Source organism: Hevea brasiliensis, chromosome 11 (assembly GCF_030052815.1).
Source record: "Hevea brasiliensis isolate MT/VB/25A 57/8 chromosome 11, ASM3005281v1, whole genome shotgun sequence".
Classification (NCBI taxonomy): Eukaryota; Viridiplantae; Streptophyta; class Magnoliopsida; order Malpighiales; family Euphorbiaceae; genus Hevea; species Hevea brasiliensis.
In genome coordinates this window covers 71,427,493-71,571,671 of record NC_079503.1, presented here as the reverse complement: position 1 = coordinate 71,571,671, position 144,179 = coordinate 71,427,493, and the positions used below count along the sequence as shown (strand labels likewise).

Genomic DNA, 144,179 nt, shown 5'->3' with positions numbered 1-144,179 from the left:
TTTAACATAAATCCAAAAATAAATTTAACTTCACTTATACCTAGCTCTAACGTGCTAATTTCGACGTTCTTGAAATTTTTGTGTTTCGGGTTACTATTCACTACACTATTCAAGTCAAATTATTGACTTTTTAAGGCTTAATAGGTATGAAAACTCCAACTTCACCCACATACCACATTTTGGCCATTAAACTTATTGGTTTTGGTCATTTTCTCAAAGCTTAAGTCATTTTGGCAAAATTGCCAATTTTCGATGAGCTTTCATGGAGGAAATGACTATGGGAGAAGAGGGAGACGACTGGGTTGGTTTGGAGCAGCTGATGACCTTTTTTTTTGTTTCCTTTATCTCATTTTATTTATTTTAAATGGGCTTGATTAATTGTAATTGGTGGTAAGTGTTTAATGACATCATGGTGATGTCATAATTAGCTTTTTATCTCATTTTCTCTTATTTTCTCCTCCACTCATTTTCAATTTAATTTTTAGCAATATTTATTCACATTTTGTATCATGATAATTATTTATTTAACTAGAAAAGTCGGCCAAAAATTACCTCTGAAGGCGAATTTAGCTTAACAGACCAAAATTATCTGTACCGATTGAAAATTTTTTCTAAGCATTTTCTTGGCATTTTAATACCATAGAATTCTCAATGACTCTTCTCTGGAGTCCCAAAAATTATTTTATGAATTTTCTCCCTGGTCTAGGGCTCCTAGTTGCGAGAACTGCAACTTCCCACTGGGTTACCCATCGCTAGAACACCGGCTCATTTAACTTGGTTGTATTTTATTTTTAAAATTTTTTCTAAATTTTTCTTATTAATATTTGAGTTAATTATGATTCAACACTTTTGTTTAAATATTTTCCCAGACGTTCTAGCTGTCCGGACTGACAGAATGTATGGAGTTGGTACAGTGAGAGTGTTACATTGTCACACCCTACCCCTCTGTAAGGCATAACATGATCCCTTAGTACACCTAATGAATTACCAACTCCGTCTACTGATAACCCATTAAATACACTACAAGGGATTTTAAAAACTTTTCTTACTTCTTTTACAGTGGTGAGCACTATTTACAAGTGTTAAAAACCTTTTTGAACTGAAGCGATAAAACTAACACATTTGAATTATTTGGAATTTCTGTAAAAATTTTGGCAGAGTGCCATCTGTATTTTGAACAAAACAGTTCTTCAGAAAAACCTGTAAAAAGCACTTCAATATATTTCCAAATCTCAACTCCAACATATTTCTCAACACAACATATTTCTCAACTCAAATCCACATTGATTTTTCAAAGACTGAGATAAAGAAATACAGTACAAATTTTACAAGTCAAAATATCTCATAATTTACTTTACAACTTCAATGTACAATTTTAATTTACAACTGCTCAAAACCAAAAACACTATGTACATATAGTGGTCATACATTACAGTACAAAATGCAAAATGTGGTATACTCATTATACCCAATAATCTCTCGCTGGATGTACTAGCAGCCTAGTCTGCTGCCCTGTCAATCTGTCTACCTGCGACAGCAATGAAAAGCTATCGCTGAGATAATGTCTCAGTGGTGCACAACATTAACAAATACAACTTTAAATCACAGTTCATAAATCATATAAATGATGGATACGTAAAACCATAGTTAAATTTAAGACAATGAACGTCATAAGGAATTTAACACAATATCACAATAAATCTCAGTAATCAAAACGTAGTTAAATTCAAAAGACAGTGAATGTCAATAAGAATTTAAACTCCATTTCATAAATTATCGAAGCTCATAATAACACAATTTAGTCAAATAATTTACGAACATAGTGTTGCCAATTCATACACAACTTAAGCCATGACACAAAATTTCCAATCAATGCCGCGTTGTACACCACGACAAAGCAATCACAACCCCACTAATCGAAATCAATGAGGAAGGGAGCTAGCTATATAATGAGTACTCATCCGATCACCTCAACTGGTAAACCAGAGAGGGAGAAAAATAAACGATCACGACTCCATAAATGGAGAAGGAAAATAAACGATCACAACCCCATAAATGGAGAAGGAATGATATGATACTATCATGCTAAGTGTGAACAAAAAATCAATTCCAAACATTTTATTCAAATGATTCGTGAGAATCTAATAAATTTCTAAAGTCATAAATTCATTCACAAAATGGCAACACAATTCATAATTAACTTCAAATTTTCACAAATCACACTAAATAAAATTTTCCACCGTTTCAAACCATTTACAATGCTTTTCAAGCAATAAGTATCCATTCAAACATATTTCCATAATTGAAAACAATACTATACAAATAGTCATAATTTATTTCAATCGAAAAATTCAAAAGAAATAACTGTTGTGCACAAACCTCTGATAACTGTCTCCTGGCCTTGACTCAGTGTTTTTTTCCCTTTCCCTGAGTCTTTGCGAACTGAGAAACACAATTTGAAGTGTTTCGGTACTTAATTAAACTGTCTCTAACAATAATGCTTGATAATTAATTCACTGAATTATAATATTTGCTTAGTCAACCTAATATGTCGACCCTCGATGCATTCTAGGTAAATTAGGTTTAAATGTTATTAATATGTCACATTCGATAGTATTTTAGGGTTGCTACATGTTACCAAGTTCATTTCCGTGTATACTGCACTTTCTTGCAATTTGCTGGATTCCGGGATACTAGTTTGACCAAGCCGGACGACCTAGTTCCCTCGATTTTCGGGTTTCAGTCTAAACTAAAAACTTGTAGATCTATGTCTTATGGAATGCGGGGCAAAATTTTAGGTCATTCTGAGTTATGTAGACCAAGTTATGGTCATTTTACTATTGCTGGTCAAATTGCATCAAAATTGGTCACTTTAGGTCATTTTAGGTTCGGCCAGTTTTTTGACCCGAATTTGTGCAAGCTGTTTGACTTGCTTATGGTCATTTCTAGGCTTTAGTGTCTTCATAAGACTTGTAGATATGGGTCGTAACTATTCATGGTTAAAATTTCACGTCAATTGGACCTATTTTGAGTGAGTTATGGCCTAAACACTAACTGCTGCCCAAACGGTCAATTTTCAGGCCTTATTTGCACTTAATCCGGATTTGGTCATTTTTCAAGCTACCTTGCAAGCATAATTTTGGCAAGCTTTCACCTCCAATTTGTCTCATACCAATTGGAGCCACACACTCAAAGTTCTAGGCCTAAATGCATACTTCCCTATTGCACTTTCTTTATTACTCATCAAAGCTCACTTTTAGCATTTACCAATTCACACATTCTGACCCAATCTGGTTTGTACCATAACCTAAACATATTTTACCACATATTGTTGATCATTTTGGCAGCTTACAATCACATTCAACATACACTATAAAGTGCAGAATTTACCAAGTCCAAGTTACACACAATTTAACTACATAACAAGCTCATTTACATGCCTAAACTCAAACCCTTGTATACATATACAATCTGCCATAGCAAGCACCATAATTCAACTATGTAATTTCATAAACCAACCCATGAAATAACATCCTTATGGTTCACCAAACCAGGTTGCCATTTCATGCATTACATTTCCATAATTTCCAAGCATTCAAATTTCAATACACATTCATATATCCTAAGTATACATCACCCAAATAATTTCCTACACATATATTCATTTAATCAATCCTTTAATCCACCATTTACAAGCAAAAATAAACTGTCTTCAAAGTGTTTCCATGGCTGTCAAAAGTACACATCTCCCTTAGAACATTAAACTCCAAAATTCCTTCCACAATTCAACTACCCATAACACCCACACAAACTTTAATGAAGCAAGGATGAAGGAAATGGACATATACCTCAAGTGGAGCTTGTCAAACCTCTTCAAATCTCTCCCTTTTTGCTCCCAAAATACTGCCCACGGTGTGTACTCAAACTTTAATGAAGGAGACTTGAAGAAATTGTGGCTTGATCTTGAGTGGATGAAGCTCCACACATGGATGGCAATGGAGGTTTTGGGAGGGATTCCAATTCGGCTAGAAGAGAGGAATGAAGAAGATGAAGTTGCTGAATGATGTGGCTGTCCACTTAGGTGTAGATAATTCCCACTAACTCTCCACTAAACTTTATTTAATTAATATTATATGTTAAATGTGTTAATTACTCAATTTGAATCCCATTTTTGCTATTTACATTAGGTACCCCTAATTTAATTCTTCATTATATTTTCCAAGTGTAATATTATTTATTTTTAATGGACATTTAGGTCAAAAGACTACTCGGGGTGTCAAATGACCACAATGCCCCTGTTCGGGTTGCATTCCCGATTTTTCGGTAACACCGGGTTTTGTCCGTTTTTCGATTTCTCACTTTTCTTTGTACTAATTAATTAATTTTTCTTTGATATTTCTAATGATATTTATAATTCAATTGATGTCTCTTTAAGTCCTAAAAATATTTTTCAGGGTTCCCCGTGGTCCAGGGCTAGTCAACGGTCCACGCCGTGACTTCCTGGTGCGATCACCCATCACTAGGGTTCTCGGCTCGCTTAACTTGGTTACATTTCTTTGCTATTATTTTTCCTTTGTTTTTCTTATATTTTCTCTTCTTGTATTTCATTATTTTATGTCTCCTCACTCATATCGAAGTGTAGTTCTAGGCATCCTAGCTGTCCGGACAACACTGGTCATCGGAATAGTAGAACGCACTACCAAACTTAGGGGTGTTACATAAATAGTTTTTAAAGTGGCTGGTAAAGCTAGCTTAGTCCACTTACTATTATTTTTCTTCACAAGAGTGTTCGCCATTGTAGAAAAATGGAAGTTGGGAGAAAATAGACTTGAAGAAAATGAGTGCTATTGTTTTGATAGCTAAAGGTGCTCTTGTTTAGTTTGCTTAACAACTATATATAGAGATAGAATGTATGCATGCCATTATGAATGGAATAATAACTTTGTTTGGCTTAATTAAATTGAGTGGCTCAATATAAATTAGTGTAGAGTTCCAAGATATATTATGATGATTCTATTGGGGCATGCAATGGCACAATAAATTAAAGATGTATTGTGTGTTCCAATATTATATGGCCTTTATATATTCTGATAGTTAAGACTTGCAAAATACATAAAATGACTCATATGTTATATGTTTTCTAGTGTTAATATGTAATAGCACAATACTTAATGGTTAAAGTGTTAAAATAATTAATAGAGGTATGTCTCAGTTGTATAAGTTACAAAGGTTACAATCTGTATAAGATGTTGTTGTGTTTATTAACTTGTAACCTTATATAATTCTTACTTTATTATTGCACTTAAAAAATTATATTCTCCAATATGTTATATTGATCAACTTCATTTCACAGAAGTTGGTTTATAGAAATATAGAAAGATTAATACACAAACAAAACTAATAATGCATACTTAACTAAACAATGGTAATTTAAGTTGATTAATGTAACACAATAATATAATAAGAAACCACAACAACTAAGCTAGATGGATGATATTCTTAAATATTATAAAGAAAACATTTATATATTATCAAATAGTCCAAAGTTAAAAACTCCAAAACATGTATGCATAAGCTTTTAAAGCTAAATACTCCTAATATTAACATTTATATGTTGTTCTGATAGTAAAAAAAAAGTCAATAGATTGTTAATTTGGCCTTTTGATTATGGCCAAAAAGGGGACATATGCAGCTTCATTTGCAATCATGATGAACTCCACTGATTCAGTTTTCTTCAAGTTGTGGATTGTGACAAACTGGATCCATCCACTTTCAATCCTTGCTTTCTTCATCGCTCCTCAAGCATTATTTCTTGTGAAAGAAAAATGCACCAAAACAAGTTTTAAGGTGCAAAGTTAGCAATTTTAAAATTTATAACCCTAGGTTTTATGCAACATGTATAAACACTTTATACTATTGTAAAAACACATAATTTTGGTCATAATTTATTTCTAACATGTAACACCCTCACTGTAGCAATTCCGTACATTCTACTGTTCCAGTGATCGGTGTTGGTTCAGACAGCTAGAACATCTAGAAAAATATTTAGACTAAAGTGAGGAGCCATAAATAACTCAAATAATAATAAGAAAAATTTAGGAAAAATTTTAGAAATAAAATACAAACAAGTTAAATGAGCCGGTGCCCTAGCAATGGGTAACCCAGTGGGAAGTTGCGGTTTTCATAGCTAGAAGCCCTAAACCCGAGAGAAAATTCATAAAATAATTTTTGGGACTCCAGAGAAGAGTCATTGAGGTTTCTATGGCATTATAATGCCAAGAAAACGCTTAGAAAAAATTTTCAATCGGTACAGATGATTTTGGCTCAATAAGCCAAACGGAGGGCATTTTGGTCATTTCGTCTTCAGAGATGATTTTTGACCGACTTGTCCAATTAAGTAAATAATTATTATAACATAAAATATAAATAAATATTGATGAAAAATTACTTAAAAATGAGTAAAGAAATAAGAAAGAAAAAGAAAACAAAAATGAGATTAAATGCTAATTATGACATAAGCTTAAAGTAAAATGATGTAATTAAAATATTTTGGCCAATAAAAATTAAACAAATACATATAAGAAGATAAGAGAGAGTTGAAGAAGACAAATTAAAAATTAAAAGCCATCTTCTTCAATTTTTTTTCAAGATAGCCGAATCTCTTTCCTGGTGAGCTTTCACCATTTTTGTCAAGCTTGAGCTTGATTTCTCCTTCATTCTTCCACCAAAATCCATAACTCCTTCCATCAAAAATTAATTCCACACTTAGACTAAGCTATTCACAACCAAGAAAAGATGAAAAGAGAGTTTTTCACAAGTCCAAGAAGTGCCACTTCAAGGTTAGTGTTAAATCTCTTACTTCTCTCATTACATTTTTTATTTGAACTTTGAGTTAAGTTAGAAAATGGAGAAAATTTGAAGAAAATATATATGTTAGGGACATTCAAATTTTCAGAATCCATGGGGAAAGGTTGAGAATTTTTTATTTGATTGAATTAAATTGCTTGGGAATGATGTTTGATAATTATATTAGAATTAGATGTTGATTTGTGTATGTTAGATGAAGTAATGGATTGTTAGGGTTAGGGTTTTGGGATTTAATTGAGGATTTAATGCTTAGATGTTTAATTTAAGTTCTAATGGTTGATTAGTGACCATTTGATGAATTTTGACCTTAAATTGGAGACCATTATGGCATTGGAATTGAAATGGGTGTACTGCCTTGTGTGCCCTGCAGGACTGGGTGTGAGTCTAGCAGGTTTGGGCAGCCATAAATGGAGTTGTATAGGTTCAATTGGTACAAGGATAATTGGAAATGAAACTAGACACATAATGGCACAAATTTGATGAAGAAACCCTGCCCAGAAAACCAAACCAAGTTGACCTAAAAATTACCCTAATCTGGGTGACCAACATGCTGTCCCTGGAAAATGACTAAATGAATAGTGTTTGTTCAAATGGTCATAACTTCAGTGTAGAAAAGTTCAATTGATCTGAAATTTTACCAAAAGAAAGCTGAGACACAGCCCTAAAACTTTCATGAGGAACACAAATCCAAATTCTGACCATAACCTAGTCAAATTGCCAACCAAACTTAGGTCACCAAATCTGGCAGAACCAAATTGTCCAGAAATTCTGGGTACAGGTCAATCCGGCCAATTATGGTAAAATGATCATAACTTGAGGTACAAAACTCCAAATGGATTGATTCAAAAAACAAAATGTAACTAGACACAATAAGGAACAACTTTCATGAAGACAATTTTATCAAATTCCTACTGTACAAATAACCAATGGAGCAGTAAACTTAGGGTATGAAATCTGAAAATTTTGAATAACATAAGATAAGCTTTGGAATGGTATTGGAAATCAATACCAACAAAAATAAAATGCAAAATGTGGTATTTTGGAGAACTTAGGTTCAATAAATTTATTATGTATTAAAAAGTCAACAATTTGAGTGAATAGTAATATGAATAGTAATACAAAGACACAAAGTGTAAGAACTAAATTGATAGAGGAAATTAAGGTATGAAATTTAGAATCCATGAAATATTCATGGATTACTTGGAATAGAAATAGTAATTTACCTAAATGACTTAATGAACATTTAAGTTATGTGAATATATGGTTAAGATTTGTATTCCCATTACTAGTAGATCTAATAAAACATAAGTGATACCACTTGACTATGAAATGAAATTAACCTAGATGGATTGTTGAGACTTATACTCCCAACACCAATGGAGTTCATAATATACTAGCAATACAACTTGAAGTATGAAATGTACTTTACATGAATAGATTGTTGAATGAATAAATGTGATAAAAATGTCATTTGGGATTTAGGTTCCCATCAAGAGAGAAAGGAAAGATATTTTGAATGTGAATGGTACATGAGATTAAATGAATGTGAATTGTAATTAGTATGAATATTACGATGAAGGAAATGTGAATTTGGAAATTATTTTTCCATTATAAACAAAATTAGAATGCTATAAAAATATAAATGAAAAATATAATGAAATGATGAAATATATAAACTCTTAATGGTACTATGTGCCCATGTATTGCCTAGACACGTATGTCAGATTGGATAGATTGGCATGCTAATAGGGTATTGTTTTAGCAGTACTGTGAAAGGCTTTATACCTGTATTCATGGCTTTATGCTCGTATTCATGGATTTTATGCCCGATTATGTGTTATCATGGCTTTTTAGCCATACTGACTGCATACGTGGTTGACATTTCGCGTCCCATGGTATGAGTGCCCGAGGCACTGCGATGTCCAGTGCCAACGACCCGTTATCCAGTTTAGTCAGCCTGTCATAGGTTACTTGGACAGTCTAATTTATTAAAATAAGTTATGAATATTAGCAATTAAAAATGCTAGAAAGCAAATAAATGAGTAAAAAGTTCTGAAATAAACTAGATTAGCTCCAAAAATTTATTTCTTAGAATGGTCTGAAGTAAATTAAATTAGTTCCAAAAAAAAAAATTTAAATATTACGAAATGATTGTAAACAACTTAGAAAGTATCAAGGAAGTGATAAAAAGACTAGTAGAAGAATTATAACTTAAATAATATTACAAATGTGACTTACATAAGAATATAAGTATAAGTTTAAATTTTAGATTATTCGTATCTGGTACATTATTAATGCAAATTTCTGAACTGAGCACCTCCAAAGAAGAACATGGCAGGATAGAGGACAGTTAATATTAGAAACTAAATTAATTATAAATCTAAATTATTCGAACTATGGTTTATTTATACCTTTATTTTTATATTATTATTTTCTTGCTATATTATTACACCACTAAGCAGCAATGCTTAGCACGATGGATTCTTTTCCTTGTGCAGGTACTGAAGTTAAAGCCCAGCGAATACCAAACAGAGACTTTAGAGTTCTAATCTGCAGAGTGTTCAAGGTTGTCACCTCCTCAATAATGCATGTAGATAGGGCCCATAAAGATCATATTATGTATTTTGTATATTATAATTAGTTATTATTTGTAATGTAAATTATGAATTGTATGTTGAAATACCGATTATGGAACTGTAATTAACTTGAAGATCATGTAAATTATGAATTTATGTAATCAGTTTGTAAATCATGTAAATTAATGAAACTTGAGAATTTATATATATAAATTATGCATGAATGGAAATGCATGGAAATGAATATGAAATTGAGATATATGATTGAGATTTGAAATATGAGATGGTTATGAGAATAATTGATGAGATAATTATGATTAGCATGAATGAGATTTTTATTGTAAAATATTATTGAAAATTTCAAACAGGTGAATGATAAAATGCGCCAAATAGAAATAAAATAGGGGAAACTCCGCTGGTTTCTTCGTAAAAAAAAAATTGATATTAAAAGATAATAACTTGAAAATGATTAAAGGAATAAAGTAAGATAAGGTAGGGTGCTCCGGCAATGAATGTGGCACGCTTCGCTCGGCTAAACTATAGTCGGGTGAGGGGTATTACACAACATGCCTAATTAGCCATTAGAAAACAAAGTCTCCAAATTCTACAAGTTAAGATTTTGGAGAATTTCTTATCCCTTAGGTGCACAATCATAATTCCACCACCTATTCCGGGGAGTGAAAAATATCAAGTGCTAGACTGCTAGCTTGTCCACACAAGCCCTTGATCAAAGCAAGCTTCAATCAATCAAGAACCTTCCCTTTTTCCTCCTTTAGGTTAAGCCAAGATAGCACAACAAGGTAGTGTGTTTCTTTTAGGTTTGATTGAAAGGAAGTAGTAAGAAACACTTTCTCAAGGCTTTGTTCAAGATCAACAACACTTGTTTCTCTTGAATTTCAAGTAAGGAAGATGGAAGAATTCTTTGGTTATGGTGGAAGGATGGATGGCACCAAGAAGAAAAGAAAATAATTATCTTTCTTTTCTTTCTCCTTTATATTTAAGTTAATTTTCTTTAATTAAAATTAAGATGACAAGTGTTAACCTTTGATTTAAAGACCAAATGAGTTTTCTAACTCCAATTGATCCATTTGTCATGCCTTTAATTTTAATTAAGAAAATTAAACTAATTAATTAGCATTCTAAGTACTAATTAATCAATTAATTAACCATTAATTAATTAGCATTTTACCTCCCACTTTTTACCAAGTCAAATGGTCAAGTTGTCAGATTTGACTTAGTCAAACTAGTCAAAATTTAATTTCTTCCTTATTTCATTTTTCTTAAGTTTATATTTAAACACTTTAAATATTAACTTTAATACTTCCATTGATAAATTTAGTTTCAAGTCACACTAGAAACTTTGTAATCTAATTATAAACTAAATTTATTAATTTAATTAATTAATTAAACCATTTAATTAATCAATCAAATTAATTTTGCTTTGATCATGGTGCTCTTATGTGTGTGACTTACTAGGTTCATTAATAATTAGCAATGAGAATAATATTAACTCTTTAATATTATTGGAACCATTCCAAACTTAAAATGAAATTTCCCTTTCATTTAAGTTCTCATAAATAATGGTTGACATCTAGCATAATGTGACATGACTATCTAATCAATGATGAATTAATTCCCCTTAATTCATGAGACTTGATCATACATACCATACGCTAGAATCTCTCATTACAAAATCCCAATTCTAGCTAGAGTCATGGTTCATGTCAAACTCTTTTGCTTGAAATCATATGTCCTCTTTTAATTCTAATTTTTTATTAATAAGACTATCCTGTTAGAAACTCTTTTCTGACTAAGTCTATCTATCCTTGCCAAGAACTTGAATTCATAAAAAATAATTAAATGGACATAAGATTTTATCCCTATTTACTTAGGGTAACGGATCCCATCTTAACTAACACCTATCTCCATATATAACTAGTCAGAGCCAACACATGCCCATATACCCATGCATAGTACAACTATGAAAGCAGTATCAAACTCAAACGACCTATATACAAGATAACTATATTATCTCAAGTCAAAGGATTATATGCATTATTATGATCTAGATAACTTTGTATTGGCAAGAGTAAACTCTATGTACAAGTCATCTGTCACTGGTTCGGCTTACTTATCTTATAAGTGCTCACCATGTTTGTCTTATGGCATGAGAATCACTATTCCATCCCATTAGTATCTCATACTAATCTATGGACACAAATATAAAGTGATGATCTATCTGAATAAATCATGCCCAATAAGGTATCCTAAATTGTGAACTAAATTTATAATATCTTCCACTATAATATTCTGTCACTTATATTTTTAACAATTTAAGAATAAAACATCTAATAAGATATTAAAAGAAAAAAATATTTGCCATTAAATAGGAATATATGTTTATATGATACAATACAATGATATGTTCTAGAGTATACTACTAATCATCTCTCACTTGCACTAGAACAATTTATTACAAAATCTCAGACCCATCTTCTTAGGATGTTAGTCCAAGTGGTTTTGTGTCATGGCCTTAGTGAAGGGATCAGCCAGATTATGAACTATTGCTATTTTCTGAATGGCTACATCGCCTCTCCTAACTATTTCTCTAATAAGATGGTAGGGCATTCCTATGTGTTTGGATTTTTGGTGAGACCGGGGTTCCTTTGCTTGGATCACAGCACCATTATTATCGCAATATAATGGAATTAGTGACTCAATTGAAGGAACCACTTCAAGTTTTGTTATGAACTTCTTAATCCAACCAACTTCCTTTATAGCATCTAATGCAGCAATATACTAGGCCTTTGTAGTGGAGTCAGCAATTGTAGTCTATTTAGAGATCTTCTAGCTAACTGCGCCTCCATTATATATGAACACAAAACCAAAGATAGACTTTCTATCATCCATGTGTGATTGAAAATCAGAATCTGTAAAACCATCTAGCTGGAGATCTCCTCCTTCATATATCAAGAATAAATCCTTAATTCTTTTCAAGTACTTAAGGATATTCTTGATAGCAATGTAGTGTTCCAAACTTAGATTGGATTGAAACCTGCTAGTCAAACTAACAGCGTAAGAGATATCCGGCCTAGTACACAACATTGCATACATTAGACTTCCAATTGTTGAAACATATGGAATCCTGGCCATTTTTTCTCTTTTCAAAGGTGTCTTTGGAGACATCTCCTTGGAAATGTGGATACCATGCCTTACTGGTAACAATCTTCTCTTGGAATCAACCATGTTAAACCTCTTTTTAACACCTTTTCCAAGTATAGACTTTGGCACAAATCTATCATTCTTTTTTATCTATCTCTATAGATGATAATTCTAAGAATATAGGTAGCTTCCCTTAAGTCTTTCATGGAGAAAGTATTGGACAATCAGAGCTTTACAGTGGTAAGTATACCGACATCATTACCTATTAATAAGATATCATCCACATACAAGACCAGAAAAGTGATTGTGCTCCCACTAACCTTTTTGTATACACATGGTTCATCCTCGTTCTTGAAAAACCAAAAGATTTGATGACTTCATCAAAATGGATGTTCCAGCTCCTCGAAGCTTGTTTCAAACTGTAAATGGATCGTTTTAGCTTATACACTTTGGAACAGTCTTGGAATTCAAAACCCCTAGGTTGTTCCATGAATATGTTTTCCCCAATATACCTTTTAAGAATAGCAGTTTTGACATCCATTTGCTAAATCTCATAGTCATTGTATGTTGTTATAGCTAATAAAATCCTAATGGATTTAATCATGGCTACAGGCAAGAAGGACTCTTTATAGTAGATCCCCTGCCTTTGGAGAAACCCTTTTGCAACTAGCTCTGCTTTATAGGTCTCTACCTTTCCATCAAAACCAATTTTTTCTTAAAAACCCATTTGTTCTCGATTGTTACAATACCTTCAGGTGGGTCTACAAGATCCCAAACTTGGTTCTTGTACATGGAATCCATTTCAGATTTCATTGCTTTAATCCATTTTGAGGAGTCTATATTTGATATAGCTTCTTCATAAGTCATAGGATTATCACCATGATCCATTTCCACATAAACAAATAACTCTTATTCATTCTCATGAAGAAATCCATATCTCTCCAGTGGACGAGATATTCTAGTTGATCTTCAAGGTTGTGTTGTGGATATATCATCAATAGGCTAAGGTTGACTGGATGGAGCTATGTCTATTTGGTCTAGTGGTTGGCCAGAATTCTCTAATTCCAGTTCTATCTGCCTTCCTTTGCCACCTTCTTAAATAAACTCTTTTTTTTTTTGTTAGATAATATCTCTACTTATCACAACTCTTTGTGATAAAGGAAGATAGAAATAATATCCAAAACTATTTTTTGGATACCCAACAAACCGTCCCTTGTCTGATTTGGTTTCTAATTTATCAGTCTTCAGTTTTTTAATGTAAGCTGGACAACCCCAAATCTTAACATGCTTAAGACTTGGTTGTCCTCCATACCATATCTCATATGCGGTGGAAGAAATTGATTTGGAAGGGACTCTATTAAGAATGTATGAAGCTGTCTCAAGAGTAATCCCCATAAAGAGATTGGTAAATCTATATAACTCATCATACTACATACCATATCTAATAGGGTACGGTTTCTCCTTTCAAACACACCATTTAATTGTGGCATTCCTGGAGGAGTCAATTGAGAAATAATGTCTTATTCTTTCAAGAACTCATCAAATTCAGTACTTAAGTATTCTTTTCTTGATCTAATCTTAGAGTTTTAATACTTTTTCCTGTTTGTTTTTCTACTTCAAACTTGAATTCTTTGAACTTTTCAAAGTATTCATATTTGTATTTCATCAAATACAAATGCCCATACCTTGATTTTTCATCGGTAAAGGTAATGAAGTAGTGATAACTACCTCTTACCATTTCTTTAAATCGATCGCATACATCACTGTGTACTAGTTTCAAAATATCTTCAGCTTTTAACACTTGTCCAACAAAGGGAGATCTAGTCATTCTGCCTTGAAGGCAGGATTCACAAGTTGGTGTAGGTTCAGAACCCAATGTAGACAAAATCTCCATTTTCTCTAATTTTGTAACCCTATCTTCTGCAATATGACCTAATCTTAAGTGCCATAGATGTTTTAGACTTGAGTTGGTTTCAATAATAGCATTAAACTCAATTTGATTGCTTGCAGCTATTTTGTAATTATTACCAAATAATATAGACCATCCTGTAAATTACCCATGCCGACAATTTTATTTTCAAAATAAATATTGCAAACATCATTTATGAATCAAAATTCATATCCATTACTAGTCAAACTAGATACAAAAATAATGTTCTTAAAAGCATTATTAGTACATACAATACATGATCTAAATACAAAACATGTCTATTTAGATGCAAATGTTTAGACCCTGTGGCCAAGGCTACAACTATTGCTCCATTGTTAAGTCTAAGTTTAACATGTTGTGAGTCTAACCACTCATTGCTTGCTATTTCTTGCATATCAAAATACATGTGAGAACTTGCACCAATATCTAAAACCCAAGTTATAGATGAACTGTGAGTATTATCTGAATCTAAATAACAAGATATGGCCATATCTTCAGAAGGTTTATCCTTATTGTCTTTTAAAGCCACTAAAGACTCAAGGTAATTTCTCTTCCAATGCCCTTCTTTCTAACAATGAAAACACTTTCCCTTGTCTGGAACAGCTTCAGTTTTCTTCTTCTTGGACTAGTTCTTGGCAATTTTGCCAGATGGACTAGGAATAGAAGGTTTCTTTTTCTTGTTACTTTTCTTCTTCTTGGACTTTCTATTAAAAGAAGAAGTAACTAAAGCTACCTCCTTTCCCTTGTTACTGGGCATATTTTTCTATGCTATAACCAACAAATTAAGCAGACCGACTAGAGTGTATTCCTATTTAGTTATATGGAAGTTTGTAATAAAAGATCCAAATGACTCAAGTAGGGACCGTAGGATCAAATCCGTCTGAAGCTGGAAATCTATGGTGCAATCAAGAGCTTCCAACTGCTTTATCAATCTTATCATCCTATGAACATGGGCTCCCACTTCCTGTCCCTTAGTCATCCTCATCTAAAATAATTGCTTAGATATCTCATATCTTACATTTCGGTTGTGTTCACCATACAACTCTTGTAAGTGATCGAGGATCTCAGATACACATGCATCTTTTCATGTTACTTCTGTAACTCATTGGGTATAGAAGCTAGCATATAGCACCTAGCTCACATGTCATGCTCTTTCCGTCAATCTAAGGTGTCCTTTTCTTCCTCTGTGGCCCCTTTAGGTAAAGGACTAGGAACCTTTGAATCTAGAATGTATCCTATGCGCTCCAAATTCAGGACAATCCTTAGATTTCTTAACCAGTCTGAGAAGTTTAGACCAGTTAGCCTGTTATGGTCAAGAATGCCTATTAATACATTGGGTGGTTGTGGTTGAGTGCTCATTTTATTAGATTAATACTGTAGAAAATAACAAGATTCAAATTAGCATATTATATTAAGTATATTACCAAAATGATTTTGATCTTTTAATCAAATTGATCCTCCCACTAATTTGGCGAATTCTACACTTCCAAAGTAGGAAACGAAAATCCCAGTTGGGGTGGATTTCTAGTGAGTAATTGAATTTTTATAAATTGTTAATCATCCGCAAGCACATCTATTCTTGGAATCATAATAATTCATAAGTGAGTAACTCTTTACTCATCACATCTCATGTGAGGTTCAATCAATTTATTTAGCCCCTAATGCTCAAAACCTCATGTACATCTATTCTTGATTTATCTTGCATTAGTTAAGTTGAGCCTACTAAGTTAATAAGTATGCAAATTTAAACCTTAATGACCTCAGGTACATCCATTCTTGGCCACCAAAGTATTTACATACTCACAACATCTCATGCTTAACAATTATTTTAAGAAGATCTCTTAAACCAAATGCATCATTCCTATGTGACCATAGCCAACAATGTAAGTATTTAAAACTTTTTAAATAATTACCTTATTGGAAAGCCATGATGCAATTTCTAAAATTACACCATTACCAACTTAATCATTTTATTGGAAGGTTTCCTTGGCTAACCTAATTACTATTCAGTCTCACTTTGCACATTAACGATTTTCATGCATATCTCATACACATCATGAATATACATATCACATACATACATTCATACAATGGTAATGTAAAAGGCATGATCATTGACTATTCTCTGGGAATTCAACCCTAGCCACAATGATCGAATTCAAGGGCATCCTAGGTTATCATTCATCTATTTATAGCTTACTTTGACAATCTTCAACTCTTGAACCATGTACTCCCATTGTTCTCCATCAATGTGTTGAATTCCATATCTTCTTGTAAAATTCACCAAGCCAATTACAACATTTATCCTTGGCATACCAGGGTGAAAATTATAATAGAATGAGCATATAAGCTCAAATAAATAAATTACAGCCTAAGGCTATCATAATAACTTTATGATACAACCCTTCTAAAAATTAAAATTAATTATTAAAATCCCATAGAAATGAATAAGAACACAATCACATTGATCTCCTAAAGTCCATGATCATCCATCATGCCAATATCCACACATTCAACACTTAAACATGCATTTTAATTTCAAATATCTCATATTCAAAATTAAGTCTACCAAGCATGAATCACATCCACAATCATGTTATACTTATGTTGGGACTTTGATTAAACATTTTAATCACCAAGAGAGGTGATGAAAGTTGATCAAGCACCATGATCACATCATAAGCCGAATGGTCCCACCATTTTGGCCATAATGGTACTTCACTCAAAAGTTATGATTTTTCTTAGATTTCTATGATTCCAAACTGCATCTCATGCATGTCTAATACCATAAAACAAGTGAACTCAACAAAATAAAATTGTTTGCACAAATTCAAAATTTGGCCGAATAGGATTCCTCTATGGTGTCACCATGGCTAAATGCTATTCAAGCAAATTTCCTTTGATTCTGCTTGTTTTTAATTACATCTCATGCAACATACACTTTTCCCAAACATCATACAACATGATTAAATATTTCTAGTGGCAAATTAGGGTGGCTCTGATATTAATTGAAAGAAAAATGCACTAAAACAAGCTTTAAGGTGCAAAGTTAGTAATTTTAAAATTTATAACCCTAGGTTTCATGCAACATGCATAAACACTTTATACTATAGCAAAAACACATAATTTTGGTCATAATTAATTGCTAACATGCCTAATTAGCCATTAGGAAACAAAGTCTCCAATTTCTACAAATTAGGGTTTTGGAGAATTTCTTACCCCTAAGGCATAGAATCACAATTCCACCACCTATTCCGGCGAGTGAAGACTATTAAGTGCGAGCCCTCTAGCTTGCCCACACAAGCCTTTGATAAAAGCAAGCTTTAATCAATCAAGAACCTTCCCTTTCTCCTCCTTCAGGTTAGGTCAAGATGGGAGAATCAAGGGAGTGTGTTTCTTTTAGGTTTGACTGAAAGGAAGTAGTGAGAAACACTTTCTCAAGGCTTTATTCACGATAAATAACACTTGTTTCTCTTGATTTTCAAGCAAGGAAGATGGAAGAATTCTTTGGTTATGGTGGAAAGATGGACGACACCAAGAAGAAAAGAAGATAATTATCTTTCTTTTCTTTCTCCTTTATATTTAAGTTAATTTTCTTTAATTAAAATTAAGATGACAAGTGTCAAACTTTGATTTAAAGACCAAATGAGTTTTCTAACTCCAATTGGTCCATTTGTCATGCCTTTAATTTTAATTAAGAAAATTAAACTTAATTAATTAGTATTCTAAATACTAATTAACCAATTAATTAACCATTAATTAGTTAGCATTTTACCTCCCATTTTTGGCCAAGTCAAATGGTCAAGTTGTCAAATTTTGACTTAGTCAAACTAGTCAAAATTTAATTTCTTTCTTATTCATTTTTTCTCAAGTTTATATTTAAACACTTTAAATATTAACTTGAATACTTTCATTAGTAAATTTAGTTTCAAGTCATGCTAGGAACTTTGTAATTTAATTACAAACTAAATTTATTAATTCAATCCATAAGAGCACCATGATCAAAGAAAAATTAATTCAATTAATTAATTAAACCATTTAATTAATTAATCAAATTAATTTTTCTTTGATCATGGTGCTCTTATGTGTGTGACTTACTAGATTCACTATTAATTGGCAATAAGAATAATATTAACTCCTTAATATTATTGGAACTATTCCAAACTTAAAATGAAATTTCCCTTTCATTTAAGTTCTCATAAATCATGGTTGACATCTAGCATAATGTGTCATGACTACCCAATCAGTGATGAACTAATTCCCCTTAATTCATGAACCTTAATCATACATACCATGCACCGGAATCTTTCCGTTACAAAATTTCAATTCTAGCTAGAGTCATGGTTCATGTCAAACTCTTTTGCTTGGAATCATATGTCTTTTTTTTAATTCTAATTCTTGACTAATAAAACTATTCTGTTAGAAACTCTTTTCTGACTAAGTCTATCTGTCCTGGCTAGAAACTTGAATTCATCAAGAACAATTAAATGGATATAGAATTTTATCCCTATTTACCTAGGGTAACGAATCCCATCTTGGCTAACATCTATCTCCATATATAACTAGTCAGAGCCAACACATGTCCATTTACCCATACATAGTATCAGTATGAAAACAGTATCAAACTCGAACAACATATATACAAGATAACTATATTATCTAAGGTCAAGAGATTATATGCACTATTATGATCTAGATGACTTTGTATTGGCAAGAGTAAACTCCATGTATAAGTCATCTTGTGTCACTAGTTTGGCCTACTTATCTTATAAATGCCCACCATGTTTGTCTTATTGCATGAGACTCACCATTCCATCCCATTAGTATCTCATACTAATCCACGGATACAAATATAAAGTGACAATCTATCTAGATAAATCATGCCCAATGAGGTATCTTAGATTGTGAACCAAATTTATAATATATTGTACTAGAATATTCTATCTCTCATATTCTTAACAACTTAAGAATAGAACATCTAACAAGATATTAAAGGATTTTTTCAATTAAATTCAAACCATTTAAATTTAAAAGAAAAGAATAATTGCCATTAAATTGGAATAAATGTTTACATGATACAATACAATGATATGCTCTAGGGCATACTACTAACACCTTGGCACATACTCACACCTCTAATATGTCCTCTTCTCAGTGCTGTAAATATGCAACCTCTTCCTCTCAACTCTAGCATGATTTCTTGCAAAATCAATGGGGATGTTTTGTTTTATGAAATGAAGAAAACTAAATTAGCCTCAATTGGAAGGATTTGTAAAATATTTTATAAAATCAGCAATGATTAAATTCAAAGTCTATTAAAGATTAACTTACCACTTTGTACTTGAAATCATTCTTGTCCAGGCCATAAATGAATCTTGGATCATTTAGTTTGGGTAGTATCACATTCAAATTCACTAATAAACAAGAAAAAATTTTCATTGTTAAAATATGTATGCTTAATAATCTTTATATATTAAAAAACTTGAAAGTAAGATAATTTTATTATTAACACTTAACTGGCAAGATTATCATCCTCACTATCATCCTCACTATCTTCTTTACTATCTTCCTCACTATCATCCTTATTGTCTTCTTCACTGTCTTCCTCACTATTTTTCTCAATGTCTTCCTCATTATCATCTTCACTATCTTCATTAGAGATTTCAATTATACCATGTTGTGTTGATGCAGTGGCAGTAGAAAGAAGGGTGAGGTAGAGCATTACACTTAAATTCTGACCCATTTCTCATAAAAATGTAGACATGCATATTTTCATGAGAAATTACCTTGAAACTCAAAATCCATAGAGATTTTATATTACACTAGTCAACCATATACTAATGCTTTGGTCAAGAAAATACCCAGGTGCATGTTCATCAGGGATTTGCTCTATCGTGAATCGCACTCTCTATGTGTGTTCTTGTTTACCTTGGATATATAAAATGACATACTCTGCTAATGGTTTGCCTAATTTATGGATTATGTGTATAGGGATTTTCTGTAATAACAATGAATATAACAGTATATTGTAAAAGTTAATAAGAAATCAAGATATGAAAATATTAAAGATTAAACAATTAAACATAGAATATTTACAAAAAAAAAGATTATTATAGCAAATAATGATAATTCACACACCATTGAATAAAAAACCTATATCTCATATTAAGGTTAATTCAGGGAAAAAAATCAAAATTTTAACATAGATTAATCACATATTCGAAGAATAAAAAAGGCCAACATTCAATAAGCATCATAATATTTAAAATTCATACACTAAAAAACCTAAATTTTTATATTAGATATTTAGGGTATTTAGGCTTTGGCATCCAATCTTGTAGTAAAATCTTTTTTAATTGTATGAATTCAGGAAAAAAAAAAGTGTTTTGAGAGAAGAAGAACAGATGAATGGGTAAAAATTTGTGCATACTAGTTTCAGATCTCCAGGAATAACTCTGTAGTAAAAATCGAATCTCGTGTGACTCATTGTAATAGAGCTTAACTCATCATTATGACTGCGATGACTGTGAAAAAAAGAATTAATAGGGCTGGGAGAAGATGAAGTTTAGGAGGAGGCAAAATTTGGGAGAAGAACAACAAGTGATTGAAAGATTTGCTTTTTGGAGAAGAAGAAGTTTTATAGGGGAGAAAAAAAAGAGACGATTGAAAGAGTTTCACTTCTATTGAAACTAAAAGAATATCTGATTGTTTTTGGGAGAAGAGAAAAACATGCAAACATGGAGAATAAATGTTGAGTTGATTATTTGTGCTTTTAAGAAACTGAAAAGAAATCTGGTTGCAATTGGGCACACAATTTGCTAGAGTAATGCCTAACCAATGAGAGTGACATCGTACATCTAAATTAATAGAATTAGCACCTTTTTTTTACTAGCTTAGTATAATATCATTGTTAAATGACAAAGTTTTATGATTTCTTTTAGGCATTTTTTCAAATGTATTTTTAGGCAGTTATGTAAGATATTTATTTACATTAAAATTTAGAAAATTATGATATAGTATTATAAATTAAATAATGTGATAAATCTTAACCTATGATAAATTTTTATTAACAAATAAATATTACAGCATATTTAATTTTTAAATTTTATTAATTCATAAATCATATAAAATTTATTTGTTAACATATATTGAAAAAAAAATACATCCTATAAATTTGTATGGCACATACTCTTAAATTGAATTGATTCTATGTACTATACACTATATATGAGGCTTAATCTATAATTTATATCCAATATCACGTACTCTTAAATTAAATTGATTATATATACTCTACACTATATGTGAAACTTAACCTATGATTATATGGCACATACTCTTAAATTTAATTGATTATATATAGTATGTACTATATGTGAAATTTAACCTATGATTTATAGAGATCAATCAATTAATATTATATATATATATATATATATATATATATATATATATATATATATATATATATATATATATATATATCACATGCTTAAATATCTCATTAAATTAAACTTGACTCTATAAATTACATGACACATACTCATCTAATAAAAAATTGACTATATATACTATACATAATATATGAGACTTAACCTTTGATCTATGTTACATGCCACAAAATTACTTATAAATTAACTCTATGTACTATAAACTATATGAGCCTTAACTTATGATTTATGTTACATGCCACATAATCAATTATAAATTGACTCTATGTACTATACACTATATGAGATTTAACCTATGATTTATGTTAAATGCTACATAATCAATTATAAATTGACTCAATATACTATACACTATATAAGGCTTAACCTATGATCTATGTGACATGTCACATAGTCAATTATTAAATTGATCAATTTGAAATTAACTATATGAACATTAAAATATGATCTATGTGACATGCCACATTGTCAATAATTAAATTGATCAATTTAAAATTAACTATATGAGTTACATGCCACATTGTGAACTATTAGATCAACTCTATGTAAAATTAATTTATTGTAATATAACCTATGATTATATTTACCATATAATTTAAATTGATGAAAAAATAATTAATTAAATTTATAACTCATCAATTAAATTAATTGTATTTTAATATATGGTATGATTATAATAATTTGTTAATAAAAACTATGCAATATATTTTTGATAAAAATTCTCTTCATATTATTAAAACTACATCGTTTAAACATTAAGTGCACCATTTCAAGACTAACTTGAAAGCAAAATATTCAACACTAAAACACGTCGTTTCATACCATTAAATGCAGAGATATGAAAGATCACAAGATTGCAACTAAAGACTCATTTCCTTTCAACTAAATATCTTTGTTTACATCTCTCTTCTATGATTGTGTCATCTTCTTCTCAGCATTCAGATAGATAGAAACACATTAATCTAGTTGCTTCCTTATAGTCGGCTTTGGATTAAAGTTCCCCATTCTTCTCTTTCTAGCAAAGACAACATCTCACATTTTGGAAATAGTTTGAAGGAATGCTTAACATGTATCTATATTTTAATAATTTAAATCAATTACATTCATGGTCATATTCTCATGAAGCTAGATATCTATATTTTAACATCATAGATAAACATGTTATAAAACCTTAAGCTAGGATAATTGTTTTCTCTTCAAGTAACAGATCATGAAAAGTGTTCTTTTAAGGGTATTGGACTTAGAAAGCAAGATGTTTGTATTTGGCAGGCTTCGTATAATGGGGGATAACTTTAAGATCAAAGTAACTGAGGATGTCTATGAATAATTGATCATTGTGAGTTATCATTTACACTTGAAGTTATATCTACTATAATGTTGGAGGCATATATAATCATGCTTATAATTAATACATTTTTTTTTGTTCAAAGGAAATACTATTTCATATGTTCATGTGGAGTACAATAGAAAACGAAGCAACTTTTCAGTTGCGTTTATCGAATGGAGAACATTTGGGAGGTCCTCGTAATCAAAGAAGATGATATTGCATACCTGGTTGATGGGGTTTGGGAGTTTTTAATTCATTTCTAGGTTGGATTAGATTATGAGATTGACTTCAATTTTGTTGGCCCAAAAGATTTTGCAGTGAAAATTTGCAATAATGAAGGACATGAGATCACTTACCCTTTACACTCTCTAGGTACGTGTTTTCAGAATTTTTAATAATTTATGTATTTTCATACATTAATTTTAATTATTATTTTAATGCAAACTAAACAGGAATCAACTTACCTCTATGTACTTAGACTTTCACATTTGTTTGTAAGAATTATGAATGAAAATATAAAGTGGTAATTATTTACAAACTCTATATTAAATGAAATGATTGTATGATTTAAATTATTTATTGTAATTTTTTTCTCAATTTATTTATTTCTCATGGATTTTACAATACATTCCAGTTCATGAAGCACTGAATCATCCTGGTATAAGAAATTGCACAGTCACCCTTAAGCAAGTTGAAAGATCAATTCCATTTCGACTAGGGTATGTCTGTAGGCAAGTTTCAATAAGAGCAACTAGACATGATAAGTGGATGACTAGGTTTGAGAGTAGATGGATGTCATTTGTTCAATAGTATGAATAAAAGAAAGGTGATGTGTGTACCTTCAGTAGATCTGCAATAGAGCCTATTATGTTCTTTGAGCCTGTAAAGCATTATGGTCAAGAAATTTAGACATGTTCTATGCTTTTGAAATATGATGGTAGCCCTAAATTACTATTGGTTGATTAAACGTTGAAAATTTGAGGTTTTTCTTAATTTTTTTTATTTTATATTATTAATTGATTAATATATTTCTGCTATTTATATCATGATTGGAATTGAAAAACTCAGAACCCAAATTTAATTTATGCATTTGTAAAGTTTGTATAGAAGGTAGGGAAAACTACAAGAAAACTGAAATAAGAAGTAGGATTGAATAAAAATAACAAACATGCCTAACAAGATAAGACAATTCTGAAAGTAGCCATTCTTTATTATGAAACTAGCTAGCTAACAAATGAAACTAGCTAAGTGGAATTAAATATACTCAAACTCGTTAAGTGATATGAATTTGCCTCATGTAATAAGGCATTAACAGGTGACAAATGCTTAAAGTAGTCATGAATGGTATGTATAACTGTTTAACATAGTGTAAAAATAGGATGAAAATTGGTTAGCTAATTTCAAAAAACAATGCTTAAGAGATAAAACTATAAGAGATTACCAAATGTACTTCATAAACATGAAACCAAAATTTTATAAACATATAACTAAAATTATCAAAATTAATAAAACACCATATTCCCCTTTATAATCATCATAACTTTATATAAACAATTGAATAATTGTTTTGATGCTCATCTTTCATTTTTTTGAATTGTAACATTAAAATGACTTAAAGATAGATCCAATTTTCGATAGCTTAGCTAGAAGAAACAAAAAAAACTATCATTGACATTCAACGTAAGATTTCTTACACCAACATTTGATGCTTGCAAAGGTGGAATGAAGGAAAAAAATGTTATTGATATGTCTTTAAACTATTAAAACAAATCTCTGAGTGAAATAAATATAAGAGTGTATGACACATACTTGGTATTGAGATTCTTGAGTTAAAGTATTATTTGAAGCTTTTCCACGACCTCTACCACACCCTCTGCCTTGACCACGACTATGAGCACCTTGATTAGGCCTTTTTTCAAATGCAGACCTAAAATGATTGCCCCGTGGACTTCCTTGACTAGATGCAACAATTGGATTTTGAACAATCATTGTTTGAGTTTGTAAATCTCCATCACTATCATCTGGAGCATCACCATTTACATTATCATTAGCATCATTGGATTGACCATCCCAGTTTTGAAATTCTAACTTCAAATCCTTTAGACATGCCTTCATACATTCAAATCTCGAAACACTTCCATGGCCATATCTGTAGCCTCATTAAAACTCTTGTTAATTTCCTTCAAATTTTTGTATTCCTTTGTTATATGAGGGTACCCTACATCACAAAACATCTTGTTGTGCCTATGATACACATCTTTCCTCCATCACTTTAACACATATCTTTCATTAATTTGCCTTATATCTTTAAGGGTAATTACCTTCAATATATGAGTGCACAATATGGCTTTTAATTCAAACTTTCTGTAGTTACATTTGAACACAAAGCCTTTTTCATTGTAAAGAACAGTATAAACATGTTCCTTCACATACCAATCATTCATTAAACTTCTTTTTAGACTTTGATTATGTTCAAACCCTGGCTCGATAAACTCTTCATCACCTTCATTAACACCTTCAGTTGGAACAAGTTGATACACATTGTAATACCAAATTTGTTTGATCTCATTCTGAACCTGTTTATACATGCCAGTAATATAGGCCTCTTGAAATTATCGCTCCCATTGAAAATCTAAAATGCAATTCACAACTATGTTTTTGGATCTAAAATCAGTAAAGAACTCTTTTTCAACCTTATCTCTTAACACGATCTCATTACTGAAAAAATTGCTTCAAAGTGCTCATGGAGTTCACATACCACATCAAAATAAGCATGCATACCCTCACTCCTTTGAGTTGATAGCATTCCAGCCCAGAAGATATGGCTGAGATAAACTAGAACCCAAAACAGTCTTTCATTGTAAAGCTTCAACTGTAACAGCCTAATCCTTCTCCAGTTAGTATTGTCCGCTTTGGCCCATGGGCCTCACGGATTTGTCCCTTGGGAGGTTTCATTCCCAAAAGCGCGCTGACCAGGTGAGGAAGACTCCCACATATATGGCCCAAATCTTTTCTTTTCGTTTTCGATGTGGGACACGAAGTTTCCACGCCAGTGCGTAGCTGATTGAACAAGCACGTCCCAACCCCATCCCTGGGTCGTGACAAGCCCACCAGCTTCCGCCTGGTGCGTCCTCGCACCACACACCGTACTAGAGGGAGTCCAGCTCAGGTGGTAAAGCTAGCTCAGACTCTTTGGACCCACACGCTCAATGACATCGTATGGACCAATAAACCTAGGGCTCAACTTACCCTTTTTACCAAATCTTAGCACTTTTTTCCAAGGTGATACCTTTAGAAACACCTTCTCGCCAACCTCATACTCTATATCCTTTCTCCTCAGGTCGGCATATGACTTCTGTCTGTCCAAGGTGACCTTCAAATTGTCTCTGATGAGTTTCACTTTTTCCTCTGTCTGTCTCACTAAATCTGGGCCCACTATTTTCTCCTCACCCATTTCTGTCTAGCATAAGGGAGTTCTACATCTCCTCCCATACAACACTTCATATGGAGCCATTTTTATACTGGCTTGGTAGCTGTTGTTGTAAGCAAACTCTACCAAAGGAAGATACTTCTCCCAACTTCCTTCAAAATCAATGATGCAGCTTCTCAACATATCCTCCAATACCTATTATGTGATTCATGTCATTTTTAGTAGTCTTTTAACATTTATAATAATTTACTAGGTTCTAAGGGTTACAGATCACCCGTTCTGACTGTCCATCCGTCTGTGGATGAAAAGCCGTACTGAAGTGTAGTCGAGTGCCTAAAGACTCCTGTAGCCTCTTCCAAAACCTCGAAGTAAATCTCGGGTCTCGGTCAGGTATGATCGATGTTGGCATTCCATGTAGCCGGACTATCTCATCTATGTAAATTTCTGCAAATCTCTCTAATGAGTAGCTGGTTCTAACTGGTAGGAAATGAGCTGACTTGGTCAATCTATCCACAATCACCTATATAGTATAATGCTTCCTCTGTGTCAATGGTAGCCCAATCACAAAATCCATGGTAATGCGGTCCCATTTCCATTCTGGTATGGATATAGGTTGCAACAACCCTGATGGAACCTGATGCTCAGCCTTAACCTGCTGGCATGTCAAACATCTAGTCACAAAATCACCAATCTCTTTCTTCATTCCAGGCCACCAATAATGTGTTTTCAGGTCTTGGTACATCTTGGTACTTCCTGGGTGCATAGCATGGAAGCTACTGTGCGCCTCTTTTAATATATTCTTCTTCAGTTCCTCATCTCTTGGTACACATATTCTGCCTTTATAGTACAGGCACCCATCTCCTTTTAACTCATAATCAGTCTCCTTCCCCTCTTGAGTTCTGCCCATAACAGTTAGCAACTTTTCATCCCTTAACTGTGCCTCTTGTATTTGCTGTAACAAACTTGGCTTTACACACAACTCAGCCAAAAGTACCCCATCCTGAGCTAAAGACAGTCGAGCATTCAATGCTCTCAAAGCCATCATGGACTTCCTGCTTAGGGCGTCAGCCACTATATTTGCTTTCCCAGGATGGTAGTCGATCACACAGTCATAGTCTTTAAGGAATTCAATCCATCTCCTCTGTCTCAGATTGAGTTCCTTCTGAGTTGGCAAGTACTTTAGACTCTTGTGATCAGTGTAGATGTAACACTTCTCACCATATAGGTAATGCCTCCATATCTTCAATGCAAATATTATTGCCGCCAATTCCAGATCATGAGTTGGGTAGTTCTTTTCATGTGGCCTTAGCTGTCTAGAAGCATAGGCAACTACTTTCCCTTCCTGCATTAGAACACACCCAAGCCCATTGTGAGAGGCATCACTGTAGATCACATAGTCTTTCTCTGACTCTGGCTGTGTCAACACTGGAGCTTCTGTAAGCATAGCCTTCAGCTTCTCAAAGCTGGTTTGACATTTTTCATTCCAGTCAAACTTTGCATTCTTATGCAGTAACTTAGTCAGTGGGGCTGCTATAAGGGAAAATCCCTTCACAAATCTCCTGTAGTATCCAGCTAGTGATATTGTCCGCTCTGGGCCGAAGCCCGCACGGTTTTAAAATGCGTCAATAGGGGTTAGGAACCTCCATCTTATGAACCCAGCATCTCTCCCGTGTTTTGTCGATGTGGGATTTGCCTAGGGTGTTACAATCCACCCCCCTTATGGGACTCAGCGTCCTCGCTGAGGTTTGCCCCACCATCGTTCAAGGTTGCACGCGGAGCGGCTCTGATACCACAAATGTAATGGCCCGGCCCACTAGTGATATTGTCCGCTCTGGGCCGAAGCCCGCACGGTTTTAAAACGCGTCAATAGGGGTTAGGAACTTCCATCTTATGAACCCAGCATCTCTCCCGTGTTTTGTCGATGTGGGATTTGCCTAGGGTGTTACATCAACAACCATTCATTACCTTCCAAATGGTACTTCAAGACAAATTCATGCTAATTTCTGCCAAACATTGCAGGATTTAGGCTATCATATATAAGTGCAATAAACTCCTTTCTTACCTTATCATACTCTTGAACACCCCTCAGCTTCTCAGGAACCTTACAAAGAATGTGCCATATATAAAACCTATGGGTTATGTTAGGTATTACTTCCTTTATTGCACTTTTCATGCTCTCACATTTATCTATCATGATTGCATTCAGAGCACGATAATCCATTGCTGTAAGTCACATACTAAAAACCCATTTAAAAGTCTTAGCATCTTTATGAGAAATAAGTGCACTACCTAATAGAATCGATTGGCCGTGATGATTAACTCCAACAATGCTTGCAGATGGCATTTTGTAATGATTGATGAGGTATGTTGTATTAATGCTTACAACATCACAAAACTCTTCATAAGCAACAAAACCCTAAGGATGCACCCAAAAACATCAGTAAGACTCCGATCCTCATCTATATCAATCAAGCAAAAAAAATTTGCATTTTGTTATTGCATTCTTAAAAACATCGTGTTTATGTAATCGGCATCTCCATTGCCAAACTTCCACCTTCTTGATATGTCAATAAAATTGCGATAATCCCTTTGGAGATAACTTAACTTCTCAGGACCGCCAGCTTGCACTTCTAAGAGTCTAACACTTTTGCTTGGCCTTATCCAGCAATGTCATGTGCTTTAAGCCTTCTTTTTATAGCTGAAGGTATACTCCTATGTGCTCTCATGAACCTAGACATATTAGGGTCTGTAGGACAAGGGGGCATGAGGCGAAATATCATCCATTAGAATTATATAAAATGCACCAGCTAATGCCCAGGAAAGATGGTGGAGTCACAATGGTCTTACTTAAGTACCACCTCCTTAGACAGCATTTCTTAGACATACACTTCATACAATCCTAATAGAATCAAACCACTAATACGTATCGTCTTCCCATAACACTACCACGGTACTAAGGATTTATGCCACGAAGGCATGGATAGATAGGAGTCGCCACCCGCGTAATAACCAGGACATATTCAGTGTTTCTTTCGAAATTCATGGATGACAACTTACTCCTTGCAGAGTTTTCACAACCGTCATTACTATAGCCCAATGTCTAGGTTTGGGATAGTAGGTACGTAAGGGGAAGGTGTTAGGCACCCCTTACGCCTGGTCTAACCTCGTTAATTTGAGTGCCAGTCCTCTACTAATGTTTCTAAAAGTCTTGTTTATTATTCCTTTATTAAACTTCATCCTAAAAATGCAATTCTAATCCTACACACGTAAGTAATTCACAAAAGGGTTATTGTTTATGCACAATTTTCATGCACAAGTAATTCCTATCTATAGGGTTGCTAATTATTTAAATGATATTTACCAAATGACTAAAATCAATTTATTATTGAGAATTTAATTTACAAATAAATTCAATTTCAAATAGCCCTACATTTCTATTTAACCTAATTAATTAATCTTCACCAAGTTACCCTAAGGATAATTGAACTAAGTTAATTATGTACATGTGTAATTTATTCTAATATCACATAAGACCCAAACAATCACAACCTAATAAAGATTTCTAACATGCAAATTTATTTTACAATTACCAAGTGTTAAATTTTACATGCCAATGTTAGTTTAATTTACAAACAAGATTAATTTTAATTTACAAAGTATTTATTTAAATTAATTACATGTAAAAGTCAGTTAAATTAAAAACAAAGTTAATTTTAATTTACCAAATAAAATTTATATTATTACTACAATTTCATGCCAATGGTTATTTAAGGAGTTTAGGACTACTTACCTGTTGGTAAATGCAGTTGTCATTGGGGCAAGCTACCCTTAAAAAATGGTCTTCTCTTCTAGTATGGTAATGATATCCCTGGCTTACTCCCGTTTAGCTCCACATAAGCTCCACGCAAATGCTCTATTTGGTACTTACCTTAGGGCTACTTACCAATTTCGTTTGTAATAAAAAATAAAGAAACTAAAGAAAATAAAAGAAATAAAGAAAATATTAATAACAATTTACATTCGATTCCAACTCTAGTCTCCTAAAGGGTTAAGATTCTTAATTAGTTACAACTACCTAATGGTCTAAGTCTTCTAACATGATCCAAACATGTCATAACACTTCTTGAATTAAAAGAACACAGAAAAATGGATCAAATATCAATTAAAACCTAAAAAAATACAAGAACATGCATAAATATACAATTTCCAAATTTTGGCAGATTAACGGTAGCAAGAAATCTGATTTTTTAAAAATAGTTAGACCTGCCTAAAAATCATAAAAAAAAAAAAATTATAAAAGACAGCCTACATAGCATACAAGATCATAAAATTTATAAATCAAACAAAACCCTAATCGAATGGTCTACATAAATCGTAACTTTTCTAAGTAACAGAATCATACTACTTTTTTGTAAAATTCATAACTCATTAACCACAACAGATATAAATGCAAAGCCAAATGGAAAAGATTCATAAGATTCTAAAATTAATTTAGACACTAGATTTACACAAAAATATTAAGAAACAAGGGAGATATGGGCTCCACAAGTCGAGTATCCTGCAAATCAGATTTTACAGGAACCCTAACTTCAAATAGCCATAACTTACAAAATACAAAAGCTTTTTCAGTGATTCTTGAGCCTAAAACTAATAGAATTTCATGAAGAATAGGAATATAATTTTCCTAAAATTTTTACAGATTAAGAAAATAACAAAAAATAATAAAAACGTAAGAGACCGAAAACTGAATATGTGCAGAGTTGTCTATCCCCTCAAATTAAACATGATTATATGATCTATATGAACATACAAGATAAATTGAAAACAAGGAACATAGAATTAAACATTACATGGCTTAGATATTGAAAACAAAATAAAAGAACTAACCTTTAAGAAATATCGCTAGAAAGAAAGAAGAACTAAAAGAATTTTGGCTATTCCTCTCTTTAATTTTTTTTCCTTTTTTATTTTTTTGTCTTCTCCTCCACCTCCTTTTTTTTTTCTTTTTTCCTCCTCCTTTTAATTTTTTATCAGTGGGGTATTTATAGGGTTTTGGGAGAGAGGTGTGATGAGATTTGGAGTCCTAGGGTAATAAAGTTCAGATAACTTAAACAACTAGGATTGCAGAATTTGGGTGAGACTGAGATATGGATGAGGTGTTTCAACCAATAGGAAGAGAGGAGAAGGGGAAGGCACCAATAGAAAGTGAAGAAGAGGTGTGGTAGGGTTTGAAGTCCTAGTGTAATAAGGTTCAAATAACTTAAACAACTGGGATTGAGGAATTTGGGTGAGATTGGGATATGAGTGAGGTTTTCCAACCAAAAGGAAGAGAGGGATAGAGAAAAAGATATTTTCTTATTTTAATTTTCAAAAAATAAATTAAATAGGTCTTATTTAAAATTCCTAACTAGGCTTTCTTAGGCCCATGGGGCTCAATTAAACTTAATTAGGTACATTTAAAAATTACCCATATTAAATTTAAACAAAATAAAATTTTATTTAAATTTAATTAAATTCACTTCCAAAAAAACATATTATTCTTTTTTTTTTTCAAGATCATGCCACGAAATTAATAATTCAGCTCCATGCCTCCAATTACATCTTATAGTCATATAATTTTTCATCATCGGGTTTCCCACAGTCTCAATGCACATACTCATCACAAAATAAGGTTCTACAGAATCATGGTTATGTTGGGTCTGCAATTTTGTCACTTGCCAAAAACCATTACTTCTTAAAATTACACTTAGGCATGTAGGGCAATTTGTTCTCTTTGATATTAATTCTACATAATATTTTCTTCCCCTGTCATAGCTAATTACTTGATATTTACGCACATTGCCATTGCCTTTTGAAGCAGACTTCTTAGCCATACTAAAACTTGGAGGTTGATAACGGCGTAATAGAATGTCAACAAGAACACAAAAAAAAAAGGTAAGCATCAAATAGAATGTCAATACTGGCGTAATACATGCTAACACTTGGAGGTTGATCACGGCCTACTAGCTCAATTTGTTGATTCTCATCATGAATCACAGAAATCTGAATTGCCATTGCCATCACTAGCTTCACCTACTTGAGATTCCTCTTCTGCTTCATTTTCTTCGGATTTTTCTTCCATTATCTCGGTTTAATATCCATCCTAATATTGACCATAGCTTAACTTATCTTCATTTGCACCTTCATTTACACTTTGCTTTGGCTCCTTCCAAAAATATCAACAAGAACACATCTAACTGTACTGTTGTTGCTTTAGCCCATTTGATCTTCATGTCTACTATTATTGCGATGGTTGCACCACAAAAAAACAAACCATTTGCGACGGAAAAATCCATCACAGATGGGCTAATTTTCGTCGCAAATAATTTTAAAGACTGATTTACGACAGATACGTTTTCGTCACTAAAACACTCGTCAGAAAATTTTGCGACCAAAATTCTATCCGTTTGTGACCAAAATTTTGCGACGGAATTAGCGACGAAATATGTCGTCACTAATATAAATGAAACCGAATTGATTTTCAATTACTAGTGTCGTCAGAAAAATGCCGTCACTAATCTGTCACAAATCTGTGTAACACCCTATTTGCATAGCCTGGTAGATTTTACTGTTCTGGTGACCGGTGTCGGTCCGGATAATTAAGGGGATTAGAACCATACTTAAGACAATTAGATAAACCATAAACACAAATAATTAGTAATGTTCAAGTAGTTAAGTATAAATAAGAAAAACAGAACATAAGAAGTTAAACGAGCCGAGAGTCACAGCGATGGGTGACCTTCTCGGGAACGACTACGAAATCGTTTTAAACTCAAATTTCGAACCGTAAAAAGTGACGTTGCGGTCCTTAGGACCCTTATGAACACAGTGGAAAAGAGAAAATCACGAAAAAGAACTATTAAGCCAGTCAAATAATTAGGTCAGGGAGCCAGAAGAAATATAGAATTATTTGCAAACCGGGATGAACCGGCGAGGGGCAATTTGGTCAATTGACCCCGAGAGCTGACTCCTGACCTAATTGTCAAATAAAATAGGAGAAAAGAAAATTTCGGAATCGAGAATTAAATTAAAGAACTAATAGAAAAATAAAAAAATAAAAAAAAAAGAGAAGAAGAAGATGGAAAAGTCAAAGGTGATGACATCATGCATGACCTCATGCATGATGTCATAAAGAAATTAATTAATTTATTTAGTAATTAGGATTTTGGTCTTCTTTAAGTGATAAAGATAAAAGAAAAGAAAAAAATTAAAAACAAAAAGCCATCTTCCCATTCTTGCCGCCTCCCATTTCCCTCTCCCTCACTATAGTTAAATCCTCCATTAAAGCTTGTGTGTAAGCTTTTAAAACCCCAAATTTTCCCACAAACTCCCCAAAAATTATGGATTACACCTTGTTCTTGCAACTTGGAAAGGAGAACTAAGGAAAGAAAAGTGAAGAAAGTGAAAGATTTGAAGATTGAAAATTCAAGGAAAGGTTAGTAAGCTAAACTTGAAATTTCTAGTTGAATTAATTGTGTTTATAATTCAATTAATTAGAATTATGCTTAAAATGAAAAGAAATTAATTGTTGGAGGATTAAAGCAAAATTCATCCAGCTAGGGTTTTGATGTGTGTGCATGAATTTGATGGACTTAAAGGTGTGTATGAGCTTGATAGAGTTAAAGAAGCATGTATATAGGCATTGAATTGGTTAAATGAAACAACTTAGTGAGTTAGGGTTTGAATGTTAGGGTTTGTGAACCAAATTTTGGAGAAATGCTTAAATGATGACTTTGGTCTATTGTGAGATGAAAAATGGTCAATAATGACCAAAAGAGATGTGTGGAAATTGTGAGAATGGAAGTTAAATTCGTAGGGCAAATGGTCATGCTGCTGGCAGCATGACCAAGCCAACTTTGAAAGACCAAAAGGGAAATTTTATAAGTCCAATTGATATACCACCAATTGGGGATGAAAATAGACATAAAATAGCACAATTTTCATCAAGGAACCATAGCCAAAAACTGACCAAAACTTAGTGAACCAATTGACCAAAGTGAAATGAGAGCAGGCTGCCACTGCACAAACTGACCAAATGAACAGTAATTGTTCATTTGGTCATAACTCGAGCTAGGAAGCTCAAAATGACCTGAAATTTTACCAGTAATTAGATAAGATATAGATTTAAAACTTTTATGAAGAACACCAACTCAAATTATTCCATTAACCTAATCAAATGATTGAGCAAAGTAGAGTTACTGAACCTGCAAAACTACAGATTTCCATTTGAACAGTAAAGTTCCAATGGCTATAACTCTCTCTAGAAAACTCCGATTTAGGCGATTCTTGAACCGATGGAAACCTAAGACATAGTAGAACATTTCGTATGAAAGAAATTAGACTAAATTACGGACTTAACTTGATCAAATTATTGAACAAAGCTGGATCAAAAATCTGCCAGAACCAAAATTGCAGCATGAACAGTGCACGTGAACAGTAATTGTATTTTGGCTATAACTTGAGCTACAAAACTCCAATTGGGGTGATTCAAAAAGGAGAATAAACTTAAGACAATGGGGAACATTTTCTATGAAGAAAGTTTTGCCAAATTCCAACAATAAAGTGACCAATGGAACAGTGCAACTTAGGACTCCAAAACTGAAATTTACCAAATTTGCCTAAAAGACTTAGGATTTGAGTAAACAACCAAAACCAACAAGTTTAGTGACCAAAATGTGGTATGTGGGTGAAGTTGGAGTTCCCATACCTATTAAGCCTTAGAAAGTCAACTATTTGACTTGAATAGTGTAGTGAATAGTAACCCGAAACACAAAAATTTCGTGAACGTCGAATTTAACACGTTAGAACTAGGTAAATGTGAAGCTAAATTTATTTTGGATTTATGTTAAGTTCTAGTACTGAAACATTGTAAAATTGTGTTTCAGTTGAAAAGAATATCGGGAAAAAATCCAAGGAACCGAGTCAAGGCCAAGAGGCGACTCGCTTGAGGTTTGTGCACAACATCACTATGCTTTAAAATTCATTGATAAAGCGAATGGAATATGCATTTTACTTTTGCTTTGAATTGTTAAAAGTTTATTGTGACCTTATTTATGATGTTTGATTTAAATGGTGAAAGTTATTGTGTATATTTTAAATGACAAAGTTTAGCAAATTGTTAAGATAAGTTTTGAAACCACAGTGTCATGACCATATATTTGAACACCTCACTAGCACGACTAGTGGGGGTAATTAGTTTCGAATTTTGATTCCTTCTCTAGAGAAGTGTTGAGGTGTGCCAGTAGAAGAGGATGTGAATGGATATCCATATATTTGAGCTAGCTAGCCTTGTGATGTGATTTCTCTTTAGCCTCTGGCTATTGAGATTCTATTTGTTTCGAATGGCATGATTTAACTGTGGGTTTTATGAAATGTGTTTTGATACTTCGAAATGAACGTGGTTTGCATTAAAATCTCATAATTCATGTTTTGTGTTTAATGCTCATGTTTAGTCAAATTTTTGAATAAATGTGATTTTATTTTTGCATAAAGATTATTTTAGTATGTTGTGCACCACTGAGTCCTAGTACTCAGCGATAGCTTTATTCTTTATCGCGAATCTGAGAACTAGAGGAAGCAGCAGTATTGCTAAACATTGAGGATCATTCAGCCTATAGTCTTCGGGTATAATTTATACCCTAATTGTAAATATTTCTTTTGATGTATATATTGCACATAAATGTATGGACATGTAAAAATGGGTCTTGAGCAGTTGTATAAAATTTGTATAAAGTTGTAATATATATTGTAGTTTGAAATTCTCTTAATGTAAATTTTGTAATGATCTATTCAAATTTTTTTGTTTCTAATGAAATATGAATGGAACTATTTTATTTAATTTGAATGAAATGGATTGTTAGTATTTTGATGATCATTGGATACTGGATTTGAAATTGAAAGTTGATAAATGTGTTGAGAAATTGTTTAAGATTGAGTTTGAAATTGAAGCAGTTGTTGAGAAAAGTTTTAGAAGTGCTTTTTTTACAGGTAATTGAAGAACTGTTTTCTCAAAATATAGAGGGAACTCTGTAATGGCCCGGCCCACTAGTGATATTGTCCGCTCTGGGCTTAAGCCCTCACGGTTTTAAAACGCGTCAATAGGGGTTACGAACCACCAACTTATAAACCCAGCATCTCTCCCGTGTTTTGTCGATGTGGGATTTGCCTAGGGTGTTACAATCCACCCCCCTTATGGGACTCAGCGTCCTCGCTGAGGTTTGCCCCACCATCATTCAAGGTTGCACGCGGAGCGGCTCTGATACCACAAATGTAATGGCCCGGCCCACTAGTGATATTGTCGCTTTGGGCTTAAGCCCTCACGGTTTTAAAACGCGTCAATAGGGGTTACGAACCACCAACTTATAAACCCAGCATCTCTCCCGTGTTTTGTCGATGTGGGATTTGCCTAGGGTGTTACAAACTCTGTCAAAATTTTTATAAAATTTGCGAAAAAATAAAATGGGTTAAAGTTTCCAACTAGCTTTCAACTTAATTACATGTTTAAAATACTTATTAGAAATGCTCACCACTTATCAAAAATAAGAAAATTATTTTAAAATCCCTTGTAGGGTACTTAATGAGTTATCGGTAGATGAAGTTCGGTAGTTCATTAGGTCTTCTACGGGATCATGTTATGCCTTACAGAGCGGTAAGGTGTGACAATCTGTGTCTAATTTTATCACTAAATCCGTCGTTAAAGTTATATGGCTTGTCGATAATGCATAAATAATTTTTAAAATTTTAAATAATTTTAAAATTTAAATAAGCTAATTAAATTAAATAAATCTATCAAAAAAGTAATATTATTTATTATTAAATTCATTATTTTTTAATTATTTTGTTATTCCTATAGAATAAATTAATAAAAAATCCATAAATAAATACAATATATTAATTATGATTTTCCTAATTAGCATAATTAAAATGCATAGATTCATAAAGTTGTAAAATAATCCATACAAAGTAGTTAATATTAATAAAATGTAAGTTAAAATACAATCATATTCAGAAAAAATAATATTAATATTCCGCACATAATAATATCTTTAAACGGAAACATAAATAGCATAGTCAATTATCTAGATTATCCTATGGATTTGTAGAGTCTAAAGTGGTTGGATGTGAAGATGTTGCAAACTGAGTACCACCTGTGGTCTTTAACTCTTTTCGCACCTGATCAAGTATTTCAGCCATCATCTCTGCCCTCATTCGTGATGCTTTTTCATCTATAAGTTGTTGAATTTCCTCTTGTGTCATCGCAGGCTGAGAAGATGACCCAGGATAAGCAGATGTGCATGATTGAAAGGTAGATGATCCACTTGTTTGAGATTTTGCAGAAGACCCAAAACCACACACCCTTCCTTTATTAAACCCTCCGGATACTGCTATCCACTTATCCATATCAAATATTGGTGGGGATTCAGAATTAGAACCATATTTCTCCACAATTGCACTTGCATAATCTTCCTAAACAAATGAAATACAGTAATATCTTATTAAATGAATAGCCAACACACATAACCTTACATTATAATCTAATACAACTTAATGACAATGAAATTAAATTAGAAAAATATTGTGGTAAAATTAATATTTTCAAAGAAACTTATATCGACCCGTTGTGATTTGCCATCAATGAATACACCATCAGCACCCTTTTTGGTGTGAGTTGCTCGAAATACTTCAATCTTATTTGGTGGCCTACCTAACTTCTTTGTCTACAAAATAAAAATTATCGTATTGTGTAATCAACAAAATACACACTAAATAATTTTACAACCAATAAAATGCATAACAATAAATAAAAAATAACTTAAATTAAAAAATTATACCAATCGATCCTTATGAATCTCAATTTTTATTGAACCACTAGCATGTTTTGTAATTGACCCATCTTTTACTGTCATTCTATTAATCTTTGTAGATTGTGACTTCTTTCGCCACTCTAGAGAACTCCAATAAGCAACAAGCTCATTCCACACCTCTGCTTTCATCCAGTTTGGTCCTAGATTGTGCAAATAAGCAATATCACTTTTCTTGTGCTTCACCAACATTTCATTCCTAGCTCTGTTAAGAATATCACGAAATCTATCCTTCCCAAGCATATCCCAAGCAAGACGCACATTCTGCTCTTCAGTTTCATCCCATATGTAACCACCCTAAAAATTTCATAGTCAGATGTTATAAATAAATATGACAATTTATATTTCAATCATCCAATAGATAAGTCATGTCAAACTAGATGAATACCCTAAAATAACAAGTATTATCCATTAAAATCCGACAACATTTCAGCTGTTTTTCAAACATCTAACAACAAAAAGACACAACCTGTTGAAAAGCCACTTCTATAATAATCATCAACATCCATTAATTCACAACCTTCCCACCATATAAATTCAACATATTCAATTGAATTAATTTCAATATAAATAGGTAATTTGTATCTCACTTAGCTCATCCTTCATATTATTGGGTATTTCTACCCAAGATAAGTTATGCCAAACCAAATGAATACCCTAAAATAATAAGTATTTTTCATTAAAATCCAACAGCATTTCAGCTGTTTTTCAAGCTTCTAACAATAAAAAGGCACAACCTGTTGAAAAGCCACTTCTATAATAATCATCAACATCCATTAATTCACAACCTTCCCACCATATAAATTCAACATATTCAATTGAATTACTTTCAATATAAATAGGTAATTTGTATCTCACTTGAAAATTTTCAAATAGCTCATCCTTCATCTTATTGGGTATTTCTGCCCAAGATAAGTCATGCCAAACTAAATGAATACCCTAAAATTCCAAGTATTTTCCATTAAAATTCAGCAGTATTTCAGCTATTTTTCAAACATCTAATAACAAAAAGACACAACCTCTTGAAAAGCCACTTCTATAATAATCATCCACATCCATTAATTCATAATCTTCCCACCATATAAATTCAACATATTCAATTGAATTAATTTCAATATAAATAGGTAATTTGTGTCTCACTTGAAATTTTCCAAATAGCTTGTCCTTCATCTTGTTGGGTATTTCTGCTCAAGTTTTCCATGGAGCTGTAAAGTGTATCTTAATGTCATTGGTTATTGAGCGAGAGACAGATATATCCAAGAAGCTGCACCATTAATAACATTTAAAGTAAAAAAACTTCACTTAATAAGAAAAATTTTTTTTGTAGAAGCTTTGTTTAATTTATCTCAACCGTCTTAAATATTGTTACTTACACAAGGCCCCTTAATCTTATCATTTGTCGATTTGTTGGGTTTACTGGTGTTGATTGCCCTAAATTCGGACCTCTAGTTTGAACTGATGATGATGACGATGCTGCTACTTGCCCCCCTAACTGTAGTGGAGTAAGTGAAACTTGAGTATCCACTGGCAACTGTAGTGGCTCATGTCCTATGCTTTGGTCTTCATTTTGTTCATCCCTCAAAGACTACATGGGTTGAGACATTGTGTCCTGTCGACCCCGTCCTCTACCTTCAGATGATGATATTCTACGAGGCATCCTATAAAGCACAATATCCATAAGTACCAAAGAGCAAATAAATGCATATATGTAAGAATTTCATATGGATTATAAGCTATGCAAAAATAATAGCTTCACAATCACATATAATAATAAAACACAAAATTACACAACAACTTAAGCATGAAACAATGAAATTACCCTTTTTGTACTATACAATAATGAAAATCAATCATTATCTCTATCATCATCTTTATCATTTTCATTTTTGTCTTCGTCTTCATCTTTCTCTTCGTCTTCGTCTTCATCTTCCTCTTCGTCCTCCTCCTCCTCCTCCTCCTCCTCCTTTTCCTCCTCATCCTCTCTACTTGGTTGCACTAAATGTTGCAATTCATTTTCATCTAACTCTACTATATGATTTGAATCAAGTAGCAAGCATGTATCATCAAGTTCAGTAGTTGGTAAAATTTCTAAAGGTCGAGAGATATCATCTTCTTGGTAAGCGACCTCATCAGAAATAAACCCGTTATCACTTATATCAACCACCTTATGAATGTTAAATGTGCTCCTAGCTTTGGTTTTGAATACTGCACACCAATCGCCCCTTATTTTATTAATTGCAGGATATTTTGTGTAACACACTTGTTGAGCTTGATGGGCTAAAATAAATGGATCATTAGAGGCAAGCCTTGATTTGGGATGAATTTCTATAAGCCTGTGCTGAGGATGGACTCTTATCCCTTTATTAGTGTCAAAACATTCACATTTGAAAAGAATTATATTGTTTCCTACTCCAAAATACTCCAACTGTAGTACCTCATTCAACAAACCATAATAATCACTTTCATATTCATTGTAACAACTTCCTTTCACCCAAACACCACTATTCAATGTTTTTCGATCTCTACCATAATCATGTGTATGAAATTTAAAACCATTCACAAAGTACCCCTTATATGATTGAACTGTACATCCAAGGCCCTAAGCTATTTGGTAGATGCGCTCTTCAACTTCATTCTTCTCTACATATTCTTTGAACCAATTTGCAAAGTCTTGTTCCCGCAATTGTTCCAATTGTTGGTCATTAATATTTGGTATTATACCTCGTAAATGGTCATCAAACATCCTACACAATAATTTGATCACTTATATGTTGTATTTCATTAATTAAAAAGAGGACACATGTTAGTTAGGAATACTTACTCAATAAATGGTTCGATCTCTTGACAATTCAACAATACATAAATATGAGCAGCAGAATACTCCTCATTTGACATGATCCTTCTATGCGGTATTCGACCAAAAGGTCGACCTGAATGAGTGAAAATTGAAATGCGCCCCATTGGTTCAATGTTTCCCCCATCATCATTTCTTGGAACTTTGTTTAATCTTGTTGGGATTTGTGGCTCAAAGTAATGAGAACAAAAGGTTGATATTTCCTCAATAATGTATGCCTCGACAATTGAACCCTCAACATAAGCTTTATTTCAGACTTTTTTCTTTAAGTCAAAAAGGAACCTATTATTAATAAATTTGATTGTTATTTCATCAAAAAATATATATGTGAAATAAATAAAAAAAGGCATTTTTGCAATATTTACTGCTTGAATGGATACATCCAACGATATTGCACTGGTCCACCTACTTTGGCCTCATAAGCAATATGAATAGGCAAATGCTCCATTGAGTCAAAGAAACCTGGTGGGAATATCTTTTCTAACTTGCAAATTGTTTCAATAATTTTTTTTTCTAATATCTCAATATTGTCCACAAATAGTATAGTTGCAGTAATGTCCCTAAAAAAATGACTAAGCTCAGTTAATGCATCCCAAACTGCTTTAGGCAATATGTCACGAAATGCGATTGGGATCAATCTTTGCATCAATATGTGGCAGTGATGACTTTTCAATCCAAAAAACTTACAGTCCTCCACACTTACAGCCCGTGCGATGTTGGAAGCATATCCATCAGGCAATCTCAAATCCTTTAGCCACTGACAAATTATTTGTTTTTGTTCTTTATTCAAAGTATAAGTGGCTTTAGGTTTGCATACTCTACCATTATATTGCACTAAGTGTAATTCAGGACACTTGCAATAAACTTTTAAGTCCTCTCTTGCTTTGGAGTTGTCCTTAGTTTTCCCATTCACATCCATAACTGTGTAGAATACATTGTCAAACACATTCTTCTCTATATGCATCACATCTAAATTATGCCGAATTAAATTTGAATTCCAATATGGAAGCTCCCAAAATATACTCCTCTTGACCCAATTATGGTGTACACCAAATCCAGGTATTGTTTGCTTTCCACTAGTTGTCCCAAATACAATATCAGGTAGTGAATTTACCCGATTTTGTATAACATCACCAGACAAACGAGGAGGGGGTGGACTCCTTTCTATGACACCTTTTTTGAATTTATCTTTTTATCTTCTGTATGGATGGTTGAGAGGAAGAAATTGGCGATGACAATCAAAGAATGATGCTTTCCCACCGTGTTGAAGAACAAAAGCTTTACTACCTTCCATGCAATACGGACAAGCCAATTTTCCATGTGTGCTCCATCCGGATAACATACCATATGCAGGAAAATCGCTTACTGTCCATAAAAGTGCTACTTTCATATGAAAGTTCTACTTAGTATGAATATCATGAGTCAAAACTCCTTCAGTCCATAACATTTTCAACTCATCAATCAAAGGCCTCAAGAACACATCCAAACTCTTGCTAGGGCTTTTAGGACCCGGAATCACCATATTCAAGAACATATAAGGTTTTTTCATGGCCATCCAAGGAGGTAAGTTATACACTGCAATTATTACTGGCCAACAAGAGTAAGGATTAGAACGTTACCCAAAGGGATTGAATCCATCAGTGCATAATCCAAGATGAACATTCCTAGGGTCAGATGCAAACAAAGGATAAATGCGATCGAAGTGCTTCCATGCCTCATTATCAATAGGATGTGACATAGTCCCATCAGTATGTTGGTTAAAAGCATGCCATACCATATGCGCTGCGGTTTTGGATGACATAAACAACCTTCGAAGCCTAGGAATCAAAGGCAACTAACGTAACACTTTAAATGGTAGATTTTTTTGTTGAGCCGTACTTGATTTCCTTGGCTTATACCGAGGGAAACCGCAAGTTTTACATGATGTTCCATCACTATTTTCTTTGTAATATAGCATGCAATTGTTAACACAGACATCGATTTTTTGATAACCAAGCCCCAAAGTTAACATCATCTTTTTCGTGTTGTAGAAGTTGTTTGGCAAGAGATTACCTTCTGGTAGCATGCTCTTTATTATTGATAATAAATTGTCAAAACAATTATGACTAATGTGGAAATCTGACATGCAATTTAATAGTTGAGATACAGCTGATAATCGTGTATGATTATTGCAACCTTCCCATAAGGGAGCATCAGCATCATGTAACAAGCCATAGAAACTTGAAGCATTTGGATTTGGTTCCTCTTGTTCAAGGCCCACGAAACAATTTCTCACTCCAGCCATATCCTCATCAAAATTCATTGCTTCCATAACCATACTTCTATAATTATTTGTATCAGTTGGTTGAGTCATATCATCAATTGAAGTACTAGAAGTTGGTAAAGAATTAAATTCAGATGTGAAACCTTCACCATGCACATCCCACTGAGTATATGCCCCAACAAATCCAAATTTATACAAGTGATAGGTGACATCAATTCTTTGTAGGTATTTCTTGTTCTTACATTTAGAACAAGGATAACGAATCTTGTCATTGGAGGCAAGATCTACTTGTGCATAGGCAAAATTTAAAAAATACTCCACCCCAACCTCAAATTCAGGATTAAGGATGCCATTGACATCTAATCGCTTATACATCCAACTACGATCTACAGACATGATATATATTTTCTGAAATTCAAACCAAAGTGGAAACAATAATTAAAAAATAAAAAATAAATTAGCAACAAAAAAAATAGTGGGCTGATAATTAGCTTTAAATTTTGCCAACAAGATTGATATGAGTGATAAAAGACTATATATCTATTAAGTAAAGTCGAGTGTTTAATCCTTGTAAATGAAGAAAATTCCTACTAAAAGTGTTTATTCTCATAATGGGCCACCCCATCGCAAGCAGAATTAGAAATAATCCAGTCACTTAAGAGATAATACCTAATAAAAAAATAATTATTTAAATTTTTCAATAACAAATTTAGTTATTTTATTTTTTAAATCACACCAGAAATTTTTTTAAAAAATAATCTAAATTTGAATCAAATTTTTTTTATTATTATTAGATAATAAAATATTTTTTCAATTCAAATTAAGATTTAAATTCGAAACTTTATAATTTTAGAGATTATTTTCATTAGTTTAAAATGAATAAAATCATCAATGAGTCCGTTAATGATAAAAAAATATATATAATTTAGAAAAATTTTGGAAACTAATATATTGATATTATTAAAATTAAAACATCAAATAAAATAAAATTAAATATGTCATTAAATAAATTCTAAAAAAAACCAATAAATTTGATACAATTTTCATAACACTTATGTTACATTTGAATATAATGGAATTGTTTATCAAGAGCCTCAAAAATAATCTATTTAAAATATTTGAGTCTAACTAGCTTTGTAACAATAATAACTGCATAAAAATATAAATGAATATTTATTTACAAAGGGGAATCAATATCTTGAAGAACATGATCAAAGGTCTACCAAAAGAAACAAGAACATGACTCAAGATTAGATCATGCGCTTACTTTAAGTCATAAAAATTGGTTTAATCAAAAGAATTATTTAGAAAGAGAAGAATATATATGTGTAAAAACACATGAGACCACATGAAGAGTAACCCTTTAAAGCTCAAGATTTTTGGAATATTATTAATATATATATACTAATTAATTTTGAGTTGAGACTTTAATTAATTTGGTGAGAAATTAGTCAAATCAAAGGAGTTCTTGTTTTTTATTTTTGCAACTTAACATAACACGTGCAACTATTCTATGCTCATTATCAGTAATTCTCTTTTATTTACCATCTCATTAATTAATAATTAAGCTCTTTTACAATGGAGTTCTTGTATATTTGATCCATCACTCTACCATTTGACTGATATTCAATATGCATGCACCATTTTGACCATGGCCAACTATAAATTAACATTCAACTGCTTAAAAATTAAATGTATTTCTTTTTATTTTATTATACTCTCTCTGTCCTATTTCAAAAGTATTTTTAATATTTTTACATAAAAATTAAAAAAAATGATTGAATAGCATCATTTTTATAAAAAAATATTAATAATTGGCTAAAATATCTTTCTAGTATCATTATAATGTAGAAATATGTTAAGAAGAGATAAATGTATTGAAAACAATAACAGATAAAGTAAAATTGGGAAAAAAATAATTAATAATTTTTAAATTTTTTAAAATAATAAATAAAGTGAAATAATTTTTTTTTTCTAAATCATTTATTACAATGAGACAGAGGAAGTAATAAGGATTTGTGATTTGATTTTAGAATTTGAATCATAATTTGAAGTGGTAAAAGATATTGTGCTATATATTTACTTATGGGCATAATCTTCTATGAATAAATTAATCTAGATGGAAGAAAGAAACAACTCATCAAGACCCATATTAGATATCAATCACAAGGAAGGGGTTGAGAAATCATGATCAAAGATTCAAAGATTTGTTGACAAGTTTGACTAACCAAATTAGACCTGCATCAATTGGGGTATGGATGGTTTTGCCAATTATGCAAGTACGTGTGGCACTTTTGCAAAATTGACTTGAACATAAATCCCAATGGATGGTTTGGTTCTAGCCAGAACCCTCCAAACCCCTCCATTGGGCTGGTTCTAAATAAGGAAAGATTGAACATAAATCAAATAATTGAGTGGACCACCTAAGCTCTCTTTTCTGTTTTCTATAACTGCTTTTTCTCAAAACTTAGTGTATTGGTGAGATAAGCCCCTTTAGCTTAGTTCCTTGTTGATCTCCAAAATATTACAGTTAAAGTGTTTGAATTCAACTATGACATTTATCTGTAGATCTGTATATGGTGAGAAAGCTACGGAATTGCCAGAAAGGACAAATGAAATGGCAGGAGTTTATGCAAGGCAATGTGTTGAGTTAGCAAAGGACCTAGGAATTCGTTCCATTGATATATGGTCCGCGATGCAGGAAGCAGAGGATTGGTAGAAAAAATCTTTGAGGTTTGTGATATTTATGGCTTCTATTCTAGAACTACCTAATCGATCGCTTGGTTCCTCGTTAGATTAAATTTTAGGCCATTGCAAGGACTAATTAGCATGTTAATTACAGTGATGGCTTGCACCTGACACCAGAAGGTAATGTTGTAGTCTATCAAGAAGTTATAAGAGTGTTCAATGATGCATGGCTCTCTGCTGCAGAAATGCCATATGATTTCCCTCACCACTCCGAAATTGATGGAAAGAACCCTGAAAAAGCTTTCCAACAACGATGCATATAAAAATGCAGTATGTTGGTGTTTATTCTTTAATGAATCTATTGGATCCAAAGTTCAAAACCTAGAATATTTTGATTTTTCCCCTGATTATTTAAACACTGCTGCTTCAGTGTTTGTATTACAAAAAACATTTGTTCTTTCTGCTATTGCACAACAATGGACATTTTTTTGTTACTATTGAAATTGAAGCCACCATCTTGTGAAATGGATGAGTACGTTGAATTGCATAGGGGCTTTCTGTCACAGTTTTGATATTCTTTAACTGAATGAAGGGACCAAACTATCTCATTGCAATATGCAACTCCAAAGAATTTGATGTGAGTTGAAGTATCTCAACTCCAACATCTATTTGGAACTTGAGAAAATAGTCAAAAAAGTGAGAGAATAATGGGAATTGAATAAGGAACTGGCATTTAAGAATTCATCGATTGAAGATACAATCTATTCCATCCCTTATTTATCTGTAACTACTCAACAGCTTATGAACATACTCCTAAAAGATTCCTAACCAACAAACTATTGGAATGTTGTAATTACTATGGTGATGGTGGAAGTATACATTCAGAGCTTAGGTTGATTAGTTAAGTAAGCCTGTCATGACAAAACTACAAAAACCAGTAATGGGATGGCCTTGACACCTCCCATTGCTGGTTTCATCTTTGAACTTTATCTCCCTCCCAGCAACAAGGAACCCCTAATAAACTAAAAGATAATGTCATGATTCATTTGATACGGCAGATAAGTAAAAAAGATGTCAATAATAACTAATTTCACAAAACCAGATAGGGTTCAAGGATAAGCATGTATGCACCATTCACAATAAACATGGAAGAACATGCAGAAATATCATGAATTTGTTAGTACATGATGAGAGCAAGATATTGCTCAATAAAATATTCTAGCCCCACTGAAATCCCCTTCTTTATAATGCAAATGAAAAATCCCAACAACCATAATAAGACACTGTTTGCATCAGTGGAACAACAAAATGCATAATGGTGGTCACTACTTAGAAAGTAATCATGATTCACCTTTATTTCCTTTCAGATTGATTACAGAAAGTTCTTGTTCGACAAACTCTCCTGCACGGATGGGAGGATATTTGCTGGCTAGCGGGGATTCTGCGAACTGATCTAAAGGCTTTAACGCAGCATCTGATGCTATGTGTGCAAAAAGCTTCAAAAAAACAAGAGTGACAAAACATGCAAGCATAAGATGCCTTGATGAAAGTTACACAGTTAATATTTTGGGCACACACATTTGATTTGACTCGGAAATGGAATGGGAATTAATCTATTCCTGTAATTTAATTTCAATTTTAATACTAGACTCAAATTTTCAATACAAAGTAAATTAAGAAAAGAAAGAGAATGCAAGAAATTCGATTAGAAATCTAAAACTAAAATCAAACAAAAAATAAAACCAAATTACTTACCTGTTGAGCGCTGAAACCAGAAGTAGGAAATTGAGAACAACAAATTATTGTCGAGAGCGCTGAAACCAAATTACTTACAGTGGTGGATTATCATAAACGGAAAGAGGGAGCAACTCTTCACTGTCGAGAAAGACAGAAAAGAGGAAGAGCCGTTTTGAAAGAGAGGAGATTAAATGCGGCTGTCAACATTAGGGTTTTAAGTCTTACAATCTAAACTTTCTGATGGATTTCTGACAGAACTATTGTCTGTCACAAATTTCTTTAATAACCCGTCGCTAATTAGTTTAATATCCGTCACTATTAGCTTAAATTGATACCCGTCATTAATCCGTTGAAAGTATGTCGCTAAAAGAAATTTTTTCTGACGGATTTATTTCCGTCACAAATTCCGTCTCTGAAACAACTGTTTTTTTGTGGTGTTGGATTGATCAAAAAATCTGTTATTGTTACTGTGGATGATTGATTCTTCCATTTGTGGAAGATGGAGAAAACATGTAGAAGGAGAGGAGAGGATTTGAAAAGATGTGTTTTCTTCAATGTGTGTAGAGATAATAAGTGAGAAGAAGAAGTTTTTTTTTTTTTTTTAATCTTGAAAATGAAAACATAATTTATTACTATTGCTTAAAAAAAGAGAATGCAGTCAGAGAGAAATTGTTAAAGAAGGGAAGAGTAGGAGATGGAGAGAAATTTTGCCTTCAAAAGTACTAAGTGTAAAAAAGGCATTTTATATTGCTGAAAACCCTTTGATCTGCAATAAATGTGGATCCACTTGATCCTCAATCAAGGTCTAACTTTAAAATGAAATATTTAAATGATTTCACTTTGATATATCTAATAAAAAAATATACATATCTATATGTGGCATATACATTGCACTTCAAGCACCCACCCATCTAAGCAACAATAAACATCTATATAAATGTACCCAGATTATCAAGAAAAGAATCAAACACAAAAGAGTCACCAATGGCTACTTCCAATAATATTCTAAACCTCCTCCCATTTATCTTCATCATCCTTTCCATCTTCACATCCAAAGCCATGTCAGAATCCGACCAATGTGAGACAGAAACGAGCAATCATTGCGATGATAAAGAAAAAGCTTTGTCTCTAAAGATCATAGCCATAGTCTCAATTTTAGTAACAAGCATGATAAGTGTAGGAGCTCCTCTTTTTACACGTTCAATTCCTGCTCTAAATCCAGAAAGAAACCTCTTTGTGATCGTTAAAACATTTGCAGCAGGAATTATACTTGCCACTGGGTTTATGCATGTTCTGCTTGATTCTTTCGACATTTTATCGTTGAGCTGCTTGAAGGAAAATCCACGGCATAAGTTTCCATTTACTGGTTTTGTGGCTATGTTGTCTGCTATAATAACACTAATGGTGGATTCTATGGCCAGTAATATTTATAGCAAGAAATGCAGTAGTGTTGGCGTAGACCCAGCAGAGAGTGACGCTGTTCACGGAGATCGAGATATGGGTGCTGTAGCGAGCGTAGGGCATTTTCATGGTTTCTTTCATGAATCTAAAGCTGAAGCTGGTGGACAGCAATTGCTTCGTTACCGAGTTATTGCCGGGGTAATTAGATTTTTGTGACTTCTTTTTCTTAATTATTCATATTTTTTAATTGATTTGATTTTAATCAACTCAAATTTCAGCTCGATACCTTAAAATTCTATATAAATTCTAATATAATAATAATAATAATAATAATAATAATTATTATTATTATTATTATTATTATTATTATTATTATTATTATTATTATTTAATGGCATAATACTAGTGATTTCAATGAATTAAGAATTTCTCATATTTTTTTAACTTGATATTTAATTGAAACTTAAACTTGAAATCTCAAAGTCTTTGAAGATGACTCTGACTAAAACTCATTGGTTGAATTTTTCATATTTAAGTGAAAATGATTTATTATATTTATATAATTTCAATGTAGTCAACATAGTTAATTCAGTTGGTGAGGATATTAGTTCCCTTCTTTTTCAATATGATTAATATATATTTTTAATAAATCTTTTTATTTATTTTAATTTTTAAAATAGCTTTTTTTCTAATTTTATTGGTTTTTAAACTTTTTATGATATCATTATTGATTCAGTTACTAATTAACAAGCACAATGCTTTTCTGATTGAAGCTAAAATATCCAGCTTCAAAAATGAGGCCTTAGCAATTCGATCTAAATTTAAGAGACTTGCCATACAAAGAGTATAAACCGATGACATACTTGCTAGAGAGATCTTGGTGAAAATCGTCCAACACTCAAGTCAGAGAGAAATTAATTTTGTGTTAATAGGATAGCAATATTAAAGAATATCATAATGATGAGAGAGAACCCTTTCTCTTCTTACCTTACCTTTTTCATAGGAAAAGTAATGGGATATATTCTAAGGATATAAGAGATATATTCTATAAATAGTGATAGATTATTAGGTGTTCTTAGTATACCTGTATCATCTCTCAAAATTATGTGAAACCTACTCTCCATATTATAAGGAGAGTAAAAGAGCAAGGCAAGTGAATCTCACTTGCTTTTCATTACTGGTCATGTAAAAGATATATATACAAAGTATAGTTACAATAAAGATAGGAGTCTTATCTATATACACTGTGCAATTACAATAAAGATAGGAGTCTTATCATCTTATAAGCTTATCAATATATCTAGTTTGTTATGGTAGATTACATGGGATACGATACCCTTATCATGCCCCCTCAATTCGAACCGTTTGAGGATCAAATTGTAAGCTTGTCACGAAGTTGAACATGTCTTATGCGAGAAAAGGGTTTAGTGAGTAAATCAGCAATTTGATCTCTTAAGGAGATAAACCGAACATGTAACTCTTTCTTTGCCACTTTATCATGAAAAAAATGAAAGTCAACTTTGATCTGTTTGGTGCGTGCATGAAACATTGAATTTGCAGATAAATAAGTAGCACCAATATTATCACACCAAAGATTAGGGACAATTGTCGGTAAATAAGAAATCTCATGTAGCAAGGAGTGCAACCAAGTGGCTTCAGTACTAGCAACTCCAATGGCCCTGTATTCAGCTTCAGTTGATGATTTAGCCACTGTCTTTTGTTTCTTTGTGCTCCATGACACCAAATTACGTCCCATGTAAATGGCATAGCTAGATGTGGATTTCCTGTCATCCAGGTTACTTGCCCAATCCGCATCCGTGTAGATATTGATGGCATTATTTTTAGACTTGGAGAGATAAAGACCATAATCTGCTGTAAGTTAAAGATAACATAGAATACGTTTGACTGCACACCAATGATCCTTCATTGGATCATGAATATATTGAGATACTTTGTGAACAGAGAAACAAATATCCGGTCTAGTAAACTATAAATATTGTAAAGAACCAACAACACTTCTAAACAAGGCAGCATCTTTGGCTTTTTCCCCCTTGGCAACAGTGAGTTTAATGTTGAGACACGATGGTGTTGTAATCCCTTCGCGGTCATGCATGTTAGTCTTATGTAACAAGTCAACTATATATTTCTTTTGAGTTAACAAGAGACCATTTTGCATGAAAGTTGCTTCCAAACCAAGAAAGTAGTCTAACTGTCTAAGATATTTAAGCATGAAGTGGCATTGTAGTTGATGAATAGTTGAAGCAAGAAACTTTAAATCACTCCTAGTTAATAAAATATCATCAACATATACTAAAATGAAGGCATGAATAGAACCTTGTTTATAGATAAACAATGAGGAATTAGCACAAGATGGTGTAAAGTGTACTTGAACTAATGCATCTAGTAGCTTTTGGTACCATTGTCTAGGTGCTTGATGTAAACCATAGAGGAACCTCTTAAGACGACACACATGGTTGGGTTTTCCTTGTCCAAAAAACCAAGCGGTTGCTCCATAAAAACTGAGTCATGTAGATCCCCATGAAGAAAAGCATTTGATACATCGAGTTGCTTAATCGGCTAGTCATAAGAAATGGCAATAGACAAAATGACTCTTAAAGTGACTGGTTTAATGATCAGAAAAAAGGTGGCAGTGAAATTAATACCAAGTCTTTGATGAAAACCTTTTCCTACAAGGCGTGCTTTATAGCAATCTACACTTCCATCGGGTTTCTGCTTGATTCGAAAAACCCATTTACACCCAATGACATTCGGAGTAAGGGATCGAGGAACCAATTCCCATATTCCGATTTAAAAAAGTGTAGTAAATTCATTATTCATGGTGTCTCACCAGTGTTTCTGAGGAGTAGCCTTGGAATAACATATGGGAACAACTAAACTGTCTTATACTGCTAAGAAGGTCCGTCGTTTCAGATGGCCAGTTTTTGCACGTGTTGCATGGGATGAATATTTTGGCTACTTGTTGAAATGAGGTTATCGTTATTATTGGATGAAGAAGGCGGTGATTGGGATTAGCACGAGGATGAGTCAACAACAATTGGCAAGCCATTTTGGGTTGACGGTGATAGGAGGTGGCTACGTCGAGTAATAAGGGTTGGGGATGAGGAAATTGGGTTGAGAGGTGAAGTGGTGTTGGGTGATAAGGAAGAAGGTGGTGGAGTGGAGGTTGGGTGAGGTGTTGTTGATAAACTGGGCGGTGAAGATGGGATAGATAGACGAGGGACATTAATAGATTGGTGTTGCTTGTTTAATTGGGATGGTGTAGTGGTGTTAGAAACGTGTTGCTTATTGGATTGGATAAGGACAGGAGGAGAAGTCAGAGTGGTTAAGGTGTTTGGTGATTGACTAGGTGTTGAAGTCATGTGATGACAATGAGAAACATACATGGAAGGGATAGGTGGCAAGCCAAAAAGACTTGGTTGGGATGGATTTGACAAGTGAACATGATTAGTGTCAGGAGAAATATTGGGAGGTGGTAGTGGAGCAGGGACCTATGGCATTGTAGATGTAGAATTTGGCTCAACTTCATGTGACTGTGATTTAAAAGGAAACATCTGCTCAAAAAAAATAACATGGCGTGAAATATAAATTTTACCAGTGAAAGAATCCAAGCAATAATATCCCTTATGCAATTTACTATAACCTAAAAATATACATGGTGTGGAACGAGGAGCTAATTTATTTTTCGCATAAGGAGTGAGCCAAGGATAACAAAGTGATCCAAAAACACGTAATTAGTATGTAACACTCCTTACCCATCTACAGTATAGCCAAGCAAGGTATGCTACATTCGGTGCCGGAGCACCCTATCCTGTCTTGTCGTGTACAATATTAGTTCAATTATATTATCTTACGTGTAGAAATTTTTTTTTATTTCCATTTTATTTTTATGGGGACCAAGACAGAGTCCCCTCTGTTCTATTAGTGCATGGTGGGTTTCATGTTACCTATTAAAACAATTCATATCCTTTACATCTATTCATTCATCATATTATTCCTCACGCTCATATCAATTTTCAAGAAAATAAAATACTTTATTTCATTCAAATAAAGTCAAGTATAATATTTACAATTCATATACAATTCAAAATTATTTACATTATTTAATTATATACAATACCAAAATGCAAAATCTAATATGTACATGAGCCCTACCAAAACAACTGATGAGGTGATAACACACACTATAGCAGATCTGGTCCAAGTCCTGTCTAAGCACTACTGTTGCTGCTATTCTCCAGTACCTACGCGTGGTAAGAACCAACGCGCTAAGCATATTGCTTAGTGGTGCATAAATTGAAATAAGAATATCGAAATAATTAAAATAATTATCCTGCGTATAACATTATAAAGAAATATACAATTATATGAATTTACGGTCTTTTAGAAGCAATTAAGTTAATCGGGATCTTTTTAGTCATGAATTGTAACACCCCTATTTGTATAGCCTGGTATATTTTACTGTTCCGGTGACCAGAGTCGGTCCAGATAATTAAGGAGATTAGAACCACATCTAAGACAACTAGATAAGCTATAAACACAAATAATTAGTAATTGTCAATTAGTTAAGTATAAATAAGAAAAATAGAATATAAGAAGTTAAACGAGCCAAGAGTCACAGCGATGGGTGACCTTCTCGGGAAGGACTATGAAGTCATTTTAAACTCAAATTTCGAACCGTAAAATGTGACGCTGCGGTCCTTAGGACCCTTATGAACACAGTGGAAAAGAGAAAATCACGAAAAAGAACTGTTAAACCAGTCAAATAATTAGGTCAGGGGGCCGGAAGAAATATTGAATTATTTGCAAACTGGGTTGAACCGGCGAGGGGCAATTTGGTCAATTGACCCTGAGAGCTAACTCCTAATCTAACTGTCAAATAAAATCAGAGAAAAGACAATTTCAGAGTCGGGAATTAAATTAAAGAACTAATAGAAAAATAAATAAAAAAAAAGGAAAATGAAAAAGTGAAGGGAGATGACATCATGCATGACATCATGCATGATGCCATAAATATTATGATTAATATATTTAATTAATTAGATATTTTGGTCTTCCATAAGACATAAAAAAGAAAAGAAAAGAAAAAAAAAAACAAAAACAAAAACACTTATCTTCTTCAAGTGGACGTCCACCACTCTCTCTCTCCCTCTCCATTTCTAAACTCCATTAAAGCTTGAGTTCAAGCTTTTAAATCCCTACTAAATCCCAATTTCTTCCATAATTATTCTATAAAAACTTGTTTTAGTCACTTGAAAAGAAGAGTGATCACCAAAGAAAGAAGAAAAAAAGAAGGAAATTAGAGAATTCAAATCCAAGTGGAGGTAAGCACCCTAATTTGAAAATTTGAGATTTATTAGTTGTGTTTGTAGCTTAAAGTAACTTAGAAACTAATGAAATGAAATAAAAACATTTTTGGAGGACTAAACTGAAATTTCAGCCAGCATGATGGGAAGAGTGATTTGCATGGTTTGATGGATTTGGATGGATATATGAACCTCAATTAGTTGAGTAATTATGGTTAAAGACTTTAAATTAACTAAATGTAAAAATTTAGTGTGGTTAGGGTTTGGACAATTAGGGTTTAGAGATAAAAATGTGAAATTTTGGTAAATGATGTCTTTGACCTAATTTGAAGTGAGAAATGGTCAATGGTGACCAAATGAAGTGTGTTGGAAGTGTTGGAGTTGAGATCAAATTCGGATTGAGTGTGGTCATGCTGCCAAGGTCCCTTTGAGGGACCAAAAATGAAAATTTACAATTCCAATTGGTATGAGACCAATTGGGAATGAAAATAGACACTAAATGACACAATTTTCATTTAGGAAGCATGCCCAAAAAGTGACCAAAACCTAGTGAATAAATTGACCAAATCCGAAAAATCTCAGTCTGCCCTGTACAAAATGACTAAATGAACAGTGTTTGTTCATTTAGCCATAACTTGAGCTAGGCAGGTCTAAATGACCTGAACTTTTACCAGTGGATAGTTGAGATATAGACCTAAAACTTTCATTAAGAACACAAACCCAAATTATGTCATTAACCAAGTCATTTGGCCATCCAAATTTGGTGACCTAAAACTGCCAGAACCAAAATTTGCCCAGAAAATCTGGGTTAAGTCCAATCCGGCAGCCATGGTTCAAATGGCTATAACTTGAGCTACAAAACTCCAATTGGAGTGATTCAAAAAGGATAATACACTTAAGACAATAAGGAACATTTTCTATGAAGAAAGTTTTGCCAAATTCTAGCAGTAAAGTGACCAATGGAACAGTGCAACTTAGGACACCAAAACTAAAAATTTGCAATTTTGCCTAAAAGACTTATAATTTGAGTAAACAACCAAAACCAACAAATTTAGTGACCAAAATGTGGTATGTGGGTAAAGTTGGAATTTCCATACCTATTAAGCCTTAGAAAGTCAACAAATTGACTTGAATAGTGTAGTGAATAGTGACCCCAAAACACAAAAATTAAAGAATGCCCAGTTTAGCACATTAGAGCTAGGTAAAAGTGAAGTTAAATTTATTTTTGGATTTGTGTTAAGTTATGGTACTGCAACACTGTAAAATTGTGTGTTTCAGTTGAAAAGAACACCGGGAAAGAACCCGAGGGATCGAGTCAAGGCCAAGAGGCGACTCGTATAAGGTTTGTGCACAACTAACTCTTTTGTTATATTTTTATTTCTAAATCGATTTGAACAAGTTATTTTATGGTTTATAAATTTTGATGTGTTGAGAATTATAGTTTGTTGAATGAAATTGTATAAATGAAATATAAATTTTTTTATGCATTTAAGGATTTATTGCATTGTTTTGAGAATTGTAAATTTTAAGTTTGATGTGTTGCCAACCTTGAGCATGAATTTATGATGATTAAATATGTTGATGATTTGTAAATACTTTGTAAATAGAAATTGTTTTGAATATGATTTGAAACCACAGTTGACATGACAAAATTTGTTGTGAATTCTCATTAGCTTGTCTAGTAAGATATCTCCTCCACTAGATGGGGCAAGTTACTTCCTCTCTGGCTTGCCAGTTGGGGAAGAATTTGAATGAGTACTCATATATACTAGCTAGTCTTTGTTTCTCCCTTTTAGCCTCGGTTATTGGGAGAATATGAAATGTCGTGGTGTACAACATGGCATCTATTTGAATTTTGGGTCATGGGATCAACTGTGTGAATTGTTGGCAACGCCCTTTAAATTATGCATAATTTGATAAATTGTGATTGAAATAAAAAATTTGTTAGTGATTCAAAATATTTTTGTATTGTTTCGAAAATTAAAAGAAATGTAAATAAATAGTTACTATTTGATTAAAATGTTATTCAAAGGAATAATTTACATGAATGAAAATAATAATTTTTGAATGTCATGGATTTTGAAGAATTTAGAAATTTTAAATTTTTATTCATTATGAATTGTTAAGAATAATTTGTATTAAGTTTTAATTTATTAGTTTGTGCACCACAGAGTTTACCACTCAGCGATAGCTTTGTATGCTGTCGCAGGTGAAAGGAATAATAAAGCAGCTGAGCAAGATTTCTGAAAAGACATAGTGAGACTATCTTCGGGTATATCATAGGCATACCCTTGTACATTAGCTTTTGATGTAATTCTGTAATTATATGTATGAAATTTCCTTTGAGCAGTTGTACCAACTCTTTTGTAATATATATATTTAGATTGTAATCAAATACAAATTATTGTAATATTATCTTGAGATTTTATGTATTTATAAAGTTTGCACTACTAAATTTTTAATACTAATACTCCCATGAATGTAAATATTCCTTTTGTTATCTTAATGAGATATTTCAAAGTTTGATTTAATTTAAACTGTGTATTGAATTACTTGTGTTGGTTTGTGAAATGAGGATGGTTTGAATTTTGAGACTTGAGAAATTGGTTGAGATTGATTGTGAAATTTGAAGAAGTTGTTGAGGAAAATATTGGGAGTGTCTTTATTTTCAGGTTTTGAAGAATTGTTTTCTTAAAATACAGACGGCACTCCACCGAAATTTTTGTAAAAATTACGGAGATTTTTAAATATCTAAAAATTTGATTTATGTTTGGACTTTAAATAAAGGTTTTTAATATCTGAGAAAATTTTATCCACCAATTTAAAAATGAACGAAAATTGTTTCAAAATCCCTTGTAGTATATTTAATGGGCTACCCGTAGGCGAAGTACGGTAATTCATTAGGTGTACTACGGGAGCATGTTACATCTTACGAGGAGTAGGGTGTGACATGTTTTAGTGGTATCAGAGCAAAGGTTTTAAAATAAATTTTGAACTGTGAATTTGAAATATTTTTTAATAAGTACAACTGCTCGAATGTTTGATACATATAGTACATTTACATCATAAATATGAACTAACGGGGAGAAATCTCCTTGTGTTGGTTGTACAGAAAAAAAAATCCTGTGAATAGATATGGACAAGGGGGATAAAATGGTAGAGTAGTCTGATACAGTTAACGTACAAGGAGAGGCCCCAGTTTCGTAGAGCGTTGGAAGTCCAACTGCACTAGTCCCTCCTATACAAATTACTGCACAAACGGCCCAGCAGATGGCCATGTTCTTTCAACAAATGGCTGATACTCTGTCAGCCTAGGCCCAAGTGCAAACCCAACGCCCTCAAGAGCAGCATGAAAAAGAGAAAAGTGGGAAACCCATCGGTTAAAGTTCGAGTAGTAATTTGGGAAAGAGAAAAGATTTTGAGGGACCCCGAGCTCCTAAGTATGACAGAAGTAGATCTTCAGGGCGGAAGCAATCAAGAACCATTCATCAAAGAACCAGAAGTTCCTACCCTACCCGTCTCTATAACGTTTGTGGAAAATTTCATGGGGGTATTTTCCATAGGGTCACTGGAGCCTGCTTCAATTGTGGTGGAATTGGACATTTAGCCCGAGATTGTACTAGTGCACATCGATTTATGCCACATACTACACCAAAGGAATTAGTTCAAGATTCTGATTTTAGAAGCTCATTAATAGTTAATAGGGGCGGAGGTAGAAGTAGAGACAATACTTCGGGTAATCCTCGCACAATGGACCAACCCGAGCAGAGGAATGCATTAGAAAGAGGAAACGCCATGCATTGAGGGGAAGAAGCAGAGACTTCAGATGTAGTTGCCAATATGTTTTTAACTTGTGAAAGGAATAATTATGTACTATTTGATTCCGGCTCTACTTGTTTATATGCTAATGCTAAAATTATATGTTCTATTGCTATTCTCTTGCATGGAGATAAATTTTAGTGTGTTAGTAATTAGACTTTTAGGATAAGAATTACAACAATAAGCGTGATTGGGATTACTTTTGGAAAAGTTTCTAGTGAGAGACATCTCCTAGACTACGATAAATTATAAAGCTAATTAGTAAGCCTAATTAGGTAAGGCAAGAGGACCAAAAAGTAAGTTTTAGCAATATATCTGCCCTAGATGGAAATAAAGGTATTATTATTGATAGATGTCAGTAAGTACCATAATCAAAATAAGTTTAAGATATTAGTGGATTTGAAAGAAATAAAACATAGGGAAGTTTGATCTATTAGGATGTATCGTAGTAACTATGCAATATTCTTGATGTTTGTACTGTAAGCTATAGATTACAGTACTGACTTGAGATTTATTGTGTAGAGCTACGTACTACCCAATAGTACATAAGGATAAGAATAGTTGTAAATGACTTTCGCTCTGATACAAATATACCAGAATAGAGTTTTATTACTAGAACTGAGTTTGAAAATCCTAATTCGGGATTTAAAACTCTATAATTAGAATATCAAAATATCATGGTTGCAAGGTAGTGAGAGTTATAGACTCCGTTACCCTAGCATGAATTACAGTACATCAAGAATTGTTATGGGACTAGAGATTTTAGCATAGTAAAAATTTAAAAAATAACTCCTATAGGGCTAAGTCATCCAGTCTCCGATATGGGGTTGTAGTTGTTATGATATTGCAATGGATCTTTTGCTCAAAGTTTAGTAAAGAACAGTATTCTATTTGTGTAGCAGTAAGACACGAAATATAATTTTGTTCTCCTAAAAGTGACAAGATGCTATGGATGACAATTATAACTTATAAAACAGTTAAGAAATAATGTTCTACAGATAACAGTAATTCGATAGGAACTAGTTGGCCAGGTATTCTTTAGGAAGAGCACAATTTTATTGTGCGGATCATGAGAATTAGATTAGAATTAAAGTGAAACTTTTAAATAGCATGGGAAACAGGAGAGTCCGGTAGACTCCCTTCTTAAGATTACAAAATTGTTTATGGTTGGAAAAAAAAAAAAAGGTAATGATCGCAAACCAGCGAAAAAATAAGCTATAGAATATTAATAGATAAAAGAGTTGTGGAAGTAAAAATTAAAATAGTTAGTGCGTATGTAATAAAGAAACATTATGAATATTAGTTAAAGTGTTGACTAGAATGGTCAGAGGACCAAATCAAAGTAATATTGAAGTATAGTGAATTTATTAGGGATGATAAGTGGTGCTAAATTATGACTTGACAGTCAAGTTAAGGAAGAAGATTAGATTAAGAAATAAAATAATTAAAGTTAATTTGTGGAATGAAAGAAGGAAACAAATAGAACATTAAGAAATGAGAAAAAACCTAGATGAGGAATTGCCACCAAGGCAAACAACCTACTTAAGATGCGTAACGATATTCTGAACTATTTTATCAATAATAAAATAAGTTAAACAAAAGCAAACAAAATAGTGCAAAATAGCACATAGGCCTTGGTCAAAAATGGAGATGGTAAGATAATGGTTGTGGACCTATGATCAAGAAAGAGATAAGCAGTTCATATATGACCAATAAGGTCATCAAAAAAAAAAAAAAAAAAGACTACAAAGGAAAATAATTGATAAAACAACAGCAAGAAAAGACTAAAATATTCTAAAACTAAACTGAAGGTTGCATCAAATGATCAAGAGATTTGATAAGAAAAGAGTAAAACTAAGTTTTCACCTATTGGATCATACGAGGTCCTAGAAAGAGTGGATCCACTAATACACAGATTTGCTTACCTCTAAAATTGAAATGAATTTGAATCTAACTTATGACAGAAGCTCATAAGAAACTTGGCACATGAGGTGAGCAATTGATGAGTAAATAGTATTGGTTAAAGTGCTAAGGAACCATCATTCAGGCCAAGAAGCTACCTAGGAGCGTGAATAGGACATGAGGAGACAGCACCCACAACTGTTCAAAGACTGATACCAGGTAAAATTTCGAGGACGAAATTATTTTAAGGGGGGGAGAATTGTAACACCCCTATTTGCATAGCCTGGTATATTTCACTGTTCCAGTGACCGGAGTTGGTCCGGATAATTAAGGAGATTAGAACCACATCTAAGACAACTAGATAAGCCATAAACACAAATAATTAGTAATTGTCAATTAGTTAAGTATAAATAAGAAAAATAAAACATAAAAAGTTAAACGAGCCGAGAGTCACAGCGATGGGTGACCTTCTCGGGAAGGACTGCGAAGTCGTTTTAAACTCAAATTTTGAACCGTAAAATGTGACGCTGTGGTCATTAGGACCCTTACGAACACAATGGAAAAGAGAAAATCACGAAAAAGAACTGTTAAGCCAGTCAAATAATTAGGTCAGGGAGCCGAAAGAAATATTGAATTATTTGCAAACCGGGTTGAACCGGCAAGGGGCAATTTGGTCAATTGACCCTGAGAGCTAACTCCTGACCTAACTGTCAAATAAAATCAGAGAAAATAAAATTTCAGAGTCGGGAATTAAATTAAAGAACTAATAGAAAAATAAATGAAAAAAAAAAGGAAAATGAAAAAGTGAAGGGAGATGACATCATGCATGATGCCATAAATATTATGATTAATATATTTAATTAATTAGATATTTTGGTCTTTCATAAGAAATAAAAAAGAAAAGAAAAGAAAAGAAAAAGAAAAAACAAAAACACTTATCTTCTTCAAGTGGACGTCCACCACTCTCTCTCTCCCTTTCCATTTCTAAACTCCATTAAAGCTTGAGTTCAAGCTTTTAAATCCCTACTAAACCCCAATTTCTTCCATAATTATTCCATAAAAACTTGTTTTAGTCACTTGAAAAGAAGAGTGATCACCAAAGAAAGAAGAAAAGAAGAAGGAAATTAGAGAATTCAAATCCAAGTGGAGGTAAGCACCCTAATTTGAAAATTTGAGATTTATTAGTTGTGTTTGTAGCTTAAAGTAACTTAGAAACTAATGAAATGAAATAAAAACATTTGTGGAGGACTAAACTGAAATTCCGGCCAGCATGGTGGGGAGAGTGATTTGCATGGTTTGATGGATTTGGATGAGTATATGAACCTCAATTAGTTGAGTGATTATGGTTAAAGACTTTGAATTAGCTAAATGCAACAATTTAGTGTGGTTAGGGCTTGGACACTTAGGTTTAGAGACAAAAATGTGAAAATTTGGTAAATGATGTCTTTGACCTAATTTGCAGTGAGAAATGGTCAATGGTGACCAAATGAAGTGTGTTGAAAGTGTTGGAGTTGAGATCAAATTCAGATTGAGTGTGGTCATGCTACTGGCAGCATGACTAAGGTCCCTTTGAGGGACCAAAAATGAAAATTTACAAGCCCAATTGGCATGAGACCAATTGGGAATGAAAATAGACACTAAATGACACAATTTTCATTTAGGAAGTATGCCTAAAAAGTGACCAAAACCTAGTGAATAAATTGACCAAATCCAGAAAATCTCAGTCTGTCCTGTACAAAATGACCAAATGAACAGTTTTTGTTCATTTGGCCATAACTTGAGCTAGGCATGTCTAAATAACCTGAAATTTTACCAGTGGACAATTGAGATATAGACCTAAAACTTTCATGAAGAACACAAACCCAAATTATGTCATTAACCAAGTCATTTGGCCATCCAAAGTTGGTGACCTAAAACTGCCAGAACCAAAATTTGCCCAGAAAATTTGGGTTAAGTCCAATCTGGCAGCCATGGTTCAAATGGCTATAACTTGAGCTGCAAAACTCCAATTGATTCTAAAAGGAGAATAAACTTAAGACAATAAGGAACATTTTCTATAGAGAAAGTTTTGCCAAATTCTAACAGTAAAGTGACCAATGGAACAGTGCAACTTAGGACACCAAAACTGAAAATTTGCAATTTTGCCTAAAAGACTTATAATTTGAGTAAACAACCAAAACCAACAAATTTAGTGACCAAAATGTGGTATGTGGGTGAAGTTGGAATTTCCGTACCTATTAAGCCTTAGAAAGTCAACAAATTGACTTGAATAGTGTAGTGAATAGTAATCCCGAAACAAAAAAATTAAAGAACGCCAAGTTTAGCACATTAGAGCTAGGTAAAAGTGAAGTTAAATTTATTTTTGGATTTATGTTAAGTTATGGTACTAAAACACTATAAAATTGTGTGTTTCAATTGAAAAGAACACCGGGAAAGAACCCGAAAGATCGAGTCAAGGCCAAGAGGCGACTCGTATAAGATTTGTGCACAACTAACTCTTTTGTAATGGCCCGGCCCACTAGTGATATTGTCCGCTCTGGGCCGAAACCCTCACGGTTTTACAACGCGTCAATAGGGGTTAGGAAACTCCATCTTATGAACCTAGCATCTCTTCCGTGTTTTGTCGATGTGGGATTTGCCTAGGGTGTTACAATCCACCACCCTTATGGGACTCAGCGTCCTCGCTGAGGTTTGCCCCACCATCGTTCAATGTTGCACACGGAGCCGCTCTGATACCACAAATGTAACGGCCCGGCCCACTAGTGATATTGTCCGCTCTGGGCCGAAGCCCTCACGGTTTTAAAACGCGTCACTAGGAGTTACGAACCATCAACTTATAAACCCAGCATCTCTCCCGTGTTTTGTCGATGTGGGATTTGCCTAGGGTGTTACAATATACATTTATTATTTATTATTATTTTATTTTAATTAGCTAACAATAATTTAATATAATTATAAAAAATATATATTTTTTTTTTATTAGATGGTCTGCTTATTTATTTTTAGATATATATATATATATTATTTTTGAAATTAAATATATATCTCCAATCTGAACAACCCAATTCAATAATAACTCTTATTCCATTCTACACCTAATAGAACTCTTGAAATATATATATACTCTAATCATCTCTTCTGCTAAATTTTGCTCTCAAAACCTGTTTGTCACCTCCTTTTTCTATCAAATGCTCTCAACAGAGAATCCCTAAATTTTTCCTTCTCTATTCATCACATTCGATTCTGTTTTCAAGGTAAAAATTCTCATTCTTTATTCAATAGTTGATGAATTTAATTTTATTTTCTTTCATTGATTTGTTACAACTACCCTAGAAATTTATTTTTTTTTTTATCATTAGTATTGAATTGGATTGATCATAATTATTACTGTGAGATAATATCTTTAAATTTAGATTATATATATATATATATATATATATATATATATATATATATATATATATATATATATATATATATTCGGCAACAATTGAAGCGTTCCGTACGTCCCGTCCCTGTTCGTCCCTGTTCATATACGTCCCGTCCCTGTTCGTCCCTGTTCATATATATATATATATATATATATATATTTGTTTTTGGAAGCGTCCCTGTTCACATAACAATTGAAGCGTCCCACCGTCCCTGTTCATATAACAATTGAAGCGTCCCTTCCTGTTCATATATATATATATATAGGCGCCGAAGCTTCCAATATATATATATATATATATATATATATATATATATATATATAAGTTATTATATTTTATTATTATTTGATATTTTTTTTATATTTTGGGTGTGTAGGAGATTTGAATATTCAATCAGTCAATTGAAATTGTCTCTCTTCCATTAAAATACCTATTGTCTTGGAGGTTCCAGGTGAGTGGTAATTATAGTACATGGCACTGTTTTTGTCCCTTTAAAAATTTCTTAGCATTAAGTTTGTTATTAAATGAAATTTTAAATCAATATTTTAACAATGATTTTATATGTGATTTTCTAGAGTTTTATTTTATTATTGAATTTTATTTCGATTTTGATTAAATAATTGATTTTGTCAACTATCTCTGCATTAGACCCATTAGGATTCCGGGAACAGGCCTTTAATGTATTATTATTGATTGATATTTGACTATAAAATTTACCGATGTGTTACTGAATTGATTTGAGATTGATTTGATTTTATTGAAGTGATTTGAGATTGATTTGATTTTATTGAATTGATTCGAGATTGATTTGATTTTATTGACTCTCTGAAACTATTGAAATACACTATTGGAATTGCACTATCAGTTATTATTTGATATCTGAAATTTTTTATTGATTTTGATTGATTTGTACAAAATTGGTTTTCTGTTTTGAGTTGGTACCTGTGCCCAGTATCTGTTCTGTTATCTGGCCCCGCCGTGTGGACTATCACGGTATTAGGTTGCATTGTTGAGTCATGCATCATTGCAGTTTATGGTTTGCATTAGTATCATATGCATTGATATCTGTGAAGGAGGAGGAAAGTATCTGATATCTGGTAGCGCGCTTACCATCTGGCCTTTGGTGATGTGGGGTATCATCACCCTGGTGCACTGTACCATAAAATTTTTATTGAATGAATTTCTTTTATATATATGTTTTATGAAATTATTTTATTAATAATTTTGACAGCATGAGCATGATTTTATTGAATAGAAAATTTATTGTGAAATTAATCAAGCGTCTGCCTGTTCCTGTTCCGTTGTGTGCTATAATTATCATTCACTGAGCATCTAGCTCAAACCACGTTTTCTCTGTTTGTTATCTGCTTTGGATCGGTAGAATTCTGCGGTGATCCAAATATTCATCCATTTTACGGAGAGGACAACTTTGATTTATTCTCATGGTATGCGAATTCGTGTTTTCTCGGGCTAATAATTAGTTTGGTTTATTGAGCAGTTTAAGTTTTTATTGAAATCTGTAGAGACTCATGATTTACCTATGGGATATTTATTATGTTTATTCAGCATTTTGTTTATTTGGATTTTGTCTATTTTTGGGATTAGTAAGTGACAATATATTCATTCAAGATACTCTGATAAGGCTTGCATGATTTAAGAATACTTAAATTATGCGCCGGTCACGGTTCAAAATTTTGGGTCGTGACAAAGTTGGTATCAGAGCTCGGTTGAGGTCTAGTAAACTTGCGGAGCATTGGTTCCTTAACGTCTTTTCAGTTTATCATTGCTTCAGATATCTGCGTCCTTCGTACTTTTTCACTTGTCTTAATTTGGCTCACATTTTCAAATTTAATGCTTGTTTATTAAAATAAATAGGTGCCTGGGTCTATTAGACGTAAGAGGAGAACTAAGGCCAAGGGTCTTAATGGTGCAAACCTTGATCCAACAAGGGAGGTACCCCCTCAAACTATTAATCAGACATCTGAACAGACGCTTATGGCTAAGACTGGGGCACAACCATTCCTTTGTTTCCCCATACTTTTCCATGATATTTAGTATACCACCTAATTTGTTAGAGTATCCTTTATCTGTATCAACACCTATGAGGAACGCAATAGACACTAATATGGTGTATAGGGGATGTATAGTTCACATTGGAGATAGAGAATTAGCTACAGTTCTTGTTTCTTTAGATATATTTGAGTTTGATGTGATTTTAGGCATGGATTGGTTAGCCACTGATCACATTTCATGGGATTGTCATAGTAAAGTTGTACTCTTTAAAATTCCTGGGGAGGCAGAATTTCAATTTCAGGGAGATCGCAGTATTGCCTCTAGTAATCTTATCTCTGTAGTGAGTGCTAGACGATTATTGCGAAAGAGGTGTAAAGGGTATCTAGCTTATGTTAGAGATGTTCAGGTAGAAGGTGCAGGTTTGGAGAATGTTGCAGTGGTTAAGGAGTTTCCTGATGTGTTTCCAGAAAATTTATCAGGTTTACCCCCGGAGCGAGAGGTAGAGTTTGGTATAGACTTAGTTCCTGGAACTGAGCCCATATCTATGCCACCTTATCGTATGGCACCCACAGAACTTAAGTAGTTGAAGGAGCAGCTACAGGACCTACTAGATAGGGGGTTTATTCGCCCTAGTGTTTCTCCATGGGGTGCTCCTGTGTTATTTGTACGGAAGAAGGATGGGTCTTTGAGAATGTGCATTGATTATAGGCAATTGAATAAGGTAACTGTGCGTAATAAGTATCCTCTTCCACGCATAGATGACCTGTTTGACCAACTTCAAGGTGCAAAGTATTTTTCCAAGATTGATCTTCGATCTGGGTATCATCAATTGAGGGTCAAGAAAGAAGACATACTCAAGACGGCCTTTAGGACTAGGTATGGACACTATGAATTTCTTGTAATGTCTTTTGGTCTTACCAATGCTCCTACGCTTTATGGATCTCATGAATAGAGTTTTCAAGCTTTTCTTAGATCAATTTGTTATAGTGTTCATCGATGACATTCTAGTGTACTCAAAGAGTAAGGAGGAGCATGAGCAGCATTTGAGAATTGTCCTTCAGACTTTACGAGAACACAAGCTATATGCCAAGTTCTCAAAATGTGAGTTTTGGTTAGATAGTGTGGCTTTCCTAGGCCATACAGTATCTAAGGATGGGGTGTGCGTTGATAAGAAGAAAGTTGAGGCAGTGCTTCATTGGCCTAGACCTACAACTGTGTCAGAGATTCGTAGTTTCTTGGGTTTAGCAGGGTATTATAGACGGTTTGTTCAAGACTTCTCTCGTATTGCAGCACCTTTAACTAAGTTGACACAGAAGAATGTGAAATTTCAGTGGTCTGAGGCTTGTGAAAAAAGTTTTCAGGAGCTTAAGACTCGTTTAACTACAACACCAGTGTTAGCCCTTCCATCTGGATCAGGGGGTTATGTAGTATATTGTGATGCTTCTAGGATTGGTTTAGGATGTGTTTTGATGCAACATGGACGGGTTATTGCGTATGCTTCTCGCCAGTTGAAAAGGCACGAGCAGAATTATCCAACTCATGATTTGGAAATGGCTGCAGTAATTTTTACTTTGAAAATCTGGAGGCACTATCTGTATGGTGAGACTTGTGAAATCTTCACTGACCACAAAAGTCTCAAATACATATTTGACCAACGTGATCTTAATCTTAGGCAAAGGAGATGGGTAGAATTGTTGAAGGATTATGATTGCACCATACAGTATCATCCTGGAAAAGCTAATGTAGTGGCTGATGCTCTAAGCAGGAAGTCTTCTGGTAGTGTAGCCCATATATCTACCAAGATGAGGCCTTTGATTGGTAAATTACATGAGTTGCTAGATCAGGGAGTAGAGTTTGAAATCATAGCTGGATCATTCTTAGCACATTTTCGAGTTAGGCCTATCTTGATTGATCGAATTAAGGCGGCTCAAAAGAGGGATTCTCAGCTGTGTGAGATTATAGATAATATTCATCAAGGCCAAGCTCAAGGATTCATGTTGAATGATGATGGAGTTCTTCGTTATGGCACTAGACTTTGTGTCCCCAATGTTGATGAGTTGAGAAGAGAAATCATGGAGGAGGCACACCATTCTGCTTACACAGTACACCCAGGTTCAACTAAGATGTACCGTGATTTAAGGGAGCATTATTGGTGGGGTGGCATGAAGAGGGATGTTGCAGACTTTGTTGCTAAATGTTTGACTTGTCAGCAGGTTAAGGCAGAACATCAGAGACCATCTGGGTTACTTCAGCCATTGCCTATTCCCGAGTGGAAGTGGGAGCATATTGCCATGGACTTTGTTGTGGGGTTACCTAGTACACGAGGTGGTTACAATGCAATATGGGTGATAGTGGACAGATTGACAAAATCTGCTCATTTCCTTCCTGTGAAGACTACATATGACTTTGTTAAACTTGCACAGTTGTATATAAACAAGATTGTTAGTCTTCATGGAGTTCCAGTTTCCATTGTCTCTGATCGTGGTACACAGTTTACTTCTCGATTTTGGAAGAAATTCCAAGAAGCTTTAGGAACACGAGTAGACTTTAGTACTGCTTTTCACCCGCAGACGGATGGACAGTCAGAAAGGACCATACAGACATTAGAGGACATGCTTCGTGCATGCGTTATGGATTTTGGTGGCTGTTGGGATCATCATTTGCCTTTAGTGGAGTTTGCTTATAATAACAGTTATCAGGCAAGTATAGAGATGGCTCCATATGAGGCATTATATGGTCGAAAGTGCAGGTCACCGGTTTGTTGGGATGAAGTTGGAGAAAGAAGGCTTACTAGACCAGAGTTGATACAATTAACTTCAGAGAAGGTTCGACTAATTCATGATCGACTTTTGACTGCTCAAAGTCGACAGAGAAGTTATGCTGACCCTAAGCGTAAAGATGTAGAATTTATGATTGGTGATCATGTATTTCTGAGAGTTTCTCCTATGAAAGGAATCATGAGGTTTGGGAAGAAAGGGAAGCTTAGCCCTCGTTTTGTTGGTCCATTTGAAATTTTGGAGAGAATTGGAGCAGTTGCTTACCGTTTAGCCCTTCCACCTGGTTTTGCACATGTACATCCAGTTTTCTATATTTCTATGCTTAGGAAGTATGTACCAGATCCATCTCATGTTTTACAACCTCAAACCATGCAATTTAGGGATGATATGTCATATGAGGAGCAACCAGTAAAGATTTTAGATCGACAAATTAGAAAACTCCGGTCTAAGGAAGTGGCTTTGGTCAAAGTCTTGTGGCATAATCACTCAAGTTGTGAGGCCACATGGGAGGCAGAATCTGAAATGCAAGCCAAATATCCTCACTTATTTGATTCTTCAGGTTAGAATTTTGTCTATTCAAATTCGGGGACCGAATTTTTTTTAAGGGGGGAAGTATGTGAAAACCCATATACATTTATTATTTATTATTATTTTATTTTAATTAGCTAACAATAATTTAATATAATTATAAAAAAATATATATTTTTTTATTAGATGGTCTGCTTATTTATTTTTAGATATATATATATATATATATATATATATATATATATATATATATATATATATTATTTTTGAAATTAAATATATATCTGCAATCTGAACAACCCAATTCAATAATAACTCTTATCACATTCTACACCTAATAGAACTCTTGAAATATATATATACTCTAATCATCTCTTCTGCTAAATTTTGCTCTCAAAACCTGTTTGTCACCTCCTTTTTCTATCAAATGCTCTCAACAGAGAATCCCTAAATTTTTCCTTCTCTATTCATCACATTCGATTCTGTTTTCAAGGTAAAAATTCTCATTCTTTATTCAATAGTTGATGAATTTAATTTTATTTTCTTTCATTGATTTGTTACAACTACCCTAGAAATTTATTTATTTTTTTATCATTAGTATTGAATTGGATTGATCATAATTATTACTGTGAGATAATATCTTTAAATTTAGATTTTATATATATATATATATATATATATATATATTTGTTTTTGGAAGCGTCCCTGTTCACATAACAATTGAAGACGGAAAGCGTCCCTGTTCACATAACAATTGAAGCGTCCCACCGTCCCTGTTCATATAACAATTGAAGCGTCCCTTCCTGTTCATATATATATATATATATATATATATATATATATATATATATATATATATATATATATATATATATATATATATATATATATATATATATATATAAGTTATTATATTTTATTATTATTTGATATTTTTTTATATTTTGGGTGTGTAGGAGATTTGAATATTCAATCAGTCAATTGAAATTGTCTCTCTTCCATTAAAATACCTATTGTCTTGGAGGTTCCAGGTGAGTGGTAATTATAGTACATGGCACTGTTTTTGTCCCTTTAAAAATTTCTTAGCATTAAGTTTGTTATTAAATGAAATTTTAAATCAATATTTTAACAATGATTTTATATGTGATTTTCTAGAGTTTTATTTTATTATTGAATTTTATTTCGATTTTGATTAAATAATTGATTTTGTCAACTATCTCTGCATTAGACCCATTAGGATTCCGGGAACAGGCCTTTAATGTATTATTATTGATTGATATTTGACTATAAAATTTACCGATGTGTTACTGAATTGATTTGAGATTGATTTGATTTTATTGAAGTGATTTGAGATTGATTTGATTTTATTGAATTGATTCGAGATTGATTTGATTTTATTGACTCTCTGAAACTATTGAAATACACTATTGGAATTGCACTATCAGTTATTATTTGATATCTGAAATTTTTTATTGATTTTGATTGATTTGTACAAAATTGGTTTTCTGTTTTGAGTTGGTACCTGTGCCCAGTATCTGTTCTGTTATCTGGCCCCGCCGTGTGGACTATCACGGTATTAGGTTGCATTGTTGAGTCATGCATCATTACAGTTTATGGTTTGCATTAGTATCATATGCATTGATATCTGTGAAGGAGGAGGACAGTATTCGATATCCGTAGCGCTTACCATCTGGCCTTTGGTGATGTGGGGTATCATCACCCTGGTGCACTGTACCATAAAATTTTTATTGAATGAATTTCTTTTATATATATGTTTTATGAAATTATTTTATTAATGATTTTGACAGCATGAGCATGATTTTATTGAATAGAAAATTTATTGTGAAATTAATCAAGCGCCCACTGCTCTGTTCGTTGTGTGCTATAATTATCATTCATCGAGCATCTAGCTCAAACCACGTTTCTCTGTCATTATCCTGCTTTGCATCGAGAATTTCGCAATGATCCAAATATTCAGTCCATTTTCTGGAGAGGGACAACTTTGATTTATTCTCATGGTATGCCCAAATTCGTGTTTTCTCGGGCTAATAATTAGTTTGGTTTATTGAACAGTTTAAGTTTTTATTGAAATCTGTAGAGACTCCGCAGTTTACCTATGGGATATTTATTATGTTTATTCAGCATTTTGTTTATTTGGATTTTGTCTATTTTTGGGATTAGTAAGTGACAATATATTCATTCAAGATACTCTGATAAGGCTTGCATGATTTAAGAATACTTAAATTATGCGCCGGTCACGGTTCAAAATTTTGGGTCGTGACATAAATCGATTTGAACAAGTTATTTTATGATTTATAAATTTTGATGTGTTGAGAATTATATTTTGTTGAATGAAATTGTATAAATGAAATATCAATTTTCTTATGCATTTAAGGATTTATTGTATTGTTTTGAGAATCGTAAATTTTAAGTTTGATGTGTTGCCAACCTTGATCATGAATTTATGATGATCAAATATGTTGATGATTTGTAAACACTTTGTAAATAGAAATTGTTTTGAATATTATTATTTGAAACCACAGTTGACATGGCAAAATTTGTTGTGAATTCTCATTAGCTTGTCTACTGAGATATCTCCTCCACTAGATGGGGAGAGTTACTTCCTCTCTGGCTTGCCAGTTGAGGAAGAATTTGAATGAGTACTCATATATACTAGCTAGTCTTTGTTTCTTCCTTTTAGCCTCAGTTATTGGGAGAATATGAAATGTCGTGGTGTACAACACGGCATCTATTTGAATTTTGGGTCATGTGATCAACTGTGTGAATTGTTGGCAACGCCCTTTAAATTATGCATAATTTGATAAATTGTGATTGAATTAAATAATTTGTTTGTGATTCAAAATATTTTTGTATTGTTTCAGAAATTAAAATAAATGTAAATAAATGGTTACTATTTGATTAAAATGTTATTCAAATGAATAATTTGCAGGAATGAAAATAATGATTTTTTAATGTCATGGATTTTGAAGAACTTAGAAATTTTAAATTTTTATTCATTATGAATTGTTAAGAATAATTTGTATTAAGTTTTAATTTTTTAGTTTGTGCACCACTGAGTTCACCACTCAGCGATAGCTTTGTATGCTGTCGCAGGTGAAAGGAATAATAAACCAACTGAGCAAGATTTCTGAAAAGACATAGTGAGAATATTTTCGGGTATATCATAGGTATACCCTTGTACATTAGCTTTTGATGTAATTCTGTAATTATATGTATGAAATTTCCTTTGAGCAATTGTACCAACTCTTTTGTAATATATATATATATATATTTAGATTGTAATCAAATACAAATTATTGTAATATTATCTTGAAATTTTATGTATTTATAAAGTTTGCACTACTAAATTTTTAATACTCCCATGAATGTAAATATTCATTTTGTTATCTTAATGAGATATTTCAATGTTTGATTTAATTTAAACTGTGTATTGAATTACTTGTGTTGGTTTGTGAAATGAGGATGGTTTGAATTTTGAGAGTTGAGAAATTGGTTGAGATTGATTGTGAAATTTGAAGAAGTTGTTGAGAAAAATATTGGGAGTGTCTTTATTTTCAGGTTTTGAAGAACTGTTTTCTTAAAATACAGACGGCACTCTGCCGAAATTTTTGTAAAAATTACGGAGATTTTTAAATATCTAAAAATTTGATTTATGTTTGGACTTTAAATAAAGGTTTTTAATATCTGAGAAAATTTTATCCACCAATTTAAAAATGAACGAAAATTGTTTCAAAATCCCTTGTAGTATATTTAATGGATTACCTGTAGGCGAAGTACGGTAATTCATTAGATGTATTACGGGAGCATGTTACATCTTACGAGGAGTAGGGTGTGACATGTATATTATATTTGGTCTTATATAATTTATATTAATGGTTCTCTCATGTACTTGTTTGAATTTAAAATTTTATTTATCGTAACTGTGCCCAAGTAACCTATGATAGACTATAAAAATTGGATACATAAGAGTATACTAGTTAGACATCCGTATGTCTACCCAGTATACAACAGTCATATCAGGCACAAGGCTAGCGGGCAGGCGTAAGCCAATAATAATGAAAATTGGCACTATGGCCATTGGGCAAGCATAAAGCCAGTAGAATAATCATTTTAGACATATGTTGTCTGTCAATCATTATCCCTGTGGGCAGTGCTGTAATATGTAGTCCCTAATTGGTATACCAATCGATCCAAGCTATATAAATGAGTCTAGGTGTACTCTAGGCACAATAATGTTATTTAACATTCATAGTTTCATCGATTCATGTCATTTTCATGCTTATCAAGTTATTGTAATTTATTTCATCTCATATGCCAAATCATATTAGGAACCTTTCTCAAGGTCCAAGTTTAGTATCTTAGATTCACCTAGCAAGTTGGCCAAGATGTGGCCCTTATTTGGCTACACTTCCTTCCTGGAAATTGTTCCTCTATGTCTTATCTTTGTTTTCCCTTTTAAATCATATTATTTGAAGTTTTAGAACTCAAGTTATGGTCAAATAACCATAATTGGTTCACTATCTCTTTCTAGGTCCAGAATTAGGCAGATTCTAAAGTCTATGTTTGTCTAATTAATCGGACCTGTTACAGTCATTCTTATGAAGGAGCGGAAGTATGAAAAACATAAGTTTAGATCATTGAATTCAAAATTTTTTCATCTAGGGCCACATGCATCATGCAAGATTCATTTTTATCTATTTGATTTCAATGATAAATAGCATATTAAAACTCTTTTAATATATTTTTGGATCTACATTTGCCATTTAAGATTTTAGAATTAACAGATTAATTCATTAGAACCCTAGATTAGATCAAGAACAAGTGCACTAACCTTTTTGATGCACTGTATTATGTTTGGCACTTTTAGGATGCGCCTAGGACACTAGATGTTGTCCCTCTAGTTTGTCCACACCAAGATCACCATTGGCAGCCCCTTGAACAACTTCTCAAGCCTTTCCAATCAATTAGAAATTCAGGTTTTGCTATTGGAGAAATTAGAGATGTATATAGGACACTAGAAACGATATCTAGTATTTTTAATTTAAGAGATTGTTGGCAAATCTCTTTGAATTGTTGAGAGATGAAGAAGATGAGAGGAGAGATTTTCTTTGGGTGGCGACACCAGAGAAGAACAACAGCCCTTGTTATTTTTCTTTTCATAACAACAAATTATATAGCTAGATCACCACTTAAAACCCTTGCCACATGTCACCTTCTAGTTGGCTCTTAGTTTAATTGACCCAATCACATTGTGCCAAGTGTTAAACTTAGATTTAATCTATTCTTTGATCATCTTACATGATTAAAAGACAATTGGAAAGCTTATGTGTAGTGTCATATGTCACCATCTCATGGTGCCACATGTCACCCTGTGAAATGACCAAAATACCCTTGTGTCTTAATTTTGAGTTCTCAACCCAAAATAATTACTTCTCTTCTTCTAATCAATTTATATCAAATATAAATTAATTAATTAATCTCTATTAATTAATTTCTCATAATTAAATTCATATTTAAATACTTTAAATATAAATTTAACTTATATTATACATCCATTAACCTAAATTTGGTTTCAAGCCATGCTATGGACTTTGCAATCTAATTGCAAACCAAACCTATTTAATTAATCAATTAAACTCTTTAATTAATTAATTAAATCATATTTAATTTGGTGATTACTTGTGTATGTGTGTGGCTTACTAGACTCATCACTAATTGGCAATGAGACATGATATTAACTCTTAATATCATCAGAACTCTTTCTTACCATAAATGATTTCTCTAAATCATTTTATGCACCTCATAGACCATGGTTAACACCTAGCATAGCATGTCATGGCCACCCAATTAGTAATAAAGTTTACCTTAAATGAACCTATAATCATATGTTACCATGCGCTAGAATCTCTCTGTTACAAAATCCCAATTCGAGCTGGAGTCATGGTTTATGTCAAACCCCATTTGCTATGAATATTATGTTCTCTTTTAATTCTAATTCTTGATTAAAAAGATTTTCTCATCAGAAACTCTTTTCTGATTATATCCATCTGTCCTGGCCAGGAACTTGAAACACCAAGAACAATTAAATGAACATAGGATTTTATCCCTATTTACTTAGGGTAACAGATTCCATCTTGATCAACACCTACCTCCATATATAACTAGTAGGAGCTAATACATGCCCATATACTCATACACAGTACAAGTATGAAAGCAGTATCAAACTCAACCACTTATATACAAGATAATTGTGCTATCTCAGGTCTAAAGATAATATGCACTAATATGATTTATGACAATACATTGACAAGAGTAAACTCCATGTGCTTGTCATAAATGTCATTGGTTCGGCCTACTTATTGTTAGTAGTATGCCCTAGAACATATCATTTAGTATGTATCTTGTACATATTTTTATTAATAAAAGGCATTTCCACTTTTCCGTTTACATAATATATTTATGTGTAATAGAAAAGGTCCATTGATATTTTGTTAGAAATATTATTCTTAAGTTGTTAAGAATATGAATGACAATATTTCTAGCACAAAGTATCATAAATAGGTTCAAAATCGAGGATACTTCATAATAAGGACATGACTTATCCAGAAAGATTGTATTCATGTTTGTTCCCAAGTTATTTATATGAGATATAAATAAGATGGAATGGTGAGTCTCATGCCATATAACAAATATGATAGGCACTTATAAATGATAAGTAGGCGAACCAAGTGACACTTATGACAAGCACATGGAGTTTACTCTTGTCAATGTTTTGTCATAAATCATATCGATGCATATAATCTTTAGACTGAGATAGCAGATTATCTTGTATATAGGTAGTTTGAGTTTGATACTGCTTTCATACTTGTACTGTGTATGGGTATATGGGCATGTATTGGCTCCTACTAGTTATATATGGAGGTAGGTGTTGATCAAGATGGAATCTGTTCCTCTAAGTAAATAGAGATAAAATCCTATGTTCATTTAATTGTTCTTGATGTTTCAAGTTCCTGGCCAGATGATAGATTTATTCGTAAAAGAGTTTCGATGAGAAAATCTTTTAATCAAGAACTGGAATTAAAAGAGAACATAATATTCATAGCAAATGGAGTTTGACATAAACCATGACTCAAATTGAGTTGGGATTTTATAACAGAGAGATTCTAGTGCATGGTAACATATGATTTTAGGTTCATTTAAGGTAAACCTTATTACTAATTGGGTGGCCATGGCATGCTATGCTAGGTGTTAACCATGGTCTATGAGGTGCATAAAATGATTTAGAGAAATCATTTATGGTAAGAAAGAGTTCTGATGATATTAAGAGTTGATATCATATCTCATTGCCAATTAGTGATGAGCCTAGTAAGTCACACACATACACAAGTTATCACCTATTTAAATATGATTTAATTAATTAATTAAAGAGTTTAATTGATTAATTAAATAGGTTTGGTTTGCAATTAAATTGCAAAGTCCCTAGCATAACTTGAAACCAAATCTAGATTATTGGATGTGTAGTATAAATTAAATTTATATTTAAAGTGTTTAAATATGAATTTAATTGATGAGAAATTAATTAATAGAGATTAATTAATTTATTTATATTTGATATAAATTAATTAGAAGAAGAAAATAATTATTTTGGGTTAAGAACTCAAAATTAAGACACAGGGGCATTTTGGTCATTTCATTACAGTGACACGTGGCACCATGAGATGGTGACACATAGGATTACACATAAGCTTGCCAAATGTTTTTAATCATGTAAGATGATTAAAATCAAGATTAAATATAGGTTTGACACTTGGCACAATGTGATTGGGTCACTTAAACCTAGAGCTAATCAAAGGGTGACATGTGGCAAGGGTTTAATGTGTTAACCTAGCTATTTAAGTTTGGTTATGAAAAAAAAATAACCAGCAGCCACTCCTCTCCTTTGTCACGCCACTTTGAGGGTTTTCATCTATTCTTCTTCATCTCTCATCAATTCAAAGAGATTAGCCATCAATCTCTTGAATTAAGAACGCTAGAAATTGTTTCTAGTGTCCTGTTTACATCTCTAATCTCTTAAAAGGCAGAACTTGAATTTCTAATTAATAGAAAAAGCTTTAGAAGCTGTTCAAGGGCTGCCATAGGTGTTCTTGGTGTGGACAAGCTAGAGGGACAACATCTGGTGTCCTGAAGATAAATCTCAAAGGCGCAGACACGCTGCAGTACATCAAGAGGTTAGTGTAATCGTTCTTGATTTAATCTAGGGTTCTAAAATTAATCTGATTAATTTTAAAATCTTAAATGGCAAATACAGATCCAAAAACATATTAAAAGAGTTTTAATATGTTGTTTATCATTGAAATCAAATAGATAAAAATAAATTTTGCATGATGCATGTGACCCTAGGTGAAAATTTTTGAATTCATTGGTATAAACTTATGTTTTTCACGCTTCCGTTCCTTCAATTGGTATCAGAGCCACTATATTTGCCATTTAGATTGTTGATTATATGATTTAATTGTGTGTTTGATCATGAGATCAAAAGTTCATTACTGGTTGCAAAGCAAGTTGGCGGCATACTTAAAAAAAGATCATCAATGGTGCGCATGGTTTGGCTACCATGGGTGGTTTAAGGTTTGGCTTTTAATTCTGCAATTGTTGTATGATCTAAGGCCTATTCTTTGACTAATTAAAGTGTTTAATTAGTAGTTTTTATCACACAATTAAATTATGATTCAAATTAGAATTTTAAAAATTTTTTGAATTTGATTCAAATCTGAATTTTAAAAGTTGTTTGAATGTGATTCAAATCTGAATTTTTAAAGTTGTTTGAATCATATTTAAATCTGATTTTTTAAAATTGATTGAATAAAATTCAGATCTGATTTTTTAAAAAATGTTTGAATGTGATTCAAATCTGATTTTTTAAAAAATGTTTGAATGTGATTCAAATCTGAATTTTTGAAGTTGTTTGAATGTGATTCAAATCTGAATTTTTAAATTTGTTTGAAAAAGATTCAAATCTGAATTTTTAAATTTATTTGAATCATATTCAAATCTGGATTTTTAAGTTGAATATGAGATATTTAATTTAATTTAAGTATGTATGTTTTATTTAATTGTTAAATAGTGATATGCATGATGGATGATCATGGACTATAAAAGACCAATGTGATTGGATTTATTTCTTTTATGTTTCTTTGGGATTGTAAATTAATTAATTTATTTTAATTTATTTTGGGCATGTATTATTAAGTTTGTAATAATTTTTGGGTTGTAATTTCATTTATTTAAGTTCTTGTAAATTCGCCTTGGTATGCCAAGGATTACTATGTAATATTGGATTGCAAGAAGTTCAAGGAGGTCAAGAGTAGTGGTGGGACCAGTGGGAGGAATTTAAGATCAAGTGTTGATTATGTACTCCTTCAGCAACTCTTGTAAAATGAACGAATGAATGAAATGCACCTAGGAATGCCCTGATTCAATTCTTGGTGGCTCAGAATTGAATCCCTTTGAAAGTCCATGATCATACCATATTTACTGCTTATCCATGAATGCATGAGATGTATGGGAATGTATGCAATTATATGATATATGCATGCTAAATGGATAATGTGCAAAGTGAGACCTTAATAGTAATTAGAATGACTATAAAATCTTCCAAACAAATGATTAAGTTGGAAATGCTATAATTAAAGTAATTATAACATAGGCCCTCCATTGGGGCAATTATTTTAAGAAATTTTAAATAGTTGTATAAGATACAATTTATTTAAGAGATTTTCTTAAGAATAATTGTTAAGCATGAGATGTTGTAAATATGTAAATGGTTTGGTGGCCAATATTGGATGTACCTGAGGACATTAAAATTATTTGCATAATTACTGGCTCAATGGGATCAACTTAACTAATGCAAGATAAGTCAATAATGGATGTACCTGAGATTTTGAGCATTAGGGGCTAGGTAAAGGATTGAACCTCACATGAGATGTGATGGGCAAGGAGTTGCTCACTTATAGTTTATTGTAATTCCAATAATGGATGTACCTGAGGATGATCAATAGAATTATAAGAATTCAATCACCCACTAGAAATCCATCCAACTAGGATTTCCGTTTTCTACTTTGGAAGTGTAGGATTCGCTAAGTTAGTGGGAGGACCAATTTGATTAAAAGACCATAATCATTTTGGTTAATTACATGATACATTTACTAATTAATCCGGTTATTTTTTGCAGTTAATTTTCTGATAAAAATGAGCACAAAACAACCACCACCATCCAATATCCTTGCAAGCATACTTGATCACAATAGGTTGACAGGACCTAATCATGCGATTGGCTAAGAAATTTGAAACTTGTCCTGAACCTTGAACATATAGGATATGTTCTAGATTCAAATGTTCCTGGTCCCTTACCTCCAGAGGCCACACAAGAGGAACATGAAACTTTGGACAAGTGGAAGGAGCATAATATGAGAGCTAAGTGTTACATGCTTGCTTCCATGAGTAATGAGTTACAGAAGCAGCATGGAAACATGCAGAGTGCAAGAGAGATCCTCCTTCACCTACAAGAGTTGTATGGTGAGCACAGCAGAAATGCTAGGTATGAGATATCTAGGCAGCTATTCCGCATGAGGATGTCTGAGGGACAAAATATTGGGGATCATGTCTACAAGATGATTCGGCTGATTGAGCAGTTGGAACATCTTGACTTCAACATGGATTTCCAACTACTGACGGATTTGATCCTTCAGTCCCTTCCTGAGTCTTTTGGGAATTTTGTGACAAATTTTCATATGACTAAACAGGAATGCACCTTAGCTGGTTTACTCAACATGCTGGTTATTGCCCAAAAGAATATGCCAGGCAATAAAGGAAAAGAGGTAGCTTTGGTTGCATCTTCTTCTGCTGGAAAGTCCAACAAGAAGAAGGTCAATAAGAAAAAGAAACCTCAGATTCCTGGTCCTTCCAAGAAAATAGCTAAATAGAAAGGGAAGACTAAAGCTGATGAAGGCAAAGGAAAGTGTTTCCACTGCCAACAGGAAAGTGTTTCCATTGCCAGTAAGAAAGTGTTTCCACTGGCCAAAGTATAGCAATCTAAATGAATGCAATGCCATGGTGAAAACCAACTCAAGTTCAAAATATATTTGGCACTTAAGGTTATGTCATGTTGTAGAAGAAAGGATTACAAAATTGGAGAAAATGGGGATTCTATTCTCATTGGGCTTTGAGCCTACTCCAACTTGTGAATCTTGCCTTCAGGGCAAAATGACTAGATCACCCTTTGTTGGACAAGGGCTAAGAGCTGAAAATATTTTGGAGCTAATACATAGTGATGTATGTGGTCCATTTAAAGAAATGGCTAGAGGGGGCTTTCATTATTTTATTACCTTTACTGATGATAAATCAAGGTTTGGGTATTTGTATTTGATGAAATACAAACATGAATCTTTTGAAAAATTCAAAGAATTTAAATCTGAAGTAGAAAATCAAACAGGAAAGAGTATTAAAGCTCTTCGATCAGATCGTGGAGGTGAATATTTGAGTACTGAATTTGATGAATTCTTGAGAGAGCATGGCATTGTTTCTCAGCTGACTCCTCCAGGAACGCCACAGTTGAATGGTGTATCTGAAAGGAGAAATAGTACCCTATTGGATATGGTACGTAGTATGATGAGCTATACTGATATGCCAATCTTCTTTTGGGGATTTGCATTAGAATCAGCTTTGTATATTCTGAATAGGATTCCATCAAAATCGCTTTCTTCCACACCTTATGAAATATGGCATGGAAGAAAACCAAGTCTTAAGCATGTTAAGATTTGGGGTTGTCCACTTATATCAAAAAGTCAACACCGATAAATTGGAGACCGGATCGTAAAAGGTCGATTTGTTGGATATCCAAAAGATAGTTTTGGATATTATTTTTATTTGCCTACTTCATAAAAGGTTGTGATAAGTAGAGATGCCACATTTCTTGAACAACAGTTTGTTCAAGAAGGAGGCAAAGGAAGGCAAATAGAGTTAGAATTGGAGAATTCTGACCAACCAATGCATCGATGGATATAGATCCATCTAGTCAACCTATACCTGTTGATGAAACATCTACAGCTGTTCCTCGTAGAACAACCAGGGTATCTCACCCACCAGTGAGATATGGTTTTCTTCATGAAGAAGAACAAGAGTTGTCTACTCATGAAGAAGTAGATCATGGAGATGATCCACTTACTTATGAAGAAGCTATATCAGATATAGACTCTTCAAAATGGATTAATGCTATGAAATTCGAAATTGATTCCATGTATAAGAATCAAGTTTGGGATCTTGTTGACCCATCTGAAGGTATTGTACCTATAGGGAACAAATGGGTTTTCAAGAAGAAAATTGGTTCTGATGGAAAGGTAGAGACCTAAAAGGCAAGGCTGGTAGCGAAAGGGTTTCACCAAAGGCAAGGAATCGACTATGAGGAGACTTTCTAGCCTGTTGCCATGCTTAAATCAATTAGGATTTTTTTAGCAATAGCTGCGTACTATGATTATGAGATTTGGCAGATGGATGTCAAAATAGCTTTTCTCAATGGATACATTGAAGAAAACATTTTCATGGAACAACCTAGGGGATTTGAATCCCAAGATGGTTCCAAGGTATGCAAGCTAAAGCGATCCATTTATGGGTTGAAATAAGCTTCGAGGAGTTGGAACATCCGTTTTGATGAAGCCATTAAATCCTTTGGTTTTATCAAAAATGAGGATGAGCCATGTGTATATAAGAAGGTTAGTGATAGTGCTATCACTTTCCTTGTCTTATATGTGGATGACGTACTGTTGATGGGTAATGACATAGGTATGTTGACAACTATAAAGGTATGGTTGTCAAATACATTCTCCATGAAAGACTTATGGGAGGCAACCTATATTCTTGGGATTCGCATCTATAGAGATAGAGCGAAAAGGATAATTGGTTTATCCCAAAGTCTATACTTGGAAAAGGTGTTAAAGAGGTTTAACATGCTTAATTCCAAGAGAGGATTGTTACTAGTGAAACATGGTATCCACCTTTCTAAAGAGATGTCTCCAAAGACACCTGAAGAAAGAGATAAGATGGCCAGGATTCCATATGCTTCGGCTATTGGAAGTTTAATGTATGCAATGTTGTGTACTAAGCCGGATATCGCATATGCTGTTAGTTTGACTAGCAGGTATCAATCCAATCCAGGTTTGGAACACTGGATATGTAACACCCTAGGCAAATCCCACATCGGCAAAACACGGGAGAGATGCTGGGTTTATAAGTTGGTGGTTCGTAACTCGTAGTGACGCGTTTTAAAATCGTGCGGGCTTCAGCCTAGAGCAAACAATATCACTAGTGGGCCGGGCCGTTACATTTGTGGTATCAGAGCTGCTCCGCGTGCAACCTTGAACGATGGTGGGGCAAACCTCAGCGAGGACGCTGAGTCCCATAAGGGGGGTGGATTGTAACACCCTAGGCAAATCCCACATCGACAAAACACGGGAGAGATGCTGGGTTCATAAGATGGAGGTTCCTAACCCCTAGTGACGCGTTTTAAAACCGTGAGGGCTTCGGCCCAGAGCGGACAATATCACTAGTGGGCCGGGCCATTACATTTGTGGTATCAGAGCTGCTCCGCGTGCAACCTTGAACGATGGTGGGGCAAACCTCAGTGAGGACGCTGAGTCCCATAAGGGGGTGGATTGTAACACCCTAGGCAAATCCCACATCGGCAAAACACGGAGAGATCTTTGGGTTTATAAGTTGGTGGTTCGTAACCCTATTGACGCGTTTTAAAACCGTGAGGGCTTCACCCGAGCGGACAATATCACTAGTGGGCCCGCCATTACATTTGTGGTATCGAGTGCTCGCGTGCAACCTTGAACGATGGTGGGGCAAACCTCAGCGAGGACGCTGAGTCCCATAAGGGGGGTGGATTGTAACACCCTAGGCAAATCCCACATCGACAAAACACGGGAGAGATGCTGGGTTTATAAGTTGGTGGTTCGTAACCCCTATTGATGCATTTTAAAACCGTGAGGGCTTCGGCCCAGAGCGGACAATATCACTAGTGGGCCGGGCCATTACATTTGTGTTACAGGATAGCTGTCAAGAATATCCTTAAGTACTTGATAAGAACTAAGGATTTATTCTTGATTTATGGAGGTGGAGACTTGCAATTGGATGGTTATACTGATTCTGATTTCCAATCAGATATCGATGATAGAAAGTCTACCTCTGGATATGTGTTCATTTGTAATGGAGGTGCGATCGGTTGGAAGAGTTCCAAGCAGAGCAGATGCAGATTCCACTACGTAGGTCGAGTATATATTGCATCATCGATGTCGCAAAGGAAGCTGTTTGGATAAAGAAGTTCATGACAGAACTTACAGTAGTTCCTTCCATTGAGTCAGCAGTTCCATTACACTGTGACAACAATGGAGCAGTCATATAGGCTAAGGAACTAAGGTCTCACCCAAAATCCAAACACATAGAAAGGCACTACCACATTATCAAACATATAGTTGGGCAAGGCGATATAGCCATGCAAAAAATAGCATCAGCTGAAAATCCAGTTGATCCATTCACTAAGCCTATGTCACAGACTCAGTTAGATCGACATCTTGAAAAGATAGGTCTAAGATATTGTAATGAATGGCTCTAGTGCTAGTGGGAGATTGTTAGTAGTATGCCCTAGAACATATCATTTAGTATGTATCTTGTACATATTTTTATTAATAAAAGGCATTTCCACTTTTCCGTTTACATAATAGATTTATGTGTAATAGAAAAGGTCCATTGATATTTTGTTAGAAATATTATTCTTAAGTTGTTAAGAATATGAATGACAATATTTCTAGCACAAAGTATCATAAATAGGTTCACAATCGAGGATACTTCATAATAAGGACATGACTTATCCAGAAAGATTGTATTCATGTTTGTTCCCAAGTTAATTATATGAGATATAAATAAGATGGAATGGTGAGTCTCATGCCATATAACAAATATGATAGGCACTTATAAATGATAAGTAGGCCGAACCAGTGACACTTATGACAAGCACATGGAGTTTACTCTTGTCAATGTTTTGTCATAAATCATATCAGTGCATATAATCTTTAGACCTGAGATAGCACAGTTATCTTGTATATAGGTAGTTTGTGTTTGATACTGCTTTCATACTTGTACTGTGTATGGGTATATGGGCATGTGTTGGCTCCTACTAGTTATATATGGAGGTAGGTGTTGATCAAGATAGAATCTGTTCCTCTAAGTAAATAGAGATAAAATCCTATGTTCATTTAATTGTTCTTGATGTTTCAAGTTCTGGCAGAGACAGATAGATTTATTCAGAAAAGAGTTTCTGATGAGAAAATCTTTTAATCAAGAACTGGAATTAAAAGAGAACATAATATTCATAGCAAATGGAGTTTGACATAAACCATGACTCCAGCTTGAGTTGGGATTTTGTAACAGAGAGATTCTAGTGCATGGTAACATATGATTTTAGGTTCATTTAAGGTAAACCTTATTACTAATTGGGTGGCCATGGCATGCTATGCTAGGTGTTAACCATGGTCTATGAGGTGCATAAAATGATTTAGAGAAATCATTTATGGTAAGAAAGAGTTCTGATGATATTAAGAGTTGATATCATGTCTCATTGCCAATTAGTGATGAGCCTAGTAAGTCACACACATACACAAGTTATCACCTATTTAAATATGATTTAATTAATTAATTAAAGAGTTTAATTGATTAATTAAATAGGTTTGGTTTGCAATTAAATTGCAAAGTCCCTAGCATGACTTGAAACCAAATCTAGATTATTGGATGTGTAGTATAAATTAAATTTATATTTAAAGTGTTTAAATATGAATTTAATTGATGAGAAATTAATTAATAGAGATTAATTAATTTATTTATATTTGATATAAATTAATTAGAAGAAGAAAATAATTATTTTGGGTTAAGAACTCAAAATTAAGACACAGGGGCATTTTGGTCATTTCACAGTGTGACACGTGGCACCATGAGATGGTGACACATGGGATTACACATAAGCTTGCCAAATGTTTTTTAATCATGTAAGATGATTAAAATCAAGATTAAATATAGGTTTGACACTTGGCACAATGTGATTGGGTCACTTAAACCTAGAGCCAATCAAAGGGTGACATGTGGCAAGGGTTTAATGTGTTAACCTAGCTATTTAAGTTTGGTTATGAAAAAAAAATAACCAGCAGCCACTCCTCTCCTTTGTCACGCCACTTTGAGGGTTTTCATCTATTCTTCTTCATCTCTCATCAATTCAAAGAGATTAGCCATCAATCTCTTGAATTAAAAACGCTAGAAATTTTTTCTAGTGTCCTGTTTACATCTCTAATCTCTTAAAAGGCAGAACTTGAATTTCTAATTAATAGAAAAAGCTTTAGAAGCTGTTCAAGGGCTGCCATAGGTGTTCTTGGTGTGGACAAGCTAGAGGGACAACATCTGGTGTCCTGAAGACAAATCTCAAAGGCGCAGACACGCTCCAGTACATCAAGAGGTTAGTGTAATCGTTCTTGATTTAATCTAGGGTTCTAAAATTAATCTGATTAATTTTAAAATCTTAAATGGCAAATACAGATCCAAAAACATATTAAAAGAGTTTTAATATGTTGTTTATCATTGAAATCAAATAGATAAAAATAAATTTTGCATGATGCATGTGACCCTAGGTGAAAATTTTTGAATTCAATGGTATAAACTTGTGTTTTTCACGCTTCCGTTCCTTCACTTATCATGTATAAGTGCCTATCATGTGTGTTATATGGCATGAGACTCACCATTCCATCTTATTTACATCTCATATAAATAACTTGGGAACAAACATGATTACAATCTTTCTAGATATGTCATGTCCTTATTGTGAAGTATCCTCGATTGTGAACCTATTTATGATACTTTGTGCTAGAAATACTATCACTCATATTCTTAACAACTTAAGAATATAATTTCTAACAAAATATCAATGGACCTTTTCTATTACACATAAATATATTATGTAAACGGAAAAGTGAAAATGTCTTTTATTAATAAAAACATGTATAAGATACATACTAAATGATATGCTCTAGGGCATACTACTAACAATCTCCCACTAGCACTAGAGCCATTCATTACAATATCTTAAATCCATCTTCTCAAGATGTCGATCTAGCTGAGTTTGTGACATAGGCTTAGTGAATGGATCAGCTGAACTTTCAGCTGATGCTATTTTCTGCATGGCTACATCACCTCGCCCAACTATTTCTCTGATAATGTGATAGCGCCTTTATATATGTTTGGATTTCTAGTGAGACTGGGGTTCCTAATATCCAAACAACCTCTTTTACAGCATCTGATGTAGCAATATACTCGGCCTCTATAGTGGAATCTGCAGTCGTACTCTATTTAAAAGTCTTCCAACTAACTACTCCTCCATTACAAATGAACACATATCCAGAAGTAAAGTTTCTATCATCGATATCTGATTGGAAATTAGAATTAGTATAACCATCCAATTGTAAGTTACCACCTCCATATATCAAGAATAAATCCTTAGCTCTTCTCATGTACTCAAAGATGTTTTTGACAGGTATCCACTGTTCCAAACCTAGATTGGATTGAAACCTACTAGTCAAACTAACAGCATATGTGATATCCGGCCTAGTACACATCATTACATACATCAAACTTCCAATAGCCAAAGCATATAGAATCCTGGCCATTTTATCTCTTTCTTCAGGTGTCTTTGGAGACATCTCTTTAAAAAGGTGGATACCATGTCTCACTGGTAACAATCCTCTCTTGGAATCAAGTATGTTAAACCTCTTTAACACCTTTTTCTAAGTATAGACTTTGGGATAAACTAATTAATCTTTTCACTCTATCTTTATAGATGTGAATCCCAAGAATATAGGTTGCCTCCCTAAGTCTTTCATGGAGAATGTATTTGACAACCATACCTTTAAAGTTGTCAACATACCTGTGTCATTACCCAACAATAGAATATCATCCACATATAAGACAAGGAAAGTGATAGCACTATCACTAACCTTCTTATATGCACATGGCTCATCCTCATTTTTTATAAAACCAAATGACTTAATGGCTCCATCAAAATAGATGTTCCAACTCCTCGAAGCTTGTTTTAACCCATAAATGGATCGCTTTAGCTTGCGTACTTTGGAACCATCTTGGGATTGAAAACCCCTAGGTTGTTCTATGAAAATGTTTTCTTCAATGTATCCATTGAGAAAACCTATTTTGACATCCATCTGCCAAATCTCATAATCATAGTATGCAGCTATTGCTAATAGAATCCTAATTGATTTAAGCATGGCAACAGGTGAGAAAGTCTCCTCATAGTCTATTCCTTGCCTTTGGCGAAACCCTTTCGCTATTAGCCTTGCCTTATAGGTCTCTACCTTTCCATCAGAACCAATTTTTTTCTTGAAAACCCATTTGTTCCCTATAGGTACAATACCTTCAGGTGGGTCAACAAGATCCCAAACTTGATTCTTATACATGGAATCAATCTCGGGTTTCATAGCATCAATCCATTTTGAAGAGTCTATATCTGATATAGCTTCTTCATAGGTAAGTGGATCATCTCCATGATCTACTTCTTCATGAGTAAACAACTCTTGTTCTTCTTCATGAAGGAAACCATATCTCACTGGTGGGTGAGATACCCTGGTTGATCTACGAGGAATAGCTGTAGATGTTTCATCAGTAAGTGTAGGTTGACTAGATGGATCCATATCCATCTGATCTACTGGTTGGTCAGAATTCTCCAATTCCAACTCTATTTACCTTCCTTTGCCTCCTTCTTAAATAAACTATTGTTCAAGAATTATGGCATCTCTACTTATCACAACCTTTTGTGATGTAGGCAAATAAAAATAATATCCAAAACTATATTTTAGATATCCAATAAATCGACCCTTTTCTGATCTGGTTTCTAATTTATCAGTGTTCAACTTTTTGATATAAGCTAGACAACCCCAAATCTTAACATGCTTAAGACTTGGTTTTCTTTCATGCCATATCTCATAAGGTGTGGAAGATGCTGATTTTGATGGAATCCTATTCAGAATATACAAAGCTAATTCTAATACAAATCCCCAAAAGGAGATTGGCATATCAGTAGAGCTCATCATACCACGTATCATATCCAATAGGGTACGATTTCTCCTTTCAGATACACCATTCAGCTATGGTGTTCCTGGAGGAGTCAGCTGGGAAACAATGCCATGCTCTCTCAAGTATTCATCAAATTCAGTACTCAAGTATTCACCTCTACGATCTGATCGAAGAGCTTTAATACTTTTTCCTGTTTGATTTTCTACTTAAGATTTAAATTCTTTGAACTTTTCAAAGGATTCATGTTTGTATTTCATCAAATACAAATACCCAAACCTTGATTTATCATCATTAAAGGTAATAAAATAATGAAAACCGCCTCTAGCCATTTCTTTAAATGGACCACTTATATCACTATGTATTAGCTCCAAAATATTTTCAGCTCTTAGTCCTTGTCCAACAAAGGGTGATCTAATCATTTTTCCTTGAAGGCAGGATTCACAAGTTGGAGTAGGTCCAGAACCCAATGAGAATAAAATCCTCATTTTCTCTAGCTTTGCAATCCTATCTTCTATAATATGACCTAACCTTAAGTGCCAAAATATATTTTCAACTTGAGTTGATTTTCATCATGGCATTGCATTCTTTTAGATTGCTTGCATTAGATTTGTATTTAACATTATTATCTAAATAATAAAGTCCATCATGCATATAACCCAAACCAACATATTTATTTCCAAAATAAATATTGCAAGCATCATTTATGAACTGAAATTCATAACCATCTCTAGTCAAACTAGATATAGAAATGACGTTCTTAAAAGGCATCAGGTACATGCAAAACCTTATTTAAATACAAAGCATGTCCACACATGTATAAAGATTTAGATCCTATGGCTAAGGCTTCAACAGTTGAGCCATTGCCAATCCGGAGTCTAATATCTTGTTACTGCAAGCTTCTATTATTGGCTATACTCTGGGCAGTTCCTATTCCAGTGCCCATCCTGTTGGTAATGGAAACACTTTTTTTTGCCTCCATCAGCTTTAGTCTTTCCTTTTTGTTTAGCTATTTTCTTAGAAGGACCAGGAATCTGAGGTTTCTTTTTCTTATTGCCCTTCTTCTTGTTAGACTTTCCAACAGAAGTCCAACAGAAGAAGATGCAATCAAAGCTACCTCTTTTCCTTTATTTCTCGGCATATTGTTTTTGGGCAATAACCAGCATGTTGAGTAAACCAACCAAGGTGCATTCCTGCTTAGTCATACAAAAATTTATCACAAAATTCCCAAAAGACTCAGGAAGGGACTGAAGGATCAAATCGGCCTGCAGTTGGAAATCCATGTTAAAGTCAAGATGTTCCAACTGCTCAATCAGCTAAATCATCTTGTGGACATGATCCCCAACATTCTGTCCCTTAGACATCCTCATGTGGAATAGCTGTCTAGATATCTCATACCTAGCACTCCTGCTGTACTCACCGTACAACTCTTGTAGGTGAAGGAGGATCTCACTCGCACTCTGCATGTTCTCATGCTGCTTCTGTAACTCATTACTCATAGAAGCAAGCATGTAACATTTAGCTCTCATATCATGCTCCTTTCACTTATCCAAAGTTTTATGTTCCTCTTGTGTGGCCTCTAGAGGTAAGGGACCAGGAACATTTGAATCTAGAACTTATCCTATATGTTCAAGGTTGAGGATAATTTTTCAAATTTCTTAGCCAATCAGATAGATTAGGTCCTGTCAACCTATTGCGATCAAGTATGCTTGTAAGGATATTGGATAGTGGTGGTTATGGTTTGCTCATTATTATCAGAAAATTAACTGTAGAAAATAATCAGATTAATTAGTAAATGTATCATATAATTACCAAAATGATTATAGTCTTTTAATCAAATTGGTCCTCCCACTAACTTAGCGAATCCTACACTTCCAAAATAGAAAACGGAAATCCTAGTTGGATGGATTTCTAGTGGGTGATTGAATTCTTATAATCTTATTGATCATCCTCAGGTACATATATTATTGGAATTACAATAAATTATAAGTGAGCAACTCCTTGTCCATCACATCTCATGTGAGGTTCAATCCTTTACCTAGCCCCTAATGCTCAAAATCTCAGGTACATCCATTATTGACTTATCTTGCATTAGTTAAGTTGATCCTATTGAGCCAGTAATTATGCAAATAATTTTAATGTCCTAGGTAAATCCAATATTGGCCACCAAACTATTTACATATTTGCAACATCTCATGCTTAACAATTATTCTTAAGAAAATCTCTTAAATTAATTGCATTTTATGCAAGTATTTAAAATTTCTTAAAATAATTGCCTCAATGGAGGGCCCATTTTATAATTACTTTAATTATACTATTTCCAACTTAATCATTTGTTTGGAAGATTTTGTGGTCGTCCTAATTACTATTAAGGTATCACTTTGCACATTATGCAATTAGCATGCATATATCATATACTTGCATACATTCCCATACATCTCATGCATTCATAGATAATAAATATGGTATGATCATGGACTTTCTAAGGGATTTAATTCTGAGCCACCAAGAATTGAATCAGGGCATTCCTAGGTGCATTTCATTCATTCATATTATAAGAGTTGCTAAAGGAATACATAATCAACACTTGATCTTGAATTCCTCCCACTGGTCCCACCAATGCTCTTGACCTCCTTGATCTTCTTGCAATCCAATTACATAGTAATCCTTGGCATACCAAGGCGAATTTACAAGAACTAAATAAATGAAATTATAACTCAAAAATATTACAACCTTTATAATACATGCCCAAAATAAATTAAAATAAATTAATTAATTTACAACCCAATGAAACATAAAAGAAATAAATTCAATTACATTGGTCTTTTATTGTCCATGATCATCCATCATACATCTCACTATTTAACAATTAAATAAAACATACGTATTAAAATTAAATTGAATATCTCATATCCAACTTAAAAATCCAGATTTGAATATGATTCAAACAAATTTAAAAATTCATATTTGAATCACATTCAAACAAATTTAAAAATTCATATTTGAATCACATTTAAACAAACTTAAAAATTCATATTTGAATCTCATTCAACCAAATTTAAAAATTCAGATTTGAATTTTGTTCAACCAAATTTAAAATTTAAAAATTCATATTTGAATCTCATTCAAACAAATTTAAAATTCAGATTTGAATCTCATTCAACCAAATTTAAAAATTCAGATTTGAATCACATTCAAACAAATTTAAAAATTCAGATTTGAATCAAAATTTAATTGTATGATTAAAACTCCTAATTAAACACTTTAATTAGTCATGGGCCTCATTATGGGCCTTGGAACCAAGCCCACAAACAAACCCAAACAGCCATGCGCATGGTTGAATGAATCAAACCATAAGCACCATGGTGTTATTCATCAAGCCACCACCTTTGTCATTACAACCAGCAATGATTTAATCATCTCATGATAAAATCACACAATTAGATCATATAATCAACAATCTTAATGGCAAATATAGTGGCTCTGATACCAATTGAAGGAGCGGAGCATGAAAAATATAAGTTTAGATCATTGAATTCAAAAAATTTTCATCTAGGGTCACATGCATCATGCAAGATTCATTTTTATCTATTTGATTTCAATGATAAACATCATATTAAAACTCTTTTAATATATTTTTGGATCTACATTTGCCATTTAAGATTTTAAAATTAACAGATTAATTCATTAGAACCCTAGATTAGATCAATAACAAGTGCACTAACTTTTTTTATGCACTGCAGTGTGTTTGGCACCTTTAGGATGCACCTAGGACACCAGATGTTATCCCTCTAGCTTGTCAACACCAAGATCACCATTGGCAGTCCCTTGAACAGCTTCTCAAGCTTTTCCAATCAATTAGAAATTCAGGTTTTGCCATTTGAGAGATTAGAGATGTATACAGGACACTAGAAACGATTTCTAGTATTTTTGATTCAAGAGATTGTTGGCGAATCTCTTTGAATTGTTGAGAGATGAAGAAGATGAAAGGAGAGATGTTCTTTGGGTGGCGGCACCAAAGAAGAATAGCAGCCCTTGTTATTTTTCTTTTCATAACAACACATTATATAGCTAGGTCACCACTTAAAATCCTTGTCACATGTCACCTTCTGATTAGCTCTTAGTTTAATTGACCCAATCACATTGTGCTAAGTGTTAAACTTAGATTTAATCTTGTCTTTGATCATCTTACATGATTAAAAGACAATTGGCAAGCTTATGTATAATGCCATGTGTCACCATCTCATGGTGCCACATGTCACCCTGTGAAATAACCAAAATACCCTTGTGTTTTAATTTTGAGTTCTCAACACAAAATAATTATTTCTCTTCTTCTAATCACTTTATATCAAATATAAATTAATTAATTAATCTCTATTAATTAATTTCTCATAATTAAATTTATATTTAAACACTTTAAATATAAATTTAACTTATATTACACATCCATTAACCTAGATTTGGTTTCAAGCCATGCTAGGGACTTTGCAATCTAATTGCAAACCAAACCTATTTAATTAATCAATTAAACTCTTTAATTAATTAATTAAATTATATTTAATTTGGTGATTACTTGTGTATGTGTGTGACTTACTAGGCTCATCACTAATTGGCAATGAGACATGATATCAACTCTTAATATCATCAGTGTAACACCCCAAAGTTCGGTAGTGCGTTCTGCTGCTCCGGTGACCAGTGTTGTCCGGACAGCTAGGATGCCTAGAACCGTACCTCAATATGAGTGAGGAGACATAAAATAATGAAATACAAGAAAAGAAAATACAAGAAAAACAAAGGAAAATAATAGCAAAGAAATGTAACCAAGTTAAGCGAGCCGAGAACCCTAGCGATGGGTGACCGCACCGGGAAGTCACGGCGTGGACCGTTGACTAGCTCCGGATCATGGAACCCTGAAAAATATTTTAGGACTCCAATAAATATTTATTGAAGTATAAATATCATTAGAAATATCAAAGAAAAATTAAATAATTAGTACAAAGAAAAGTGAGAAATCGAAAATCGGACAAACCAGGTGTTACTAAAAATCGAACGAATCTAACAGGGCATTATGGTCATTTGACACCGAATTGTCTTTTGACCTAAATGTCCATTAAAAATAAATAGTATTACACTTAGAAAATAAAATGAAAAATTAATTTGGGGTACCTAATATAAATAGCCAAAAGTGGAGTAAAATGTGTAAATAAAACATTTAACTTATTATATGATTTAAAAAGTGTAAGTGGAACACAAAACGGATAAATTAAACATAAAATGGGCAGGTGTAGTTTCATTAAACAATCTGAAAAATCATTTCTTCAAAGTTCTTCAACCATGGCGAATTGAGGAAAAGAAAATCCTCCATTGCCGCTGGCCTTCAAGCTTGATCTTCTCCTTTATTTCACTTCTAATCACCTAGGTAGCTTCACAAAAATGGTCTACACATCACAAGGAAGATATTGATACCAATTTTGAGAAGTTTGGTGAAGGTTTAGCAAGTTACAATTAAAGGTAAGTTTGCATTTTTGAGAATTTCTTTGTTAAAGTTTATGTTCATGTTATGGGTGTTAGTTTGGTGAAGGAAAATTTTGAGTTTGAAGGGTTATTCTTGTTTTCATTTTGGACAGCCATGAGTCACGTTTTTGATGAGATATTTGTGCATATAATTGATGAGAAATGGTGTTGATCATGATGAATTAGTAACCTAGTGAATTATTTCATGTTTATATGGTGATTTATGCACTTGGATGGGAATTGGTAAATTGGATGGCACTTTGATGTTGAAGAATGGTTTGCGGCAGCTTGGGGACACTTGAGTAATGGTATATATTGAAGGAAGTGTGGGCAGAATATTGACCTAGAAGGTTGATGAGATGTATGTAGATTGATATTGTAAAGTGTATGTAAAATTTGTAATGGTTAGGTGTGTTTGTAATGGTAATTAGAAATTGTAATTATGAATGATATTTGGTGTGTTGAGGGTAATGGTAATCTGCCCAAGATAATGTTAATGTAAAGTAGATAATGCTTTTGGTAATGTACCAAAACAGATTGGTAGGGTATGGAAGTAAACTTTGCAAGTTAAATGTGTGTTTGAAGTGGGGTGTGAAAGGCATAGTGAGGGCAGTGTACATTTTAGCCTATAACCTTAAATGTGTAACCTCAATTGGTATGAGACCAATTTGAGGTGAAACTAGGCACAAAATGTGCCAACTTTCATTGAGAAAACATACCAAAATTCTGCTTGCAAGGTGACCTAAGAAAATGACCAATTCGGATTAGGTGCAATTAGGACCTGAAAAATGACCAATTGGGCAGCAGTGAGTGTTTAGGCCATAACTCACTCAAACCAGGTCCAATTGACCTGAAATTTTAACCAAGAATAGTTAAGACCCATACCTACAAGTCTTATGAAGACACCAAAGCCCAGAAATGACCATAAGCAAGTCAAACAACTTGCACAAGTTTGGGTCCAAAAACTGGCCGAACCAGAGTTGACCAAATTGACCTAAAATTGACCTAAATTGATGCCATTTGACCAGCAATAGTATAATGACCATAACTTGGTCTACTTAACTCGGATTGACCTGAAATTTTGCCCCGCGTCCAATAAGACCTAGATCTACAAGTTTGTAGTTTCGAACGAGACCCGAAAACTGAGGGAACTAGATCGTCCGGTTAGGTCAAACCAGTATCCCGGAATCCAGCAATTTGCACTAAAATGCACTAAACAAGGAAATGACTTTGGTAAAACATACCAAACCTAAAACCCTATCGAATGTGACATATTAACGACACTAAGACCTAATTTACCTAAAACGCAATGAGGGTTGGTATATTAGGTGATTAAGTGAATAATTGAGTTCAGTGCATTATTTACCAAACACCATCGATAGAGACAGTTTAATTTAGCACTGAAACACTTCAAATTGTGTTTCTCAGTTAACAAGGACTCAGCAAAAGGGAAGGAAACACTGAGTCCAGATCAGGGAGACAGTCATCAGAGGTTTGTGCACAACTAGTTTTTAACTGATTTTGTTTTGAATATTTCATATGATTAAATGACATATTTTTCTTATGTATTATGTTTAACAAGCATTGGATTTAATTCAATGATTATTGAAATTGTTATAGTATGTATGAATTTAGCTTTGTGAAATGGTATTTCCACAAGTATTAAGCATTGTTATGGATTGAATAAATTATGTTTTGGAAAATTATGATAGAACATGTTTTGAATTGTGCTGGTAATTTTCATGGAAAAATGCAAATTTATGATTTGAATTGTGATGAGCATAAAAATTATTGGATATTGGAATTGAATTTGAATCGAATTATATTGTGATTTATGCTCACTAAAAGGATTGTGATATTGTTTTATATCTCACTATAGATGCTTGACTAGGTTATTACCCGCTCTCTCATTTGTTGAGAAGACAATGGAGTGAGTTGTGTTTTGATTACCATGGTACGTGCACAGCTTAGATTTTCCTCGATTTGAGGTTAGATCTAAGTTTATTTTATCGTTATGGCCCTTGCGGAAGATTCATTATTGTGATGGTATGCATGCACGATGATTCGACCTCCCGACCATAGGGAGTTAGAATCACATCGAATATGGCCCTTCGGATTACTCTTGCATAGTTAGTGAGATAAAGATTGATTTTTGAGATACATAATGACTTTTGAGATACAGTATGATTTTTGAGTTACATAATGATTTTTGAGATACAGAATGGCTTTTGAATGGTGATTTCAATTATGGTTTATGTATAATTGATTTTGTTGGAATTACTTAAATGGATATTCATGATTTGATACATTGAATTTTGTGATCAAAGTCATTTAGACAAATTATTTACATTATTGGCAATGAATATTTTGAGTTGTGGAATTTGATAAGTATTCAGATTTCCAAATTATTTACTGTAAATTTTGTCAATATATTGTATTATGTTTTAAATTATAGTTGTGCACCACTGAGTTCACCACTCAGCGATAGCTTTGTATCTTTATCGCAGTAAGAAGAGCATAGAGCAATAAGTAAATTTCGTTGAAGATATATTCGGATCAGCTCCAGGTATATCATAGGTATACCCATGTACATAGGTTTTGATGTAAGCATGTAATAATATGTATGTAAATTATTTGAGCAGTTGTATATAAAACTCTTGTAAAATATTTTGGTATGTAATTAAATGTAAATTATTGTAAATGTAAATTTGAGATTTCATTTACTTGAATAGTTTTGTATTATATTTCCTTTATCTCAGTCTTCGAAAAATCACTATGGATTTGAGTTGAGAAATATGTTGTGTTGAAAAATATGTTGGAGTTGAGATTTGCAAATACATATTGAAGTGCTTTTTTTTTTACAGGTTTTCTGAAGAACTGATTTGTCCAAAATATAGATGGCACTCTGCCAAAATTTTTACAGAAATTCCAAATAAACCAAATGAGTTAGTTGTTTCACTTCAGTTCATCAAAGTCTTTAACACCTGTAAATAGTGCTCACCACTGTAAAAGAAGTAAGAAAAGTTTTTAAAATCCCTTGTAGTGTACTTAATGGGTTATCAGTAGACGGAGTTGGTAATTCATTAGGTATACTACGGAATCATGTTATGCCTTACAGAGGGGTAGGGTGTGACATGTTTTAGTGGTATCAGAGCAATGGTTTTAAAGTAAATTTTGAACTGTGAATTTGAAATCTTTTTGTCGGTAACTACAACTGCTCAAATGTTTGATACATATAGTACATTTACATCATAAATATGAACTAATGGAGAGGAATCTCCTTATGTTGGTTGTACAGGAATAGAAAATTCTGTGAATAGAATGGAAGAGAAGAATGAGACAATAGAACAGTCTGTGATGGCAGAAGAACAAGCTGAGGCCCCAGCTCCACAAAGTGTCGAAGGCCCGACTGTACCAGTTTTACCGATACAAATTACTGCACAAATGGCCCAGCAAATGGCCACTTTCTTCCAACAAATGGCTGATAATCACACCCCAAGCCCAATCTGCACTCCAACCCCACAAGGGCAGTGTGAAATGGAAAAGAGGGAGAAACCTATGGGTCAGAGCTCGAACAGTAATTTGAGAAAGAGAAAAGAATTTGAGGAACCCCGAGCTCAGGGATACGATAGAGGCGGATCATTAAGACAGAGACCACCAAGGTCCAGTCGTCGAACAACTAGAAGTTCCTACCCTTCCCGCCAATGTGAAACTTGTGGAAAATATCATGGTGGGATATGCTATAAGACCTCTGGAGCCTGCTACAATTGTGGAAAACTTGGACACTTTGCTAAAAATTGTACTAAACCACCTCGATCTGCTCTCCGGATTTCACAGACCGTCAGTCAGAGTCAAGATAGAAATAGAGTTGATACTCCTCACCACTATAACACAGTGAATCAACCCGAATATGGTAGCGCACCAGTCAGAGCGTCCACTATGCACCAAGGAGAAAGAGCAGAAACTTCAGATGTAGCTGCTGGTAAGTTCTTAATTTTTGAAAGAAACAATTAGTTATTATTTGATCCCAGCACTACTTAGTTGTGTGTTAGTGTCAGAACTATATGTTCTGTTGTTATTCCTTTACATGGGAATGAATTTTGATGTATTAGTGACTAGTCCTTTAGGATAATAAAATATATAAGAATTGTGATAATAAGTGAAATTAGTTTGGAAGAGTTTATTAGTGAAAAGTATTTTCTAACACACCATAAATTATAAAGCTAATTGGCAAGCCTACTTAATGTAAGGCATGAGGACCGAAAAGTAAGTTACAGTAATAGAATTGCTCTAGATGAGGGCAAAGATGTTACTGTTAGTAATTATTAATGGATATTATAATCAGAATCGGTATAGGATATTAGTGGATTCGAGAAGGATAAGATGTTAGAAAACCTAGTCCATGAGGTTATAACGTAGTGACTATATAATGTTCTCGATGTTTGTATTGTAAGCTGCAGATTACAGTACCGACACGAGATTATTGTGTAGAGCTACGTGCTTCCTCGTGGTATAATAAATTAAGAATATTTGTAAGTAATCTATAAATTGATACAGTTGCACCCGAATAGAATACTATTACTGGAAATAAATGTGAAAATTTTAGTCAGAAATTTAAAACTTCAGAACTAGCCTATCAAACGACTACACTTGTAAGGTAGCTAGAGTCAGTGACTCAGTTACATTAGTGTGAATTACATACCACGAATTGCTATAAGCTTAGAGATATCGATGCGACTTATTATCCTCGGATGGATGGACAAATAAACAAGTGATTCAGGTAAATTTTAAAAAACTCATTGAGTTCCTGTAAATAATGAAATGAAATGATAATAATAACCTGTAATGCGTGATAAGCCCTCGAGAATATACTGAGAACTTCTGTCCTTGAATCCGAAGGAGATGGGACAGATACATTCCACTAACAGAATTTGTATACATTAATAAGTGTCAAGCTAGCATACAAGTGACACCCTATGAAACATTATAAGGGAACAGATAACTATAGATTTTGTGATGAGATTTCCGAGGACACAGAATAGTCATGATGCAGTATAGGTTATAGTTGATAGACTAACCAAGTCTGCTCACTTTTTGCCAGTTCGGATGGACTATAGCCTGGAAAGATTGGCCAGATTGTACATATATGAAATTGTAAAATTGCATGGAGTGCCAGTATCAATTGTGTCTGACAGAGATCCTAGGTTCACTTCTAGATTCTGGGGTAGTCTTCAGAGAGCCCTAGGAACTAGATTGAACTTCAGCACAGCATTCCACCCACAGACAGATGGCCAGTCTGAGAGGGTTATTCAGACATTGGAGGATATGCTACGGGCTTGTGTGATTGAGTTTGAAGGTAGTTGGGATACACACTTGCCTTTGATTGAGTTTGCTTATAACAACAGCTACCAATCAAGCATTGGGATGCCTCCATATGAAGCTTTGTATGGCAGAAAGTGCAGAACTCCCTTATGTTGGGATGAAGTAGGCGAAAGAAAGGTGATTGGGCCAGAAATTGTTCAGCAGACATAGGAAAAGATCAAATTGATCAGAGATAGACTCAAGGCTGCGTCAGACCGTCAGAAGTCTTATGTTGATCTGAAGAGAAGAGATATTGGATATGCAGTGGGTGATAAAGTATTCCTCAAAGTTTCTCCTTGGAAGAGGATTATGAGATTTGGCAGAAAGGGAAAGCGAGTCCTCGTTTCATCGGACCATATGAGGTTCTGGAAAGAGTGGGTCCTTTGGCATACCGGTTGGCATTACCTCCAGAGCTAGCAAGGATACACAGTGTCTTCCATGTGTCCATGTTAAGGAGGTACAGATCAGACCCATCTCATGTACTATCAGTTGAAGAGATTGAAGTAAATCCAGACCTCTCATATGAGGAAGAACCCATAAAAATTCTGGCTTATGAGGTGAAGCAGCTGAGAAACAAAGCGATACACGTGTTAAAGTCTTTGTGGAACCATCATTCGTGCCAGAAACTACTTGGGAACGTGAAGAGGATATGAGGAGACAGCACCACACACTGCTCAGAGACTAATGCTGTAAAATTTCGAGACGAAATTTATTTAAGGGGGAGAATTGTAACACCCCAAAGTTCTAGTGCGTTCACTGCTCGGTGACCAGTGTTGTCCGGACAGCTAGGATGCCTAGAACCGTACCTCAATATGAGTGAGGAGACATAAAATAATGAAATACAAGAAAAGAAAATACAAGAAAAACAAAGGAAAATAATAGCAAAGAAATGTAACCAAGTTAAGCAAGCCGAGAACCCTAGCGATGGGTGACCGCACCGGGAAGTCACGGCGTGGACCGTTGACTAGCCCTGGACTGCGGGGAACCCTGAAAAATATTTTTAGGACTCCAATAAATATTTATTGAAGTATAAATATCATTAGAAATATCAAAGAAAAATTAAATAATTAGTACAAAGAAAAGTGAGAAATCGAAAATCGGACAAAACCCGGTGTTACCGAAAAATCGAGAACGTAACCCGAACAGGGGCATTATGGTCATTTGACACCCCGAATTGTCTTTTGACCTAAATGTCCATTAAAAATAAATAGTATTACACTTAGAAAATAAAATGAAAAATTAATTTGGGGGTACCTAATATAAATAGCCAAAAGTGGAGTAAAAATGTGTAAATAAAACATTTAACTTATTATATGATTTAATAAGTGTAAGTGGACCACTAAAGGGATAAATTAAACATAAAATGGGCAGGTGTAGGTTCATTAAACAATCTGAAAATTCTTTTCTTCCAAGTTCTTCAACAATGCCGAATTGAGGAAAAGAAAATCCTCCATTGCCGTTGGCCTTCAAGCTTGATCTTCTCCTTTATTTCACTTCTAATCACCTAGGTAGCTTCACAAAAAATGGTCTACACATCACAAGGAAGATATTGATACCAATTTTGAGAAGTTTGGTGAAGGTTTAGTAAGTTACAATTAAAGGTAAGTTTGCATTTTTGAGAATTTCTTTGTTAAAGTTTATGTTCATGTTATGGGTGTTAGTTTGGTGAAGGAAAATTTTGAGTTTGAAGGGTTATTCTTGTTTTCATTTTGGACAGCCATGAGTCACGTTTTTGATGAGATATTTGTGCATATAATTGATGAGAAATGGTGTTGATCATGATGAATTAGTAACCTAGTGAATTATTTCATGTTTATATGGTGATTTATGCACTTGGATGGGAATTGGTAAATTGGATGGCACTTTGATGTTGAAGAATGGTTTGCGGCAGCTTGGGGACACTTGAGTAATGGTATATATTGAAGGAAGTGTGAGCAGAATATTGACCTAGAAGGTTGATGAGATGTATGTAGATTGATATTGTAAAGTGTATGTAAAATTTGTAATGGTTAGGTGTGTTTGTAATGGTAATTAGAAATTGTAATTATGAATGATATTTGGTGTGTTGAGGGTAATGGTAATCTGCCCAAGATAATGTTAATGTAAAGTAGATAATGCTTTTGGTAATGTGCCAAAACAGATTGGTAGGGTATGGAAGTAAACTTTGCAAGTTAAATGTGTGTTTGAAGTGGGGTGTGAAAGGCATAGTGAGGGCAGTGTACATTTTAGCCTATAACCTTAAATGTGTAACCTCAATTGGTATGAGACCAATTTGAGGTGAAACTAGGCACAAAATGTGCCAACTTTCATTGAGAAAACATACCAAAATTCTGCTTGCAAGGTGACCTAAGAAAATGACCAATTCGGATTAGGTGCAATTAGGACCTGAAAAATGACCAATTGGGCAGCAGTGAGTGTTTAGGCCATAACTCACTCAAACCAGGTCCACTTGACCTGAAATTTTAACCAAGAATAGTTAAGACCCATACCTACAAGTCTTATGAAGACACCAAAGCCCAGAAATGACCATAAGCAAGTCAAACAACTTGCACAAGTTTGGGTCCAAAAACTGGCCGAACCAGAGTTGACCAAATTGACCTAAAATTGACCTAAATTGATGCCATTTGACCAGCAATAGTATAATGACCATAACTTGGTCTACTTAACTCGGATTGACCTGAAATTTTGCCCCGCGTCCAATAAGACCTAGATCTACAAGTTTGTAGTTTCGAACGAGACCCGAAAACTGAGGAAACTAGATCGTCCGGTTAGGTCAAACCAAGATCCTGAATCCAAAGAATTTGCACTAAAATGCACTAAACAAGGAAATGACTTTGGTAAAGCGTACCAAACCTAAAACCCTATCGAATGTGACATATTAAATACACTAAGACCTAATTTACCTAAAACGCAATGAGGGTTGGTATATTAGGTGATTAAGTGAATAATTGAGTTCGATGCATTATTTACCAAACACCATCGATAGAGACGATTTAATTTAGCACCTGAAACACTTCAAATTGTGTTTCTCGATTAACAAGGACTCAAAGAAAAGGGAAGGAAACACTGAGTCCGGATCGTGAGACAGTCATCGAGGTTTGTGCACAACTAGTTTTTAATCGATTTTGTTTTGAATATTTCATATGATTAAATGACATATTTTTCTTATGTATTATGTTTAACAAGCATTGGATTTAATTCAATGATTATTGAAATTGTTATAGTATGTATGAATTTAGCTTTGTGAAATGGTATTTCCACAAGTATTAAGCATTGTTATGGATTGAATAAATTATGTTTTGGAAAATTATGATAGAACATGTTTTGAATTGTGCTGGTAATTTTCATGGAAAAATGCAAATTTATGATTTGAATTGTGATGAGCATAAAAATTATTGGATATTGGAATTGAATTTGAATCGAATTATATTGTGATTTATGCTCACTAAAAGGATTGTGATATTGTTTTATATCTCACTATAGATGCTTGACTAGGTTATTACCGTCTCTCTCATTTGTTGAGAAGACAATGGAGTTAGTTGTGTTTTGATTACCATGGTACGTGCACAGCTTAGATTTTCCTCTGATTTGAGGTTAGATCTAAGTTTATTTTATCGTTATGGCCCTTGCGGAAGATTCATTATTGTGATGGTACTGTGCACGATGATTCGACCTCCCCGACCATAGGGAGTTAGAATCACATCGAATATGGCCCTTTCGGATTAGTCTTGCATAGTTAGTGAGATAAAGATTGATTTTTGAGATACATAATGACTTTTGAGATACAGTATGATTTTTGAGTTACATAATGATTTTTGAGATACAGAATGGCTTTTGAATGGTGATTTCAATTATGGTTTATGTATAATTGATTTTGTTGGAATTACTTAAATGGATATTCATGATTTGATACATTGAATTTTGTGATCAAAGTCATTTAGACAAATTATTTACATTATTGGCAATGAATATTTTGAGTTGTGGAATTTGATAAGTATTCAGATTTCCAAATTATTTACTGTAAATTTTGTCAATATATTGTATTATGTTTTAAATTATAGTTGTGCACCACTGAGTTCACCACTCAGCGATAGCTTTGTATGCTGTCGCAGGTAAGAAGAGCATAGAGCGATAAGTAAATTTCGTTGAAGATATATTCGGATCAGCTCCAGGTATATCATAGGTATACCCATGTACATAGGTTTTGATGTATGCATGTAATAATATGTATGTAAATTATTTGAGCAGTTGTATAAAAACTCTTGTAAAATATTTTGGTATGTAATTAAATGTAAATTATTGTAAATGTAAATTTGAGATTTCATTTACTTGAATAGTTTTGTATTATATTTCCTTTATCTCAGTCTTCGAAAAATCACTATGGATTTGAGTTGAGAAATATGTTGTGTTGAAAAATATGTTGGAGTTGAGATTTGCAAATACATATTGAAGTGCTTTTTTTACAGGTTTTCTGAAGAACTGTTTTGTCCAAAATATAGATGGCACTCTGCCAAAATTTAAAAAAAAAAAATTCCAAATAAACCAAATGAGTTAGTTGTTTCACTTCAGTTCATCAAAGTCTTTAACACCTGTAAATAGTGCTCACCACTGTAAAAGAAGTAAGAAAAGTTTTTAAAATCCCTTGTAGTGTACTTAATGGGTTATCAGTAGACGGAGTTGGTAATTCATTAGGTATACTACAGGATCATGTTATGCCTTACAGAGGGGTAGGGTGTGACAATCAGAACTCTTTCTTACCATAAATGATTTCTCTAAATCATTTTATGCATCTCATAGACCATGGTTAACACCTAGCATAGCATGCCATGGCCACCTAATTAGTAATAAAGTTTATCTTAAATGAACCTATAATCATATGTTACCATGCACTAGAATCTCTCTGTTACAAAATCCCAATTTGAGCTGGAGTTATGGTTTATGTCAAACCCTATTTGCTATGAATATTATGTTCTCTTTTAATTCCAGTTCTTGATTAAAAAGATTTTCTCATCAGAAACTCTTTTCTAATTAAATCTATCTGTCCTGGCCAGGAACTTGAAACACCAACAACAATTAAATGAACATAGGATTTTATTCCTATTTACTTAGGGTAACAGATTCCATCTTGATCAACACCTACCTCCATATATAACTAGTAAGAGCCAACACATGCCCATATACCCATACACAGTACAAGTATGAAAGTAGTGTCAAACTTAAACCACCTATATACAAGATAACTATGCTATCTCAGGTCTAAAGAATATATGCACTAATATGATTTATGACAATACATTGACAAGAGTAAACCCATGTGCTTGTCATAAATGTCATTGTTTTGGCCTACTTACCATGTATAAGTGCCTATCATGTTTGTTATATGGCATGAGACTCACCATTCCATCTTATTTACATCTCATATAAATAACTTGGGAACAAACATGATTACAATCTTCCTGGATAAGTCATATCCTTATTGTGAATTATCCTCGATTGTGAACCTATTTATGATACTTTGTGCTAGAAATACTGTCACTCATATTCTTAATAACTTAAGAATAGAAATTTTAACAAAATATCAATGGACCTTTTCTATTACACGTAAATATATTATGTAAATAGAAAAGTAAAAATGCCTTTTATTAATAAAAATATGTACAAGATACATACTAAATGATATGCTCTATAGCATACTACTAACATTTTAGGCCTAATATTCTTCATAAAAGTTATTACCCTATGTCCTATGGTCACTCAGAAATTTTAATTACAATTTTCCAAATTTTGTAGAATTATTTATGGCCAAATCACTGGCCTGGACTTAGGTACCCTGTGTCTTTAGGTCCATGTTCAGGTCAGTAGCTTTGACTTTCATTTCAGGGTTCTTACATTCAAAATTTGAGGCAAGTCTCTAAATCAAAGTTGGAGCCCTATTTCTTAGGTTTCTAGAATAGTTGGGCTCTTTCCAATTACAGTGTCCTAGTGGGAGATATGACTTAAAGACTATTTCGGGGTCAAGAGTAGTTTGGTCAAACTCCAGATTTTGATGTGTTAAATTTTTCTAACCATTTGACCTAGTTCCTTTGAGTTTTGGGTTTTGGTTAAAAGACCAATATTATAGACCTATGTCGTATAAAAATTTTTCCATTGGTTTCATTGCATTTGGATTTTTATAGACCAAGTTATGGCCATTATGCCAAAACTGGTCGGGCGGTCTATGCCCAGGAAATTCTGGGCAGAATCGATTCTGGTCAGTTTGGTGACCTAACTTGGGTCAGTAATTTCATTTGATTAGAGTCATTTTTAGGCTTAGTGTTCTTAATGAAAGTTGTAGTCCTATGTCTAAATTCAGGTCATTTGGACCTGTCTATAGAGACTTATGGCCAAATGAACATGTTGGCTAATTTTCTGGACTCAGGATTTTGTAAGTCGAATTGGGATAGGAATTAGGTCAAGATTTGGACAGAATTTGGGCATGGTTTCTTCATGAAAAATGGGGTATTTTGAGTCTAGTTTCACCTCTAATTAGCCTCATACTAATTGGAGCCACACAACTTTAGTTATAACTCAAACAGTATACTGGACTCATAGGTCTGAATTCCTGCATAAGAGAAGCTCTCCTAATATTCATTCCTCCTTACTCCCAAACTATAATTTATCATTCATAACACTTCAAATGATCAATAAACAGTCTCAACAAGATCAATCTCAAGCCATAACACTAAGGTACCAAAAACTAATTCAAACCCTAACTCAAAATTTCTCAACTCATGAAATTTGTAGCTAATTTGATATCTATCATCACCAACCACTTCAATAACACTTACAAACCAATTCAATTCATCAAAAATCAGCAAAACCATACTCAATTTAGGGCTGCCAAAATTTTAATTTCAAGTAAGTTCAAATTTTGTTTTGATTTCATGTCAATTTAACCTAAGTTAGCATACTTATCTTGCTTAGAAAGGAAAAAGTATAGTTTAGTGCACTAACCTCTTGTAGCTCAATTCTTGACTTGTCTAAACTTTGGAATTTCTTCACTTTTTGATAACCAAAATCTTCCTTTTGGTGTGGGGATTAATTTTAATGAAGGCAACTATGGGTTTTGATGTGAAGAAGGGAGGGAAAATCAAGCTTAAAGCTTGAAAGAACATGGAAGAGGACTTCTATGGAGAATCTGCCAAATGAGGAAACAATGAAGAAGATGATGGCTTTTAGTCAATTTTGTCTCTTCCCATTGTATTTATCTTCATTTAATTGAATTAAGTTTTTAATGACATCATTGCTTATGTAATAATTCATTTTTCTTTTGATTTTCTTTCTTTTCTTTTCTTTTCCATTTTCCATTACACAAATTCATGTTTTAATTTATTTTAATTATTTTATTATCTCTCACTTTAATTAACATTGAGGTCAAAATTCAACTCTGGGGTTGAAATGACCAAAATGTCCTTCGTTAAACTTATCAGGTTATTTTTGGTCTGTACCGATTAATAAATTTTTCTAAATTTTTTTTTGGCATTTCTAATGTCATTTAGACCTCAAAAACTATTCATTGGAGTCCCACAAATTATTTCTCTAGGGTTTCTCGTGGGTTTGGGGTCAACAACTGTCTTCACAGTCGCTTCCCCATACGATTACCCATCGCTGTGACCCCGGCTCGTTAAACTCATTTGCAATTCATTTCTTTTAATTTTTCTTAATTTTTCTTGGTCTTTATTCAGTCAATTTATGCCTCCTCACTATAGTTTGAGTGTAGCTCCAGACATCCTAACTGTCCAGATAGATGTTAGTCACCAAAATAGTAGAATATATAGACTACCTAAAGTGAGGGCGTCACACAGTGTATTTTGGCTTAATTCTAAAGAGCAGTTCATAAGGAGTGGACGGTTGTGTTTGAGTCAATGGTAAACGATTTATGGTATACACGGCAGTTTCAAAGGCATAAGTCTAGTATTTGGCAGATAAATTGGCATGGTGTAATAAGGCCCTACCTGTTTCTACGATGTGTCTATGCTTTCTTTCAGCACAACCATTTTGCTCAGGTGTTTGAGGATAGGAAATGTGTTGGGTAATACCATTATCTCTCAAGTGTTTAGTTAAGGCTTGAAACTCACTTCCCTAATCAGCCTAGAAACTTTTAATTAGTAGGTCAAAATATTTTTCAATTATGTGATGAAGTTTAATGAAAATGTTAAGCACTTCCGATTTTTGTTTCAAGAAAAAGATCCAACAATATTTGGCAAAATGATCATAGAAGAGAACATAATAACGACAAACATTAACAGAAGCAATAGGAGAAGGTCCCTAAACATCATAGCAAATAAATTCTAAAGGTCTAAAAACAGGAGAATGAGAATCCACAAATGGAAAGTTATGAGTCTTGCTAATATGACAAGCATTACAAGGTAAATTAACAGATTCATTTTTATAGAAAGCTAAATTTGTAACACCCTCAAAGTAGGCATCATCATAAAGTCTATTGTTCTAGCGATCGATATCTATCCGGACAGTCAAGATGTTCAGAAGCATATTTAAGTCACCAAGAACAGCCATGAATAAAAATTAATAGCAATTATAAGAAGGTTGAATAAGAATAAGAAAAACAAAGCATAAAAGGTTAAATGAGCCAAGGTCACGCGATGGGTGTCCTAAATGGGAAGTGACTGTGAGGTCAGTTATAACTCTATTTTTGTATGGGGCATTGTGACACCGCAGGCCTAAGAATTATTGCAAAGCTAGGAGAAATGTGAAAATCACAGGAAAAAGGTAGAGAACCAGATTAAATAATTAGATCAGGGTTTCGAAAGAAATACTGAATTATTGGTAAACCGGATCAGACCAGCGAGGCTAAAAATGGTCAATTCACCCCTAGAGGTGACTCATTGCCTAGCTGTCCAATAAAATAAAAGAAATTAAAATTGTGAAATATAGAATTAAATTGAAGAAGTTATGGAAAGAAAAGAGAAAAGAAAAGGAAAAATTCAAATTCAAAAAGAATTATGACATCATTGATGAGGTGAGTTTGATGTAATAAAACTTTAATTGTTGAATCATAAAATTTGAAGATAAGTTAAAAAGAGATTAAAACAATTAAAGTTAGAAAATTTGGTCTTCTTCTTTGCCACTCCAAGCCGCCCCATCTTCTCTCTCTAACTCTCTCATTTTTTTCCTCCATTAACACACCTTAAAAGCTTACAAAACCTCACTTTCCTTCTTGATCTTCATAATCCCTAACACTAAATATTGAAATTTCATCTTGGGTTGATAGTTGAAAGGAAAAGGAAGGAGATTTGAAGAAGTAGAAAATTCACAATTTGAGGGAAGTTAATCAAATCTCTTTCTTTAGTATAAATGCTTGAAGTTGAGTTCATGTGGATGAATTATTGTAGAAACAAATGAAAATTAATGCATGTATAGCAACCCATGAAATTCGGCCATGTTAGAGATGAATAGGATTTGATGGATTTGGATGCAATTAAATATGTAAGTAAGTTTGATTGATTGTGTAGATAATGTTTATACACTTTGATTTCATGATTTGAAGCTATTGAGGAATTAGGGTTCTTGAACCATGGGAAATTGGGGGAAAATTAGGGGTTTTTGAAATTGAAGTAAATTGACCTAATTGAGGTTTGAAATGGTTAATTGGAGTCAATTAGAATGTGTTTGAATGGTTAAAATTGAAATAGGATTATGAATGTATGATGTCCAATTCTGGACAGCTTAACCCTTACCCATTCAAATAGTTATAACTGAAAATTAGTTGCCCCAATTGGTGTGAAGTTAAATAGAAATGAAAATTAAGAGATAATGCAATAATTTTAGTGGAGAAACCTTGCCCTAAAAGTGAACACAAATTGATGTAAAATTAGGTCAAATTCGGATTAGGCACACTGCCCCTGTATAAAACTGATCATATGAACAGTACTTATTCTAATGGTCATAACTTGGTCTAGGAAGGTCCAAATGACCTGATATTTGAACCATTAAAAAGCTATGACATAGTATTACAACTTTCATGAAGAACACCAACTCAAATTCTGCCCATAACCAAGTCAAATTGTCAACCAAAATTGGTTGCTCAAAACTGTCAGAACCAAAATGGTGTCCAGAATTCTGGGTTTGGACCAATCCGGCCAGCCTTAGAAAAATAGGCATAACTCGAGCTACAAAACTCCAAATAGAGTGATTCAAAAAAGGAATTAAAGCTAAGACATTAGGGAACAACTTTGAGGAAGGAAGTGTGGCCAAATTTCCACTGTAGATATAGTCAATGGAACAGTAAACTTGGGTACCCAAAACTGAAATTTTAGAATTTCACTTAAGGAACTCTGAAATTCAATTGGCAACCAGTGCCAACAAAATTAAGACCCAAAATATGGTATTATAGGGTAGTTGGAAATGGTATATCTTGTAAGTATGGAAAAGTCAATATTTTGACTAATTAGTCAAATAAATAGTAACCATAACATACCATATACAAGAATTCAATTCTTAGGGGAAAACTTACAAAGTAAATTTAGTATGCAAAAATGAATTAGTGAAATTAATTATTATAAATGGTTTGGAATGGATACTGAAAAACTTTAAAACTTCGTGTTTTAGTTGAAAAGGGATCTTCGAAGGAAGAAAGGAAATTCGATTAAAACAAGTCAACAAAAGAGGTTTGTGCACAACTAACTCTTTTTGTTATTTTTCACTTCCAAATTGATTAGAATAAGTTTATTATATGTTTTATGATTTTTGTTGTGTCGAGAACTTTAACTTGTTGAATGAAATTGTATAAATTAAATATAAATTTTCTTATGCATTTAAGAATTTATTGCATGGTATTTATAATGATTAAATATGTTAATGGTTTGTAAACACTTTTGTGAATAAAAATTGTTTTGAATATGATTTGAAACCACAATTGACATGACAATGTGCTTTGTGTTCTTATTAGCTTGTCTAGTGAGATATCTCCTCCACTAGATAGGGTAAGTTCCTTCCTCTCTAACTTGCCAGTTGGGGAAGAGTTTGGATGAGTACTCATATATACTAGCTAGTCTTTGTTCCTCCCTTTTAGTCTTAGTTATTGGGAGAGTTTGCCTTGTCGTGGTGTACAACATGGCATCGATAGTGAAATTTTATTTCATGGGTCCAACTATGTGAATTCTTGGCAACGCCCTTTAAATTATGCATAATTTGATAAATTATGGTCGAAATAAATAATTTATCAGTAATTCAAAAATATTGTATTGTTTCATGATTTAAAAGAAATGTAGATAAATAGTTACTATTTGATCAAAATGTTATTCAAATGAATAATTTGCATGATTGAAAATATTGATTTTTATATGTCATGAATTTTGAAGAATTTAAAAATTTTAATTTTTTATCTGTTATGAGTTGTCAAAGCATAATTTGTATTAAGTTTTAAATGATTATTTTGCGCAGCACTGAGTTCATCACTCAGCGATAGCTTTGTATGCTGTCACAGGTGAAAGAAAATATAGAGCAGTTGAGTGAGATTACTTGAAGGCAGTGGGACTATCTTCGAGTATATCATAGGTATACTGTTGTACATTATATTTTGATGTAATTATGTAATTATATATATGTAATTTCATTCGAGCAGTTGCATAAACTCTTTTGTAGTATTATTTTTGGAATGTAATCAAATACAAATTATTGTGATGTTATCTTGAAATTTTATGTACTTATAAGGTTTTGTACTACTAAATTTTTAATACTCCCATGAATGTAAATATTAATTTTGTTACCTTAATGAGATGTTTCAATATTTAATTTAATTCAAACTATGTATTGGGTTGCTTGTGCTGATTTGTGAAATGAAATTGAATAATGGAGTTGTTGTTGAGAAAATATATTCAGAGTGTTTTTCTTTTTAAGTTTTGAAGAACTGTTTTCTCAAAATACAGATGGCATTGCCGAAATTTTTGTAAAAATTACGGAGATTTTAAATATCTAAAAATTTGATTTATGATTGGACTTCAAATAAAGATTTTTAATATCTAAAAAAAACAATTTTACCCACCAATTTAAAAATAAATCGAAATTGTTTTAAAATCCCTTGTAGTATATTTAATGGGTTACCAGTAGGCGAAGTTCGATAATTCATTAGGTGTACTATAGGATCATATTATGTCTTGCGGAGAGGTAAGGTGTGACATGTTTTAGTAGTATCAGAGCTAGTTTTTAAAGTAAATTATGAACTATGAATTTGAAATATTTTTCGATAAGTATAACTGCTCGAATGTTTGATACATATAGTACATTTACATCATAAATATGAACTAACGGGGAGAAATCTCCTTGTGTTGATTGTTTAGGAAATAGAAAATCCTGTGAATAGATATGAACGAGGGGGATAAAATGATAGAGCAATCTGATACAACTGACATACAAAAAGAGGCCCTAGTTCCTCAGAGCGTTGGAGGTCCAGCTGCACTAATCCCTCCTATACAAAATACTGTATAAATGGCCCAGCAGATGGCCATGTTCTTTCAACAAATGGCTGATTTGTAGCATGAAACCTATCGATCCAGGTACAAGTACAAACCTAACCCCCTCAAGAGCAGCATGAAAAGGAGAAAAGTGGAAAACCTATCGGTCAGAGTTCGAGTAGTAATTTGGGAAAGAGAAAAGATTTTAAGGGACCCTGAGCTCCTAAGTATGACAGAGGTGGATCTTCATGGCAGAAGCAATCAAGAATCATTCGACAAAGAACCAGAAGTTCCTACAATATCCGTATTTGTGGCGTTTGTGAAAAATTACACAGGGATATTTGCCATAAGGCCACTAGAGCTGTAACATCCTCACTGTAGCAATTCCGGGTGACCAGTGTCGGTCTGGCTAGCTAAAACGTCTGGAAAAATATTTAGACTAAAGTGAGAAGCCATAATTAACTCAAATAATAATAAGAAAAATTAAGAAAAAATTTTAGAAATAAAATACAACCAAGTTAAATGAATCGATGCCTTAGCGATGGGTAACCCAGTGGGAAGTTGCGGTCTTCGCAGCTAGAAGCCTTAAACCAAGGAGAAAATTCATGAAATAATTTTTGAGACTCTAGAGAAGAGTCATTGAGGTTTTGATGGCATTAGAATGTTAAGAAAAGGCTTAGAAAAATTTTTCAATTGGTACAGATGATTTTGGCTCAATAAGCCAAACAGAGGGCATTTTGGTCATTTCGTCTTTAGAAATGATTTTTGGCCAACTTGTCCAGTTAACTAAATAATTATTATGATATAAAATATGAATTAATATTTGTGAGAAAATAATTAAAAATGAGTAAAAGAAATGAGAAAAGAAAATAAAATGTAAATTGAATTATTACATAAGCAATTATGTCATAATGCATAAAAGAAATTTCCAACAAATTGTAAATTCTAACCAATGGAAAATTGACAAACCAATTAAAAAGAGATAAACACAAATAAATTGAGGTAAAAATGAAAAGAAATTCTGCTATCCTCTTCCCATTTCAGCCGGCTCCTTCCTCTCTCTCCTCTTACCATTGTTAATCAAAACTTCTCACTAGAAATTCTTGATAAACCACCATTAAATTTTAAGCTTGCTTCACAAAACCTCTCCCTCACCCCTTAAACTCTCTCTAGCCAGCAAATAGAAGAAGGAAAAGAAAGTTTTTGCAAGCTTGGAAGTTAGCTCCAACAAGGTTAGTGCCAATCCCTTCTAGAAATGTTGTGTATACCTTATTTGGAGTAGGAATTGAGTGAGAAAATTTAGTGGAATTAAACAAAATTTGAATGATAAATTTTTACAAATTTTTGGCAGCCATGGACTTATGAGGCTTTTGATGATTTTTTTGGACTAAATGAGTATATAAGCTGCCCTTTGATATGAACTTAACACTTAGCACATTGAATTGTAAGTTAATAAAAGAATAGATAAATTGAAAACTTAGGGTTTTGAGCAAATTGTGGTGTTGCTCCTAAAATGGTGTAGGAACATTTTAATGGTCAATTAGTGACCATTTGGTAAGTTTTAAACTTAATATGAAGTGAATTGAGTCATTGAATGTTGGAAAGGGTAGGCTACCTTGTGTGCTGCATTCTAGGCTCCTTGAGTCCAGTGTGTTTGGAGAGCCTTAACTGAATTTCTATAGATCCAATTGGTATAAGGCTAATTGGAGGTGAAACTAGATACAAAATGCCACAATTTTGGTGAAGGAACCCTGCCCAGAAAACCAACTTAAATAGCTTTAAAAAGTGACCTAATCTGGGTGACCAATATGCTATCCCTGGAAAATGACCAAATGAACAGTGTTCATTCATTTGGTCATAAATCAGTGTAGAAAGGTCCAATTGACTTGAATTTTAAACCGAAAGAAAGCTGACACATAGCCCTACAACTTTCATGAAGAAAAAAAAACTCAAATTTTGACCATAACTTATCCAAAAACTCACCTGTAGTTAGTATACAAAAACTGCCAATATCCAAAAATTGCCCAGAAATTCTAGATAAAGGCAATCTGATCAATTATGATAAAATAATTATAACTTAAGCTAGAAAACTCCAAATGGGGTGATTCAAAAAGTGAAATGTAACTAGACACAATAAAGAATAACTTTGATTAAGAACACTTGATCAAATTCTCACTATAGAATGGCCTAATGGAACAGTGAACTCTAGTTCCCAAAAATTGAAATTTCTGATTTATTTTCCATTGGTTAGAAGTTTGGATTGGCAACTAATGCCAACATTTTTGGGAACCAAAATGTGGCAAATTTATGTGATTAGGACTCATGTAACTATTATGCATTGAAAAGTCAATAATTTGACCTAAATAGTAAAATGAATAGTAACAATATATGTAAAACATGAAAATTCAATCAATAACTTTGTAATGTGCCCTAGTACACCTAGTAAGATTGGTTTGGATAGGTTGGCATGCCAATAGGATTCAGTTAGCAGTACTGCACATGGCATTATGCCATTCTGTGATTTTATGGCTTTTAGCCATTTTGATATTAGTATGATACTTAGTATTGTGCCCAATGTTTATTACAGCTTATTAGCTGTTATATTGCACACCGGGAGATACATACATGACTGATGGTGTGACGGCCCGAGGTACTTGGTACCCAGTGCCAATTTACCCGTTTATCTAGTCCAATCATCTAGTATAGGTTACTTGGGCAACCAAAAAATTGAAAGTTGATAAATTTAATGAAATAATTGATATAACAAGTGCCAAATAAATAGACTACAAATAATTACTAAAAATTTGTCTGCATGAGACATCAATATATACTCTGCATATTTATTTTCTTTTAGTTTTTTTTTATTTTATTATTGGCACCATTAAGCATTATGGCTTAGTGCGTTGCTTTTTGCCATGCGTAGGTTCTAGAGAGATTGACAGAGAGCCCAATAAACCACAGACTAGGTGAGGCCGTCCACAGTTCTGCACAGTGTCTGTGTCATCTCACAAACTTCAGTGCATTAGTAGGACACTAGGTCCCATTTTGATATTTTGTACTACTTGTACTTTGTTGTTAAACTTTTATTTTATGATGTACAGTTGAAAATCATGTAATACACTTTTGTATTAATGCAGATATTCAAATCTTGTGTTTATAAATAAAAATTGAGTATTCTCTTTTATGAAATTGAGTTGAATTATGTTCTGAATGAAAATTTGTGGAATTATAATGCACAATTGAGATTTTTGACAATATTGAGATTTGGTTGACATAAATGGAGTTGAGAATGATTAGAAATGTATTGGAAGTGTTTTTCACAGATTCCGAAGAACTGTTTTCTCCATTTTTAGCTAATACTCTGCCAGATTTTCTATAAAATTTTTGAAACCTCAAATGAATTTATAATTTCAATAAATGACTTAAATGAGTCAAATTTCACAAATTGTATGTCAAAACCATAAAGAAATAAATTAAGGAAGGATAAAAATAATTGAGATAAAATAGGGTGTTTCGGTACACTGTGTGGTATATTCTTGCTCGGCTATACTGTAGATGGGTAAGGGGTGTCACAGGAGCCTGCTATAATTGTAGAAGAATAGGGCATTACACTAGAGATTGTACTACAACACGTCAACCTATGCCATATACTACCCTAGAAGGATCAGTCCAAGGTTCTGTTTCTAGAGATTCACAGATAGTTAGTGGAGGCAGGGGTAAAGGTAGAGGTGGTGTTACTGACAGCTAAGGCACAAGGCATCAATCTGAACGGAGTAGTGCACCGACCCGAGTGTACCTCACGCATCAAGAGAGAGAAGTAGAGACTTCAGACATAGTCGCCAGTATGTTTTTAATTTTTGAAAGAAGTAATTATATATTTTACTACTATTTCTTTGCATAGAAGCAAATTTTGATTCTTTAATGACTAGTCCATTAGGATAAGGACTACGGCAATAAGTGTGATTGAAATCAGTTTTGGAGTAGTTTACTAGTGAGAGACATCCCCTAAAATATGATAAATTATAGAATTAATTAGTGTGCTTATTCAGTGCAAGGTAAAAAGACCTAAAAGTGAACTATAATAATATAGCCATCCTAGATGAGGACAAAGGTATTATCACTGATAGTACTATAATCAGAATAAGATATAGGTTTTAAAAGGATGAGATATAGGAAAATTTAATCTATTGGGATGTATTGTAGTAACTATGCAATGTTCTTGATGTTTGCGCTGTAAGCTGCAGATTACAGTACTGACTTGGAATTTATTGTGTAGAGCTACGTACTACCCAATAGTGCACCAAGATAAGAATAATTGTGAATAGCTTCTACTTTGATATAGATATACCAAACTAGAGCTCTATTACTGACACTGAGTTTGAAAATCCTAATTTGAGATTTAAAACTCTATAATTAAAATATCAAGAGATCATAGTTGCAAGGTAGCGAGAGTCAATGACTCAGTTACCTTAGCACGAGTTACAGTACATTAGGAATTACTATAAGATTAGAGGTTTTAGTATGGTCAAAATTTAAAGATAACACCTATAGGACTAAGTCATCCAGTCTCTGATATGGGGTTTATAGTTGTTTTGGTATTGCAATGGATCTTTTGCCCAAAGTTTAGTAAGAAATAGTATTCTATTTGTGTATTCCCCTGAAAGAGACAAGATGCAATGAGTGATAATCATAACTTATAAATTGATTTCGAAATGATGTTATAATTGGGACAGTAATATGATAGGAAACAGTTAGCTCAGGTATCTTTTCAAAAAAGTACAACTTTCACCATGAGAATTATACAGACTAAATCATGGTAATGCAAACTTTTGAATGACTAGAAAAAAAAAAAAAAAAAAAAAAAGTCCTATAGGCTCCCTTCATAAAGTAATAGGGAAGAGTTTATAGTTCAATAAAAGAGAAGGTAATTATTACAAATCAGTGAAAAATAAGCTATAGAATATCAATAGATAAAAGAGATGTGGCAATGAAAATTTGAATAGTTGGCTTAAATGTAATGAAAAAATGTTACGAATATTAGTAAGAGTGCTAACTAGAATGGTTAGAGGACCAAATCAGAGTAATATCAAAGTATAGCATATTTATTAGGGATGAGAAGAAGTGCTAAATTTTGACTCGACAGTCAAGTCAAGGAAGAAAATAAGACTGAGGAATAAAATAATTAAAGTTAAGTTATGGAATAGAAAAAGAAGCAAATAGAAAAGTAAAGATGCGGATGGTAAAAAGGAATGATATTAGGAAAAATATTTATTGTGGTATAAAAACATAGAAGCGCGAACTTCAGAGTAAGTCAACTTTGGACAATGTTAAGAGCCTAGCCATGGAGCTTAAAATTGTAGGATATGGGTCAACCTCTATTATTCCTATTTCAAGTTAAAGTGGGTAGTATGGGGATAATATCCAGTTAAGTTATAACAATAGGAGAGACATTAGTTGAGGACTGCCACCAGGGCAACAACCTAGTTAAAACGTGTAATGATATCTTGAACTATTCTATCAAGTAAGAAATAAAGTTGGAAAGATAATAGTTATGAATCTATGGCCAATGATTAGATAAGTAATTCTAATATGACCATAATGGTCACTTAATAAGGAAACATGAATCGAAATATTCAATAGAATAATAGTAAGAGAAGATTAGTGTTATACAAATAAATTAAACTTGTATTAGATTGTTAGAAGTCTTACATAGACTTAAAGAAAAGAATATTATAAGATTATATAAAAAGGAGAAAGACTAAGTTCTCACTTCATAGGATCACACAGGGTCTTAGAAGGAATGGATCCATTAGCACACAGATTTCTTACCTCTAGAATTGAAATAAATTCAAATTTAAATTATGAAGAGAAGCTTAGAAGAAACTTGGCACACGAGGTGAAGCAATCGAGAAATAAATAAATATCATCAGTTAAAGTGTTATGGACCATCATTCGGACCATGAAGCCATATGGAAATGTGAGAAAGACATGAGAAAACAATACGCATGACTATTTAAGGACTGACATTAGGCAAATTTCGAGGACGAAATTTCATTTTAAGGAGGGGAGAACTATAACACCCTCAAAGCAGGCAGCATCGTATAGTCTACTGTTCCGGCGATCGATATCTATCTGGATAGTCAGGATGTTGGAAGCATATTTAAGTCACCTAGAAAAGCCATGAATAAAAATTAATAGCAATTATAAGAAGGTTGAATGAAAATAAGAAAAACAAAGCATAAAAGGTTAAATGAGCCAAAGTCACAACAATGGGTGACCTAAACGAGAAGTGACTGCGAGGTCAGTTATAAATCTATTTTTGTATGGGGCATTGTGACACTGCAGACCTAAGAATTATTGTGAACCTAGGAGAAATGTGAAAATCACACAAAAAAGGAAGAGAACTAGATCAAATAATTAGATTAGGGTTCCGGAAGAAATACTGAATTATTGGTAAACCGGATCAGACCGGCGAGGGGCAAATTGGTCAATTCACCCCTAGAGGTGACTCATGGCCTAACTGTCCAATAAAATATAAGAAATTAAAATTTTGAAATATAGAATTAAATTGAAGAAGTTATAGAAAGAAAAGAGAAAAGAAAAGGAAAAATTCAAATTCAAAAAGAATTATGACATCATTGATGAGGTGAGCTTGATGTAATAAAACTTTAATTATTGAATCATAAAATTTTAAGATAAGTTAAAAAGAGATTAAAACAATTAAAATTAGAAAATTTGGTCTTCTTCTTTGCCACTCCAAGCCGCCCCATCTTCTCTCTCTAACTCTCTCATTTTTTCCTCCATTAACACACTTTAAAAGCTTACAAAACCTTACTTTCCTTCATGATCTTCATAATCCTTAACACTAAATATTGAAATTTTATCTTGAGTTGATAGTTGAAAGTGAAAGAAGAGGAAAGGAAGGAGATTTGAAGAAGTAGAAAATTCACAATTTGAGGTAAGTTAATCAAATCTCTTTCTTTAGTATAAATGCTTGAAGTTAAGTTCATGTGGATGAATTATTGTAGAAACAAATGAAAAATCATGCATGTATAGCAACCCATGAAATTCGGCCATGTTAGAGATGAATAGGATTTGATGGATTTGGATGCAATTAAATATGTAGGTAAGTTTGATTGAGTGTGTAGATAATGTTTATACACTTTGATTTCATGATTTGAAGCTATTGAGGAATTAGGGTTCTTGAACCATGGGAAATTAGGGGAAAATTAGGGTTTTTTGAAATTGAAGTAAATAGACCTAATTGAGGTTTGAAATGGTCAATTGGAGTCATTTGTGTTTGAATGGTTAAAATTGAAATGGGATTGTGAATGTGTGATGTGTCACACCTTACCCCTCTGTAAGGCATGACATGATCCCGTAGAATACCTAATGAACTACCGAACTTCACCTACCGATAACTCATTAAGTACCCTACAAGGGATTTTAAAACAATTTTCTTACTTTCATAAGTGGTGAGCATTTTCTACTAGGTATTAAAACATTTAACTAGAGTTTGAAAACTAGTTAAAATTTTTGTCCCATTTTATTTTTTCGCAAATTTTATAAAAATTTCGGCAGAGTGCCGTTTGTATTTTGAGAAAATAGTTCTTCAAATACCTGTAAAAAGCACTTCCAAAGATTTATCTCAACAACTTCATCAATTCAACATCCATCCCAACCAATTTCAACATCATTTCTCAATTTCCAAAATTCAACATCATCAAAATATTATAATTCAATTTCATTCAAATTAAAACAAAATATTTCCATTCATATTTCAATAAAGATAAAACAATTTAGATCCATCATTCTAAAAATTTACATTAGGAAAAATCCAAACTAAAATTTAATACAAGCTTTATACAACTACTCATGACCATTTCCTACATTTACATACATTACATACATCAAAATAATTTTTACAATCAAGGTATAAAATATACCCGATAAACTTCAGAGTAGGTAGCTCCTCAATCCTCAGTAACTCACTCTGCTGCTCCTCTAGTCTCTATATCTGCGATAGCAATAACAGTCATCGCTGAGTACTAGGACTCAGTGGTGCACAACATACTAAAAATAATCTTTATGCGGAATTTAAATCATATTTATTCAAAAATTAAACTGAACATGAAATATAAATTCAAAAAATTATTTATAAGATTTTAATCCAAACAATTTCATTGCAAAAGTCTCAAAACAAATTTCATAAAAACACACAGTTATATCATGCTATTCAAAAAAAATATCATCTCAGTAGCCAGAGGCTAAGGAGAAGTCACATCACAAGGCTAGCTAGCTCAAATATATGGGAACCCATTCTTTTTCTTCTTCTACTGGCACACACCTCAACACTTCAGCCAAAGAAGGAATCAAAATTCGAAACTGATTTCCCTCACTAGTCATGCTAGTGAGGTATTCAAATATATGGTCATGACACTATGGTTTCAAAACTATCTTAACAGTTTATCAAAGATTTATTGCCAAATCAACCACATACAATTAAACTTTACAACAATTTAGGTCAACACAACTTGTTCATTTCAATCACAAAGTTGCAATCAAAATAAATCACAATTCATTTTATACAATTGCAAAAGAAATTTAAAGACAAATTTCATGTTGTGCACAAACCTTAAGCGAGTCGCCTCTTGACCTTGACTCGATCCCTCGGGTTCTTTTCCGGGATTCTTTTCAACTGAAACACACAGTTTCACAGTGTTTCAATATCATAACTTATCATAAATCTAAAAATAAATTCAAATTTACTTTTACCTAGCTTTCATATGCTAATCTTGACGCTCTTTAAAATTTATGTTTCAGGGTTACTATTCAAGATATTATTCAAGTCTATTTATTGACTTTCTAAGGCTTAATAGGTATGGGAATTTCAATTTCACCCACATACCACATTTTGGTTACTAAATTTTTTGGTTTTGATTGTTTACTCAAATTTTAAGTCTTTTAAGCAAATTTGCAAATTTTTAGTTTTGGTGTCTTATGTTGTACTGTTCCATTGGTCATTTTGCTATTATAATTTGGCTAAGTTTTATTCATAGAAATTGTTCCTTATTGTTTTAAATTTATTCTCCTTTTTGAATCACTCCATTTGGAGTTTTGTAACTCAAGTTATAGCCATTTGAATCATGGCTGCCGGATTGGACTTAACCAGATTTCTGGGCAAATTTCTGGGTTCTAGCAGTTTTAGGTCACCAATTTTGGGTGGCTAAATGACTTAGTTAATGGCATAATTTGGGTTTGTGTTCTCAATGAAAGTTTTAGGTCTATATCTCAGCTTTCCACTGATAAAATTTCAGGTCATTTAGACCTTCCTAGCCCAAGTTATGGCCAAATGAACAAATACTGTTTATTTGGTCATTTTTGTACAGGTCAGATTGCCTAATCCGGATTTGGTTAATTTGTTCACTAGGTTTTAGTCACTTTTTGGACATGATTCCTGAATGAAAAATGTGTGATTTTGTGTCTAGTTTCATTCCCAATCAGCCTCACACCAATTGGGCTTGTAAATTTTCAATTTTGGTCCCTGAAAAGGACCTTGGTCATGCTGCCAGAAATCTGACCACATCCAATCCGAATCTCCACTCATTTCCAACACTTCCAACATACCACAATTGGTCACAAATGATCATTTTTCAACTCAAACTAGGTCAAATAGACCATTTTACCAATTCTCCAATTTTTGGCTTCCAAAACCCTAGGTCTAAACCCTAATTCACATTTTTGTTACATTTAACTAATTCAAAGCATACCAACATCACTTCACCACTCATACAAGCTTACTAACATATTTAATTCAATCAAATTCATACATTCCCATCTCAAACCCTAGCTGGCCGAAATCCATGCCTAGTCCTCCACACTTGTTTTCATTTCATTTTAAGCATATTTCTAAGTTCATTAAGCTATAAATTAATTACTAACCTTATGCAGAATTTTCAATCACTAAGTTTCTTCTCTTTTTCTTCTTTCTTGTTTCTTCAATCTCCTCTTCTAGTTGCCAAAACAAGTTTTAACCATGGTAGAACAATTTTCTATGGTGAAGTTTTTGGTTCTTTAAGCTCAAAAAATGAGCTTCAATGGTGTTTGGTGAGGGAGAGGTGAGAGACAGAGGGAACACGGCAATGGAGAAGATGACTCCTTTTTTTGTTTTTTTTTTTTCTTTCTTTATGAATTTTAACCTTATGGAAGACCACAATTTATCCAAATTTAAATTTTTAATTATAATGTTTATTGCATCATGCATGATGTCATCACTTTTCACTTTTCCTTTTTCTTTATTTTTTTTTCTATTTATTTTTTTTCAATTAGTTCTTTAATTTAATTCCCGATTTTGAAATTTTCTTTTCTTCGATTTTATTTGACAGTTAGGTTAGGAGTCAGCTCTAGGGGTCAATTGACCAAATTGGCCATCGCCGGTTCGACCCGGTTTGCAAATAATTCAATATTTCTTCCAGATCACTGACCTAATTATTTGACCGGCTTAATAATTCTTTTTCGTGATTTTCTCTTTTCCACTGTGTTCGCAATAGTCCTAAGGACTACAGCGTCATATTTTACGATTCGAAATTTGAGTTTAAATTGACTTCGTAGTCCTTCCCGAGAAGGTCACCCATTGCTGTGACTCTCAGCTCATTTAACTTATTATGTTCTGTTTTTCTTATTTATACTTAACTAATTGACAATTACTAATTATTTGTGTTCAGGGCTTATCTGGTTATCTTAAGTGTGGTTCTAATCCCCTTAATTGTTCAGACCGACAACGGTCACCGGAACAGTGAAATATACCAGGCTATACAAATAGGGGTGTTACATGATGTCCAATTCTGGACAGCTTTACCCTTACCCATTCAAATAGTTATAACTGAAAATTGGTTACCCCAATTGGTGTGAAGCTAATTGGAGATAAAAATTAAGAGATAATGAAATAATTGTGGTGGAGAAAACTTGCCCCAAAACTGAACACAAATTGGTGTAAAATTAGGTCAAATCCGGATTAGGCACACTGCCCCTGTACAAAACTGATCATATGAACAGTACTTATTCTAATGGTCATAACTTGGTCTAGGAAGGTCCAAATGACCTGATGTTTGAACCATTAGAAAGCTATGACATAGTACTACAACTTTCATGAAGAATACCAACTCAAATTCCGCCCATAACCAACTCAAATTATCAACCAAAGTTGGTTGCTCAAAACTGCCAGAACCAAAATGGTACCCAGAATTCTGGGTTTGGACCAATCCGGCCAGCTTTAGAAAAATAGGCATAACTCGAGCTACAAAACTCCAAATGGAATGAATCAAAAAGGGAATTAAAGCTAAGACATTAGGGAACAACTTTGAGAAGGAAGTGTGGCCAAATTTCCACTGTAGATACGGTCAATGGAACAGTAAACTTGGGTACCCAAAACTGAAATTTTGAAATTTCACTTAAGGAACTTTGAAATTCAATTGGCAATCAGTGCCAACAAAATTAAGACCCAAAATGTGGTATTATAGGGTAGTTGGAAACGGTATATCTAGTAAGTATGGAAAAGTCAACATTTTAACCAATTAGTCAAATAAATAGTAACCATAACATACCACATACAAGAATTCAATTCTTAAAGGAAAACTTACAAAGCAAATTTAGTATGCAAAAATGAATTAATGGAATTAATTATTATAAATGATTTGGAATGGATACTGAAACACTTTAAAACTTCGTGTTTCAGTTGAAAAGGGATCTTCGAAGGAAGAAAGGAAATTCGATTAAAACAAGTCAACGAAAAAGGTTTGTGCACAACTAACTCTTTTTGTTATTTTTCACTTCCAAATTGATTTGAATAAGTTTATTGTATGATTTATGATTTTTATTGTGTTGAGAACTTTAACTTGTTGAATGAAATTGTATAAATTAAATATAAATTTTCTTATGCATTTAAGAATTTATTGCATGGTTTTGAGAATTATAAATTTTGAGTTTGATGTGTTGTCAACCTTGAGCATGAATTTATAATGATTAAATATGTTAATGGTTTGTAAACACTTTTGTGAATAGAAATTGTTTTGAATATGATTTGAAACCACAGTTGACATGGCAATATGCTTTGTGTTCTCATTAGCTTGTCTAGTGAGATATCTCCTCCACTAGATAGGCGAGTTCCTTCCTCTCTAGCTTGCCAGTTGGGGAAGAGTTTGGATGAGTACTCATATATACTAGCTAGTCTTTGTTCCTCCCTTTTAGCCTCGGTTATTGGAAGAGTTTGCCTTATCGTGGTGTACAACACGGCATCAATCGTGAAGTTTTGTGTCATGGGTCCAACTGTGTGAATTCTTGGTAAGGCCCTTTAAATTATGCATATTGTTTCATGATTTAAAAGAAATATAGATAAATAGTTACTATTTGATCAAAATGTTATTCAAATGAATAATTTGCACCATTGAAAATATTGATTTTTGTATGTCATGAAATTTGAAGAATTTAGAAATTTTAATTTTTTATCTGTTATGAGTTGTCAAAGCATAATTTGTATTAAGTTTTAAATGATTAGTTTATGCACCACTGAGTTCACCACTCAGCGATAGCTTTGTATGCTATCGCAGGTGAAAGAAAATATAAAGCAGCTGAGTGAGATTACTTGAAGACAGTGGGACTATCTTCGGGTATATCATAGGTATACCCTTGTACATTAGATTTTGATGTAATTATGTAATTATATGTATGTAATTTTATTCGAGCAGTTGCATCAACTCTTTTGTAGTATTATTTTTAGAATGTAATCAAATACAAATTATTATAATGTTATCTTGAGATTTTATGTACTTATAAAGTTTTGTACTACTAAATTTTTAATACTCCCATGAATGTAAATATTAATTTTATTACCTTAATGAGATGTTTCAATGTTTGATTTAATTCAAATTGTGTATTGGGTTGCTTGTGCTGATTTGTGAAATGAAATTGAATAATGGAGTTGTGGTTGAGAAAATATATTTAGAGTGTTTTTCTTTTTAGGTTTTGAAGAACTGTTTTCTCAAAATACAAATGGCACTCAGCCAAAATTTTTGTAAAAATTATGGAGATTTTAAATATCTAAAAATTTGATTTATGATTGGACTTCAAATAAAGGTTTTTAATATCTGAAACAAAAAATTTTACCCACTAATTTAAAAATGAACGAAAATTATTTAAAATCCCTTGTAGTATATTTAATGAGTTACCGGTAGGCGAAGTTCTGTAATTCATTAGGTTTACTACGGGATCATGTTATGCCTTGCGAAGGGGTAAGGTGTAACAATTATTTTTGGAAAGAACATGATCAACAATACGACGATTGGCATGTGCCAAATGAGCATGCCAAGTCCTGAATTGCACAACATTAGCAATAGGTTGAGCAGTAAGAGTAAAAGAAAGTGGCATGAGGTAGAGACCATTGTTATTCTGGCCTTGATATAGTACCCATTTCATGCGGATATCCTTAATGACAAAGGAATCAGAGAAAAATTCAACAGACACAGAATTTTGGTTAGTCAAGGCATAAACAGAGAGCAAATTGCGATTCATAAAAGGAGAGCACAAAATATTATCAAATCGAAAGAAATTATTATTAGTACAAAAAACAGAAGAACAAAAAGAAGAAATCTGAAGTGATTTACCATTTCCAATTAAAATTTCATCAGTGCCATGATAAGGCAATTGGTGAGTAAGGTTACCACGATCAGCTGTCATGTGAAAATTAGCACCAGAATCAACAATCCATTGCTGCGGTGGGTCATTGCTGCTTGTTGCAAAATTGGACATAGGCTTAGGACTATTGGATGAGGTATGCGGTGTAGATGACTTCTTGGGAGTAGGACATTGTCTAGCCAAATGACCATTGCCATTACAATTGTAGCAAACAGTTGTAGGACTAATGGAAAAATGTTGCAAGGAAGTACTAGAGAAACACCCTTGACCACGGCCATATCCTAAACGACGATTAGAATTGCTAGGATTGCCAGAAGATTTAAAAGTTAATTGGACAGTGGGAGAAATAGCAGAATCACGAGACAAAGACTCCATTTTGAGATGATTCTCTTCACTCAAGAGCAAGGCATAGAGGTCATCAAACATGATGGAAGTATTACGGGCTTCAATTGCTCTTGAAAATGGACTAAAATAAGGGCCAAGTCCATCCAAGATATTGTTAACAAGCATGTCCTCAGGCATAGGACAATGTAGAGCGGCCAATTGATCAAAGAGTGACTTAGCGCGACGCATGTAATCATCAACAAATTCATAGCCCTTAGAGAGATGTTTCGATTGTTTTCGAATTTGCTGAACCTGGGTTCGAGTGCCATAGGCAAATATGTTGTTGAGTTTTGTCCAAGCTTCTCCAGCGGTTTGAGTATTGATAACTTGTGGCAAAATACTTTCAGAGACAGAACTAAAAATCGAACTGAGGACCAACTGATCCTCATGAAACCATCGGTCATAAAGTGGATTAGCATCACCATTTTCTAATGTTTGAGATGGTGGAGTAAAGGAACCAGAGATGTGATTAGAGAGATTATAGCTATGTAGTAGAGGTTTAAATTGAGCTTGCCATAGAAGATAATTGCTTGATGTAAGTTTGATAGAAATAAATCGGTTGACATTCGGATAGGTAAAAGTAGAAGCTTGAGAAGAAGATGAAGAAGAAAAGACTAAGGCTTGTGTGTTATCAGCCATGTTTTGTGGCCTATGGCTCTGATACCATAAAAGAGCAAGGCAAATGAATCTCACTTGCTTTTCATTACTGGTCATGTAAAGGATATATATACAGAGTGTAGTTACAATAAAGTTAGGAGTCTTATCTATATACACAGTGCAGTTACAATAAAGATAGGAGTCTTATCATCTTATAAGCTTATCAACATATCTAGTTTGTTACAGTAGATTACATAGGATAGGATACCCTTATCAGAGAGCTCACATTTTTGTGAGAGAGAAAGTATTATTTTTATGCGCACTAGGAGAGTATATTATAATCTTTCATAAATAGTGAGTCTATTATCCCCTATTTTGGAATGTAAAATTTTAAAATAATTCAATTCAATTGATTTTTTTTTTTTGTTAATTTATATATTTAGAATGAAAGAATTCAATTCTTTTTAACATAAAAAAATTTCATTTTAAAAGAAATAGAAATCAAGTAAGATTTTGTGAGAATTCAATTGAATTTTTTTTCTTGTAAATGATACCTATATGGATAGAGGATTTATTACATTAATAGTAGTATATTCTTTTGGATTAATTATTTTACCTTATATCACTAACAAAAAAAAAAAAAATGGTTTGAAAAATGCAGGTACTAGAACTGGGCATCATTGTTCATTCAGTAGTGATAGGTCTCTGTCCGGGAGCCTCCTACAACACCTGCACTATCAAAGGTCTCGTGGCTGCTCTTTGCTTCCATCAAATGTTTGAAGGAATGGGTCTTGGCGGTTGCATCCTCCAGGTAAAATTATATATATAAAGTAATTTGAGATTATGGTGTGCACGAAATGTCAACTATCACTTAATAAATTACTTTAATTCCGCTAAAAAGGTAAATTACTTTGATAATCATCAAACTTTACATTAATTTCTAATACAATCCCAAAATTTTAATTTATCATAATTTTATCATTTCAACTTTAATTTTCTCTTAATTGGAGTACTACCTTATTTGATTTTGGCTAGATTTTATTAAGAATCTCATTGCAAATATGGGAGCATATTATGAATCCTAAATAAATGAAATATAAATCAAATCAAAATTAAATTAAACTAAATTAAAGAGATTTCTTTACAAAAATGATGAGCCCCTAATAATTTAACGCCACATTATATTTTTAATGGGTTTCTTGTCATAATTAGGTTAAAAAATGTCCACATTGCAATAAATTAAATTTTAATGGCTAAATTGTAAAGATATTAAGGCTTCTTTTAAAATAAATGATATAAAAAAAATAAATTGAATTTCCACACAAATATATAACTTTTGGCCTGGTTTCTTTTTTAAGTTAAAAAAAATTAAATTATTTTACTTATTATGTTTTCAAATATAATAATTAACAAAAATAAATTAATTGAATTGAATTTTTATAAATTTTTATTTTCCAAACAAGCGGTAAATGTTTTATAATCATAATAAACTTCAATATAAAAGTTAGTGATCAATAGAGTAATTTATCCGCGAAAATTTTCTATTCATATAACAATTAATAATTAACCTGTATTGCATATTTTATTTTTAAAACTTAAATTAATATATATATCATGCATTTATCAATTTAAAACTATTTACTCAATAAAAAAATAAGTTATAAATATAATTTTAAAAAATTAAAAATGATTTAATATGTTATTTACCTTTAAACTAGACATTGAAAGATTAATTTTAACTGTGATAAAAACAGGCAGAGTACAAGCTTGTAAAGAAGATGATGATAGCATTTTTCTTTCCAGTAACAACAGCATTTGGAATAACACTTGGAATTGCATTGTCTAAAACATACAAAGAAAATAGTCCTAATGCTTTGATCACCTAATGCATCATCAGCTGGGCTTTGATCTACATGGCGTTGGTTGACCTTCTCTCTGCTGATTTTATGGGTCACAAGCTACAAGGAAGCATTAAGCTTCAGATTAAATGTTATATTGCAGTTCTCTTGGGTGCTGGTGCCATGTCTCTTATGGCTAAATGGGCATGACTTCTTTTTCATTATTTGTTTTTTTTTTAAAAAAAAAAACATACTTTAAGGTTAAACTTAGATTATTATAATCTTATAAATGATTATAATATTACTGAGTCTCCTTCACTTTAATATTTTACAATGTAGCCTAATAAATTTCACATGTTTGGTTAGTTTTCTAGCCAAATTATGCAAGTGGCAAAATGCTTGGCCTTTGTGAACAAAAATATTTAGGCTTTTGGCCCTCCCAATAAACAATTATTTATATATATTAGTCATCCACATGATTTCTCAGCCATATACCTATTATCAAAATCATTTTGGTGTAAAAAATGGAAAAGCTTGAAGGTGATTTTGCATAAACAAGAATGGATATTATTAAGAAAAAAAATTTAAAAACTAAACCCATAAAAGGGTATAGAAAAATCTTAAGAAAAGGAGAATTTATTTAGTGCAACCATTATATGTACAATAGATATACTCTGATCATTGATTATAATGAGACCCACATGATCATAGCACAACTTTTGTACAGGCAATGGTTGATTTTAACTTTTTCTAAGAAAAGAACAAGAAAAACTAAAGAGCAAGCTGAAAGTAAAGAAAAAGAGAAGAAAGGGATGGTTAATGCAAGTGTAAGGTACCAGTTGATGAAGCATTAAGTAAAACCCATAAGTTAATTCTTGTTTTAAGTTTTAATAACGACTGAGTTCTTAAATTTCAATTCTGTTAAACAAATTAGTCCTATTAAAAAAAAAAAAAGACCAATTTACCATTAGTCAATATTTGATTTCACAAGATAATTGATAAAATAATTTAATTTTTAATAGCAAAATTGCACTTGGAAAGGCAAGATTGTCTGCACTCTCTCTTTCTTTCTCACACCGAGCTAGATAAGCAACTCTTCTTAAGTCCTAGGACTTCTTTTCCTTTCCTGCTGCTTTCCTAGGAAGCTAAAACCCCACCAAAACCTTTCGTATTATTTGTGTATGTTCCAGATAAAGGGCTACAATCATTAAGAGAGAATACTATGAAAACCAAACCATTCCCTTTTTGTGACCCCTTCTACATGGATGATATCACACTTAGAAGGTTCATATTCGTTACTGTAAACCTCAACTACTTGAAAGAAAGGCCGCATCATATAGCCATTCAATATGTTGAATTTTCTAGATTTTCTAGGTTCAAAAAAATCACAAAAAAGGCTTTTGTTAAAAGGCCAAGTGGCCAATAAAAGCCAAACCTTTTCTTGCTTTTACAATTACATTCAAACCTTTTAATTTTCATGAGTTGAGCTCAAATTAGAAGTAGTTACAAACCCATAAACTCCTTTTATCTATTCTAGGCAAACCTAAAGTTGACAAGATTTTAAGCTCCCTGCAACCCTCTTATATTTTGGTTTTCCTAAAAATAATGGAAGAACAAATCAAAAAGTTTGAAGAACTTAAGTTTTAGTGCTTTCACCAACTAAATGGCATGAATTTGAGCATATAGATGGCAAATGTGTATGGTGATCTCATTAGTATTGTCAATTGATGTAAGCAAGAGCAGCGACATGTGGTGGTTCTTATCAGTGATTAGTAGTAAATAACTTCCTTTTGGGTTATTAAGCCTATTTTCAGTGTGGGTTTCAACTAGTTTAGTTTGAGTCTAGCACTAACAATTGGGCATCTCTAATTATTAGTGTCTGGAGATGTTTTTGAAAATGTTTCTAAGGTTTATCGTGCCAAGAGGAGGCCAATATTAATGGAGGTAAAGAGGGAATCTGATATTGATGAAGCTTCAATTTTTCTTTCTTTTTTATGACTTTCCAATGAAATGCTCACTGAAAAATAAGAATATATGTAGGCATTACTATCATTTCACATCAAACTAATGGCAAATTCCTTTTGAATTTAATAGAATAACCAAATTATTTAACCAATCATTACCTAAACTTAAAATAGGCAGCGTGCAAGCTTTTATAGAAGATGATGATGGCATTTTTCTTCTCAATAACAACACCATTTGGAATAGCACTTGGGATTGCATTGTCCAAAACATACCAAGAAAATAGTCCAAATGCTTTAATCACCATTGGATTACTTAATGTATCATCAGTTGGGCTTTTGATCTACAAGGCATATTGGTTGATCTTTTGTCTATTGATTTTATGGGTCTCAAGCTACAAAGAAGCATTAAGCTTCAGCTTAAATGTTGTATTGCAATTCTCCTAAGTGCTGCTGGTGGCATGTCTTATGGCTAAATGGGCATGACTTTTTTTTTTCACTTGTAATCTTACTAAATCTTCGTCACTTTTTTTTTTAATTTAATGGAAGTGCAATGAACAGATAATAATTGGTGGACTATACATCAAGAGATAGTGCTCTCCATTTCTCAGGGTGAATAATCTCAGAGTAAATGAAGATACTCAAAATCAAAACTTTTCTGCTCTTTACATCTTAAAGGTGCAAGAAGACTAATTAAACTACCCCACTTGGCAAATCTTTTTCACATTAATGTTATACAATTTAACCTAATAAATTTTACATGCATTTTTTTTTTTTCTAGTCAAATAATGTAAGTTGCAAAATGGTTAGCCATTGTGAACAAAAATATTTGGATTTCTAATCCTTACAATAAACACACTTTTTAAAAATATATATAGAGAGAGATTTTAGCTTCATTTCTTCATCATAAAAATAATAGGACTTTGAAGGACACACAATTATGATATACTAGATTCCAAAAGTGAGGCAAATGACATAGCTTCATCAACTAATCCACATAACCCATAAATGCCAAAAAAAAAAAAAAGACACGCACACACACACATAAGCCTCATCCTTCTGTCCAGCACAAAATGACTCTAAAATCCCTTTAAAAGAGGCAATTGGTGATCAAATCACCAATAAAATTCTTGATATTTTTCAGAATCTTAGTCAGCTTATGAAAATTCTTTTCAACCTTCTTAAACCTAAAGGCCAACGAAGCATAGGATGCTTGTAAGGCCTATAGCTAATGTTCACACTCAACATACTTGTTGCAAAGCTTATTAAAAACTTGAACATAATTATCTCTAAATAATAACTATATCTATAATTAAAATCTTTAATTTCAAAATCATATATAGCCTTCAAAGCATCCAAAGTTGCTATTATGACAATATGCTTAGCGTCTTCAGAATTGACATTGCTAATGTTGATTCTATCTGTGATCACCCTAAATCCCTCACTATCATTATAAATAAAAATAACTTTTGCTTAAAAGACCCCCTTATCAAATGTTTCTTCTTAATAGCACTGCTTTGGCAAACCCAACTCCTCAAGAGTTTCAAGCAACACATTTTCAATTGAAATCCTAAGAATCATTATCTAGCAAAGAAGGAAAAAAATAAAAAAGTAAAAAAATAAATAACAGGGAATCAACCAAAAAAAAATTAGCTCATTATTACTTTAGCTAAGTTAGTTGGCTTAGTTTCAACAATTATTGAATATTCTTTGGACCTTTTTCTTGAATTTGTGCATCAATAACCCATTCCTACTTTGGGTCTTGCCTTGAAATAATACATTCTTTAGTTTAGGCAAAAGGCCCTTGTTAAGCCCCTATAATATAGTTCAATAATCATGTAACGGTCGGGCTCCAATCACTAGAGGAATTGTCCATTTTGGCCATAAGCCTCACGGTTTTATCCCATAGGTGGAATGGAGAACTTCCTAAGAGGTCACCCATCCTAGGATTTCTCTCAAGCGAGCACGCTTAACGCTGGAGTTCTTCCAACTCTCCAAGCCATTCCACCAAAAGGCGTATCTAGTGATTAGTTCCCCCATTTTATATATCATTACTTTTTGAACCCAAGACCATCTCCGTGCTTTGCCGATGTGGGATTTGCCTAACGGACCTTTCTCCTCCCGTTTTGGGACTCAGCATCCTCGCTGAGGTTTAGCCCACCATCGCCTAAGAGGACACGCGAGTAGCTCTAATTGCTAATAGTATGTCCTAAAGCATATCATTTAGTATGTATCTTATACATATTTTTATTAATAAAAGGCATTTTCACTTTTTCGTTTACATAATATATTTATGTGTAATAGAAAAGGTCCATTGATATTTTGTTAGAAATTATATTCTTAAGTTGTTAAGAATATGAGTGACAGTATTTCTAGTACAAAGTATCATAAATAGGTTTACAATCGAGGATACTTCACAATAAGGACATGACTTATCCAGAAAGATTGTATTCATGTTTGTTCCCAAGTTATTTATATGAGATATAAATAAGATGGAATGGTGAGTCTCATGCCATATAACAAACATGATAGGCACTTATACATGATAAGTAGGTCGAACCAGTGACGCTTATGACAAGCATATGGAGTTTACTCTTGTCAATGTATTGTCATAAATCATATTAGTGCATATAATCTTTAAACCTGAGATAGCACAGTTATCATGTATATAGGTGGTTTGAGTTTGATACTGCTTTCATACTTGTACTGTGTATGGGTATATGGGCATGTGTTGGCTCCTACTAGTTATATATGGAGGTAGGTATTGATCAAGATGGAATCTGTTCCTCTAAGTAAATAGGGATAAAATCCTATGTTCATTTAATTGTTCTTGATATTTCAAGTTCCTGGCCAGGACAGATAGATTTAATCAGAAAAGAGTTTCTGATGAGAAAATCTTTTTAATCAAGAACTGAAATTAAAAGAGAACATAATATTCATAGCAAATGGGATTTGACATAAACCATAACTCCAGCTTGAGTTAGGATTTTGTAACAGAGAGATTCTAGTGCATGGTAACATATGATTATAGGTTCATTTAAGGTAAACCTTATTACTAATTGGGTGGCCATGGCATGCTATGCTAAGTGTTAACCATGGTCTATGAGGTGCATAAAATGATTTAGAGAAATCATTTATGGTAAGAAAAAGTTCTTATGATATTAAGAGTTGATATCATATCTCATTGCCAATTAGTGATGAGCCTAGTAAGTCACACACATACACAAGTAATCACCAAATTAAATATGATTTAATTAATTTATTAAAGAGTTTAATTGATTAATTAAATAGGTTAGGTTTGCAATTAGATTGCAAAGTCCCTAGCATGACTTGAAACCAAATCTAGATTATTGGATGTATAGTATAAGTTAAATTTATATTTAAAGTGTTTAAATATGAATTTAGTTAATGAGAAATTAATTAATAAAGATTAATTAATTGATTTATCTTTGATATAAATCGATTAAAAGAAGAGAAATAATTATTTTGGGTTGAGAACTCAAAATTAAGACACGGGCATTTTGGTCATTTCACAGGGTGACATGTGGCACCATGAGATGGTGACACATGGCATTACACACAAACTTGTCAAATGTCTTTTAATCATGTAAGATGATTATAATTAAAATTAAATATAAGTTTGACACTTGGCACAATGTGATTGGGTCAATTAAACCTAGAACCAATCAGAGGGTGACATGTGGCAAGGGTTTAAGTGTGACCTAGCTATATAAGTGTTGTTATGAAAAGAAAAAAATACAACCAGCAGCTGATATCTTTGGTGCCGCCACCCAAGAAGCTCTCCCTTCTCTTCATCTTCTTCTCTTATGTATTCCAAGAGATTAGCAAACAATCTCTTGAATTAAAATTACTAGAAATCATTTCTAGTGTTCTGTTTACATCTTTAATCTCTTAAAAGGTAAAACTTGATTTTCTAATTAATAAAAAAAGCTTTAGAAGCTGTTCAAGGGCTACCATAGGTGAACTTGGTGTGGACAAGCTCGAGGGACAATATCTGGTGTCCTGAAGACGCATCCGAAAGGCACAAATACACTGCAGTGCATCAAGAGGTTAGTGTATTTGTTCTTAATTTAATCTAGGGTTCTAAAATTAATCTGATTAATTCTAAAATCTTAAATAGCAAATACAGATCCAAAAACATATTAAAAGAGTTTTAATATATTGTTTATCATTTAAATCAAATAGATAAAAATAAATCTTACATGATGCATGTGACCCTAGGTGAAAATTTTTGAATTCAATGGTATAAACTTATGTTTTTCATGCTTCCGCTCCTTCAATTGGTATCAGAGCCACTATATTTGCCATTTAGATTATTGATTATATGATTTAATTGTGTGATTTGATCATGAGATGATTGATCCATTGCTGGTTGCAAAGGATGTGTGGCGGCACACATGGTGAAGCCACCATAGGTGGCGGCAATAATGTTCCTCCAATGGTGGCATAAAGTTTGGTTTTAAATTCTACAATTGTTGTATGATCTAAGGCCTATCCCATGACTAATTAAAATGTTTAATTAGTAGTTTTAATCACACAATTAAATTTTGATTCAAATCAGAATTTTAAAAATTGTTTGAATGTGATTCAAATCTGAATTTTAAAAGTTATTTGAATGTGATTCAAATCTGAATTTTTCAAGTTATTTGAATCATATTCAAATCTGAATTTTTAAAGTTGTTTGAATAATATTCAAATCTGAATTTTTAAAAAATTGTTTGAATGTGATTCAAATCTGAATTTTTAAATTTATTTGAATGAGATTCAAATCTGAATTTTTAAATTTAGTTGAATCATATTCAAATCTGAATTGTTAAGTTGAATATGAGATATTCAATTTAATTTAAGTATGTATGTTTTATTTAATTGTTAAATAGTATTATGCATGATGGATGATCATGGACTATAAAAGACCAATGTGACTGAATTTATTTCTTTTATATTTCTTTGGGATTGTAAATTAATTAATTTATTTTAATTTATTTTGGGCATGTATTATTAAGGTTGTAATAATTTTTGGGTTGTAATTTCATTTATTTAAGTTCTTGTAAATTCGCCTTGGTATGCCAAGAATTACTATGTAATATTGGATTGCAAGAAGTACAAAGAGGTCAAGAGTATTGGTGGGACCAGTGGGAGGAATTCAATATCAAGTGTTGATTATGTACTCCTTCAGCAACTCTTGTAATATGAATGAATGAAATACACCTAGGAATGCCCTGATTCAATTCTTGGTGGCTCAGAATTGAATCCCTTAGAAAGTCCATTATCATACCATATTTATTTATTGTCCATAAATGCATGAGATGTATGTGAATGTATGCAGTATATGATATATGCATGCTAAATGGATAATGTGCAAAGTGAGACCTTAATAGTAATTAGGATGACCATAAAATCTTCCAAACAAATGATTAAGTTGGAAATGCTATGATTAAAGTAATTATAACATGGGGCCCTCCATTGAAGCAATTATTTTAAGAAATTTTAAATAATTGCATAAGATGTAATTAATTTAAGAGATTTTCTTAAGAATAATTGTTAAGCATGGATGTTGTAAATATGTAAATAGTTTGGTGGCTAATATTAGATGTACCTGAGGACATTAAAATTATTTGCATATTACTCCAGATCTGCCTAGTTCTGGAACTAGATAAGACATTGAACCAGTTGTGATTAATTGATCATAACTTGAGTTCTAAAATTTCAAATGACATGATTCAAAAAGAAAAACAATGACAAGACATAGAGGAACAACTTCCATGAAGGAAGGGTGGCCAAACAGTGGCCCCATCTTAACCAATTTGCTAGATGAATTTAAGATATCAAATATAGACCTTGAGAAAGGTTCATAAAATGACTTGGCACATGACATGGAATGAACTAAAATAATTTGTTAAACATAAGGATAACATGAATAGGCATTTAGTGACATGAAAATGCTAAGAAGCATCACTAGTATATATATATATATATATATATATATATATATATATATATATATATATAATGAATTAATGAAACTATAAATACTCAGTAATTCTACTTAGCCCCAAGTATACCTAGACTTATTTATACAGTACTGCCCACATGAATGATCATTGACAGACAACATATGTCTAAGACGGTTGTTCTACTGGCTTTATGTGAAACAGCCCAATCCATCTCCAGTTAGTATTGTCCGCTTTGGCCCATGGGCCTCACGGATCTGTCCCTTGGGAGGTTTCATTCCCAAAAGCGCGCTGACCAGGTGAGGAAGGCTCCCACATATATGGCCCAAATCTTTTCTTCCCATTTCCGATGTGGGACACGAAGTTTCCACCCCAGTGCGTAGCTGGTTGAACAAGCACGTCCCAACCCCATCCCTGGGTCGTGACAAGCCCACCAGCTTCCGCCTGGTGCATCCTCGCACCACACACCGTACTAGAGGGAGTCCAGCTCTGATACCATTAAATGTGACGCCCCTTACCCGTCTATTGTATAGCCGAGCAAGAAGTGCCACAATCGGTGTCGGAGCACCCTATCTTGTCTTGTCATATCTATTGTAAATTTTAATGTCCTTTAAATCAGGTAATTTACGTGTAGAAATTTTTTTTTTTTTTATATCTTATTTTTGTGGAGACTCGAACAGATCCTCCTCTATTTTATTAGTATCTGGCGGGTTCCACTATCACCTGTTAACATATTCATAGTCATCTCACATATTTCCATATCATATTCTCTTTTATCATATCATTCGCAACTATTTATGAGATCTCAAAATGAAGTGTCATCTATTGCATTCATATGGAAACTCATAGATAATAAATTATAAGTTTTCATTTCAAGTCCAAAATAAAATACATCATAAACTAGTAATTACATCATGACTAGACATAATGAACCAAAATACTAGTCTACACATGGGCCCTACCAAAATACAAAAGACTGGTGAGGTGACTCTGATCGGTGGTAGATCTGGTTGGAACTCTGTCCAAATACTACTGTGGCGACTGCTGATCTTCAGTACCTACGCGATGAAAAACCAACGCGCTAAGCATAACGCTTAGTGGTGCATAATTTATAATAATAATAATTAAACAATTGAATTAATATTTACAAATCATAAATTCTGGGTCTTTTACATTTTTTTATTACACTTTAGAAACAGTTAAAATTATTGGGATCTTTCTTGTTTACTTATTGTATACTCAGTATTAATTAATTATTATCAATGCCCAAGAAACCTATAACAAATTATAAAAGCTGGATACACGGGAGTATACGGGTTAGACAACCATATATCTACCCTGTATACATCATGCACGAGCCAGGCGGTATCGCACGAGACCATTGTCGAGCTTGTAAAGCCAGAAATAAAGTAGGAACAATGGCCAGTAAGTAGGCATATAGCCTGTAGAACTATAATACCAGACATCTATTTTCAGTTCATGATTTTCTCGGTGGCGATCGCTATCTATAGTCCCTAATTGGTATACCAATTTATCCAAACTAAATAAATAAGTCTAGGTATACTATGGGCAATTAAACATTTTTAATTAATTTAGCACTATTCACTGTTACTATTTTCTAGTACTGTTCATTAGTACCATTAATTTCATATTAATAGGACATTAGTCCCAATTTACATATTCATATCATTTTTAATATTTAATTTTCCTTATGAGTATTTTAATTATCATATATAGCATTTTTCCCATGAACCTTTCTTTAGGTTCATGTTGGTGTGTTATCTTTATCTAGGAATTTGACTAGGTTAGGATGTCTATTTAGTCACACTTTCTTCATAACAATTGCTCCTCTATGTTTAAACTTGAATTTCAGTTTTTTTAATTATTGAATTTGGAGTTATAAAACTCAAGTTATGGTCAAAATACCATAACTGGTCCCTTTGCCTCTAAGCTGTCCAGAATTTACAATTCCTAGACTTTGACCAGTCATTTGATCATTTTATTGTCATTTTTAGACTTAGGTTCCTTCACAAGATATGTTCCTCTATGTCTTAGGGACTCCTAGGTACAATTTCATAATTTTTCAAGCTTGGTATAGTGAGTTATGTTCAATGTATTAACCTGGACTCTCAATCCTATAAGGGCAAAAGTCAACTTCAGGGCAGTATGTTTGACCCTCTTTTTAGCGTCTTTACACTTAGAATTTGGCAAAGGTGTCTAAATCAATGTTGTAGCCCTAAGTATCATGTTTCTAGATCATATTGGAAAATCTCAAATGGAATTTCCTAGTGAGAGTTATGGCCAAATGAACACACAGGTATCAAATGGCATTCTAGGTTCAACTTAACATTTTCTAGATTTCAATTCCTAACTTTGGCTAATATTTTCCCTAGGATACAATGGTTTCTAGAGCTTGGTCAAAACATAAAAATTGTTGTGCTATGTCTTATAAAACTTTTAGCACTAGTTTCACTCAATTTACAGCTTTGGACACCAAGTTATGGCATTTTTGCCAAAACTGATCAAGCATACCAAAGGAACAATATTTTGGACAATTTCTGGGTTGGCAGTTTAAGTGACTCAACTTGTGCTAACAATTTGATTTGGTTAAAGGCAAAACTGGGTTAAGTGGTCTTCATGAAAAGTGTATCCCTATGTCTGAACTTTCCATTGATGAAATTTTAGGTCATTTGGACTAGTATAGAGAGATTTATGACCAAATGAACACGTACTGTTCATTTGGTTATTTTCTGGGTTGGCAGTTTCAGTGACCCAACTTATGCTAACAATTTGAATTTGTTAAAGGAAAAACTGGGTTAAGTGGTCTTCATGAAAAGTGTAGCCCTATGTCTAAACTTTTCATGAGTAAAATTTTAGGTCATTTGGACCAGTATAGAGAGAGTTATGACCAAATGAACACGTACTGTTCATTTGGTCATTTTCTGGGTTGGCAGTTTCAGTGACCCAACTTGTGCTAACAATTTGAATTCGTTAAAGGCAAAACTGGGTTAAGTGGTCTTCATGAAAAGTGTATCCCTATGTCTAAACTTTCCATGGGTGAAATTTTAGGTCATTTAGACTAGTATAGAGAGAGTTATGACCAAATGAATATATACTATTCATTTGGTCATTTTCTGGGTTTGGTGCAGGGAAATCCGAATTTGGGCAGTATTTAGGTCAAGTTTTGGACAGAATTTGGGCATGGTTTCTTCATGGAAAATGGGCTATTTTGGGTCTAGTTTCACCTCCAATTGGCCTCATACCAATTGGGGTCACACAATTTCATTTATGGCCTAAAATGTACACTACCCTCAACAAACACAACCTGCAGAAAATTGACACTTCCAAAACTCAATCTCCTCCAACTTCCTTACTTCAATTTGCATGCAATACACTTCTATAAGCAACAATATCATCCCAATTAGGTCAAATTTCAAGCATTTACACAAAATCTCCAAGTCATGTGCACAAACCCTAATTTCCAAGTTTCAAACTCATCAATTCAATCCCTTTTCACTTCTCATACATATAATCATATCAATCATCATCTCTAAACTCATTTACATTATTTGAACACAATAAAGCCCAACACATTTCATGGCTGCCAAAATTTGGGGACATCATGGGTTCATGAATTTCTTGTTAATTTCTTGAAATTTCCACTTATCTCAAGTCACTTTCAAGTATTAAAGAAGAAGGAAGGGAGAAAAGCACTAACCTCTTATGACCCAACTTGAAAATTTTCCCAAAACTTCAACTTTCCTTCTTGCTATGGGTACCTAGAGCTTCCTATGATGTGGGCTAAATTTTTAATGAAGGGGACTATGAGTTTTGGGGAGTGAAAGCTTGGGAAATCAAGCTTTAAGCTTGATAACAATGGTGGGGAGGGCGAGACCAAGGGAGACGGCAAGGAGAGAGAGAGAAGAGGAAGAAGAAAATGGTTGGTGGGGTTTTGTCTCTTGTGGTTATTTATATATATACATTTATGTGTACTTTATTGTTTTTAAATTTCATAAATCTATTTCCTTTATTTTCTTTTCTTTCCTTTTCTTTTCTTTTCTTTTCTTCTTCTTTCTCTTCTCATTTTTCAAATTCAAATTCATAAAATTAATTTTTGTTAATTATTTTATTTCTAAATTTTAATTTGACATTTAAGTCAAAATTCACCTCTAGGGGTGAAATGACCAAAATGCCTTTCATGGTGCTCATCGGATTATTTTTATTTTTTATACCAATTAATAAATTCTCTAAATTTTATTTTATTTCTCAAAATTTTCCCTATATTTTTTTAATATTTATTTCATTAATTTATGTCTCCTCACTATAGTTTAAGTGTAGTTCCAGACATCTTGACTGTCCGAACAGACATTAGTCATCGGAACAGTAAAATGTACGGACTACCTACGGTGAGGGCGTTACAATTCTTCCCCTCTAAATAAAATTTCGTCCTCGAAATTTACACAGTGTAATTAATCGAGGGACCGCTATCTCCTTGTCTTTTCACCTTTTTGTGTTATAATACTTTACTTTTTTTTTTTTAGTCTGTCTTATTAATCCTTATTCTACAATCTTATCCTTATCTCGATTTACTATTGAAAATACGTAGCTCTACACAATAGTCCCATGTCGGTAATGTAATCTGCAGCTTACAGCACAAACATCAGGAGCTTTGCATAGTTACTACGGTATATCCCAATAAACTAACTCTTTTTTTTTTTTCAACCAGTTCTGTACTCATCTTCTTTCATCTCATATACAGCCTCCTTCTCATTTCCATCTATTATCTTTAACACGATCCTTTTTGGTTGATAATCTACAATCACCTGGTGACCTAAAGGGTTGGTGACAAGTATGTCATCTTCTGACCCATCTATCGGTATCCTCTTTCAACAGGAGGTACAATGCATATATAGGGGTGAACATAGTTAGGGTCTATCAATGCATACTTAAAGGTATTATAATTAGGAAATGTACCTCTAATAACATCTACCGGATTTGGCTCCTCTCGAGCCATAGCGTACACGCGGGATGCTACTTCAGCCTCGAGGTGTTCTATAGTCTTAGAAGCTCTTTGTGATGTACCAGCTACCTCTGGTCTCATCGGTCTTCTACCCCTCTGTACTGTCGAGGAAGACTTGTGAGTCTGTGGTGGAGCTGTGGGAGCACTCCTCCATGGGCAATCTCTCAAAAAAAAATGCTCTATGGACCCACATCTGAAACATCCACCCGTTAGTAATCTACACTTTCCTCTGTGGTTCTTCCTATAATGTGTACAAACTAGCATCGGAATTGATCTCCGTGCTATAGGACCCACAGAATTGTCAATTGATACACTCATCTGACCTCCTCTCCTCGGGGCAAATCAGAACCTCTGCCTCTGTTCTCTACTCTGAATCTAACCCTGAGACCCCCTGGGTCTCTTGCTCTCTTTAGCAGCCTATTTGGGTGGCCAGTCGGACCCTCTCTTGCATTGCCTGTCTCTCCTAAACTGCTCATCATTTCTAACTCTCTCTACTGGGGTCCTATATACTAGCTGGGGAGGTGGTGGCATAACTGCAGTGACCTAACGGAGCAATTGAGTCATTTGCTCTAGGAAGGCCTGTTGTGTCCTTACTAAAGTACCCCTAGTGACGCGTTTTAAAACTGTGAGGGCTTCAGCCTAGAGCGGACAATATCACTAGCGGGCAGGGCCATTACATTTGTGGTATCAGAGATGCTCCGTGTGCAACCTTGAACGATGGTGGGGCAAACCTCAGCGAGGACGCTGAGTCCCATAAGGGGGGTGGATTGTAACACCCTAGGCAAATCCCACATCGGCAAAACACGGGAGAGATGCTGGGTTTATAAGTTGATGGTTCGTAACCCCTAGTGACGCGTTTTAAAACCGTGAGGGCTTCAGCCCAGAGCGGACAATATCACTAGTGGGCCGGGCCATTATATTTGACAAATGTAACAGCCCGGCCCACTAGTGATATTGTCTGCTCTGGGCTGAAGCCCTCACGATTTTAAAACGCGTCAATAGGGGTTAGGAACCTCCATCTTATAAACCCAGCATCTCTCCCGTGTTTTGTCGATGTGGGATTTGCCTAGGGTGTTACAATCCACCCCCCTTATGGGACTCAGCGTCCTCACTAAGGTTTGCCCCACCATCGCTCAAGGTTGCACGCGGAGCAGCTCTGATACCACAAATGTAATGGCCCGGCCCACTAGTGATATTGTCCGCTCTGGGCTGAAGCCCTTACGGTTTTAAAACGCGTCAATAGGGGTTAGGAATCTCCATCTTATAAACCCAGCATCTCTCCCGTGTTTTGTCGATGTGGGATTTGCCTAGGGTGTTACATTATGCCTGTCTGTTGGCCATTGTGCCTATCATCATTACTGGCTTTATGCCTGCCTGCTGTCCTTATGCCTGACATAACCGTTGTATACAGGTTAGACATACAGATGTCTAACTAGTATACTCCCGTGTATCCAGTCTCTATAGTCTTTTATAGATTACTTGAGCACAGATATGAGTAATACACTTTAAATTTAAATAAGTATATGAATAGATCACTAATATGGATATAATAAGACTGAATATGAAATATATGAATAAAAAGATCTTGATAATTTGTTTACTCCCAAAGTTTCATATATATGTAATTAATTCAAAATTTAGTAAATTTTATATGGAATAATTATTTCAATTATTAGTTATTTTTATTTCAATTATTGCACCACTAAGCAGAAATGCTTAGCGCGATGGATTGTTTCCTCACGTAGGTACAGGAGACCAACACTAGCAGCAGCAGTAGCGGTAGAGCACTGATAGAAGCTTGATCAGATTTGTTGGAGTGTTGGTGTCACCTCATCTTTATTTTGGTAGGACTCATATATATTTAGGTTTTTGCATTTTGGTTATTGTATGTAAGTAAACTATGTACATCATTTTGTGAATGTAAATAAATTGTAAATTATTGTATACAAATTTTATATGAATGTATGAAGTTTATATGAATGAAATGAAATTTATTTTCTTGAAATTTTATATGAGCTATTATATAATATAATGTATGGAAAATTGATATGAGCAATGAGATGATGTATGAAAATATGAAAATGATATGAAATTGTTTGTAAAAATAATGAAATCCGTCATACACTAATAAAATAGAGGAGACTCTTTTTGGGTCTCCATAAAAATGAAATGGGATATAAAAAAAAAAGTCCTACACGTGAGATAATATAATTAAATGGATATGAAATTAGTACTGTACACGACTAGACAGGATAGGGTGCTCCGGCACCGAATGTAGCACACCTTGCTTGGCTACACTATAGATGGGTAAAGGGGTGTTACAAATCACATAAGCCCTAGTCAATTTATTTGGCCCGTTTAAGCCCTTAAGATTCAAAAAATTGCAAAACAAGACCTAAATTATCTATAAAGTAAATCAAATAAGCCAAAAACACAATCACATGTTTCACATGATAAACGAACGTTACCAGATCATCCATTTCATCAGAGACAAGCCTAATGTGATTCTCTATCCTCCACAAGGCCACTAAGTAGGCATGGCTAGTTGGGAAGAAGCTCTAGGAATAGTTGGAGTTCTTTTAGAGCAATGTACAATCATTCCTTGTCCTTTTCTCCTTTTCTCAAATTGGAAGATAAGAGAACCATCTTCAACTCATTGAAAATTGACAAGCCAGTATATAATTCATAATCAAGAAAGCATATGTTTATAAATTTAAACACTAAGGAACAGTGAAATGAACCATTAAAAGTAATGGATTTAATAAAATAAAATAAAATAAAATAAGAGAAAAAAGACAATGTTTCAATATTTGTCCA

At 33.2% G+C, this 144,179-nt stretch overlaps 1 protein-coding gene and 1 pseudogene across 1 annotated transcript; both read left to right on the top strand.

Moving 5' to 3' along the window:
- Window positions 1–46,311: 46,311 nt before the first annotated feature.
- On the top strand, window positions 46,312–46,771 carry LOC110642117 (GDSL esterase/lipase At5g62930-like). Its single transcript, XM_058129322.1, has 2 exons — window positions 46,312–46,475; window positions 46,603–46,771. The coding sequence occupies exons 1-2, from the start codon at window positions 46,312–46,314 to the stop codon at window positions 46,769–46,771; spliced, it is 333 nt and encodes a 110-aa protein (XP_057985305.1).
- A 2,398-nt stretch (window positions 46,772–49,169) lies between these two features.
- LOC110632086 (fe(2+) transport protein 1-like) lies at window positions 49,170–128,619 on the top strand (annotated as a pseudogene).
- The last annotated feature ends 15,560 nt before the right edge of the window (window positions 128,620–144,179 follow it).

Excerpts from the sequence above, each read along its gene's own strand:
- LOC110642117 (XM_058129322.1), top strand. The coding sequence starts at position 46,312 with ATGACATTTATCTGTAGATCTGTATATGGTGAGAAAGCTACGGAATTG. Across the intron at positions 46,476-46,602 it reads ATGCAGGAAGCAGAGGATTG|TGATGGCTTGCACCTGACAC; the intron begins GTAGAAAAAATC and ends TGTTAATTACAG.